The 115,257-nt window shown below is 50.0% G+C and overlaps 4 protein-coding genes, 3 long non-coding RNA genes and 1 other non-coding gene across 12 annotated transcripts in view; 5 read left to right on the plus strand and 3 right to left on the minus strand.

Moving 5' to 3' along the window:
- LOC138818743 (zinc finger protein ubi-d4) overlaps positions 1-2,717 on the plus strand; it is a 19,626-nt gene extending 16,909 nt beyond the window's left edge. For both annotated transcript variants that reach the window (XM_070009823.1, XM_070009824.1), the window contains one exon: positions 1,405-2,717. In XM_070009823.1, coding sequence (XP_069865924.1) covers positions 1,405-1,481 — 77 coding nt within the window. In that variant the 3' untranslated portion in view covers positions 1,482-2,717. The remainder of the gene's footprint in view (positions 1-1,404) is intronic.
- A 4,736-nt stretch (positions 2,718-7,453) lies between these two features.
- On the plus strand, positions 7,454-10,012 carry LOC138818571 (tigger transposable element-derived protein 3). The gene is made up of 2 exons (XM_070009493.1): positions 7,454-7,483; positions 8,263-10,012. The coding sequence occupies exon 2, from the start codon at positions 8,279-8,281 to the stop codon at positions 9,692-9,694; it is 1,416 nt and encodes a 471-aa protein (XP_069865594.1). The 5' UTR covers positions 7,454-7,483; positions 8,263-8,278; the 3' UTR covers positions 9,695-10,012.
- A 2,675-nt stretch (positions 10,013-12,687) lies between these two features.
- On the minus strand, positions 12,688-19,979 carry LOC138818589 (solute carrier family 25 member 45). 3 transcript variants are annotated; one of them, XM_070009540.1, is made up of 6 exons: positions 19,609-19,979; positions 17,938-17,981; positions 17,683-17,754; positions 17,213-17,398; positions 14,458-14,716; positions 12,688-14,334 (listed from the first exon to the last, which is right to left on the minus strand). In XM_070009540.1, the coding sequence occupies exons 3-6, from the start codon at positions 17,707-17,709 to the stop codon at positions 14,066-14,068; spliced, it is 741 nt and encodes a 246-aa protein (XP_069865641.1). In that variant the 5' UTR covers positions 17,710-17,754; positions 17,938-17,981; positions 19,609-19,979; the 3' UTR covers positions 12,688-14,065. The 3 variants fall into 3 exon arrangements, with proteins under 3 accessions (XP_069865641.1, XP_069865640.1, XP_069865639.1); XM_070009539.1 differs by having other exon boundaries at positions 12,688-14,277; positions 19,039-19,979; XM_070009538.1 differs by having other exon boundaries at positions 19,039-19,979.
- A 5,256-nt stretch (positions 19,980-25,235) lies between these two features.
- Positions 25,236-44,750, plus strand: LOC138818780 (FERM domain-containing protein 8). Its single transcript, XM_070009882.1, has 11 exons — positions 25,236-25,357; positions 25,632-25,716; positions 28,292-28,459; positions 33,026-33,127; positions 33,329-33,387; positions 33,522-33,688; positions 34,657-34,881; positions 35,983-36,106; positions 37,168-37,311; positions 42,180-42,384; positions 43,378-44,750. The coding sequence occupies exons 2-11, from the start codon at positions 25,632-25,634 to the stop codon at positions 43,500-43,502; spliced, it is 1,404 nt and encodes a 467-aa protein (XP_069865983.1). The 5' UTR covers positions 25,236-25,357; the 3' UTR covers positions 43,503-44,750.
- On the minus strand, positions 31,828-31,948 carry LOC138818834 (small nucleolar RNA SNORA40). Its single transcript, XR_011369224.1, has one exon. It is a non-coding gene; the product is annotated as a small nucleolar RNA SNORA40 (small nucleolar RNA).
- Positions 44,751-52,727: 7,977 nt separating the features above from the next.
- LOC138818605 (uncharacterized) lies at positions 52,728-72,200 on the plus strand. Of its 2 annotated transcripts, none has more exons than XR_011369199.1 (2): positions 52,728-70,431; positions 70,915-72,200. It is a non-coding gene; the product is annotated as an uncharacterized lncRNA (long non-coding RNA). The 2 variants fall into 2 exon arrangements; XR_011369200.1 differs by having other exon boundaries at positions 70,979-72,200.
- A 5,939-nt stretch (positions 72,201-78,139) lies between these two features.
- On the plus strand, positions 78,140-86,956 carry LOC138818734 (uncharacterized). Its single transcript, XR_011369210.1, has 2 exons — positions 78,140-78,590; positions 84,796-86,956. It is a non-coding gene; the product is annotated as an uncharacterized lncRNA (long non-coding RNA).
- A 1,659-nt stretch (positions 86,957-88,615) lies between these two features.
- On the minus strand, positions 88,616-103,767 carry LOC138818822 (uncharacterized). Its single transcript, XR_011369221.1, has 5 exons — positions 103,684-103,767; positions 102,456-102,607; positions 96,613-96,730; positions 96,191-96,311; positions 88,616-89,296 (listed from the first exon to the last, which is right to left on the minus strand). It is a non-coding gene; the product is annotated as an uncharacterized lncRNA (long non-coding RNA).
- Between the last annotated feature and the right edge of the window lie 11,490 nt (positions 103,768-115,257).

A 115,257-nucleotide genomic window follows, 5' to 3' on the forward strand; every position in this document is an offset into this window, starting at 1 on the left:
TGCATGCAAAGCAAGCACTCTACCACTGAGCCACCTTCCCATCCCTTCCTCTTGAATTTTTAAGTCATATGTCTTTGAAGACCTATGAGGTTCTTTCCAGAAATACGCTCAAAACGACATATGTATCCAGGTACCCATGATTCAAGCTTGTAACCCTAGCTACTCAGGAGGCTGAGATCTGAGGATCATGGTTCAAAGCCAACTGGTGCAGGAAAGTCCATGAGATGCATTATCTCCAATAAACTACTCTGAAATAGCTAGCAGTGGGGCTGCGGCTTAAGTGCTCGAGGTCTAGAGCAAAAAAAGCCCAGGGACAGAGTCCAGGCCCAGAGTTCAAGCCTCAGAACCCGCAAAAAATGAGAAAAAAAATACATAATGTATGCATAATTGTTTACATCAAAACATTGAGAACTAATTTGGGGGAGGTAGGAATCCAATCATAGTAAGAGATAATAGCAAGGTATAAGCCAGTTATTTTTCTTGCAGAGAAGTTATTTCCTGTTCCACTTTGAAGTTAGACTTGGGTCATAGTAGATTGGATCATCCCTCTGTGTCTTTAGCCTCTGCTCAGACACAGATGTTGGCAGGCCATCTCAGCTTGCAGAAAGCTCTGGCTTAAATTTAAATAAGAATTGGTTTCTGCCTGGTGCTGGTAGCTCACACCTGTAATCCCAGCTACTCAGGAGGCTGAGATCTGAGGATCACAGTTCAAAGCTAGCTCTGGCAGGAAAGTCCATGAAACTTTTTTTTTTTTTTTTTGCCAGTCAGGGGGCCTGAACTATGGGCTTGGGTGTTGTCCCTCAGCTCAAGGCTCAAGGCTAGCACTCTACCACTTGAGCCACAGCGCTGCTTCTGGCTTTTTCTGCTTATGTGGAATTGAGGAATTGAACCCAGGCTTGCAAGGCAAGCACTCCACTGAGCCACCTTCTCAGCCCCCATGAAACTCTTATTTCCAATAAACCAACAGAAAACCCGAAGGGTGCTTCAAGTGGTAGAGCCCTAGCCTTAAGCTTGAAGAGCTCAGGGACCGCCCAGGCTGAGTTCAAGCCCCATGACCGACAAAAAAAAAAAAGGATCTTTTTTCTAACTTTGAGGCCAGAAGAACCAAGCCTATTGTGTTGTAATCGCAAGTCTAAAGCTAGGCCACTTTAAAAGCTGGCGTCTGCCCAGGCCCTTCTACTTCCTGGCTGCTGTTATGAGGCCGAGGGGGCCTAGACATCTGGGTTCTGAATGTTGCCTTCACCTTCATGGGGAATGATTTTCACAGTATTTGAAGATTGATGGGTTCCTTTCACTGCTACTGCAGAATTTCTCCTGTCTGCTTAGGGAAGAGGGGTGGGGAATGGAAGGACAGCAGGATTGTGGGGGGGCTGACCCGGACCTGACCCTTCTGTTTCTCTGCAGGAAGCTGGAGCTGCCACCTGTGTCTGGACCTGTTGAAGGAGAAAGCTTCCATCTACCAGAACCAGAACTCCTCCTGATGTGCCACCCAGCTCCCCCACATATCTGAAGATGTTTTTCTCCTCCACCTTGGTTTTCATAACCCCCTTCCCTTCCTCCCCTCTTTCACAAGTCCAGAGCCTCAGGTGGTCATGCCAACCTGCCTTTGGCAACAGCAAGTGGAGGTGGCAGCGCTGACCACCTCTGGCCCCAGGCCCTCAGGGAGAAAGGAGCAGCATGCTACCCAGGGCAGATTTATGGGCCCCGCTTCTCTGTGTTCTCCATGAAGTGCATTCACTCTGCTTGCCTTGGGCTCAGGCCCTGGTGATCACAGGGTTCAAACGATGTTTCAAATAGAGAGTAGCTCAATTCTTTTGGCCCTGACTGACTCCCTGCTCTGGTCTCCAGGGTTCCTTCCCCACGATGCTAGCCTGGCCAGTCCTCTGCTGGGAGCAGCTGGGAGTAAACAAGCTGAGGCTGCCCTCACAGGAGCTTTCCATGCCCCTTGTGCTGCTGTACCTTGCCTCTTCAGCGCCCCCCCCCCCCCCCACTCCTATGATCCTCTGTTCTGCTAACAGGGCCCCTTGCCTAAGCCAGGATGTTCTTGGTCACTCGGCTGGCTCTACCCTGTCCCACTGCACCCCACACAGGGAACTAGCAGCTACCCCTGTCTTTCCTGTGCTTGGCTGGCTCACTCACGGGTGGTCTCTGGTGACCCAAGCCTTCCCTACCTTTTCCCCATCTTCTGCCTCCTTCCTTGTTCTCTTTGGTTTTGTGGGGAAAGGGGATGTGCCAGGGTACCAGGCCAGCAGCTTGGGGGCCACAAGGAGATGTTGGATAATGTGCCTGTTTTTTAACTCGATAAAAAGCCTACCTCCAAAATCCCCTCTTTTTTTTTCTTTTTTTTTTTTTTCCTTCCTGGACCTGGGCATTCAGCCTCTTGCCCTTAACTAGATTGGGAGCCTCCGCCTCCTGCCTGTGTATGATAGTTCCCAGGTCACAGGGGTGCCGCATAGATGTTCCCTTCCCTTGCACGCTCACTAGCAGCTGATAAGGTCTTCACACCCTGATTCCTTGGTTTTCTGCTTAGTGGCACTGACATTAAGTAGGAGGGACAGCCATGCCAGGACACTCTGGACTGGCCTTCTTCCTTCATTGCGGGCAGGCCCTAACTCACCGTCACTTTGGAGTTGAGGTGTCTCCCCCCCCTCCCCCTTTAGTTCCTGTATTCTAAACATCTAAACATTAGTTTAAAAAAATAAACATTTTTACACACAGCCCTCTGCTGAATGGTTTTATCTCCCAACTCAACTAGTTAAGAGGGCTGTTTCAGCTGGGTGTCTGTTTCACCACTGTAATCCTACCTACTCAGAAGGCTGAGATCGCCATTTGTAGCCAGCCTAGGCAGGAAAGTCCATGAAACTTATCTCCAAGAAATTACTTAGAGGGCTGGGAAGGTAGCTCCGTGGTAGAGTGCTTGCCTTGCATGTATGAGGCCCGGGGTTCCATTCCTCAGCATCACATAAACAGAAAAAGCTGGAAGTGGTGCTGTGGCTCAAGTGATAGAGAGCCAGCCTTGAGCTGAAGAGCTGAGGGACAGCGCCCAGGCTCAGAGTTCAGGCCCCACAATTGACAAAAGAAAAAAGAAATTACTCAGAGGGCTGGGAATATAGCTTAGTGGTAGAGTGCTTGCCTAGCATGTATGAAGCCCTAGGTTCAATTCCTCAGTGCATCATAAACAGAAAAGCTGGAAGTGGCACTGTGGCTCAAGTGATTGATTGCTATCCTTGAGCCCAAAGAGGTTCACGAACAGCATCAGGCCTTGAGTTTAAACTCTAGAAGCAGCACACACACACACAAAAGGCTGTTTTCATCTAAAATGTTCTTCCTTCGGACAGTGGGTTTAGTTTCAAGTTTGGTTGGTTGGTTCTTTTCTCCCCCACTCAAAATTTTTGTTGGCCCCAACTAGCAAAGCAGATATAAAATTGCTTATTTCATTTAACTTATGTAAACTCAAGTTGATAACAATTTCTTTTTTTGTTGTTGTTTTTTTTTGTTTGTTTTTGGGTCCGGTCGTGGGGCCTGAACTCTTGGGCCTGGGCGCTGTCCCTCAGCTCTTCAGCTCAAGGCTAGCGCCCTACCACTTGAGCCACAGCGCCACTTCTAGTTTTTTCCTTTTTGCTTATGTGGTGCTGAGGAATTGAACCCAGGGCCTCAGGCATGCAAGGCAAGCGCTCTACCACTGAGCCACCTTCCCAGCCCACAATTTCTTGTTATAAACAACAGTGAAGCTGTTTTTATCAATATAAAATTTGGGTTAAAATCAACTTTTATCACCCTGTTTCTTTTCTTTTCTTTTTGCCAGTCCTGGGGCTTGAACTCAGGCCTGGGTACTGTCCCTGAGCTTTTGCTCAAGGCTAGCACTCTACCACTTGAGCCACAGTACCACTTCCAGCTCTTGTGTATGTGGTACTAAGGAATGGAACCCAGGGCTTCATACATGGTAGGCAAACCTCTACCACTAAGCCACATTCCCAGCCCATATGCTGTTTATTTCTGTTTGGGGAAAATTCTGCTAAACTGGGACATGTAGATGGGAGTTGTGACAGGTTTTACAATTGACATTGCAGTCCAGAGACAAAATAGGTCCAGAAATTTGATTACTAAATAAAAGATAATCTCAGCAAACCAATGATGTCACCTTGAGACAGAAAGCTTTTGCAGAGATAATGAGGACATCCTCCGGGGAAGGGCCTCAGCCTTGCTCATCTGATGCATGGCTAATTGCCTGTGTGCTCCTGAGCCAGAGCAAGACATGTGCAGGCAAGACTTCAGCGTGCAGCTCTAAAGCCTTTCTGAATGCATTTTGAAACTTCTATTAAAAAAAAAATAGCCGGGCGCTGGTGGCTCACGCCTGTAATCCTAGCTACTCAGGAGGCTGAGATCTGAGGATCACGGTTCAAAGCCAGCCCAGGCAGGAGAGACCGTGAGACTCCTATCTCCAATAAATCACCAGAAAACCGGAAGTGCCACTGTAGCTCAAGTGGTAGAGCGCTTGCCTTAAGCTGAAGAGCTGAGGGACAGCGCCCAGGCCCAGAGTTCAAGCCCACGACTGACAAAAAAAATTTTTTTAATTAAAAAAAAAAAATAGAACGCCAGGCGCCGGTGGCTCACACCTGTAATCCTAACTGCTCAGGAGGCTGAGATCTGAGAATCGTGGTTCAAAGCCAGCCCTGGCAGGAAAGGCCGTGAAACTTCAATAAAAACCCACCAGAGCGGGGCGCTGGTGGCTCACGCCTGTAATCCTAGCTACTCAGGAGGCTGAGATCTGAGGATCGCGGTTCAAAGCCAGCCCAGGCAAGAGAGACCGTGAGACTCCTATCTCCAGTAAACCACCAGAAAACTGGAAGTGGCGCTGTAGCTAAAGTGGTAGAGCGCTCGCCTTGAGCTGAAGAGCTGAGGGACAGCGCCCAGGCCCAGAGTTCAAGCCCCACGACCGACAAAAAAAACACAAAAAAACACCAGAAAACCGGAAGTAGCACTGTGGCTCAAGTGGCAGAGCACTCACCTTGAGCTGAAGAGCTGAAGGCCAGTACTCAGGCCCAGCGTTCAAGCCCCATGACAGAGAAAAACAAAAAAAAACATAAAACTTAGAAAAAGCTTCCAGTCAAGGGGTACCGGTGACTCAATGCCTATCATCATAGCTATTCAGGAGGCTGAGACTTGGAACATCATGCCTTGAAGCCAGCGTGGTCAGAAAAGTTTTCATGAGACTCTTATCTCCAATTAGCCACTCAAAAACTGCAAGTGGAGGGGCTGGGAAGGTGGCTCAGTGGTTAGAATGCTTGCCTTGCATGCATGAGGCCCTGGGTTCGATTCCTCAGCACCACATAAGCAGAAAAAGCTGGAAGTGGCACTGTGTCTCAAGTGGTAGAGCGCTAACCTTGAGCTGAAGAGCTCAGGGATGGTGCCCAGACCCAGAGTTCAGGCCCCACGACCGACCAAAAAAAAAACCTAAAACTGCAAGTGGAGCTGTGACTCATGGTTAGAGCTCTAGCCCTGAACAAAAGAGCTCAAGAGACAGTACCCAAGCCCTAGGTTCAAGCCCAATTTAAAAAAAAGTAGCAGCTGGGCGCTGGTGGCTCACGCCTGTAATCCTAGCTACTCAGGAGGCTGAGATCTGAGGATCGAGGTTCAAAGCCAGCCCGGGCAGGAGAGACTGTGAGACTCCTATCTCCAATAAACCACCAGGAAACCGGAAGTGGCGCTGTAGCTCAAGTGGTAGAGCGCTCGCCTTGAGCTGAAGAGCTGAGGGACAGCGCTGAGGCCCAGAGTTCAAGCCCCACGACTGACAAAAAAAAAAGAAAGTAGCAAAGAAAATGACAAGGCATTAGAGGAAATTTAGGAAGCTTCATAGAATAAAAAACGTGAGCAGTACAGGTGAGCACCCAGCTGTGTAAGGGGCAGGGAGAATGTGGAGCTGCAGATTAACATGCCTACATTTAGTGCAGGACCAAATATTCGTAAGAAAGGAAATTATATTCTTGAGTGTAGAAGTGATCTTTGTGTATGATTCATATATGTGTGTGTGGGTACTGGGGCCTGAACTTGGGGCCTAAGTTTTTGTGTTTTTGTTTTTGTGTTTTCTGTTTGTTCTTGCTCAAGGCTGGCATTGTAGCACACTGGAGCCACAGCTCTTGGCCTTGGTGGTTAATTGGCATTAAGAGTTTCACAGAGCCGGGCGCTGGTGGCTCACGCCTGTAATCCTAGCTACTCAGGAGGCTGAGATCTGAGGATCGCAGTTCAAAGCCAGCCCGGGGCAGGAGAGACCGTGAGACTTCTTTTTTTTTTTTTTTTTTGTCGGTCATGGGGCTTGAACTCCAGGCCTGGGCGCTGTCCCTCAGCTCTTCAGCTCAAGGCGAGCGCTCTACCACTTGAGCTACAGCGCCACTTCCTGTTTTCTGGTGGTTTATTGGAGATAGGAGTCTCATGGTCTCTCCTGCCCGGGCTGGCTTTGAACCGTGATCCTCAGATCTCAGCCTCCTGAGTAGCTAGGATTACAGGCGTGAGCCACCAGCGCCCGGCTGACTGTGAGACTTCTATCCCCAATAAACCACCAGAAAACCGGAAGTGGCGCTGTAGCTCAAGTGGTAGAGCGCTCGCCTTGAGCTGAAGAGCTGAGGGACAGCGCTGAGGCCCAGAGTTCAAGCCCCACGACCGACAAAAAAAAAAAGAGTTTCACAGACTTTCAAGCCTGGGCTGGCTTGCAACTCAGATCTCAAATCTCAGCCTCAGGGGTGACTAGAATTACATAGGTAGGCCATCGGCACCAAGTTTTGCAGCTTGAATCTTGTCAAAGATTTGGCGCCTTGTCAAAAGTAGCCTGGGTGACAGACTCGAGGCCACCAGCGCTGTCCATGGTAACTAGCTTTTGTATGGCTTGAAGCTTGCATCCATTTTATCTTTTCAGAACAATTCCGTGACGGCCTTTAGCCCTGTTTGGTAGATGAAGGATGACAGTCAGGAAGGCCTTGCGGCGCTGAGCCACCTCCGCTGCCCGCACGCCACTTCTCGGGCTAGCCAGCGCCAGGTCCCGGTCCCCGAGTCCAGCCGCGCCTAGGGGCTCCCGCTGATCCTGGCTCCGCCTCTTCCCCCCCCCCCACGCCAGAGGCTCCGCCTCCAGCACGCCTGAGGAACCGCCACTTTCACGGGATCCAATGAGACGTAGCCGGGGGCGGGACGAGTCGCCTCTGAGAGCCAATCTGGTTTATCTGGGGCGGGGCTACAGCCGGTCGAGGGCCCGCACCGCAGTCCTCCCCAGCCCGGAGCGATTCTGGCGCGGGCGGCCCGCACCGGGCCTTGCTGTGCGCGCTCCCGCGGCCCACTGCCCGCAACCTACCGCCCGCTGCCCGCGCGGTTCCTTGATCCGCTCCGCCCTGGGGGTCGTGGCGCCCGTCCCTCCCTGCTCTGCCATCGCCTCCCGAACAGGGATTCAGGAGCCGGGCTGGGGGCAGGGGCGGGAGCCACGGGACGAGCGCCTGAGGTGGGTGCGGAGCGGGAGGCTGGGCGGGCGGGTCGGCGCCTGGGCCCCGCCCACGGGCTTCAGGTCCCGGTGGGGCGAGGCGGGCCAGGGCGCAGCGCCCGTGTCCTGGCCTGCCTGGGTCCGGGGCGCTCGGCCCTGGGTCCGGGTACCCCTTCCAGGCCCCCACCCTTCCTACTGGGGACACTCCACCCTTTCGCCGCCCGCAGCCTCCACCCCGGTCGCCCTTTGTCGCCTGTGCACCTGCACTCTCGCCCTGCCTTCCCACTTCCCCCAGGCTGCACCCCGGCCCAGCCTGAGCCACCCCGGCCCCCAGCACCAACAGACTCCATTCTCACGGCTTTGTCGGCTGTACACCTGTTCACCTCAACTCTGTTCATTTGGTCCACCCCAACATTTTCATCGAAATACAGTCCAGACCATCATCCCCATCTTGTCCTGATTGTCCCCTGTATCTGCACCGCCCCCCCCCCCAGGCCCAGGCCCAGGCCCAGGCCCAGACCCTTTCTAGCCATATTCCTTTGTTCCTTCAGCTGTCCCCTGCATTCACTCATCCTGCTGAACCCCAGCCCGCACTCCCCTCCTCAGACCAGACACCCCTCGCTCTGCTAGCACTTCTGAGGCTCGTTTCCAGCCCTAGCCATATCCCTTGCTCTTTCAGCTGGTCCAGTATCTGGCAGCTGCCCACAGTCCAACCACTGCCCTGTCCTCACGGGCTCCACTTTCTCCCATCCCTCCTGGCTTCAGCGCCCGCGAGATCCTCTCCTCTCCTGTCTCCACAGGTGCCCTGCAGGAGCCATGGAGCTGAGTAGCAAGAAGAAACTCCATGCCTTGTCCCTGGCGGAAAAGATTCAGGTGTTGGAACTCCTGGATGAATCCAAAATGTCCCAGTCGGAGGTAGCCCGGCGCTTCCAAGTCTCCCAGCCCCAAATCTCCCGCATCTGCAAGAATAAGGAGAAGCTGTTGGCAGACTGGTGTAGCGGCACTGCCAACCGAGAGCGCAAGCGCAAGCGGGAGTCCAAATATAGCGGGATCGATGAAGCTCTGCTCTGCTGGTACCACATTGCCCGCGCTAAGGCCTGGGATGTGACGGGCCCCATGTTACTCCACAAAGCCAAGGAGTTGGCTGATATCATGGGCCAGGATTTTGTGCCCAGCATTGGCTGGCTGGTCCGCTGGAAACGCCGAAACAATGTAGGCTTCGGGGCTCGCCATGTCCTTCCTCCTCCATTCCCTCCTGAACCACCTCCCTTAGGCCTCACGTCCCAGGCCCAGCCCCCTCTCTCCCTTAAAGACTTCTCTCCAGAGGATGTTTTTGGCTGTGCTGAAGTGCCCTTGCTGTATCGGGCAGTGCCTGGCAGAGCATTTGCGTGTGATCGGATGAAAGTACTCCTGTGTGCCAACAGCAGGGGCACAGAGAAGCGGCGAGTGCTGGTCGGTGGGCTCCAGGCTGCGCCTATGTGCTTCTTTGGGGTGAGCAGTGAGGCACTGCTTGCTTCCTACCACCCGGACCCAAGCATCCCCTGGGCAGAGTGGTTGGCACAGTTTGACCAGGACATGGGGCAGCAGGGTCGACAGGTAGCCTTGCTGTTGGCTGCCCAAGTGGTAGAGGAGTTGGCAGGCCTGCCCGGGCTCCACCACGTGAGACTCTTACCTCTGTCTGCCTCCAGCACGACACCTTCCTTGCCTGGCTCTGTGGTCTGGGCCTTTAAAGCTCATTACCGGCACCGTTTGCTGGGCAAATTGGCCGCTGTGCAGAGCAGGAGAGAGGGTACCTCACTGCCGGAAGCTGGGGAAGGCATCACGGGGTTGGATGCCTTGCACATGGCCTCGGCAGCCTGGACCAAGGTGCCTTCTCAGCTCATTTGGAGCAGCTTCATTCAGGAAGGGTTAGCTCCAGGCAAAACACCCCTGGCCCTGGACAAAGCCTCTGAGATGCCGCCCGTTGCTGGTGGACTGAGCCAGGAGGAGTTTTCCCACTTCGTGGACTTGGAGGACGAGGAACCAGGCCCCGGAGTGTGCAAGGAGGAGACGGGCACTGACGCTAAGGAAGGGTATAGAGAAGATGGCTTGGAGCCCCTGCCTACCAAAGCCGACGCCCTACAGGCCCTGGGCACCTTGAGGAGGTGGCTGGAGGTCAATAGCACCTCCCCAGAGCTCTTTGAGAAGTTCTATGAGTGTGAGGCCGAGGTGGAGCGGCTGTGCTGCCTGTGAGGACCCGTGGCAGCGGCCAGGGCCCCGCCCCTGTTTCCCATGGAAACGCCTCTCCAGACGGGGAGCAGCTCTTTCCTGTGGAAATACCACCTAGGAAAGGTGTAGAAGGGAGGGAAGTTGGCACACCAAGTCTAAGCTTGGAGTCAAAACTTTCCAAGCTTGAGAAGAAGCTCTGAAGATGGAGCCTCAGGCTAGAACTTTAGGAGAGAGGGCTGGAAGCATGGCTCAAGTGGTAGAACATCAGTCTGTGAGTGAAAGCATCAGACCCTGAGTTCAAGTTCCAGTCCCAGAATTAAAAAATAAAACAGAGGGAGTTCATTTGGGAAGGTGGAACTTCGGTTTTCTAGACATTGTTTCCATTGTTTAAACTTCATGTCAAAAGCAGTTCTGCTTCTGGAAATAAAGTTTTGTACTGTTTTATTTCTGTGGTACTGAGTAATCAGAACTCAGAGCCTCATGCATGCTAGGCAAGCACTCTACCACGAAGCCACATTCCCAGCCCTGGAAATAAAGGTTTAAACAGCAAAGAGACCAGGATGTGATTTTCATGACAGTAGAGGAAATCTTTCCATTCAGATTTGAAAAATCTGGTAATGACCAGTAGAGACCCTCCTTCAGAGGAGGATCAATGGCCTGGACACTGAAGGGTGGAGGCCCCCGGGGGTCACCTTTGTCAGAAGTAATGCTGGGAGGGGCCAGTGGCTCATACCCATAATCCTAGCTACTCAGGAGGCTGAGTTCTGAGGATCACAGTTCAGAGCCAGCCCAGGCAGGAAAGTCTCTGAGACTCTTTATCTCCACTAAACTATATATATATTTTAAAGCCAGAAGTAAAGCTGTGGCTCAAGTGGTAGAGCACTGTCCTCAAGCAAAAGAAGTCCAGGCCCTGAGCCAGCAAAAAGTAAAATTATATATATAGGCTAATTGACCTCAGTCCTTGTGTCCAGCAGAAGAATTCAGACAAGACTTGAACATAGTAAAAGGAATAGAGAAGTTCATTAGGAAAGGAATACATTTGCAATGCTAGAAGTAGGTCATCTTTAGGGAAAGAATGGCCTTTTATTCTTTGTAGCCCAGGCTGGCTTGAAACCCCATCTTCCTGCCACAAACCCCTACTGCTGGGATTACAGGTTTGTGCCACCATGCCTAGCCAACAACTATTTCTTAAGCACCCTGATATGCCAGCTAGAATTTTGACATGAGGGGAAAAAAAAGAGTACCTGCTCCATGGAGTTCCTTATTTAAAGGACAGACAGATATGATCGGAGTCACAGAGAGGAGGAGAGTGTGTGATTATGGACTGAGGAGGAGATAACGGGAAAGCGTATGCCGGTGGCTGTGCAGTGCCTGCACCTGTAGCATCAGCGCCTCCTGGGAACTTAGTGAAATGCACACCTGCTGAATCAGAAACTTATGGATGGGACTCCGCAATCTGTATTTTAGTACACCCTCCTGGTGATTCTGAACCTCAGGAACCTGACCTAGACAGGTACTAAGGAAGTTCTCGCTAAGGAAGCAATATAGAACTGAGACTTGAAAGGTAAATGGGAGGCATAAAAGCAACAAGAAGAGCATATGCAAATGTCCTTCGGTAGGAGAGTATCAGATATTTTGTTTGTGTTTGTTTTTGTCCATCTTGGTGCTTGAACTCAGGGCCTGGCTCTGATCCAGCTCAGATATCTTGAAGGAACTAAGAGCAAGTAAAATGCAGGGTAAGGGAAGGAGCTTGCCTTGATCCCTCAGAGTAATGGAAAGTCATTCACTAGGGTGACCTGGTCAGACTTGAGATTCAAGGAGGTAGCCCAGTGGTAGAGTGGTTGCCTAACATGTGCCAGGCATTGGGTTCAATCCTCAGCACTGAAAAAAAATTGCCAGGTGCTGGTGGTTCATACCTGTCATCCTAGTGACAGGAGGCTGAACTCTGAGGATCATGGTTCAAAGCCAGATAGGACAGGAACGTCTGTGAGACTCTTATCTCCAATTAACCACCAGAAAACAGGAAGTGGAGCTGTGGCTCAAAGTGGTAGTATGCTAGTGTTCAGCACAAAAGCTCAAACAAATTAACTTATATTTCTATTATTTATAAGTATTCATTTATATTAAATTATATTCCTATTAAAATGAAATTATATTTCCAGATTCAGGATAGGACCCTGGTTATGGTATTAGAATTGGAAAGGAGAGGTAAGATTCCATGAAACCTTGAGAAGGAGGATGAACACAAGTTAGGGGCTCTCATGTAAGAGGAAGGGAGAGAGAGGCGCTCTGAACATCTGGCCTGAGCCAGAGGCTGGGGTGGGGCACCTGTGACTGTCAGCCCTGTGCAGGGCTGCAGCGCTAGGGGGCGCAGGGCTCGGGCTCTGGAGCTGGAACATCAGGCAGCCAGGCAAGTTGTATGACTTCGCACCTATGTGATCTAGGACAAGTTACATAATGCGTCTGAGCCGAAGTCACCTTCCTGTAAACTGATAGACTGCTCTGGGGTCGGGTCTAGGAGAAGCCCCCGGTAAGTTGACAGGGAGTCTAGGTCACCCTGAGGTGAGCCCAGGGTAATGTCAGGACATGGGGCTTGAACTCTCGGCCTGGGCGCTGTCCCTCAGCTCTTCAGCTCAAGGTGAGTGCACTACCACTTAAGCCACAGCACCACTTCCAGTTTTCTGGTGGTTTATTGGAGATAAGAGTCTCACAGATTTCCTGCCCGGGCTGGCCTGGAACCATGACCCTCACATCTCAGCCTCCTGAGTAGCTAGGATTACAGGTGTGAGCCACCGTGCCTGGCTCAAGTCTCACTTAGGATCTGAGATGGGGTGGGGGGGAGAAGAAAAATGCTATAGGCAGGCACTCCCAACTTCTATCTCCACCAGAGAGGACCTGGAGATGGCTCAGGCGGCAAACAGAGGTTAGGTGCTCAGCAGACAGCTGTAGTGGCTGGAGGGGGGGGGGGAGAGGAGGGGGGAGGGAGAAGGACCAGCAATGTACTCAGGATCTCAATAAGTGTTTATTGGAGATGCATGTCCCGTCCAGCATTGGGCTTGCGCTGAGACAGATATACAACCTGGAGCACAAAGTGCTCCCAAACGAAAGGGAAAGGCAAGAAACAAGAGTGAGCCAACACAGCAACTCAGAAGCAGCAGAAGCCACACACAGGGTTCCTGCTTGTTATCCTAGCTACTCAGAAGGCTGAGGTCTGAGGATTGCCATTGCAACGCAGCCCAGGCAGAAAAGTCCGAGAGATTCTTTTTTTTTTTTTTTTTGTCGGTCGTGGGGCTTGAACTCTGGGCCTGGGCGCTGTCCCTCAGCTCTTCAGCTCAAGGCGAGCGCTCTACCACTTGAGCTACAGCGCCACTTCCGGTTTTCTGGTGGTTTATTGGAGATAGGAGTCTCACGGTCTCTCCTGCCCGGGCTGGCTTTGAACCGAGATCCTCAGATCTCAGCCTCCTGAGTAGCTAGGATTACAGGCGTGAGCCATCAGCGCCCGGCAGTCCGAGAGATTCTTATCTCCAATTAACCAGAAAAAAGCTGGAAGTGGAGATGTGGCTCAAATGGTATAACACCAGCCTTGAGGAAAAAAAAAAAACTAAGGAAGAGTGCCTTAGCTCTGAGTTCAAGGCCTAGTACTAGTGTGTGTGTGTGGGGGGGGGGGGGGCTCACACACAAAGCAGCCGAGGCAAGGGCTAGCATCAAGGTATGCAGGTTGACCAGAGAGCCTAGGATCCCCAAAGTCAGCCCCAGTGGTCTGGAGATAGTGCTCTGCCTGAGTCTCAAAGAATCATGTGAGCAGCTAGAGGGATGGTAGAGACCTTGCTTTGATTAACCAGGGGCCAAGGACACCCGGCCTGGGCCTTGTGGTACAGCTTGTTTGTTTCAGGATCACAAAGCCACGAAGGGAGAGGAAAAAAAAAAAACCTACGGGGAAAGACCTTGGGGGTAGGGGAGGCTCCTGAAGGTAATGGAAGAGCCTGGAAGACTATGGATTCTGGACAGGAGGAAGACAAAGGGACTCCCCTGGAGAGGTTTGAAAGGCCAGGTGCGATGATCCAAATGCACTGTCACCGGAAGTGGGAAGGGCGCAGAGGCTGTGGCCAGTGGAGTCCAGCAGCTCCATCAGAGCGGCGGTGCTTGGGCTCTTGCTTCTGGGAAGCCGAAGCGCTTGAGGTGCGAGTCTCGCTGGAGGCTGAGCGCTACCTTGGAGTGTGGGCTGGGCCTCGAGCGCTGGCTCCTCTGCAGATGACTCCCTGCCTGGCTGGACCTTGGGAGGCGCCTGGCCTAGGAAGGGCCAAGCCGCTCGTCTTTGACCTGCAAACAGGTTGATGGGGCTCGGCCTCCAGTTACTTAGTCAGCAGGGGTCCAGCTGCGGGGCCCCCGCCGGGCTCACTCCCATGCATGCAGGAGATACTCATAGCTGAGGAAGGTGACGGCGTTGACTGGAAAGGCCCGGGCACTGTTGATGGTCAGGCCCCGGAAGAAGACTCCTATCCCCTCCTGCCGGAAGCTGCTGCTCACGCAGTCCAGGATTCCTTTGTACTTTCGCTGCCTCAGCCCATCCATCTGCATCCGGGACTTGATCACGTCAAAGGGCGTGGCTGTAATCCAAGAGGCGATGCCGGCGAAGCCCCCAGCCACCAGCACTGTGGCTGAGCCTGGGGTAGAGCTGGGTCAAAGGGGACCAGAATATTCCCCAGCCCCACCTCTCTCCCTAACCCTGCTGTACCCTTACCCCAGCCCTGTGTCCACCTCCCCGCACCCCTCACCACATCACTTACTGGGGTTCTGGCCATCTGGTGTGTACTGGCGACACAGCCCTTCGTAGGTGAGGAAGTAGAGGCCCAGAGTGGGGGTGTCCCTTAGCACTAGGGCCAAGGATCCCCGGAACAGCCCGCGGGGCCCATCCTCCCGGAAGATGGTGGCTGCACAGTGCACAGGCCCCCGGTACCGTGGCTGGGGGCCGCCTGGCTGTGCCCTGGGCTCTGTCTGGTTTTGTAGACGGACTTTGATGAGATCAAAAGGAGCCAGGCAGTAGGACTGTGAGGAAAGACACACAAGGCCCCGGGTGTCGGGTAGACTGGTAGCTGCTGATGATAACAAGAGAAGCCGGGCACCAGTGGCTCACCCTATAAATCCTAGCTACTCAGGAAGCTGAGATCTGAGGATCACGGTTCAAAGCCAGGCTTGGGCAGAAACATCCATGACACTCTTCTCTCTTAACAAGTCACACACAAAAAGCTGGAAGTGGAGCGAGCTGTAGCTCAAGTAGTAGCAGGCTAACCTTGAGCAAAAGAAACTCAGGGACAGGGCTGGGAGTGTGGCTTCGTGGCAGAGTGCTTGCCTGGCAGGCATGAAGCCCTGGGCTCCAGTCCTCAGTACCATATACACAGACAAAGCTGGCTCAAGTGGTAGAGTGCTAGCCTTGAGCAAAAGAAGCTTAGGAACAGTGCCAGGCCCTGAGTCAAGACACACACACACACACACACACACACACACACACACACACACACACACACACACACACACACAGAGGTGTGTGTACAAAGCCCTGTTAGCACTCAGCACCTTCCTCATACCGCAGCAGCCTCTGGGTCCCCAAAGGTACACCTGATTTATTTTCCCAACAGTGGGAGAGGAGGTTTTAATTTTCAAGCACTGGAACTGAGGGAGTCTGTGACCATCAAGCAAAGACCTGAGTCTCTCCAGGTGGAGGTCATGTCACCGGCCCTGTTCTTACTACCAGGCCAGTCTCCCTCACTGTCCTGCTGTGTGATGGTGCTGGACAGGGCAAAGCAGGGCTGCTCTTTCCTGCCTTTCAAGCCCCTAGCCACTGTTGTTCCAATGAAGAGACAAGTAAGTAAGATGGAAGGTCCTAGAACTCTTAACCTTTGTATTGGGTGGTGAGGACAATAGATTCAGTATAGTTTTTTTTTTTGTCGGTCATGGGACTTGAACTCTGGGCCTGGGCGCTGTCCCTCAGCTCTTCAGCTCAAGGCGAGTGCTCTACCACTTGAGCCACAGCGCCACTTCCAGTTTTCTGGTGGTTTATTGGAGATGAGTCCAACGGAGTTTCCTGCCTGGACTGGCTTTGAACTCTTATCCTCAGATCTCAGCCTCCTGAGCAGCTAGGATTACAGACGTGAGCCACCAGCACCCAGCTAGATTCAGTATAGTATTATAATATATTGGGTTCTAGGGGGTGAGTGGGTGCTGGGGAATAAAGAGGGGGCGAGGTTTGGGTTGAGCAAGAGAAGCTACTGGAACTCAGGTGTTGGGCTCCAAGCTCATGTTGGAATGTCCCTGATGGCTTATGGGGTGTCTGTCTGTCTGTCTGTCTCCTGAGAGGCAGATGAGCTCTGTTTCTCAGCCCTTGATGGGGCTGGTGGCAGGTTCTCAGGCTTTAGAAGGGTCTCAGCAGGCAGGGTTGGGGACCAGGGGTCTCCTTTGCAAGACAGAGGCTCCAACTGAGGATCCAGGGGCTTTGGAGCATGGTGTTCTTGACAGACTTGGGTCCTTGGGTCTTGCTCTCTGCCCCCTGAAGTGTCACGGTCGCCAGGGCAGGTGGCTCGGGTGCTTAGCTGGTGTGTAGAATGGAGCAAGACCCTGAGCCCTCTATCTCTTTAATTTTATTTATGTATTTTTGCCGGTCCTGGGGCTTGAACTCTGAACCTGGGCGCTGTCTTTAAACTTCTTTTGCTCAAGGCTACTGCTCTACTACTTGAGCTATAGTGCCACTTTCAGATTTTGTTTTTTTTTTTGAGTAGTTTATTAGAGATAAAGAGTCTCACAGACTTTCCTGCCTGGGCTGGCTTTGAATCGTGATCCTCAGATCTCAGCTTCTTGAGTAGCTAGGATTACAGGAGTGAGCCACAGGCACCTGGCCTCTGTCCCTTTATGATCAGAGACCTCATTCAACTCAGTCCTCCTCTGGGGCCTGAAAGTCCCTCTTGGCTTCCTCCCTTCCCTCAGAAGCTCAGTACCACTGGACAGAGAACAAAGACCAAAAGCAAAGGACGGGTATGACTTAATGATTAATGATGTGAATCTGTGGCCTGGGCGTGACTTAATGATTAATGATTCAAATCTGTGGCCTGGGTTTCAGGAGAGGCTGGTGACTCAAAGCCACCCCGATAGTGTAGGCAAAGGCCCAGAGCCAGTGTTTGCTGGACAAATGCCAGGACCACCATAAGACCACGAGAGTGGTTGGGCTCTGAGCTCTGTTGGGATGCTCGGTCCTTGAGGTCAAAGCTCACCATGGAGAGTAGTCTTCCTACAGCTTCCAGGCTGGTAGAACCTTCCAGAGGTGGACAAATCCAGTCAGCCAATGGTGGGCACTGGCTGCACTGCCCCCTGCCCAATTCTCTCTGTCTTTGATGTCCATGACCTGAAAGCCTGGCAAGCCAGGGTCCCCCAGCCCCCAGCTAGGCTTGCCCAGCCACAGCCACGGGTCACCAGAGAGGGACAGGAGTGGACAGATCGGTTGGCCAATCACTGGTGCCACCTGGTGTGCGCATGCGCAGGCGTCTCCCTCACCTGCAGGACGCCCGCAGTGCAGCCGGCGATGAAGACGTGGGTGTAATTGAGTGGCTGGCCCCGCCGCTCCTGGTGGGAGGTTGCTGTGAGGGCCACAAGGACATTGCTGTAGACCCCAAACAGGACAGAGTTGACCACGGCTATGCTGAACATGGGGAAACTCATTCCTTTGAAGAAGCCCAGGACCTGCGGAGTGGCACAGGGGCCGAGTGGCACAGTGGACTGGCACGATGAGGCTCCCCTTGGCTCTTCCAGCCCAGTCCTTCCATGACTGGACCCCACTCTGACCAGAGCCCCGCCCCCAGGAGGCGGGCAAGTGAGGCTGGTAAGGCCTGCAACTCCATGTGTGGCGGCTGAGCTACCACCTGGTACCCCAAAGGACTCTACCCTTGGGTCTTATATCTTCCAAGAGCAGAGCCCGGCTAGCAAGAAAAGAAGCTGGTATCACCCAGCCCACAGCAGGCACCCACCGACTCATGGCGGTAAGTCTTGACCATGCAGTCCACGATGCCCTGGTACGTGTTCTGGGTCTGCAGCCGCACCTAGGCAGGAAGGACAAGGCAGGTTGGGCAGGTAGGCAGGCCAAGGCAGCCAGCTCTCCCCCGCCATGGATGCCATCCAGCAGGCGGGGCAGGAGCGAGCCCCCCTCCCCTGAAAGGCAGACCTGATCTTACTCTGGACCCCTGATTTTCGTTTGGTTCCTCTGGTGCCTTTCCTAGACTCACCTTCACCGTGTCAAAGGGGTGTCCCAGGACCAGGCCCAGAGCTCCTGTGGTGACAAAGGTGCCAGTGAGTGAATGCCAGTCTGTGCCAGAGGACAAGGGGATTCAGGTAGGAGGAAGGCCCACACTTCAGGCTCGGCTCCAGCTGTCCTCCCCCACCCCCACCCCCCCACACCAGGCCTGGAAGGTGCTGTGACAAAGGACGAGACCCTGGGCTCTGCCAAGCATGCGTGAGCAGAAAACACTTGCTCGTCAGCGCTGATTAAGGAAAGCATCTCCATCATTCATCCTCCTTGCCAGCGGTGCCCAGCCTTCCTTCAGCCAGAAGACTATGGCCTTGATTTCAGGCAGTGCTGGAAGCCCTTTCCAGAGTCCTACTGGCTCCACTCCTGGTCTTATCCCTGGGGGAACCTCATCCCCAGAAGGCCCCTCTTTTTCTTCTGGGCAGCCTGCTGTCACCAGAAGCTGCTGCTGGGTACACACCCATAGTAGGCCTGAGGCCAGGAGCGCCACCCACAACCAGGTAGGGCAAAGGCCCAAAGGGGAACTTGGGTCAGCAGGTAAAGGTCAAAGGTGAACCTCCTTCTGAGTCCGTCCTGCAAGGTGGCCTGTGACAGGGGGTTTGTGGTTTGGGGTATCTTGGTGGTCAGCCAGCAAGAACTTAGAATACAGACATAGCTTCACCTGCCTGTGCCTCCTCTTTTTCCCCTCCCCGAGGAAAGGTAGACGTTTGGACTATAGAAAGGTTTGTGTATCTGTCTGCAATGCTGCTGTCAGTCAAAATCAAACTCCTTTCTCTCTCTCTCTGTCTCTCTCTCTCTCTGTCTCTCTCTCTCTCTCTGTCTTTCTCTCTCTCTCACCCTGTCTCCTGCTGCCATAGGATGACACAGGGAGAAGGCCCCTGCCAGAGGCCAGTGCCTAGATATTGGACATTGCAGCCTCCCTTCTCGCTCTGGCTGGCCTCTCTCTGGAGACTCAGGACACCTGGCTCCATGGCCCTGCAGGAGCATGGTGACTTTGGCCTTTCCTCCTCCTGTCACTCATCCTCCCCAGGAAGTGATCCGCTCTTGGGGAAGATGTGCCAGAGCAAGCAAAATGACTCACCAGAGATCCAACCAGCTGCAAACTCCTCCACAGGCATTGTCTGGGCTCCCGCAGGAACTAGCAGCTTGGACTCCGTAACAAGAGACTGTTTGAAAGCGTAATCCGCTCCCTCCACAGACCCGATCACTTCCCACTAATGTTTAACCACGACTGTAAGGTGAGAAGTGGCTGACTGCCCGGACTTCAGGTAACCAGGAGTGAGGCTGAGCCGACTTTGGCTTAGTGGCCCTGAGCCTGGAGGCCGTCTGTACCGTAGAGGATCTCACAGGACAGGGCGACAGCCATCGCTGGTGCCTGAGCTCCCTGCCTAGGCAGTGTCAGCGTTGCCTCAAAGCTGGGGATGACAATTGGGCCCCAGACTGGTGCACCCCTTCAGGGCTGACTCAGTGGGCAAGGAATAAGACCCAAACTTCATTCATCCCACAGTAGAAAAGGCCCCTGGCCCGCCTTACCAGGCAGCAAGGACATGCAGTGGCAGAGTTTGGACACCAGGGGGCAGCCTGGGCCCGCAGTGGGCTCACGGCAGCCAGCACAACTCAGGAGAAAGAAACCACTCTAGCAAGAACTCACCGGGTCCTGAGGGCTGGCTGTCTGCTTCTCTCCAGAATTGTTTAGAAACACAGCCTCCCAAGGCCTCCTCTTTCCCCTACCCCAAGGAAGGATGTGGCTTTGAACTATAGAAAGGTTCATGTATCTGTCTGCAATGGCTCCAGGCTGCTCTCAGTCAAAATCAAAATCCTCTCTTTCTCAGTCTCTCTCTCTCTCTCTCTCTTTCTCTGGCTCTTTCTCACCCTCTCTCCTTCCGCCATAGGATAACGCAGGCAGAGGGCCCCTGGCAGAGGCCAGCATCTAGATACTGGACTTCACAGCCTCCAAACTGTGAGAAGGAAATGCGTTTTCTCTATGAAATTTAAAAAAAAAAAATGAAGGAAAGGGAAGTCAGCTCCTTGCAAGGCTGAACTTGCAGGGTGCCACCCATTCTCCTCTGACCTCACTTCCTACTTCTTGCCCAGGAAACTCCCCGCCTCCAGGACTTTGCCCAGACTCTCTCTTCTTCCAGACACTCTCTCTTTGGGCTCCTTCAAGCTGGGGGCTCAAATGTCACCTCAGGGAGGCCTTCCTGAATCAGCTCATTTACCCTGTACTCTGCTCTCCTGTCCAGCAGTAGACGCCCTCCTCACTTCAGCCTCTCCTTCCCTCCATTGTGCTAATCATCTACATGCTCTGTGGAGAAGCAGTTGGTTATCTGTGCACTCAAGGATGTCTGGTGGTTTTAGCCACTAAATAGTCCTGGCACAGAGTAGGCTTACCATGAGCCTTCGAAGAATGGATGGATGGGGTTGGGAATGTGGCTTAGTGGTAGAGTGCTTGCCTAGCAGGCATGAAGCCCTGGGTTCGATTCCTCAGTACCACATGCACAGAAAAAGCTGGAAGTGGCACTGTGGCTCAAGTGGTACAGTGCTAGCCTTGAGCACAAAGAGGCTCAGGGACAGAGCCCAGGCCCTGAGTTCAAGCCCCAGGACTGGCAAAAAAAAAAAAAAATTATGAATGGATGAAAAAGCCAGGAAGTAGTACCAACGGTCAGAATTGAGGCTTTCTTTCTCTCCATTACCAAAAGGCCCCAAAATGTAAAGGCTGGTGGGCCATCTGGTGCAGTCACTGAAGCCTGTAATCCTATTTGAGAGGTGGAAATCCAGGATCAAAGTTTGAAGGCCAGCCTGGGGGAAAAAGTTTGGAAGACTCCATCTTAATTAATGGCAATAACATGCACCTGCCACCAGAAATGAGGATCACAGTCCAGGTATAAAATGAGACTAAAAAATAACCAACTGGGCTGGGAAGGTGGCTCAGTGGTAGAGTGCTTGCCTTGCATGCCTGAGGCCCTGGGTTCGATTCCTCAGCACCACATAAGCAAAGAGAAAAAAGCCGGAAGTGGCGCTGTGGCTCAAGTGGTAGAGCGCTAGCCTTGAGCTGAAGAGCTGAGGGATAGCGCCCAGGCCCAGAGTTTAGGCCCCACGACCGAACCCAAAAACAAAAACAAAAACAACCAACTTCGCAGGGCACCAGTGGCTCACACCGGTAACCCTAGCTACTCAGGAGGCTGAGATCTGAGAATCACAGTTCAGAGCCAGCCGGGACAGGACAGTCTGTGAGACTCTTATCTCCAATAAACCACTGGAAAACAGGAAGTGGTGCCGTGGCTCAAGTGGTAGAGCACTCACCTTGAACTGACAAGCTCAGGGACAGTGCCCAGGCCCATGACTGACTAAAAAAGAAGAGCTGGGATGGAGGCATGGTTCAAGTAATAAATGCCAGGGCTGGGAAGGTGGCTCAGTGGTAGAGTGCTTGCCTTGCATGCATGAGGCCCTGGGTTCGATTCCTCAGCACCACATAAGCAAAAAGAAAAAAGCCGGAAGTGGCACTGTGACTTAAGTGGTAGAGCGCTAGCCTTGAGCTGAAGAGCTGAGGGACAGCGCCCAGGCCCAGAGTTCAGGCCCAGGCCCAGAGTTCAGGCCCCACGACTGGACCCAAAAAAAAAAAAAGTAATAAATGCCAGCCAACCAAGCAAGCTTAAGGCCCTGAGTTCAAACACCAGTACCAGAAAGAAAAAAAGTGGGGAGCCAGGTGCTGGTGGCTCTCGCCTGTAATCCTAGCTACTCAGGAGGCTGAGATCTGAGGATCGCGGTTCAAAGCCAGCCCGGGCAGGAGAGACCGTGAGACTCCTATCTCCAATAAACCACCAGAAAACCGGAAGTGGCGCTGTAGCTCAAGTGGTAGAGCGCTCGCCTTGAGCTGAAGAGCTGAAGGACAGCGCCCAGGCCCAGAGTTCAAGCCCCACGACCGACAAAAAAAAAAAAAAAAAAAGTGGGGGGTAGGAGGAAGGAGAGCAATGGGGAGGGGTGAGATGGATGAGGATACGTTGTAAGCATGCGTGGATGGGCTGGGAAGGTGGCTCAGTGGTAGAGCACTTGTCTTGCATGCATGAGGCCCTGGGTTCGATTCCTCAGCACCACATAAGTAAAAAGCCGGAAGTGGCACTGTGTCTCAAGTGGTAGAGCACTAGCCTTGAGCTGAAGAGCTGAGGGACAGCGCCCAGGCCCAGAGTTCAGGCCCCACGACCGGACCAAAAAAAAAAAAGCATGTGTGGAAATGTCAAATGAAACACCTTGTACAAATAGTATTCAAATTTTAAAAAGTGAATAATAATAATAATAGATTCCCCAGAGTTCTGTACCCTGGCTTCTTCTCCAGTCTTCCAGCAATTCTACTAGGTTCCTCTTCCTCCTGGCAGAGTACAGTGCTCCTTTTGTCACTGTCTAGCTCATAACTTCTTCACTGCCTGACAACCCCCCATAACGCCCCCTTTCCCCCCATCTCTGTTGGCTCTGACAGATCAAGGGTGATGCATGTGTATATACATTTTTTTAATTTTAATTTTATTTTACTTGTTTGGTCCTGGGGCTTGAACTCAGGGCCCGGGCACTGTCTTTGGGCTCTTTCGCTTAAGGCTAGCGCTCTACCACTAGAGCCACAGCGCCACTTCCCCTTTTCTGTTGGTTAATTGGAAATAAGAGTTTCAGGGACTTTCTTGCATGGTCTGGCAGGAAACCACAATCCTCAGATCTCAGAGTCCTGAGTAGCTAAGATTACAGGCCTGAGCCACTAGTGCCAAGTTTGACTGTAATATTTTGTAGCTGTAGGGTTTTGTTTGATGCTAGTACCAGGGCGTGAACTGTTATCCTTAGCCTTTTTGGTCAAGGCTGTCACTCTACCACTTGAGCCACAGCTCCACTTCCAACCTTTATCTGGTTAATTGGAGACTAGAGTCTTATGGATTTTTCTGCCCAGGGTGGTTTCAAACCATAATCTTCAAATCTCAATTTTCCAAATATTCTGAGTAGAATTAGAGATGTAAGCCACCAGCACTCAATGTTACGTGTGCGTGTCTGTATATTATATATATAATGTATTATATGTTATGTGATATATTGCTACATACATTATATACATTATGTATAATGTATATACATTGTGTATATACACTATGTATATAACATATATAGCAACATATCATATAATATATACATTATATAATGCACATAATGTATATAGCAATATATTATATAATATATATTATATAATACACATAGTATATAATTTTTTTTGTCATGGGCCTTGAACTCAGGGCCTGGGTACTGCTTCTGAGCTTCTTTGCTCAAGGCTACAGCTATACCACTTAAGCCATGGCTTCATTTCTGGCTTTTTGGTGGTTAACTAGGGATAAGAGCCTCATGGGCTTTCCTGCCTAGGGTGGCTTTGAACCACAATCCTCAGGTCTTAGCCTCCTGAGTAGCTAGGATTACTGGTATGAGCCACTGGTGCCATTCTCCTGGCTTTTCTTTTTCTTCCCCCCCTCCCCTCACTCCTCAGTTAAACCACAATGGACACTTCCTGAGGCAGGGCCATGCGTCCCTTGGGTCTCCATTTCCTGATCTAGCACAGACCCCACAGCTACTCAGTCCACTGTGTCCTGGTGTGTCCCAGTGCTGAGAACAGGAAGGAGTCACGTGTTCCCTCGGTGCCCTTCTCTGTACTCACACATGAGCTTCCCTGAGTCACTGGGTCACTCCGATCTGGGGGCCACATTACTGCCCCATGGGTTCCAATGGGGCACGGGGGTGGGGTATGAGGGGACAGGCAAAGACGCCTCAAATATTGAAGTACCCACCAGGTGCTGGTGGCTCAAGCCTGTAATCCTAGCTATTCAGGAGGCTGAGATCTGAGGGTTGTAGTTCAAAGCCAGCCTGGGCAGGAAAGTCAGTGACACTCATTTCCAATAAACTACTCAGGAAAAGCTGGAAGTAGCGCTGTGGCTCAAGTGGTAGAGCACTAGCCTTGAGCAAAAGGAGCTCAGGGGCAGTGCCCAGGCTGAAAGTTCAAGCCCCAGGACTGGCAAAAAAAATAAAAAAATATTAAAGAACCGTAGGTGGGTCAGGAGCTGCTTTCCTAGCGGGGAATTAGGGCCATGTGACCCCACATCCCAGTAGCCTCACTTCCAAGCCCATTATTGCTCCTGGAGCACTCTCTAGTTCCCCTGGCTTGGGAAGACAGTCTATGAGCTTGTTTTTCTCTCCCTTTTTGCACCTCAGGCACAAGGATGCTGGCACTGCCAGGACTTGTTGGTGACGTGACTGGGGGTGGGGGTGGGTTCATGGCCGCTTGTCTAGGCCCCAAGGCCTCTCCTCAGCCTGGGAATACCTCAAGCTGGCTTTGTGTCTGAAGTTGCCAGGGCTCAAGTGACTACATCCTGGAAAAACAGCGTTCCTGACCTGAGGGGGTTTTTGTTCAGTTGGTTGTGGTTTGAGACAGCATCACTGTATAGCCTCGGCTGACGTGGAACTTGAAATCTTCTACCTCACAGCCCAATTTTGGGCCTTAAATGTGTGTACTACCCTGCCCAGTCATCTGATCAACATTTCTTTCTTTCCTTCCTTTTGTCTGTTGTGGGGCTTGAACTCGGCTTGGGTGCTGTCCCTGCGCTCTTCAGCTCAAGGCGAGTGCTCTACCACTTGAACTTCAGCGCCACTTCGATTTTCTAGTGGTTCATTGGAGATAAGAATCTCACGGACTTTCCTGCCGGGGCTGGCTTTGAGCCATGATCCTCAGATCTCAGCCTCCTGAGTAGCTAGGATGACAGGCGTGAACCCCGGCACTGGGCCCACATTTCTTGTTTTTGTTTTGTTTTGTTTTGTGCCACTTGTAGGGCTTGAACTCAGGGACTGGGCGCTGGCACCGAGCTGTGTGGCTCAAAGCTCGCCCTACACCACTTAAGCCACAGCTCCACTTCTGGTTGTTGTAGTTTGTATTTAATTGGGGATAGTCTCGTGGACTTTCCTGCCCGGGCTGGCTTCGAACCGTGACCCTCAGAGCTCAGTCTTCTGATAAGAATTACAGGCGTGAGCCACCAGCGCCTGGCTCCGCCACTTCTTCTTATAGGTCAAGGGTCGTGTGGTTGGTGGGGTTGGGTCGTGACGCGTCCAGCGCAGAGGCGGACTCCGGGGATCCGGGCATGCGCAACCGCGAGGGGGCGCGGACGCCGGCAGGGCGCGGGCGCGGCGGCCTCGGGCTCCGATTGGCTCCCGCGCTGGGGGAGGCGGGGCCTAGCGTGCCCGGCTTCCTCCTGCGGAGACTTCGGCGGCGGAGCCCCGGCGGGGACTGGGAGTCCGCGGGAGTCTGGGCAGCGGCGGGCGCGAGCTGGGGGCGGCAGCAGTCCCGGCGGGGTCCCGGCCCGAGGCGACGGGCTCTGCGACCCTGCGAGGTGAGGACGCCATCCCTCCCTGCCGGACAGGGGCGCGGTGCCCCGCCCGGCCACCCCGGCCGGCAGCCTCGGACCCCCCCCCCCCCCCCCCCCCGCCCTGTGACCCCCGCGCCAGGCCCGACCCGGCCGGAAGTGGGGCGCGTGGCTTCTCCCGACCGGGTGTCAGCCGCGGGACCCTTTTCCTCCTTGGATGAAAGCTTGAGGATACCCGACCCCCGACCCCCGTCCTCACCCCAGGACCCCCAGTAACTGCTGTTTTTCTCTCCCTGTACAGATGGAGGGGGCAGAAGGTAATGCCGGGCAGCCCGGCTCCGCCGAGCGGTCCCACCGAAGCAGTGTGTCCTCCGTGGGAGCTCGAGGTGGGTCCTGCCCTCCTTTGTGTCTCCTCTCACTCTCCCGAGACTCCCAGCCCTGCGGATGTGCCTCAGACTTGTCTTCTTTTTCATTAAATATAACATGACTAAGAATAAGGTAATCTGGACACGGGTGGCTCCCACCTGTCATCCTAGCTCCTCAGGAAACTGACATCTGGAGGTTTGTAGTGCTAGGCCAACCCTCGATCAAAAAAAAGTACCCTAGACTGCGTCTACCAAAAATAAAACAGCAAAAAGCAGGGCTAGAGGCATGGCTCAAGTGGTAAGAATATATAAACTGAGCAAGTGTGAGGTCCGAATTCAAAATTCAGTACCCCAAACAAAGGAAAAGAAAGAATGTGTGTTCCATGCAGGACAAGCTTAGGAAGAGGACCTGGGCTCTATCACTAGCTTAGTGACCAAGTCGGTATTATTTGTTTCGGGGAGGGGGGCTTGTACTTGGCTTTGAACTCAGGGCCCTGTGCTCTGGCTTTGGCTTTTTGTTCAAGGGTGGTATTTCCAGCTTTTTGGTGGTTAATTGGAGATAAGAGTCTCACAAACTTTTCTACCTGGGCTGGCTTGGAATTTCAGATCCTCAGATCTCAGCCTCCAGTAGCTAGGTTTATAGGCATAATGGGCACCAGTGCCTGGTGAAGTGCATGTTCTTGGATGGACATGTCTCAGCTGTGAAGTTAAATGAGAGCACATGAATGAAAAATGACATCTTCACTTTCTTTGTTCCATTTCATTCTCCCAAACAACCCCTTGGCACCTGGGATCCTCATTACCTTCATTTTATTGGAAGGCAATTGGGTCCTAGAGAGGTTAACTCACAGGCAGCTGAGCCCTGCGGTGATTATGAACTTGAGCCTTTAGTGCTTGTTTTCCCTGTCTGTAAAGTTAGTCTGAACCTGTCTCCCTCTCCCTCCCTCCCCCTCCCTCTCCCTTTCCTTCTCCCTCCCTGCCTCCCCCTCCCTCTCCCTCCCTTTCTCTTCTCCCTTTCTCCCCCTCTCTTCCCCCTCTATCCCCCTCTCTTTTTTTTTTTTTTTTTTTTTGCCAGTCCTAGGGCTTGAACTCAGGAACTGGGCTCTGTCCCTGAGCTTCTTTTTTTTTTGGTCAGTAGTGGGGTTTGAACTCTGGGCTTGGGCGCTGTCCCTCAGCTCTTCAGCTCAAGGCAAGCGCTCTACCACTTGAGCCACAGCGCCACTTTCGGTTTTCTAGTGGTTTATTGGAGATAAGAGTCTCACGGACTTTCCTTGGCCAGGCAGGCTTTGAACTGTGATCCTCAGATCTCAGCCTCCTGAGTAGGTAGGATTACAGGCATGAGCCACCAGCGCCCAGCTCCTGAGCTTCTTTTGCTCAAGGCTAGCACTCTACCACTTGATCCACAGTGCCATTTCTGGCTTTTTCTGTTTACGTGGTACTGAGGAGTCAAACCCTCAAGTCAAGCGCTCTACCACTAAGCCATATTCCCAGTCCCTGAACCTGTCTCTTAGAGATGATGCTTTCATCTAAGTAGCTGTTGGAGCAGAAAAGACTAGGAGTCTAAAACCCACATTTAGTTATGTTAACTATATACTGTGCCCTGCCCTTTCATAGGCCTCACTGAATCCACAGCTACTTTTTTCCCCCTTGTGCTGGTCATGGGAGAACTTAGGGCCTGGGCACTGTACTTGAGCTGTTTTTCTTTCTACCACTTTGAGCCACTGCTCCATCTCATGGCCTTTCTTTCCTGGGCTGGCTTTGACCCATGATCCTCAGATCTCAGCTTCCTGAGTAGCTAGGATGACAGGCATGAGCATCAGCATGCAGCTTTCCCTGAGCTCAAGGCTACTGGTCTACCACTTTTGTCACAGCTCCACTTCTGTCTTTTTTTGGCTAGTTAACTGGAGATAAGAGTCTCACAGACTTTCTTGCTTAGACTAGGTTCAAATCTCAATCCTCAGATCTCAGCCCCCCTGATTAGTTAGGATTATAGACATCAGCCCCCAGTCACAGCTACTTTTTTTTTTTTTTTTGCCAGTCCTGGGGCTTGAACTGAGGGCCTGGGCACTGTCCCTGAGCCTCTGTGCTCAAGGCTAGCACTCTACCATTTGAGCCACAGTGCCACATCTGGCCTTTTCTGTGTATGTGGTACTGAGGAATTGAATCCAGGGTTCATGCATGCTAGACAAACACTCTACTACTAAGCCACTTTCCCAGCCCACGCGTACTTTTTTTTTTAACTGTTATCATAAAGGTAATATACAGAGGGATGACAGTTGCAGAAGTCAGTATATTTCTTTTTGAACAGTGTCACCTCTTCTCTTGCTCTCCCAGTTTTTCCTTTCCACCCCCAACCACAAGTTGTACAGTTCATTTCCAACATAGTGTCTAGTGAGTACCACTGCTGCATTGGTTCATTCTTTGTCCCTCATTTCTGTGTCTAATAGCATTCCTAACAGGGTCTTTGGGGATGTCAGTTTTTCCTCAGTGTAGCCTGCGATTCCTCCAGGGCTAGACAGACAGGGGTGGTGGATGGCTGCTCAGCCTGGCTGTGCCCGCCAGCGGCCCCGGCTGAGCTGCCCGCCCTCCCTTGTAGCTGCTGATGTGCTGGTGTATCTAGCTGACGACACAGTGGTGCCCCTGGCGGTGGAGAACCTTCCTGCGCTCAGTGCCCACGAGCTGCATCGCGCAGTCCGAGAGGTCCTGCAGCTCCCAGACAGCGCCCTGGAGGCCTTCGCACTCTGGCTCGTCTCCCCTCTGCTGGGTAAGCCGTGGCAGTGAGAGGCCCAGCTTGAGGGAGGTATTAGAAGGGTGCTGACCAACCAGGCCAAAGGGAAGGGCAGCTTCGGAACCTCTGGCGGGAAGTGGCATGTGTGTCCTAGAGTCCTGAGGCAATCTGGCTCCTGTGGCTGAAGACCCAGCCTGCCCATCACCTCAGTGATGCTTGGGCCTGGGGCATCCATCAGGAGACGCAGGGGCAAGAGGGCTCACCACACCGCCCGGGCCACGCTTGATGAGCATAACTTCACTGTGTCCCCTGAAGACTGCAGCCCTGAGACCAACCCATGTTAGCACCAAGCTAGAACCATCATAACAGCCATCGGGCTGAGGTGGGAATAAGATGGTGGCTCATCAGACGTCAGGCAGGGCTACTGGGGTGAATGAGGTCCGTAAACTGCCGCAGGCAGGAAAGGAAGCAAAGAAAGAAATGCCTATGTTGTCATCTGGAGAAGTAACTTGGCCCTGGGCCCAGGCATGTTTTCTGAGCACCAATATTCCCTTTGTTATGGAGGAATGGGGACAAGGACAGGTGACCAGAGGCATTAAGAGGGTGAACAGCCCTGGGCACCCATGGCTCACGCCTGTACTCCTAGCTACTCAGGTGGCTGAGATCTGAGGATCATGGTTCAAAGCCAGCCCGGGCAGGAAACTCCGTGAGACTCTTACCTCCAGTAAACCACCAGAAAATCAGAAGTGGGGCTGTGGCTCAAGTGGTAGAGCACCCAGGCCCAGAGTTCAAGCCCCACAACTAACCAAAAGAAAAGAGGGTGGGAAGGTGGCCCAGTGGTAGAGCGCTTGCCTTGCATGCCTGAGGCCCTGGGTTTGATTCCTCAGCGCCACATAAACAAAAAGAAAAAAGCCGGAAGTGGCTCTGTGGCTCAAGTGGTAGAGCGCTAGCCTTGAGCTGAAGAGCTGAGGGACAGTGCCAGGCCCCACGACCAGACCCCCCCCCCAAAAAAAAAAAAGGGTTAACAGGATGGCAGAGTTAGGGCTCCAGTCCCTAGTGACTCCCCCTTCTCCTGAGTCCAGGAGGGACTGGACGTCTACGCTGGAGGCTCTGTCCTCTGGGTAGAAGAGGGGAGCTCCCAGCATCCTCCACCCCCCCTCCTCCCCACCTCACCCAGCTTCCGGTGCAGCTGCCACCCCAGGCTCTCACCCACCCTTTTCCTGCTCATCCAGCTTCCCTGGCCCCCTATCTCTGGCCCCCAGTTCTTCCTTTGTGCTGCTACTCAGGCCTGTGGGTGTGACCAGCTGTGTCTTTAGAAAGCCAGGGGCGGTGGGGTCTAGTGGGTGGCCCTTGCCCTGTCCTTGGGAGGCTCCCAGGGCCAGCAGGAGCCTCCTCTCCCCTCCGCTTCTTCCACTCCCTTCCCACATTCCTGTCCCCCACAGCTGACAACTGAATGGGCTGCTTGTGTGGCTGAGCCCATCCCAGAGGAGGCTAGGCCCAAGCCTCCTGGTTAACACCATGTTGTTCCAGGCTGGCGTGGGAGGTTGCAAGTCCACGCCAGCTTTCCTTGGGGCCCCAGCTCCCCTTGTCTCCTCCCCCGCCCCCTGCAGACAGGGTGAAGCAGAGGCAGAGTTCCCCCGCCGTGGGTGTCCACAAGGCAGGGATGAGGCAGTCAGCACAACTGGCCCTTTGTGCCCCACATTTGGGTAGTATTTGGCCTTCTCCATGGAACAGGGGCTCCAGGCACTGTCCTTGTCAGGTGACAAGTGGCAGAGTCCTATCTGGAAGTCAAGGATGGTGGAGTCAGCTTAGTCCCGTGAGCTGCTGGGTCTGAGAGTCAAGGCAAGAGACAGGCTGTCCCTGTTCCCAGGCCGGCCTTTCCCCGCTCAGGCTGTGACTGCGGAGGGTGCAGCAGCAAGGAGGTGACGGCCCCTCCCCCAGCACTCCAGCTCAGTACTTTCCAGCCCAGAGTGCTCGCGGGAAGCAGAGCGTGTGGCCTCCCACAGTCCCTGTCCCTCTGCGGCCTCGGGTTCTCACTGCGAATGATCTTCATGCCCTCCGAAGTCCGAGGAGGGGGCCAAGTTGTCAGGATGACAGGGAAGCCCTTTCTGGAGGAGAGGAAGGCTGGCTGGCTGGCCAAAGGGTGGGGCCTGGGATCTAGGTGAGAGACGAACGCCACGGCACCCCTAGGAGATCTGGATCAGAAATGATGGGGCTTTAAGAAAGGCCTGCAGAAGCCGGGCGCCGGTGGCTTACACCTGTAATTCTAGCTACTCAGGAGGCTGAGATCTGAGGATCACAGTTCAAGGCCACCCTGGGCACGAAAGCCTGTGAGCTTCTTATCTCCAATAAACCACCAGAAAACCGGTAGTGGCGTTGTAGCTCAAGTGGTAGAGCGCTAGTTGAAGAGCTGAGGGACAGCACTCAGGCCCAGAGTTCAAGCCCCATGACCGACCAAAAAAAGAAAAAAAAAGAAAGGACTGTAGATGCCAGGCCTGCAGGGCAGAGACTGGAGGCCAGGAGGTCCATGCAGAGGCCGTGGCTGCTGTCTGAGGTCAAGGGATCCTAAAGCAAGGTCCAGAGAACAGAGATGAGGACCTTTAGCGTCAGGCTGGTAGGACAAGGCAGTTGGTCATCAGTAGGGAGGCGAAGGGCAGGGGAGGAGATCCAGGGCAGAAGCCTGTTGGCAGGCATGGCAGGCATCCTCAGCACACACCTCAGTGCCTTTCTGGGTGAGCTTGGAAACTGCCACCGCCTCTGCAGGGCAGCGCCGCAGTGGGTACGGTCCCCTCATAGGTCAGAGCTGCTGCGGGAGCCCCTGTTGCTGTGTTCTTCCGGCATGACAGCCTGAGCTCGAGGGCCGTGTGTGGAGCACTCCACCATGTGCTGATCAGTGGCGGGGCCATGTCTCAGGATGAGGTGCCATCAGCAGGAGCTGCCCTTTATGCAGTGTTTGGCCTTGTGTGTGCCACTCGGCCCAGAGGAGACACCGCTAGCTCCTGCCACATGGTGAGAAAGAATGTCAGGTAGAGGAAAGCCCCAAAAGGAAGCAATTACAGCCAAGCGTTGGTGGCTCACGCCTGTAATCCTAGCTACACAGGAGGCTGAGATCTGAGGATCGCGGTTCAAAGCCAGCCTGGGCAGGAAAGTCCGATAGACTGTCTCCAATTAACCACCAGAAAACAGGAAATGGTGCTGTGGCTCAAGTGATAGAGCACTAGCCTTGAGCTGAAGAGCCGAGGGACGGTGCCCAGGCCCAGAGTTCAGGCCCCACAACCAAAAAAAAAAAAAAAAATGCAATTATGGGATAGAAAATGATTATTTTTTAGCTTTTATATCACCTTTATTCCCAGAGTCAACCTGTGTGAGTTAACAAGCCCCACATTGCCAACTGTTGTAGGAATCATATTCCTTCTTACATTTACCAGAGTCTCATATTCAGCAATGAGTTCTGGGTTGCAAAAGAGGGTTTACTGCTTGCACCCATCTGTAAGGTATGATAGAAAATCCTCAGGAGGGAGGGCTGGGAATGTGGCTTAGTGGTAGAGTGTTTGCCTAGTATGCATGAAGCTCTGGGTTCAATTCCTCAGTACCACCTAAAACAGAAAAAGCTGGAAGTGGCACTGTGGCTCAAATGGTAGAATGCTAGCCTTGAACAAAAGAAGATCAGGCCCTGAGTTCAAGCCCCAGGACTGGCAAAAGAAAAAGAAAAACAGAAAATCCTGTGGAGGGACTGCTTTAGTAACAGGGCCAGGGTGAATGACCCTGAACTGAGATTTTTTTTTTTTTTCTTTTTTGGGTCCGGTCATGGGGCCTGAACTCTGGGCCTAGGTGCTGTCCCTCAGCTCTTCAGCTCAAGGCTAGCGCTCTACCACTCTTGAGCCACAGAGCCACTTCCGGCTTTTTTCAGTTTGCTTTTTGTGGTGCTGAGGAATTGAACCCAGGGCCTCAGGCATGCAAGGCAAGAGCTCTACCACTGAGCCACCTTCCCAGCCCCACCTGAACTGAGATTTAAGCCAGCTAGCCATGTGAAGATCTGTGACCAAGGCAGGAGGAACAGCATGGGCAAAGGTCCTGAGGTATAGACTCCCTGAGATTACTTGTGCCACTTGAGACAGTGTGAGCGGAGCAGGATGGGATGGAGAGAGGGTAGTGAGGTGGTGGTGTTTGTGGAGTGAGAGGGTCACTGGAGATGGACATGGGAAGCCCAGGCTCTGCCCCGGCGAGCTACAGCATTCCCCTGAGCCTTCAGGCCCTAGTCACCAGCAGATGGCGACTGGAGGCGGCCAGTGCTGGGTCTTTTGGCTACTTTCCCTCGGCCCCCTTGGGCCGTTCCCCTCTCAGATCCAGCTGGCCCTGGGGAACAAGCTGTAGTGAGCAGGCCCATCCACCTGCTCGGGGCAGCAGCCTACTTGCTCTGAGCGTCGTTTTCTCTGTGGAGAGGTGGAGGGTGGAGTGTGGCCAGGAGCACGCGTGTGAGCCGCTAGTCGCTGAGGACACTCCATTCTACTCCGCTGCTACTGGCCACGACACTGTAGCTTGCGGGGGTGGGCAGGGTGGCAGCCCGTTAAAGGTTGCATGATACTTCCTTTCTGCCCACAGAGGTGCAGCTGAAGCCCAGGCATCAGCCGTACAAGCTGGGCCGCCAGTGGCCGGAGCTGCTGCTGCGATTCACCGACGCCCCAGACGACGACGTGGCCACAGGTGCGTGCGGCCGCAGGCCCCAAGCGGGGCTGTGTGTCCCCTCCTGCCTCAGGGGGAGGAGAGAAGGGTGGGCCGGGAGGGGCAGCTGCAGAGATGGGCCCTGCGCCCCTGCCTGGGGTCTTTCCAGTCCCGGCAGGCGAGCTGGGGAGTGGGGTGCGGGCCGTGCCCGGGCGCGCGGCGTGATCGCAGCCTCTCCCCCAGATGAGCCATCCCTGCAGTTCCGGAGGAACGTGTTCTTCCCGAAGCGGCGGGAGCTCCAGGTGAGGCCGCGAGTGCAGGGGTGCTGCTACCCATGTCCTGTGTGCCCTCTGCCCCATCTCCCCTTCCCCGAGACCCCTCATCAGGCCTGGCCCTCACCCAGCTGAGCGTTCCTTCCTTGCATACCGGCCGACAGATGCAGGACGAGGAGGTCCTGCGGCTGCTCTACGAGGAGGCCAAGGGCAATGTGCTGACCGCCCGGTACCCGTGTGACGTCGAGGACTGCGAAGCACTCGGGGCCCTGGTGTGCCGGGTGCAGCTTGGGCCCTACCAGCCTGGCCAGCCCACGGCCTGTGCCCTGAGGTGAGGGCGGGACATCCGGTGGGGAAGGTTGCCCCTGCCCATCCTGCTTACCAAGGGTCCTAGGTTGCGGGAGGTGGGCGCAGTCCTGGAGTCACCATGCGGCGCTGGGTGAGTTGCTCCAGCTCTCACAGCCTCCTTTCCCTCTTGTGCGCTGGGCAGCGGGAGCCGGAGATGAGTGAGGGTGAAGTGAGATCTGAGATGCATCGCAGCCAGAGGGATCCCATGGCGCCCACAGGTGCAGAGCCTGGGTCCAGCCTCTAGCCAGGGTCCGGAGGGAGCTGGCCTTGTTCTTTGAACTCAAAGTCAGGATTTTCCAGTGCCCAGTAAAAGGCTGGCTGAGTGTGGTGTCTCTCACCGGTACTACAGTGTCAGGCCACTTGAACTAGGCTGTTCTTGTAGCTCAAAACCCAGCTGTTCTGGCCTCCTGGCCTTTTAGGCCTCTCCTGGGCACTTTCTAGCCCTGATGTCAGATGGGGCCAGAAGCCTCTCCACGGTGGGTGGACACCGGGGGTGCACAGGCTGGTTTGTCTTCTGTCCTGGGCCTGGCAGCCCCTGTGTCTGTCACTTCTGCCAGTTCGAAGAAAGTGGCATTTCACAGTGAGTCCAGGCAGACAAAGTGGGCACAGAGCAGGAAAGGTGGGTCACACAGTTGGTTGTGACAGAGCCTGCTTGTCTCCTTCTCCTGGGGACCCACATCCTCTTAATGTTCAGGTCCTCCCTTGGCACTGGCCCCTAAACCGCACAGCCAGAGTGGAGACCGTGGGATCCCTGTGGGAGTATCCTGGGCAGGTGCCACTGCCTTGCCCCTTGTGGCCACTGGAGGGCCCTGGTGCCTTCGGATGTAGTGGACATTCCTGTGCCAGGCCACCTGTGGGGCTTTTCCCTCCCCTGCTTGTGTGGCACCCACAGCAGGAGCACCTACCTGCACCCTCTGCCCAGGCCCCCAGCACCTCCTTGCTTCCCCTCAGGGAGAAATTGGACTCCTTCCTCCCGTCTCACCTCTGCAAGCGGGGCCGAGGCCTCTTCGCTGTCCTCCGGGGCCGGGAGGCCAAGGCCGGGACGGGCGAGCAAGGCCTGCTGAACGCCTACCGCCAGCTGAAGGAAGCGGACGGCAGCCACAGTGAGCACGCCGCCTCGCTGGGCTCCCACTACCGCGCCTACCTCCTCAAGTGCCACGAGCTGCCCTTCTACGGGTGAGCGCACAGCCCTGCGCCACTGCCCCAGCGGGCTGCCAGCCCTGGCCTGAGCTCCTCCCAGTCTTCCCTCTCAGCCTGCACACCTCCACTGCCACCTGGTCACCACAGCAGCTGACAGTCCCTTCAGCCGGCTCTCATGTGCTGGCTGAGTGCCAGTCCATGCACACTTGGGGCCCCTGAGCCTGCCTTGTGAAGCTGGCATTGGTGGGAGGGCCCCGGGGACACCCATGCAGCAGGATTGCCGAGGGAGGTGCGAGTAATGCAGAGGATGGTTCAGGCCAGAAACCAGTGAAGCTGCCTGGTCAGGTTCTGAGCCTCTCTGAGGAGCCGCTAGGTAGTGCACAGTATAAGGAGGGAGAAGAGTCTAGTCTGTGCCCTGCCAGAGAAAGTTGCTTTCAAGCTGATTTCCAGTGGCTCACGCCTGTAATCCTAGATACTCAGGAGACTGAGATCTGACGATCATAGTTCGAAGCCAGCCTAGACAGGAAACTCTGTGAGACTCTGATCTTCAATTAACCACCAGATGACCGGAAGTGGCTCTATGGCTCAAGTGGTAGAGCGCTGGCCTTGAGCTGAAGAGCTGAGGGACAGCGCCCAGACCCAGAGTTCAGACCCACGACGGGACCCAAAAAAAAAAAAAAATGTAGGGAACGGTGGAGGAAGTGCCACAGGAAAGGAGAGGATATGGCCAGCAGAAAAGAAGGCAGTGACTGAGTCACATGGCACCCAACCATCACATCTAGAAGAAGGCGGCAGGGCTCCGTGGCCTGGCCACCTCCAGCAGCCTCACCTGCCCAAGGCCCAGGCTCCTTGCCAGCCCCGAATGCCACTTGCTTTGCCCCCCTGCCTGGTCCCTGCTCTTCCCCTCTGCCTGCAGGGCCCGCCCTGCTCTGTGCCATCCTGTTCCCGTCATACGCCACGAGTCACATGGCACTGACCTGCAGAGCTGCTGCTTCCTCCTCAGACTTTCCCTTCCCTGGAGCAGGTTTCTGTCCAACCTTCAGTTGTCCAAACAGCTTCAATTTCTGGGGGCCCCAGAGCAGGCCCCCTGACCGTGCCACGTGCCGGAGGGGTGGCTCACCCTAGTCCCCTCCCCAGGTGTGCCTTCTTCCACGGTGAGATCGACAAGCCGGCCCAGGGCTTTCTGCACCGGGGTGGACGCAAGCCAGTGACGGTGGCCATCAGCCTGGAGGGGGTGCACGTCATCGACAGCAGGGAGAAGGTACCACTGCAGCTCCGCCGCCAGGGCGGGGCCTGAGGCGCCCTTGGCAGGGCGGGGAGGGAGGGCAGACAAGTAGACTGTCTCTGAGTGCCCCTGGGGTCCCGCTGTACACCCTGAGGACTTCCTGCGGTCTGCTCTGTGTCGTCTTTGCTGCCTGGCTGGTGGGTAGACTGGTGTTGGGCAAGGTGTGGAGGCTGCACTTGGGAACCCCGCTGCTGAGTGGAGGGAGTCTGGCAGTACCCGGCTGCTTTGCATGGCTGGGAGCCTCCCCGGAGGGTCTAAAGGAGCTGGGCGCCTCTCCTTAACAATACATGAAGGAAGAGCTGGAAGCTGGTGGCTCACGCCTGTAATCCTGTCTAATCAGGAGGCTGAGATCTGAGGGTCACAGTTCTAGTCAGCCCAGGCAGGAAAGTCCATGAGACTTTTTTTTTTTTTTTTTGGTTGGTCGTGGGGCCTGAACTTGGCCTGGGCTCTGTTCTTCAGCTCAAGGCTAGCGCTCTACCAATTGAGCCACAGCGCCACTTCCGGCTTTTTCTGCTTATGTGGTGCTGAGGAATCGAACCCAGGGCCTCACGCGTGCAAGGCAAGCACTCTACCACTGAGCCACCTTCCCAGCCCCAAGACTCTTATCTCCAATTAATTACCAAAAAACTGGGAGTGGAGCTGTGGCTCAAAGTGGTAGAACACTAGCCTTGAGTACAAAAAGCTCAGGGACAGGGGCTGGGAAGGTGGCTCAGTGGTAGAGTGCTTGTCTTGCATGTAGGAGACCCTGGTTCGATTCCTCAGCACCACATAAGCAGAAAAAGCCAGAAGTGGTGCTGTGGCTCAACTGATAGAGTGTGAGCCTTGAGCTGAAAAGCTCAGGGACAGCGCCCAGGCCCAGAGTTCAGGCCCCATGACCAGCAAAAAATAAATATATATATATATATATATATATGAAGGAATTTAGATTCAGTCTAGAGAGGCAAAGACCCAGATGGTCCCATCCTAGTTGAGCCCTAATTGGACAGGGAACAGCCCTGGCCAGGGGCCCACGCCTTGCTCTGTCCTCTGCTGGCCAGCATGTCCTGCTGGGCCTGCGCTTCCAGGAGCTGTCGTGGGACCACACTTCCCCTGAGGAGGAAGAGCCCATCCTGTGGCTGGAGTTCGATGGCGACAGTGAGGGCATGCCTGTCAACAAGCTGCTCAGGATCTACTCCAAGCAGGTAATGGCCGTGTCACCTGTTCCTGGAGAGGGCGGCTCTGGCCCAGCGCCCTGGCAGGCTCCAGACTGTCTAGGAGGGCAGTGTGCTGCCCAGGGCTGCGTGGGCAGTGGCACTGTCTTCTCAGATGCGGGGCAGGTAGAGAAGGGTAGAAGCCCTCAGGGTCTGTGTTTGGATCCATTCATTCCACCCTTCCCCATGCCCTTCCCTTCTGCTATAGTCATATCCAAGCCATCCCTACAGCAAGTCCTCACCCTTTCTTCTCCCTGCACAAAGACTAGTTCCAGACAGGCCTATCTCCAAAACCACATTGCTGAGGCTCAAGTGGTCGAGCACCAGGCTTGAGTTGTACTGGCACAAAATACCCCTCATTCCTTCTGTGGTCGTTCAAAAATTTGGAAATAACACAGATGTTCACTACTTGGTAACTAGACACACAAATTGTAAGCCAAGCCAGTGATAGTTCACATCTGTAATCCTAGCTATTCAGGAAGCTGAGATCTGAGGATCCAAGTTGGAAGCCAACCCAGGCAGGAAAAGTGTATGAGACCATTCCCTCTAATTATCCAGCTGGAAGTGGAGCTATGTTTCAAGTAGTACAGCGCCAATCTTGAGTGAAAAAGCTAAGGGACAGCACTGATGCCCTGAGTCAAGACCCAGTACCAACACACCAACACACATACACACACACACATGTTCAACCTTTGAGTGTGCACAATGTATGCATCCTTCGAAACTGGCTTTTCAGTAAACAACATGCTTTTTGAGATTCATCTATATCTTATGGTAAATCTATTCGTTCCCATTTTTCTTGTTTCTCGGTTTTGGGAACCAAATCCAGGGCCTCAACCAATGCTAACCCTATGGTCCACTTCTAGGCCATACTCAGCCCCAGTTCCTTCCCTTTTTATGTCCATACACAAAAATAGTACAGCCATTCACCTGCAGGAAAGAGCTGGGAATAGAACCAGGGCCTTGCAGCCCTGACTTCTTCACCCACTGAAGAGTATTTGGGTTGTTTTGATGTTTACCAGTAAAGCTGTTTTGGGCACATAAATCTTTGGCCTCACATAAAAACAGGCATGAGCACCTGGCTCACGGCTGTAATTCTGGCTATTCAAAACACTGCTGGGGCTGGGAAGGTGGCTCAGTGGTAGAGCGCTTGCCTCGCATGCATGAGGCCCTGGGTCCAATTCCTCAGCACCACATAAACAGAAAAAACAGGAAGTGGCGCTGTGGCTCAAGTGGTAGAGCACTTGCCTTGAGCTGAAGAGCTGAGGGATAGTGGCTGGGCCCAGAGTTCAAGGCCCCTGACCAACAAAAACAAAAACTAGATACTAGCCGGGTGCCAGTGGCTCATGCCTGTAATCCTAGCTACTCAGGAGGCTGAGATCTGAGAATCACAGTTCAAAGCCAGACTGGGCAAGAAAGTCCGTGAAACTCTTATCTCCAGTAAACTACTAGAAGACTGGAAGTCGTGCTGTAGCTCAAGTGGTAGAGTGCTATCCTTGAGCTGAAGAGCTGAGGGACAGTGCTCAGGCCCAGAGTTCAAGCCCCACAACCGACAAGAAAAAAAAAAAAACAAGATACTGCTATCCAGAGGATTATGATTGGAAGCTAGCCTGAACAGAAAATAGGATCCATAAGACTCTTATCTCTAAAATTAGGCAAAAAAACAGGGCTGCAGCATGGCTCAGGTGGTAGAGCAGAAACAAGCACTGATACAACAGCGGCTACACAGCACAGATAGCTGGTTGTAGGAGCACTGGCGCGCTCTTGGCCGGCATGTTGGCGGCATCCCTCAGTCATGTTAGTGTTGTTTGACATTTTAGTAATGTATGGTAGAATGTTACTGCAATTTTAATTTATATTTTCGTAATGAGTAATGATGTGAATTATTTTTTCATGTGCTTATTAATTGCTATCCTCTGATCTCTTTGTGCAGCTTGGGTTCAAATCATTTACCTGTCCATTTTTTAAACTGGATTTCTTTTCTTTTCTTTTCTTTTTTTTTTTGGTGGAGGTCAGTCCTGGGGTTTGAAATCAGGGCCTTGAGCTCTGGTTTGGTTTGCTTGCTCACAGCTGGTGCTTTCCCACTGAGCCACACCACAGTCCCAAGTTTTTGCTGGTTACTGGGGCATGGAGTCTTAACATTTTTACTGGCCTGGGTCAGCTTCAGACTTTGATCTTCTGCTCCTCAGTAGCTAGGATTATAGTTTTGGTTTATTTTTGTTGTTTGTTTTTTGTTTTTGTGCCAGTCCTGGAGCTTGAACTCAGGTCCTGGGCACTGTCCCTGAGCTTTTTTTGCTCTAGGCTAGAACTCTACCACTTGAGCCATAGCACCACTTCCAGGTTTTTCCATATATGTGGTACTGAGGAACTGAACCCAGAGCTTGATGCATTCTAGGCAAGCACTCTACCACTAAGCCATATACCCAGCCCTTAGGATGATAGGTGTGAGCCACTGGTACCCAGCTCCAAGTTATAGGGCTTGAATTCAGGGCCTGGGCACTATCCCTGAGCTCTTTTTGCTCAAGGCTTGTGCTCCACCACTTTGACCCACAGCTCCCCTTCCAGTTTTTAGATGGTTAATTAGAGATGGTGGTCAAGTGGCACTGTGGCTACTTTGAGCCACAACTCTACTCCTGGTTTTCTAGTGGTTAATTGGAGATAAGAGTCTCATGGACTTTACTACCCTGGCTGGCTTTGAACCGAGATCCTCAGAGCTCAGCCTCCTGAGTAGCTAGGTGTGAGCTAGCACCCAGCCTCCAAGTTTGTTTGTTTTGGTTTTTTTGCCAGTCTTGGGGCTTGAACTCAGGGTCTGGGCGCTCTCCCTAAGCTTCTTTTGCTCAAGGCTTGTGCTCCACCACTTTGACCCACAGCTCCCCTTCCAGTTTTTAGATGGTTAATTAGAGATGGTGGTCAAGTGGCACTGTGGCTTCAGGTGGTAGATCCCTACCATTAAGAACCCAATCGAGGGCTGGGAAGGTGGCTCAGTGGTAGAGCACTTGCCTTGCATGCATGAGGCCCTGGGTTCGATTCCTCAGCACCACATAAGCAGAAAAAGCTGGAAGTGGCGCTGTGGCTCAAGTGCTAGAGCACTAACCTTAAGCTGAAGAGCTGAGGGACAGTGCCCAGGCCCAGAGTTCAGGCCCCACACCAGCAAAAAAAAAAAAAGAATCCGGTCAAGGGGTTGGGAAGTTGGCTCAGTGGTAGAGCGTCAGTGGTAGAGCGCTTGCCTTGCATGCCTGAGGCCCTGGGTTCGATTCCTCAGCACCACATAAGCAAAAAGAAAAAAAACTGGAAGTAATGCTGTGGCTCAAGTGGTAGAGTGCTAGAGCTGAGGGACAGTGCCCAGGCCCAGAGTTCAGGCCCCACGACTGGACCCCCCCCCCAAAAAAAAAAAAAAAAAAAAAAAAGAACCCAGGTCGGGCTGGGAAAGTGTCTTAGTGGTAGAGTGCTTGCCTAGCATGCATGCATTAGGCCCTGGGTTCAATTCCTCAGCACCACATAAGCAGAAAAAGATGGGAGGGGTGGCTCAAGTGGTAAAGCGCTATCCTTGAGCTGAAGAGCTGAGGGATGGCGCCCAGGCCCAGAGTTCAGGCCCCACGACTGACAAAAAAAAAAAGAACCCAGGTCATGAATGCAAGCCTAGTGCCCTCCCCCCACACAAAAAATAATAATTAAAAGGCCTGTAATTCCAGTATTTTGGAAGCAGACATCAGAAGGATTGTGGTTTGAGACTAGCTGGGCAAAAGTTAGGGAAACTCCATCTCACAATAAAAAAACAAGGGACTGGAGAGCATCACTCGAGTGGTAGAGTGCTTTAAGTTCCATCCTTACTACCTCACACACCAAAAGGGAGGGAAGGAGGGAGAAGGCGTTGCTCTGTCCTGTGGCAGGACATGTTGAGGAGGAGGGGCTGAGCAGATGCTCCCAATCTGCCCGCGCCCCTAGGAAAGCTGGGGCAGAAGTGTAGATCTGTCCTTGGTCGGGTTGAGAAAATTCCTCTGGCAATCCTAGCTAGCAGTCCTGCAGTTTTGTGAATGTCTCACCGCCGGCTTCTCAGTGGGGTTTTGTGAATGGGTTTTGTGAATGGAAGCTGCAGTGTGTTGATCTTCCTGGAAAGCAGCGGGCTGTGCTCAGGCCTGCTGGGGGGGGGGGGCTCTGAGGGCTTTCCCACTCTGCGCTTGCTGCCTCTGGTCACCAGCCAGGGACATGGAATAGGAGGGGGCAGAAGACCTCGCTAGCTCATTTCCTTCAGGCCAAATACATTCCCAGCCCACCTCCTCCTCCCCTCTCGCCTCCTCCCCTTCCCCCGCCCCCCTGGCTGCTGCCTAGGCATCGGGCCACAGGATGAGCTGGGACTGGAGCAATGTCCATAGAGCCACCACCACCAGGCAATGACAGTTCTGCCGCTCAGTGAGCAGGAGTGTGTGCGGGCCTGACGGTCCCGGCATTTCTACCTCTCTGCTCCTGACAAAGGACACCACCCTGGAGAGCTTCCCTGACTCCTTCCATGCTCTCGGCCCTTGTCACCATGCCAGCTGTGCCCCCAGACATCCGGCCACTTCACCCGTTAAGTCAATATGAGTCCACCGTGCTGGAGTGTCATGTTAGAGGAATGTGTGCACAGGAGCCCCACCCCCGCTGATGACGTCACTCTCCTCAGACCCCCACCCCCACCTCTCCCTCCCCCACCTCTGTAACAGCTCGGCTTCCCTGTCCACCCCAGCCTTTCCCAGGCTGTGCCTTCTGACTACTAGAATGTTCTTTCCTTCCTTGGGAACCATGGGCACCAGAAGGCGGGGCCAGAGCCACGGCTCATCCCGTGGCCTCCTCCCCTCTCCCCCCCCCCCCCCGCCCCCCAGGCTGAGCTGATGAGCGGCCTCATCGAGTACTGCATCGAGCTGAGCCAGGCCGCAGAGCCCGCTGCTCCCCAGGACAGTGTGTGTGGCCCCCACTCGGCCTCCAGCCCTGCCCCGCCGGCCACCCAGCGCCCCAAGCTACGGAGGCAGGGCAGTGTGGTGTGCAGCCGGATCCAGCATCTCTCCACCATTGACTACGTGGAAGAGGGTGAGCCACCATGCATGGGTATACATGGCAGGTCCAGACCGGGTCAGCTTCCTCTGAGCCCAGCCGGCCTTTCCCAGCCCCCTCTCTCTCTGCTGCCTCCACAAGCATGCGCCTTGCAGCACCTCTCAGAATGTGACAGACTGGAGCCATGCAATGCTTTTTATTTAAGGTGTAGGTAGACATAGAAGTTTAGAATCCTCTAAATTTTACCAAAGGGTTTGGCTTTTTCACTGTAGGCTGACACTGCCACTTGAACCACAGTGCCACTTCCAGCTTTTTGTTTATGTGGTGTTGAGGAATCGAACCCAGGGCCTCATGCATGCAAGGCAAGCACTCTACCACTGAGCCACCTTCCCAGCCCGCTTTTAGGTTTTTGTGCGTGCTCAGGTTTGAACTCAGGGTTCTGTTTGCTTGGCCATCACCCTGTCACGAGCTACACCTCCAGTCTAGCTTTCTGCTGGTTTGAGATAGAGTTTTCTGTGATCCTTGCTGGGCACTGGTGGCTTATGCCTGCAATCCTAGCTCCTCAGGAGGCTGAGATCTGAGGACTGGGATTTGAAGCCAACTTAGGCAGGAAAGAGAAAAGACTCATCTCCAATTAACCACCAAAAAAGGTGGAAGGGGAGCTCTGGTTCAAGTGGTAGAACGCTAACCTAGAATGAAAAAATCTAAGGGACTCCCTGAGATTAAGCCTCAGGACCAGCACAAAAAAGAAAAGAATCCTGTGTCCCGCTGGATCTATCTCCTGAGTAGCTGCAATTAGAGGCGTGAGCCACTGGTGCTATATCTAAAGTTCCTCTGCTGCCCTACAGCCCCATGGTACACTGGTAGAGGAGTCTGGTGGGAGACAGGCGGGAAGGCAACCAGGTCTGAAGTGAGCACTGGGTCCAAATAGGCCCTGAAAGGACCTCCCACCTGAGCCAGAGCCCCGCCTCCTGGGGTCTTGCAGCCCCACTCGGGCCTCTCCTCAGCGTGTTTCTCTCTGCCTTGCAGGCAAGGGGATCAAGCGGGTGAAGCCGAAGCGCACCACGTCCTTCTTCAGCCGGCAGCTGTCCCTGGGCCAGGGCAGCTACACCGTGGTGCAGCCCTCCGACAGCCTGGAGCAGAGCTCAGGATGACTGCACTTCTGCACCTGGCCCGCCGTCCTCCCAGGCAGGGCTGTGCACATGGTCCGTGAGTACTTGAGAACATGGAGCGGTGGGCACGGGCCCCTCTGCAGCCCGTCCTCCTGTCCCCGCTGCCCCTACTGACCAACACGATGCCCATCTGGAGGTGATCGCCCCTGCCGCCGGTGGCAGGGGCCTGGGTCACATCTCGGGCTGTGGGGTCCTGTGTGCCTTTGCTCTTCTGGACTCTGGTCAGCATGTCTCGCATTCCTTCTGCCGGCATTCCACCTACCTTGCTCTCAGGAGGACTGGCCCCTGGCCTGAGCTATGCGGAAACAGCACTGTCCCCCCGGATTGTCTAGGACTCCACGCCGTTCTGCAGGCCAGACACACTGAGCAGACAAAGTGCCTTTTGTCTACCTTGGTGTCCTGCCCATGTTGGGAGGTGGCTGTCTTGGGGACCAGTAGACACCCCCCCCCATTCACACTGGATGATCCTGAAAAGCCCGTTACTGCCCAAGAGGCTCCCCTCAGTCTGTGCACCCCCAAATGACCCTTGCCCCACATGTTGGGTCTGGTTTGGGTTTGTGCATCTGCTTTTGCTTGGTGAGTTCTGTGACCTCTGGCCACTCAAGGACAGACTTGTTTAACTTAGAGGCACAGAAACTCCTTCGGTGACACTGGGGTCAGCTGTGTGGTGACAGGAGCTCGTCCCTTCCCTCCAAGGACACGAGCAAGGCGGCTTGGATGTGGTGCCCAGCCTTGACTGTCCCCAGCTGCTGGGTCCGAGAGGAGGGCCTTCCAGGCCCTGGGCCTCTCATCCTCCCCTGGCCTTGGTACCTGGTCAGGTGGGTTTGCCTTCTGGTGGCAGGGCCTGTTTGTCCCAGTGTGAGTGGGAAGAAGTGGCCAGGGCGTGTCCTCTAGAAGAGTCTGGGCTTCTTAACTCCCCACGTGGAGTTGCTGGGACCTCTCTCAGCTGCCAGCCCCCGCTCCTGGCTCCTTCTAGACTTCTTGGGCCCACTGATTGTTGACTTGGTGCATTCCTATCTGATGGGCCCACAGCATGTGGGGTGTGGTTGATGTGTGTATGTGTGCACAAATGACGTGTTTCCACTCTCCAGCCCCTTCGGGGGTTTTCTATGCACCCACTGTGCCTTAACCTTCTCTGTTTGCTCTTTGGGACAAGGCAGTATTTTACTAAATGTCCTTGAATGTTCTTTTGTATCATGTGACTTATTAATAAAATCCATTTCAGATAAACTTTGGCATGGTTTATTCTAAATAACCAAGGATGTGCTAATCCCAGCTGCTGAGGATTTCATTGTAGGTGAGTGTGTATGTGGGTGTATGCACACACACACACACACATGCCAGTCCTGTGGCTTGAACTCAGTTCTGGGTGCTGTCCTTGAACTTTTTTTGCTCAAGGCTAGTGCTGTACCACCTGAGCCACAGCTTCATTTCCAGCTTTTTGGGGTCATTAATTGAAGATAATCTCACAGTTTACTGCCTAGGCTAGCTGTGAACCACAATCTTCAGCCTTCGGAGATTCCAGGGATAAGCCAGGGGCACCCAGCGTGTGTGTGTGTGTGTGTGTGTGTGTGTGTGTGTGTGTGTGTGTGTGTGTGTGTGTGTGTGTGTGTGTGTGTGTGTGTGTGTGTACACTGCTCTTGCTCTAGCACCCAGCGTGTGTGTGTGTGTGTGTGTGTGTGTGTGTGTGTGTGTGTGTGTGTGTGTGTGTGTACACTGCTCTTGCTCTACCTTGATCTTTTCACTCAAGGTTGACCACTTGAGCTACTGCTCTACTTCCAGCTTTTTGCTGGTAGTCTTGCCTGCCTGGGCCAGCTTTGAACTGCACTCCTCAGACCTCAGCCCCTTGATTAGCTAGGATTGCAGGCGTGAGCCATCTGCACTCACTCGGCAACTTTGTTTATCAACATGTGGCCTCCAGAGCGCGCCCTGCTGGCACTAGTAAAGTGCTGCAGCCCTGGTGATGCGTCCCAGCAGAGCTCTTGGCCCTGCAGGAAATGGTGGTAGCAACCATGACATGGGCTATTGGCTGTTGTCCAATGTCCCAACCCGCAGGACTTCAACAAGGGCAATGAACCTAAGCGAGAAGGAATGAAGGGACAAGAGACATGAAGAATGACAGCAAGACAAGGATTCTGATCAAGCTGCCAATTTTTATTTTTCACACAGGGGTATTTATATGCTTAGAATAAGGAAGCTTTTTCATTGGCCGTAGCAGCTGTAGGATGCTTGCTTAGGGCAGTGTGAAAAGGTGGTCGTTAGCAGCTACCGAGTATTTGTTTGGGGCAGGATGAAAACACCGGATTCTGTAAACAGCCTCCAAATGTTCCATTGAGATAGTCAAGCCTATCATGCAGATAGATTCCCTGTTGGGCTCCCTACAGTCCAAAGGCTGTTTGGGGCTCACAATGAACATTTCCAGAGATGTAGGGAGTGGCCACATGTCCCCATGGCGATCTGTGACAGTCCCACTGTCTCTCCTGTCCCCTCCCCATATTGTTCTAAGACAAACACTCTGCTCTTTGTCCTCCCTGCCCTGCTGTCCTGTTGGACCAAGTCTTGCCATCACTCCCTAAACTGGCTTGTGCTGGCCGTCTGGCACTGGGGCATATGGCCAGGGCAGAGGAGCCCTGGCTGACTTGGGGCCCCTCACAGAGCCATGGAGGTGCTTCAGCTCCAGCCCATGCTCTGGATTTCTGCTTCCAGGCTGCCCAGGACTCTACCTGTTTCATGGCGTAAAGCACAGAATATGTCTCCACACACTACACCATTGCAGTTGTCAGTAGGTGCCCCCCAAAGGACCTTGGGGCTCTCTCTGCCCACCTACTGCTGAATCCTGGCCAGGAGGACCTTCAGAAACACCTAGTTCTTTCTCCTTGTCCAAAATGATCTCCTATGTCAGAGAAGGCAAGCAAGCTGCCCAACTTTACCCAGAATGTGTGTACAGGGTTGGGCTTCAGTTTGTGGTTTTCTTGTTGTTTTGTTAGTCATGGGGCTTGACCTTAGGGCCTCAGCACTGTCCCTGAGCTCTTTTGCTCAAGGCTAGTGCTTTACCATTTTGAGCCACAGCTCAACTTCTGGTTTTCTAGTGGTTAATTGGCGATAAGAGTCCCATGGACTTTCCTGCCCTTGAGCTGCAGTCCTCAGATCTTAGCCTCCTCAGTAGCTAAGATTACAAGTGTGAGTACCCAGCACCCAGCAAGGTTTGGTTTTAAGCAGCAGACGAACTGGAGCTGTGGGGATCAGTATACCCAATGGTGTGCAAGTGAAGATCCAACTGCCACCAGCAGGGGGCAGCTGAACCCATCCTTTCCTTACTACTGTGCTGCAGCGCCATGATCCAGTATCACCCGCCCAGCAGTGCTGGGCAGTGCTGCTTCCTACCATTTATGTCTTTCATGGAGGATTCTCAACCTCCAAGAGCACCAGATTTAGGAGTTCCCCAACTTGGTAATGGGACTTGAGCATTCTAGAAACAGATTCTACTTTGGAATTTTTTTTTTCTGTAAAATAACTTTTTCAAAATACTTAAAGCTACAGCCTCCTGTTCCTCTTGGTATCCACAACAAGACCTGCTGTCTCTGGACCCCACTAATGGGCCTTTCCTCGCTTGGCAGCTGCCCTCAGCCAGTCCATCAGCACATCTCATCCCCAACACATACCGAGTCCTCTAGCTTCTTGTTATTTGTGTTTATTTATTTTGTGCTGGTCCTGGGGCTTGAACTCTGGGCCTGGGCTCTGTCTTTGGTGCTCAAAGCTAGTGTTCTACCGCTTGAGCCCCAGTTCTACTTCTTGCTTTTTGGTATTTAATCGGAGATAAGTGTCTGGTGGACTTTCTTGCCCTGGCTGGTTTTGTACCTTGATACTCAGATCTCAGCTTCCTGAGTTAGGAGCTAGGATTCTAGACAGGAGCACCAGCACCTAGTTTCATGGTTTATTTTGAGATAGGGTCCTGCTATGTACATACCCTAGGTGGGCCTCCGACTCCTCCTGCCTCTTCATATATCAGCAGCAGCAGCAGCAGCTGTTTAAACTGCTCTGCTTTCTTTCTTTCCCTTTACCGATGAGTTGTGTGTGTGTGTGTGTGTGTGTGTGTGTGTGTGTATACAATTGCTCTAAAACTGAACCACAACTCCAGCCCGTTTTAAACTGTTGGAAAAATATAATTTGCACCAGGGAGAATAACAGCTCCCAGCTTCCTGAAAGAGTTCTTGTGTTCCCCTGTCATCTGAACCTTGGTACTTGGTATTTTGAGGTGGATGACCATGACCACTGACACCCTCAGCCAATGAACACAGGCTTCAAGGTCGGCAGCCTCCAGAGTTTCCACTCCACCCACCTGGCTCCATGCGTGGATTTGCACACAGTTGGTGCTAAGGCAGACCAAAGAAGCCTTGGAGCTGTGGACTCCCTGTAGGGGCAGGCGAGTCCTAGGCTGAGGACATTCCTGTAGCCACGTCCAGAAACAGGGCCTCTAGCAATGTGTGGGGATGGGGGCGGGGTCCTGATGGTTCTGGAGAAGGAAGAAGACTGAGGGCTTTGCAAACCTAGACAGGGAGATGGCAGGATGTCAGCACAGGGCCAGAAGAGCTGCCAGGATTCCCTGCAGGTGAGCCTGAGGCTAAGAATCAGGGTACAGGCCAGTGTGTGGACTCTAAGACATTGGGAATTGGTAGTATGGAGGGAGAAGTCTGGGGGCTGCTGGAGTCACAGGGCAGTGGAGGCAGGCGAGCCCCCCACTCCTTCACTCTTCCCTCTACTGGCCAAGGCCTATGGCAGAGAGAGGCCCTGCAATGGGATCTGTGGCTGCAGCAGATGGAGGTGACCCTGGAGCCAGAGGAGGGGTTAGGAGGAAGAGGACAGGCAGGTTCTCCAGTAGGAGGCCGGCTTGGGCAAGGTCCAAGAAGGGGGGTGATTAGGACTGGGGCCCAAGGACCTCGGACATAGGGCAGTGGGCCAGGTGTTCCCTGGGGTGGAGGGGGACAGGAGTGGAGAGGTTCCTGTCAGGAAACTGAGTTCTGGCACATCTGGGTCTGGGATAAATCAAGGTTGCTTCCTGCGGCAGCCCCCAGGGGAATCTGCCCAGACTTTGGTCAGGGAAGACAAAGCATCTCCATCAAAGGCCTGAGCAGCCTCGGGGCTGAGGGCCCCCTCCCCGCCCCCCCCCCCCGCCAGGCCCGCCCCCAACCCTTTTGTCTCCTGTGGGCTAAGCAAAAAGAGCATAAAGGAAAATGGAAAAGATGGAAGGTTGGCTAAGCAAAAAGAGCATAAAGGAAGATGGAAAAGAAAAGATGGAAGGTTGGCTTTCAAAGCTGTGAGGACAAAGGCAACACACATTCTCTCTCTCTCTCTCCTCTCTCTCTCTCTCTCTCTCTCTCTCTCTCTCTCTCTCTCTCTCTCTCTCTCTCTCTCTCTCTCTCTCTCTCTCTCCAACGTTCTCTCTTCCCTGAACGAAAGGGCAGCTGCTGAACAAGCTGGACTGGGAGGGGCTCACCGAGAAGCGGCCCTGGAGCTGAGGGGAGGGGAGGCCAGGAAGAGACTGGGTGCAGGGAGTGCCAGGAAAAGCAATCAACATCAGAATTATGAAATGTCCAGCCCAGGAGGGGCCCCAGGATGGGGGGGGGGCAAGCTGAGGGAAGCTCAAAAGCTTGTCCTAGTAACTGGAGAGGTGGGGGCAAGGCAGGCTTGAGCCTGCGGGAAGAGGCGGTTGGGGCTGGGGTGGAGTGGGGTGCAGGAAGTCTGGTTGTTTATCTGCTCTGGCTCTCACCACGCCCAGCAACTGGAGCTGGAGGCGAGGCGCCCAGCCAGCCGGCAGTGACTGTGCAGTTTCTCAGATGGCGGCTACCGCTTCAGGGCTTCAAGGGCACCACAAGAAGCCCACGGTGGCCTAAGAAATCATGGCTCCCAAAGTGGACTTTTGGAGGAAGTGGCGCTGTAGCTCAAGTGGTAGAGCGTTTGCCTTGAGCTGAGCTCTGCGCCCAGGCCCAGAGTTCAAGCCCCACGACCGACAAAAAAAAAAAAAAAAAAGAGAACCAAAGTGGACTTTTGGAGTGGGGGGAGGGGGCGGCTCAATTTCTGGCACATTCTCAAGTGATAGCAATAATGATGTCGTCCTCTGATTTTTTTTAAACCAATTTTTATTAACATGTATTACTTGTACAAGGGGTAAGGGGCTCATACGATGTTTCCATATTGGAGCCAAACACCCCACACCCCCTTTGTAGGAAAACCTCAGTAGGTTTCATGACTTGTTCACCCTCTCTGATCACCACCCAGCAGTCTGCTTTATTTTTTCTGTCTTTTTTTTTTTGGTTTGTATTAATTGAACCAAGGTGTTTTTCACAATGGCATTTAACCAGAATAGTGCTTTAGCTTCTCTAGTGTGGGTCTTGACCTTGGGGTAACCTGGTACACTTTTCCTGGGGTGCCAATGTGTGTTTGGAAACAAAGCTGACTTCTGAACAAGATGAAGAGGCCAGTCGTACCATGGATTCTTGCCTCCGTGGCTGGAACAAAGGACACTGGAGAGAGAGAGGACCCTGACTCTGGAATCAAAGTCCTGGTCCTTTCCCCAGCGGGCGACTAGTGAAGGAGTGAGCCAGCCCCGCCCTGGACCCAAAGTTCTGTTTACCACAGTTGTCAGGAACAGCTTGTTTTGATCTGCAGATATTTGCTGACGCACTAGCCACCAGGCCTTCTTCCTCAGTTGGGCTGGAGGTTATTTTTTTGCCTTATTTGAAGCAGCCACCAGGATCAGGGTGAAGCGGGCACAGCCCTGCCTTCAAAGTGGGACAGAACAGCCCTGTGTGGTTTTAACCTCTCCATAAATACATTCCTTTGCTGGAGAAAACCAGCTGTGTGGAACTTGGAGGCCAGGAGAGTTTCCAAACACAGACATTTATTCTTGAGTACTGAGGGGGTGGACGGGGCAGCTTGTGATACAAGGACACAAAGGCCTTTATTAAGTTGTGATGGAGTAGCCTGTGCTTTATAGAATGCTACCCTGTAGTGACAACCAATCCAACAGCTATTCTTATTAGTGCCGGTACTGGGGGTTGAACTCAGGGATTGGGTCCTGTCCCTAAGCTTTTATGCCCAAAACTAGTGCTCTAGCACTCTATCCACAGCTCCACTTACTGTTTTTTGCTGCTTAACTGGAGATAAAGAGTCTCACAAATTTTCCTGTCCAGGCTGGCTTCCAACCACAGATACCAGTCTCCTGCGTAGCTAGGATTGTGAGCCACCAGCACCTGGCTTCAACTTCTACTTTTTGGAAAAACAAAATCTAAGTTTGTTTCTGGGATGTAGGACTATTACATGTGAATGAGGACGATCAATGTAGCGTGGGCTCAGGAGGCAAGGAACAGTAACAGCTACGCATCTCTCTGACATTATATCAAAGGGCCGACTCCACAGCAGGAAAACTTGCTTGGTTTCTGACCCAGGCCTCCGAACTTTCTAGAACATTCTGAGAGGCAAGTCCCTCTTTCCTCACTGTCTTTGCAGGCCAAGTCACCCCACCCCTGCCAGGATAAGACAGGGTAGATTGGTAGATGGGGGGGGCGGGGCGGGGGAGGAATAAGAAGAATTTTAGGTGACAGAACCTTAAGCAGCCACCAGTGAACAAGACCAGGCTTGAAAAGTAGTCACAAGAGAGTCAGCAGATTTTTTGGGGGGGAGGGGGAGGGTGTGAGTCCATCCCTGCCTGCTGATGCCACCTTGCAGAGGCAAAGGAAAAAACCCTCCCCCCACGTGCCCCCCCCCTCCTGGTTGCCCAGGGAGCGTGTTGTCCCTAGGAGGTTTTGTTTAGGGTGTGGAAGGTCAGCCAGGAAGGAGACTTCTTGTTGTGCCAGACTACTGTTCCAGTAACTTGCCTGGTACAGTTTCCATCCGTCCCATGGTAGGTGGACACAGGTCTCATGGGGGTCTCAGGCTGCATCTTCTCCTCCTGTCGCCACACAGGACAGACCCCTCACTAAACATTCAGGACCCCTCACTAAACATTCAGGTCTTGCTCAGCCTTGAGTGAGGACACAAGAATGTACTGTTTATTTGGACCCTCCCGGAGCGGGCAGCCCGGCTGGCACCCTGAGTAGTCATTAAACCCATTTCCCGAGGCTCATCACAAGCCACAAGCCACCTCCAGACAACTTTGGCTTAAAATTGTTTTTTTTTAATTTAAGTTCACTCTTGGCCGGCCTCGGGTAGCTCACCACCGCAATCCTCCCTACTTGGGAGGCTGAGACAGAGGATGGCTGTGCAAAGCCAGCCTAGGCGGAGGCCGGCAGTGCAGCTGTGGCTCAAAGGAGTACAGGGCCAACCCTGGGCTAGAAAGGCTCAGAGCCAGTGCCCACACCCTGAGTTCGAGTCCCAGGACTGGTATTAAAAAATGCCAATATTCCTTTCACCACTGTGCGCTGGCAAGGACAATGAGCTGAAAGATGGAATCCACCAGCTGGTGTCCCCGAAATTACATCAAATCCTTGTGTCTTATCCCAGACACAGCCTGATCTGTTGTTACTTCCAATCCCAGTTCCCAGGGGGACAAACAGGACCCCCCCCCCCCACCGTCCCCTGGCTCACGCACAGCCACTGACCGAATAACCGCAGAACCGTCACTGGCTGACTTTAAAACAAAAACAAAACGACAAAGCCAGAGTGAAGGTCCCGGGCTGACCTGACCCCTGGAGCCGCCCCCCGCCCCCACCGCGGCCCGCGCGCCCGGGCGCTGACGTCACCCGCGGAGCACGAGGCGGCGCCGCCCTGAGTCACGCGCGCGCCCCGCCCCCGCCCCGCCGCCCCCGCAGTGATGCGTCGCCGCAGAGATCCCTCCGCCGCCGCCTGGAATTTTCCAGACGTTGCGCCGGCACTTCTTTCGGATCTCGGCGCGGAACCGGGTGACCTGAGGTGACCCAGGCAGTTGCCCGGACTCATTCCTGACCCCACCCTGCCCCTGGGCCCCGCACCCCGGCTTTCCGTCCAGGGGCCGTGCCCCGCCCCCACGTGCGCCCCGTGGCACCTGGGGGGGGTCTGTCCTCGGCACCCCCCTCCCCGGCCCCGAAACCCCGCCGGGGACGGGAGGGGAGGGAGCGGCCCGCGGTGGGGGCGGGCAGGCCCAAAGTCCCCGGGGCGGCCCGCCCTGGGCCGGGCCGGGGAGGGACTTTTTTCACCCCTAGTGTCGTGGAGGAGTCGCCCCGTGGAGGAAGGTCCTGGTGACGCGACCCGGGGCTATAAAAGCCGAAGTGGTGGCCCGCCGAGGCCCAGTTAGGCACAGGCAGGGCCGGCGTCCCGGCCGGGGCCAGCGGTGGGGTGGAAAGACAGAGTTAGGCGAGGCCGGTGGGGACGTGGGCAGCACGGGGCTGGGGAGGACAAGTGCGGGGGGATGGCGACGGGGATGGCGGCCTGCAGCCCTCGGGCCAGGCTGTGCCTTCTGCCTGCTGGGCCGAGGGCACCTGACCGCCCGGGCGGGGGTGGGGGCCTCACTGGGCCCCGAGTCCTGGCATTGGGGATCAGGAGGAAAGCAGACAGGCGGGAAAAACTGGAGGCAGGTGGGGTTGGGCCTTCGAGGCCCTGGAGACGAGCTTGTCCGGCCGTGGGTGCCGTAGCCGGGGGGCAGGGAGGGGGCTGACTCTGAACTTGGCAATGCCAGCACCCCCTTTTTTTTCCAGACAAAGGGGATGAGGCCTGGTCTTGTGGAGACTGGACTTAGCTTCGCCGGGCTGACCGCTCTGGCCCAGGGTGGTATGTAATTTGGGTCTCAGCCTGGAGGAGTCCAGGGCTGAGTGTGAGTCAAGGCCGGGGTCGGAGGTGAGGGGTGGCCCGAGGAGCGGTTTCCTCACCGGGCACTGGTGTGGCGCCTCGTGTCATCAGGCCTGGGGCAGCAGAGGCAGGATGTTGTGTCTGGGGCAACATTGACCAACGCTTTATTTTCCAGGTGTCAGTGTCCCCACCCTGGACTTTGCTAGATTTGGTGCTAACCTCTCCTGTGAGCTCACTCTGCCCTCTCTCCTCCCTCTTAACTCTGAGGTTATCCATCCCTTAAAACCTTTCTGGTCATCTGGTAAGCTTGGGGAAGTCAGGAGTCGTTGGAGGCGGTATTGGTATTGGTAACGAAGTTGTGAAGGAAACGCCCTGCTGAGTGGGCTTGGGGGTGGGGTGGGGTTGCTTTGGCTGAGGGTGGAAACTGAACCTTGCCACTCTTGGATGGGCTTCTACAGCAGTGGTTTCCACCGGAGGTCACCGGCCGTGGTATGTTACTGTAGTGTTCATCATGGCGAACAGATGGCACCCGGAGAAATGGAGCCCTCCCCCCCTGCAGGTGTGCGTGGTAGCTGTGCAGGAGGGGAGGCCTGGAGGATGCAGCCCGCTTAAATTGACGCCTGCAGATTGAATTCCAGAGTCTTAGGAGGAGGAGGAGGAGGTGCTCCAGTGCCAAGTGTCCAGCTAAGCCTGGCTCAGGAAGCCCTCCCTGTATTCAGGCAGCCACCAGCCATTTTAAGTTCATGAGCTTGGCGGAGGGAGTGGGGGGCGAGAAGGGAGGCAACCAAAAAGGCCAAAGCAGATACATCGCTTCTGAGGGGCCATCAGCTTTGAATGAATGTTCTGGGAGCACCGTTCTCCAGGCGCAGGAATGGCAGCAGGCATCCCCTTCTTTCCTGGGGAAGAGAGGTTTTCACGTGCTTCGAGAAGATTCTTAAGCAGTAGAACAGTGTAAACGTTGATGCCACAGCGCAGAAAGACACGTCCTGTAGAGACAGTTGCATATGGAGCCCAGAGGGACCTCACCACGTGCCTGTTTTGGCTGGAGAAATTCTTAATGTGCCTATAGAACTTTTGGGTGGTGGGGAAAGCTGTTCAATTTTAAATGCCTTAGGCAGAGGGAACTTTATTAAACATTGTCAAATGGGGGGGGCCGTGCGGGGTGTCATGTTGTGCTAAATTATTAATTTTTGTTGGTTGTGGGGCTTGAACTCTGGGCCTGCGCACTGTCCCTGAGCTCTTCGGCTCAAGGCAAGCTCACTACAAATTGAGCCACAGCGTCACTCCAGTTTTCTGGTGGTTTATTGGAGATAAGAATCTCATGGACATTTCTACTCAAGCTGCTTTGAATCACCATCCTCAGATCTCAAGCCTCCTGAGTAGCTAGGATTACAGGCATGAGCCACCAGCACCCAGAATGTGCTAAATTCTGGGGTGGTGCTATCTGGTCATTCTCATTCTATATGGGTGGTGGCAAGTCTCATCTAGAGTGTTGAAGGTATTGCACATTGCTAAGATGAGAATGATTCGTGGGCTGATAATCCACCCTTGGGAATTTGGTCTGAGTGTGCTAGGCAAGTGCTCTGCCACTGAGCTACAACACCACTAGCTCAGAGTTTATGTTCTTGCTACATTTTCTTTATTCAGGTGGGCATGGGTTGCCTCATTCAGTTCTTAAATTCTGCACTTTACTGGAATAAGTTTGAAGTTTTCTTGGTAATCCAATGGGGACCAGATGTTTGAGTTGTAGTAGGGTGAGGGCTCTTCTGGCAGTCATGTTTGGGAGTTGGGGGGGTGAATGAAGTGGGGGAGAGAGGGTTGGTGGATTCAGCAAAGGGGATGGGAGGTGGTGTGGTGGTAATGAGTGGGTTGAAGGCTGGTTTGGGAATGTGGGTTGAAGGGAATTTTCTGGAGGGAAACAGTAAATAGAGCCTGGGAAAAATGAAAATGGTGGAAATGTGTTACGCTGAATTGCTGCATAGAAAACAATGAAAGTTGCTGGCAAGATTTCTAAAAATGCTTCGAACATTTAAAGGAAAAAGGCAGAATTGTTCTGCTTTGTGCAGATTGGGAGACTGCAGGGTTTGAACTGAGTCACAAGGTCTACCTGCTATGTAGGTAGCCACATGTGTTTACTGAAATTGGGGCAGAGGGAGTTCTCAGGAGCAGAATGCCTTGGAAAGATATCTAAATGCTTAATTTGTGGGGTTGTACAGTGTGCACTTGAATCATGAGATGAGCATTTCTGGGTTGTTAATTCGCGTTTTATCAAACTGATCAAATTCTGAACAAAGCGAAGATGGTTTCTAAAGGAATTTAAGATGCCTTGAACACATACCTGCCCTTCTGTGATTGATCAGTAATTATAACAGCAAAAGTTTTGCTTACTTGCTAAACTGTTTTTCAAATGATAGTCATTGTAACAAAGAGAACCAAGAGGTTTTTTCCTGTGAAATTTGGTAACAATTTCTTCTCCTTTGCGAAGAGGAGCATGAATAGTTGTATCTGTTTGTATGTTTGGTTTTTAAATGCTCTGGGAGTAGGAGGAAAATAGCACTCACAAGCAGTTTAGCAAATCAAAAGGTAATACCAGTGCAGTGGTCTTTTAGAAATCATCTCTGCCCTTGATAACTTTTAAAAATCTGAAATCCTTAATAATTACCCTTGTGATTTTTCTGTCTTCTGGGTTCCTTTTTAATGCTTGTATATTGGTGTGGGAATTCAGTTCTTAACCAGTGATTTGGGAGTCATAGTTACTGCTCTGGAACATGAGTGTTAGTCATATTTGTATGGGGAAGTATTTTGGGCTATGCTATTGTGAAATGGAAGCTGGAAAAACAGGTGGCTGAAAAAAAAATACTTGTAAGGCAAGAATTGTTGCTGGATCATGTACGTAGTTACTAACCAAGTTTTCTTCCTCATTACAGCACAAATAAAGGTTCAAGTTCTAAACTCTTTAGAATCTGTTGTTTACTATGTTGCTTGGCCCCTATCATTCTGCCTTTATAATGAAGTTTGGATCTATCATTGTATGTGGGCTTAGGCCAAGATTCATGGTTCACTAGAATCTAGACTAGCATCCACTAGACTTATTTATTCAGCTACAACTGATGGGTCCTGATGGACCTGCAAACTGGTGTTGGGGAGGGGCCCTTCCCTGTTGGGAATTGGTAATAGTTGTTCAAAATGTGGTGCCATATGGCCAGTAAAGGTAAGTGTAGGTGGGGGAGTATGTTTGGTAATCTGGAACATTTCCTGCTAAGAGCTGGGCTTCGTTTTTCTTGACTGAAGGCTTTGTTCTCTATTTGATGAAGGTTGTGTAAGGGTGGAGGTAAATGGAGGGTTCAGAAGCCTGTAAACTGAGTCATTGGGAGGGGAGGGTTGAGTAACAACAGTGATTCATCCTGGTTGCTGAGAATGCGCATGATTCTGTGGCTGAGTCATCCGTCACACGGTGTTCATGGTGTTATAGGAGACAATTCTGGATCCCAAATAGAAACTGTGAAAGAGGGTGGTGGTGGTGTGCAAGGAAGTTGGGGGGAGACTGGGCTCTACTGCTGGCTGTTGACCCAGCTCTCTGCTGAGTGTGTCTCCTCTGCTTCCTGCTCATTCCTTGGTGAGTCCTTCCTTATACACTGTAGTGCCAGATGGCAAGAGGAAGGCAGCCACATCGCCTGGCAAGCCTATCTGGACTCCTGGCACTGCGTAGGACAGAGGCCCTGCTTTGTGCAGGTCACCTGTCCCAGGCCTGTCTCACCCGATCACTTGGCTTCTTACCCCTTTTCTTTGTCTTTTGAGAACGGGTCTTGTTTCTTTATACAATGATGATAAACTTGGCTTCCATCCTGAGGAAAACTGTATAAACACCTATGTATATAGCAGTCTTTCCCAGCAGCTGCTGGCAAAGGAATTTACCCACAGGGGTGTAGATGTTTGGTATTGGAAGTGGTTGTGGAATGGGACTTGTTAATAAGAGCAGAGATGAGGTGGCAGCTGAAGGCGAGGAAAGAACTCTTGTCCTTGTGGGAGCTTATTACGACAAGCATTGCTTAGCATCCTTACACGTGGGTCTAAATTAAGTCTTTGATTTGAGCAACCAGACGCTGTGGGTGCACCAATGGAGTTCATTACTGAACTTAGTTATCTTCTGCACACTTAAATAAGAACAACAAAAGTGGGATTTGAGAAAAAAGAATAGCCTGAGAACAAGTTGAGACCCCTCCAGGTTGGAAGACAACTTGATATAGCCTGAATTACAAAAAGGGATTGACAGTAACTTCCCCCACTTCCCAATGGCCTCCAGTTTACCTTGTGGACATGACCATTGAAGAACTGCAAAGACCTTATGTGCTGGCTAACCTTATGTGTAGCTAAGTTTCTGGAGGAAACTCTGGCTCTGGTGTAGTACTTGTGGTTTGGTGCTGATATTGAAGGGAGAAATATTAAAATATTGTTTTTAAGTAGTTGTATGAGTTAGTCTTCAACAAATAACTTTATAATGCATCTTTTTTTTTGGTCCATCTTGGGGCTTGAACTCAAGGTCTGGGCACTGTCCCTGAGCTCTTTTGCTCAAGACTAGTACTCTACCACTTTGAACCACAGCTCAAACTACTACTGGTTTTCAGGTAGTCAGTTGGATATAAGAGTCTCATGGACTTTCCTGCCTAGGCTGGCTTCAAACTACGATCCTCAGATCTCAGCCTCCTGAGTAGCTAGGATTAGAGGCATGAGCCATCAGGGCCCAGCTTTTATACTGTATCTTGATCAATGGTTATCCTTTTCATCATTCTCCTGAATTACTCCCAATCCAATGTTGTTTTGTTATTGTGTTCATACGTGCTTATTATATACTTTGACCATTGCTCCTCGCCTGCCTTCTTTGAGCTAACTCCTTATTGGGTCTCGTGCATAAAAGGGTTTGCCATGAAGTTTGTAATAAGCAATTGGAGGGGACCTCAGTAATCTCCCAGTAGCCAGCATAAATGGCATACTTCACGTCCTGATGGTTTTTGCTTTTCCTATACATCGGCTATGTATGCATTTTTAAACACATAAATGATGTTCTTAAATTCTGTGTTGTGATTCTTTTTCCACTATATAGTGAATGTGTTATTTGAAGCATTTTTCGTGATGACATGAAGTTCCATTGCATGGTTGAATTGATTTAAACAGTCAAATTTAGAGGAACGTATGGGTTGTTCTATGGGTGGTTTTTCCTTTTAGGAATTTTAAAAAATAATTTTGTAGCTCATCTGATATTTCTTTGAGATATACAAATAGGTTTCTAGAAGGAACAACATGTCAGACTTGAAACATCAGGTTCATGTTGCTATGATGCTCTCCAAGGAGGGCAATTTCTAAATTGTCTTCTCACTAGTGAACAGAATGGGTTTGTTGATATTAAAAATCTTTCCTAATTGACAGGTGCAGCCTACATTCCCTGTGTGTGTCTTGCTTTGGCTGCTGGTGAAACTGAACATCTCGTGTTTGGTCATTGCAGTTTGTGATTTTTCCATTCTTGAGCGCCTAGTTTTATCCATTGGTTGTATTGTAAAAAGCTATTTACATACTAAGGATTTTAATTTCCTTTGCTATATTTGCTGCAGATATTTTTCTGGATTGTAGAGTCTACAGTTTATTTTGTTTTAAAATCCTTGGACAAAATGTTTCTTTTCTTTTTTTTTTTTTTTTTTTTTTTTTTTTGTCAGTCATGGGGCCTGAACTCTGGGCTTGGGTGCTATTCCTCAGCTCTTCAGCTCAAGGTTAGCGCTCTACCACTTGAGCCACAGCGCCACTTCCGGCTTTTTCTGCTTATGTGGTGCTGAGGAATTGAACCCAGGGCCTTGTGCGTGCAAGGCAAGCACTCTGCCACTGACCCACCTTCTTAAATCAAGAGTTTCTGCACCCTGAGCACCTCACTATTTTCTCCTGGCACTTGTATGGTTTCCTTTTTTTATATTTAACCCTGGATCCCCACTGGAGTTTACTGTGTACTCTGTTGATGTGGGGTGAGCCCCTTCCCAGCTTGCTCTTCCCCTGTGATCAGAAGGAATGGGAGTAGTGTCATCCTGTCTGCATGAAGTTGTCACAGTGGAATACTCTGGAGAATGCGTGTGCGTCTTCTGATTAGATCCTGGTCTATAGATTTGTGTGACACCTTATCCCCCAGCTCAACTTGTTTAGACTTGTCAAAGTAGATCTAATTGTAATCCTGACCTCACTTGGCAATTTAGGACTCAGAGCATCTACTAGTTTTATGACTCTTCATACTTGTCCCTTGTGAGAATGTGGTTTCAATTTTACTTACTTGATTGTTCCATTGCATGCAATTTGTTATCTTTATTAAACGTATGTCACTGGAGTTCATATATAACCACCAGAAATTTTTTATCTTGTGAAAAATACATGTTAAATAATAAGGTCAGCAGTTGCTCCCCCCCTAAGTTTTTAAATTTTTTTCTCATTTTTTTTCCATAGCTAATGGTATGGTGCCGGTAAAATTGAATAGTAAACTTCAAGTCGATACTCTGCTTTTTTACTCCAGGCTTGCCAGTACTAGCCTCACATAATTATGTGTCTGGATCAACATAGGGAAATTTCAGCCTTTGGTTTTTGTTGTTTTGAATAAAACACAACGATCTTAAATCGCCATCACTGAGGTAAGAATACTGTCTTTCCCTTGTTAGAACTTGAGTAAACAGAACTGGGTTAATCTTTATCCTTGGTTCATAACATGACTTTGCTTCCTTGTTTATGTTGAATAATGTAACATTTCTGATTGCCTGGTCAGTAGAGAAGTAGCATGTGTGACCCACGCCCCTCCTCCCGCTGTAACCAGGCAACGTCACCCTGAACTTGGGTCTCTCTTTCATTTGCTTTCTTTTCGTACAGCTTAATATCAAAATGTTTCTCAGTTATATATTTTAGTTTTTATCTTAATGCAAAAAACCTTGTTTGCACTGAATTCATGGATTCTTCCATGGATGGTGATGGGTTGACTCTTGTGATGTATCAGCAGCGAATACGCGTGCTCCCTCATGATATAGACTAAAGCATGCAGTAGAGCTGGCACTACCTGTGCCCTCCCTGTCCACAGGTAACCAGTGTTACCTATGCGTGTGCTTCCTGCCGGAGCTCTTTCTGTTCCTACTTCCGTCCTCAGAGGATGTCACATAGTTTTCCTTTTCTAAGGCAGTGGCAAGGTTGGATTGCATACCGTGTATCATTACTGACTTCTTATATGTCACAGTAGGGGAAATTATTTTAGTTAGGATACAACTGCTTTTGTTCTTTGAAACTACTGAGTGGTATTCCTAACCTGGCCATATCATGAGTTATTTTGTTGTTCTGCCATTGGTGGAAAGTTATGCTCTTCCTGGTCTTCTGGTGTCGCAAATAATGCGGTGTGATGATTTTCACATACAGTCCCTGGCACACAGGCGTGAGGTTCACAGGGAGGCGCGGAGATGTGGAGTGGCTGGCACACAGGATGGCACACACGCTGCCCTCTTGCCTCCCGAGAGACATTTGCAAACCTGACTATGAGAGTATCTGGGTTTCATAACTTCTTAGATACTTGGCATATGCAATTAAAATTTGCCAACTCTGAAAGAATTTCAATATTTCACTGCTAATAAAATCTTTTATGCTATGGGTTATATATGCTTTTTGCGAAAAGGAAAAAAAATCCCAGAAGTTGTTGGTAAATTACATCACTTATTTATGTGTACCTATGGTCATAGTGACATGAATTTAATCCTTTGCTTGTCAGGATTGTTTGATAGGAAAGGTTAAGCCAAAAATTATTCTTTTATTAAATCCAGTTCAGTTGTAGTTATTATTTGAATTGTTTTTTTCAATTCTGTTTATCAATTCAATGTTCTAATTCAATTTAAATGTTTTGAATTTTAAAATCTAACATTACAGAAAGGCCTAAGATGTGATACCTAAGTCCCTTCCCCCAAGGTAATTTTTAATGACTTCATTATCTTCCTTCATCTCCCCTCTGACAGTGTACTCAAATGTATCCTGGTTTTAGCATCTGCTCTAATAATAAGGTGTACTCTAATTCTCCTGGCTTTATATAATACTTGTGTCAGCACAATTATTTTAAGCCTTTTCCTACTGATTGCTTGAAGCCCGCTTCTAGGGTTTTCTGGCCAATATAAGCCGCACCGCAGTTAGTGCCTTGAATTCCTTGTGCCCTCAGGGCAGCACTGGTGGAGGCCCAGCTGGGCAGCTCCAGGCATCCACCCCTGCTCCACTCATCCCCTCTTCTAGGACTCCAGTTCTGTGAGTGGGTTAGAGCTGCTGCCGCCAAAGTTGGATGATAATTGGTCTTCTCCTCACATGCTATAGTGAAATTCAGTTAAGATCAGCTGGGAGCTCCCACCTACCAAGGCTGGTGTCCAGTGGTATCTGAGTAGGCATGGAGTAAGAATGGATGCTTCCAACCCAGTGACTGCTTCCTGGTGCTCTTCTTTCAAATAGGGTGCAGATGAAACAACATCTGTAATAATATCTGCCCAAAGTAATATTCAGTGGTCTTGTTTGTTTCTAGGCTATACTTAGCATAGCCAGGGCTGTGGCTCTTCTCTTCTTGAGCTGACCCCTGGCTCAACCTCTTATCTCCCTAAGGAAAGGCTGGGGTTCCTCTAGTAACCAGCACAATGTCCCCTTTGCTCTTCTGTAATGCAACAGCTGTGTGATCCACCACTTGGGTATGACAGCACAGCCTGCCAGCCTCTGCTCCATGCTGCTGCGTCCTCTCCCCTACCTGTGTAGAAATGCTCCAAGAAACAATTCCAAACTAGGTAACAGTGACATCCTCTAATGTACATCCTCCCTTCTGATGGAGGCAGCTGTGGTTGCCAGTTGCTGGAGCTTGCTTTTCAGAGAATTCTTTGCCTGCACAAAGCTGTATATTTGTGTACCAGTTCCAATGGTTTTAAATATTACACTCTAATATACTCGTATGCTGTTGCTCCTCTCTAGAGAGGTTCCAAGTGACAGACATAATGTGTCTTTAAACTTGATTGTGTGAGAGGTGAAAATAATGTTTAGTTATAGTTGGGATTCGGATTTCCATTGGGTCATATACTTAGTGATTTACAAGAGGTCTTTATATATAAAAGAAATGCTTTGCCATTCTCACTGATCTTTGATTTGATAATATTTTTCTATTTACAGTTTTAAGCATATATATACACATATACTCACCATATTTTAATAGCTTCTGGATTTTGAGTAGTTCAGAAACGCTATACAGCTCAAGATTTTTTCTGTTAAGTCTCCTGTTTGCCCTAGTACTTTTAAGGTTTTACTTTTTGATTGGATCTGAGTTAGTCTGGCATGCTAGGTGAGTGAAGGGTGCTTAGGCTACCGTCTATACCATTTGCTGATCAAGCCACTGACCCGTCTATTCATGTGCCAGTCCCACATGGTTGTAAATACACTCCATGCTGATATACGCCACATGGTACCTATGGTTGTAGTTCATTATCCAATTTTTCCACGATTTTTCTCTGTTCTTATATAATTAGCTTTCTCCATGATGTCTTCATGTTTTGTCTTCCTAGGCAAAAGTAAGTCTTTCCATTTTCTCCCATCAGTTTAACTGACTTAAACAAGGCTGCAGTCAGTCGGCTCGCCTGCCTCTGGGTCTAGATTCTAACCTGCCTTCTGTCAGACTTCCCCATCAAAATAGCTGCCCCAGCACAGAGACTTTTATGTATTTATTCTTGCCTAATGGTTGCTTGTTGCTGTCACCCTATTTTGCCAAGTGACCTTTGTGGTTGAAATGTGCCTATATGCATTATCCTGCCAGAAATGCTGAAGAATTTGTGCAAACTTAGCAAACTGCACCCAAGGTCACAAGGAGAATGACTCCTCTTCCTGGAAGTTCTGTGCACCTGAGATGTTTCAGTGGGTTTTGTTCTGTGACTAGCACCTTCCCCCTGTGCTCCACCGCCATCTGCCTTTCCCTCCTGCCACAGCCCGCGAAACTGAAAAAATGGATGACTTTCTGACTCAAGAGATTTTACAGGCCGGAATTTGCCCTTTTTTTGGTGTCTCAGTGCTGCCATTTTGATGGCTTGGTTTTAGGGGCTGCTGTGGGCCTGCTGGCTCCTCCCTAAAGGCTGGTGGTGGTCAGGGGTCTGTTGTTGCTTCAGCTTTTCTCTGGGGTTCCATGTGGCTTAATGGAGGCATTGAGGGGCTTATGAGTACAGAGCCACATGCAAGTCTGTGGCCTGCATCTGCTTCAGAAAGATGGCTATGTTTTTTCTTACTTAAGGCAAATCCTTACAGTTTCTAATTAGATTTTTTTCCTGACTTAACTACTGATAGAGTGTCTTTCTCTACCAGTAGTGAAAGACCTTTGACTTCCGTTGCCAAGCGCGCCCCCTACAGGTGAGATTTCTTCCCTGTTCTCTCACAGAAGTAAGCTACTCCCATGGTGGCCAGCCCCATCTTTGGTTTTACCTTCCCTGTGTTGTCTTTTTAATCTTCAAGTAGTTGTACAAAGAGGCTCCAGTTCATGTCCATTTGTAAGTACAAACTATCTCAGTGTTTTGTTTTTTTTTACTTTGTTTTGTTTTATGGTGCTGGGGCAGAACCAGGGCCTTGCATATTGTTTTAATCTGCTCTTTTTGGTTCTGAGAAGCAGAATGAAAGCTTGCTGTGTATCAGCTGATGTGCTTCACCTGTGTTCTCATTGCTACGTGAAAACCCCTTATGTGAGGACATACAGCTTATATGTTGCCAAGTGTTTTTGCAAGTGGGTAATTTGCCTTCAAGTGTAGGTATAAGGTCTTGTCACTGCTAGTTGTAAATTTGTAATCAAATCTATCCATTTTCATTACTAGGGTTGACTACATCACATTTATTCTAGCTCCTTTTTGACATTAAACTCTAATCCATCTAGAAGTTGCTTTGCTGAACAGTATAAGGTAAGAATCTAATTTGGTTGTTTAAAAATGGCTGATTTCCTCAATACTATTTACTGAATAATTCTACTTTCTCTACTGATTTGAAATGCCAGTTAGACAAATGCAACTAAATCTGTTTTTGGACTTTAATTTGTTTCATAAGATAACTATCTTTTCTTCTACCAATTCAATATTTTTATTTTCTTAGCTTGGTACTGTTAGGTCCTTGTCATTTATTTATGAATATTAGGTATTATATTGAATTTTATATTTATTAGCATATTGAACTTGTTATTAAGAACTAGCCTTCCTGTTCATTGGGTTTCATTATGGATTATGCACATTTATTATGAAATTTGTTCCTTGAAGCTTGTTTTGTACTGTGGTCAGACTGTTTTTCTATTAAAATGTCTGACTATGATTGTGTTGTAAGTAAATGGCTGGACTTCTGCTAGCTGTGTAGGCTGTGGAGTCAGGCTATTATTACTGGCTGTCACCTTGAAGCCACCTCTTATTTATTTCCTCTCTGCCTCAGTTTCCCCCCTGTAAGGAAAGATAAACATATCTCAGACATGGGTGCTGGGCTGGTGAAATAATATAAGTCTTATTATTTGCACTCTTTTTGACATAGACCAGGCACTGTCCCCTTGAGTTTTTAAATAAGTAATGATGAACAAGTGTTTGGCATGAGAGTTGTTCTGTTTTGTTTTTTCCATACTTTAAAAACAATCTTATTCACATTTCTGTGATTTTATTTTTTTGGGGGGGTGTCAGTCATGGGGCTTGAACACTGGGAGCTTCAGCCCTGTCCTTGAGCTTTTTCGCTCAAGGCTAGTGCTCTACCACTTTGATACTCAGCTCCACTTCTGGTCTTCTGGTGGTTAATTAAAGAGTCTCATGGACTTTCCTGCCTGGGCTGGCTTCAAACTGCAATCTCAGGCTCCTGAGGAGCTAGGATTACAGGCGTGAGCTGCCAGCATTCAGCTGGGCTGTGAACATATTAAGGAGGCTATGAACATCATGGTTCACACTTAACTCAGCAGTGGGTCTGTCAGCAAACGGTGGAGAAGGCGAGGAGCTGTATCCCAATCTCTAGCAGCCCTGTTCCAGGTGCCCAAAAGGCACTTAAAATTTAATTATCTGGCCGGGTGCTGGTGGCTCACGCCTGTAATCCTAGCTACTCAGGAGGCTGAGATCTGAGGATTGCGGTTCAAAGCCAGCCCGGGCAAGAGAGACCGTGAGACTCCTATCTCCAATAAACCACCAGAAAACCGGAAGTGGCGCTGTAGCTCAAGTGGTAGAGCGCTTGCCTTGAGCTGAAGAGCTGAGGGACAGCGCCCAGGCCCAGAGTTCAAAGCCCCACGACCGACAAAAAAAAAAAAAAATTAATTATCTGTCATTTAATAGTACTATTTTGTGGTAGCAATAATGAACTTTCCTTTTCAAATAAGTTTGTTTTTCCTTCTGACAACTGAATGATGATTTATATGCTATAAAAATTCTTGCCTTTTAAGTATGCGATTTTTCTTTCCTTCTTCTTGAGATAGGGTCTCACTATGTAACCAAGGTTGGCATAAAATTTTTTTCATAGCCCAAACTTGCCTTGAACCCATGATCCTCCTACTTCTGGTCCTGAGAACTGGGAATATAAGCATGTACCACTACTCTTAGCCTGCAGGTGTACAATTCTGAGATTTCTGAGTGTATAATTCTGATTTTAATTTAAATTTAATTGTAAAGGTGATGGTGAGAGGGGTTAGTTATATAAGTAAGGGAATAAGTATAAAAGTGTTACTCCCCTCCCTCATCTCCTCCCACTTCCCCCCCAGCCCTCCAATTCTGACTTTTCATGATCCCAAATAGAAGCTTAGTAGTCATAAAACAGCATCCTGTCCCTCATCACCTTCATTGTACTTTGAGCGTGTGAGTTTGCCTAACTTATGGAACTCATATGTGCAATTGTACAATATGCATCTTTCTATGTCTGACTTTAATTTTTTAAGGTTCATTCTTATTGTAGTATGTAACAATACCTCATTGTATGGCTGAATAATACTCTATTGTATCGATAACTATATTTTGTTTATTTATCAGTTGGACTGGGCTTTTTCTGCTTTTGAGCTATTCAGAATAATCATGCTATGGAAATTGGTGTATAAGGTTTTGTGTGAACATGTTTTCAGTTCTCCGTTATATTCCTGAGTCATATAACTAACTTGGTATTTAAAATTCTTTTAGGCATTGCTCAAATAATTTCCAATGCCATTGAACCATTTTACATACCACCAGGAATGTGTAAGTGTTCTAATTTTTACACACCACCAGGAATGTGTAAGTGTTCTAATTTTTGTGAGATTTTTGAGCATTCTAGTGAATATGAAGTAATATCTTGTGATTTAATGTGCATTTCTTTGATATCAAACAACCTTTCATGTGCTGCTGGCCATTGTATATGTCTATACTGATCTTTCATTCACTTTCTTTTTCTTGTAGTTCTAGGGATGGAATCTAGGGTCTCACAGACCTCACAAGTGTTGGGCAAGTATCTCCTGTTTATTTAGATGTCTCATTATGTATCTCAAACTGGCCTTGAACTCTAGATCCTCTCTCCAGAGTGCTGGGATTATAGGCATGCACTACTACATCTGGCTTCTTTGCCCATTTTTAAAGTAGGTATTTGTCTTTATTATTGAATTACAAGAAATCTTTAGATATTTTGGATTATAGTCCCCTTATCAAATGCATATAGTTTGAAAATATTTCCTGCATTTTATGGGTTGTGCTTTTACCTTCTTGCTAATGTTCTTTGATTTAGCTTGGTGGTAGAGTACTTGCCTAGGACTCCTACCCAGCACCGAAGGGAAAAAAGTCACTTAATTGAAGGGAAAGATATACCTCCCACCACCAAAAAACCCCCACAAAAAACCTTAAGGTGTTCTGTGAATGAGCAGTGAAAGTCTGGGGGTTTAGTGGAAGAGAATAGGGGTGGTCCTTACGGCCTGCAGCATGCTTGGTGCTGTGCCGGGTAGCTTCATGCAGATCAGCCAGCGCCACCGCTGTCCGCACCCAGCTGCGAAAGGCTGGCCCTTGAGTCCTGAGTAGGCAGTCCTCCATGTGTTTTAAAATGAAGATAATAGACTGTCTGCTCGTTTTAAGATAAGCATCAGGCTTTTCTGCTTTAATTCTATTTTTGCTACTGGACGAGTAATGGTTCCATTAATACAAATGAAATATTGAGCCCTGTGACAGCTGAGCCCATACTGCCCCTCAACCTCAGGTTTTACAAAAGTGAATTAGAAGTTTCCACCTGGACTTGAGGCTGCAGGCTGGGATCCGATGTCAGAGGAGACAGACACAGCCAAGACAGCGGGGGCCAATGGCTCCCACCTGGAATCCTAGCTACTTTTTCAAAAGGCTGAGAGCTGAGGATGGTAGTTCAAAGCCACCCAGGGAAGAAAAGTCCCCGAGACTCTGATCTCCAGCAAAAAGCTGAAACTGCTGACGTGGCTCAACTGATTAAGCATCAGCTGCAAGCAGAAAAACCAAGTGAGAACGGAGCCTTGAGTTCAGCCCTGGTACTGGCACCAAGAAAAGAAAAGGCATTAGAGAGTTGCAGTTGTGCGCGTGGCTTGCTTTGAGCTACACAGCTCAGTCTCTAGTTCCCCCCTCATTTTTTTTTTTTTTTTATGTTGGCCAACTTGGTCTTGAACTCATGAGCTGAAGTAATACATCTCAACCTCTCAAGTATCTGGGCCTACAAGTATGTGGCACTGGGTATCTCCTTGTCTTTCCGTTTTGGCATGGGCACGCGGGTTTGCTGAGGGGCAGTTTCGCTGTGATGTGTGCACACGTGTATGCGTGGCTGCTGATCCCCAGGCCCATGACATTCCTCCCAGTCCAGGTTCTCAGCGATAGAACTGCGGGCCTGTGAGCATGGCTGCCTCTAGGTGACAGCAGATGTAGGCAAGGCCGCCTTCTCTGGTTTGTCTTGATAGACATCTGTCTTCTTGGCCTATAGATCAGCTCTAGATCAAGCACCAGTTCTACTTCCTGGTGATAGTTTAGCTCTGTTTGTTCATTCCTCTCAAATTCTTTGGATTTGGTTTGGTTATGTTTTTCTTCTCTCAAATGGTGCACTGCACACTTGATCATTCTTGTCTATACTCCCACATTTCTGATGGTGGGAAGAGGTGCAGACCGCATGACGGGACCCACCCTGTCCTCTGCCCCAGGGCCGCAGCAGGGTCGGCAGACGCTAAGCACGGGGCATCTCTGAGGAGGCCACTGAAGCCACTGGGCGACAGTGGCGGTGAGGCTGACTGAGGGCCTTACAAGCAAATGGAGCACCCGGCGGCGGCGTTCACCTTCCAGTGGTCCCTCCATCGCGTCCTCCCTGCTCAGATAATCAGCTGGTTGCTTACGTGTGGGCAGGCAGCATCAGTGGCCCCCACTCACAATCCTGGTGTCACAAGGGCACAAACCAGGAGTAGCAGGTGACAGCCACCCACCAGCTACAGAAGAGCTGCACATGCACTGAGAACAGCCTCCCCACAGACGGGGACTTTGAGCTTATACCAAAGGAAAAGCATCTGGGAAGAGGGAAGGGCCTGAGTACAGTCGGTGGTCACTGTTGGCATTCAGGACATGGCCCCCAGGGTCCCTAACCCGCCTCCCTTGATCTTCTCTGCTTTGTTTGCAGCTCCAGGTCTGATGTGTAATTTACCTTAGTTATTTAAGTGGGTGATTTAAAACTTGTAAATGTTGAGTAATTTTTACTTTCCAAATAATGTCCATTTTTGGTTGAAAGGAAGTAGTCTGTGTAAATCCACTGCCGTTGAATGAATGTATGCTTTCTGACATTGTTTATTTTAAATTGTGTGTTTTTAGACAGGGTCTCTGTAAGCCACGGTGGCCTCACACTCAAAATTCTGCTTCAACCTCTCTAGTGCTGGGATTACAGGCATGAACCATCACATCCAGATAGGTACGGCTGTTTCTATGAATCTCTCATGGGAGTAGAAAGGTATTCTCTGTCATATTCCTCACCTGGATCCGATCCTCTCCAGATGTATTATGTCCTGTGTCACAGGAGTGTGCATCAGCCCGCTGGGCATCCTCTCATATGACTAATTTGCTCCACATCCACCGCTATTGCTCCATCAAGATTCTCAACAGCACAAACGGCCCTCATGTGCTTAGTGCTTGAGATTCATCATCTGCTGACTTGCACACCACACACATGTATACATGCACATGTACATATGGACATTCACTCCAGTTTCATTGGACTGAAATACCTATGCAGGTTTTGTTCTGTTTTTAACTTTTTTTAGTTCCAGTCCTGGGATTTGAACTCAGGTCCTGGATGCTGTCTCTGAGCTTTTTGCTACCACTTGAGCCACAACTCCACTTCTGGATTTTGGTGGAAAATTGCAGATAAGAGTTTCACGGACTTTTCTGCCAAGGCTGGTTTAAACCACAATCTTCAGATCTCAGCCTCTTGAGTAGCTAGGATTACAGGCATGAGCCACCAGTGCCCAGCTAGTATTATTATTTTTGCCAGTCCTGGTGCTTAAACTCAGCGCCTGGGCACTGTTCCTGAGCTTCTTTTTGCAGAAGACTAGCTTAGCACTCTACCACTTGAGCCCACCGCACCACTTCCGGCTTTTTCTGTTTATATGGCATATGAGGAATCAAACACAAGGCTTCCTGCATGCTAGGCAAGCACTCTACCATTAAGCCACATTCCCAGTCCTATTTTTTATTTTTTAAATTTTATTTCACATAGCTATTAACGTAAGAAATAATTAAGTAGAAATTAAGTTTAAAGGGTTTGATTTCATGGGTATAATCTAGATCAGTGTCACCACTTCTGTTTGCCCCATTTCTCCCATCCATCCCCATCCTCGTTACATAGTTCAGTTTTTACATAATGTACACTGAATATAGTAGCTACATTTGCTCTCCATTCATGTGCCCACTTTTAATTCTGAGGTTTGAACATAGGTCTCAGCTTGCTAGGGTTTGCTAGGCACACTGTTCTACCTACCTCAGGGCCTTGGCACTGTCTCTGAGATTTTTGCTCAAGACTAGCTAGCACTCTACCACTTGAGCCACAGCTCTGCTTTCTGGCTTTTTTTTTTTTTTTGGTAGTGACTTGTCTGCTGAGCTGGCTTTGAACCACAATCCTCAGATCTCAGTCTCCTGTGCAGTTAGGATTACAGGTATGAGCCATTAGCACCAGGCTTGTGTGGTTATTTTCAACTGCTGAATTTTGCAAGTGTAACAATTTAAAATATTCCTGTTTTCAGCCCTTGTAACGTGATTTTACATGTCCTGGTAGTTATGATTGGTAATTATTTTGCCTCTTTCTGGGAATATGTGTCCTTCCAATTGAGGAAGTTGCAGGGCGTGGGTCGAGCCAGCATTTTGTCATTACAAATGAGGCAATGACACATCTTCTGTCTACCCAAGGCAGCTTTTGCTCTGCCCGGTGCCCTCTGGAAAGTTCTAAGGGACTGTGATAAGACTGGTGCTCTCTGTCTGACCCTGATGATAGCACTGTCTACTTTTTTGCCATTTGCTGGGTGTGTGGAGGCTCCCGGAAGCCATGGACCCTGTGGGTCCTTGCGTGGGCATGTGGGCTCCCAGCGCACACCTGAGTGGCGTCACTAACGTGGGGAATTAATCTTTTGCTCATCTTACAGAGTGTATTTGGCTTCCTCATTTCCAAGGCCTGGTAAGGCCCGGGCTTTGTGTCTTTGTCTTCAGGTTGGGACTTAGATGGCCATGATGTTTCCCTCTGCCGCTGCAGTAAGTAAGGGTCTGCTCCTCGCTGGGGGCTGGAGAGAGAAGCTGACGGGAGGATGGAGGGACATGGGGTGGAGGCAGTGTGGTCTGTGGGCCCTGAGCTAACCTAGCAGTGCACAGAACTCAGGCTGTGTGTGTGTGTGTGTGAGAGAGAGAGACCAGAGTCTGCTTGGATCCCCGGGGAGGTGGAGGAGACTGACTTCTCAGCAGGTGACAGCCCACATATGGAAGCCTGCTTCTCATCTGGACTGTGCTTCTGAGTTCCCTGGTACTCACGGGAGGAAACCCAGGGCCTCCTCTCCCCCCACGGCTCAGGGGGTGCTCCCGGAACCTGCCTTGGGCCTGGAAGAGGCAGAGGCTGAGCTGCGGCCGTGGGTGCAGCGGGCGGTGTGCGCCCCGGGCTCTGGCCCTGGCCATGCGGTCTGGTCCTCCCCAGAGCTTGGGCTTCAGGGCAGACAGCGTGAGGAGCCGGCGTGAGAGGAGCCCGCGTGCGCACACGTGTGTGGTGGGTGTGCGCTTTGACTGGGATTTCACACCGTGGCAATTCCCAGCGAGGACACAGCTGCCGATGCAGCGCCCAGAGGAGGAAGGCAGGTGGCCATGTCTGTGTGAAGGTCTGCATCCCAGCGAAGCCGGTGCTCCCAGTTTCTCCTAGTTCTGAGAGCACAAGGTGCTTTGCCGCATTTAAAGTGGGGGCCTGCAGGGGCTGGGAGTGTGGCTTAGTGGTAGAGTGCTCACCTAGCATGCATGGAGCCCTGAGTTGGATTCCTTGGTACCACACACACAGAAAAAGCTGGAGTAAAGCGGGAGCCTGGAGAAGGTGTGCGCTGCATAGCCCTCTCCCCGCCCCTCCTCACCCCTCCCCTCTTCTCCCTGCCCCTCCTCACCCCTCCCTATGCATCTTAGAACCTTTCTGGACATGTCTGTCAGCAGTGAGTGTCTCAGGACACCCAGGACTCTGGCCTGTAGTTGAGTTTTCTGGTGTGGGGCACGCAGGCTGCGGGGCTGGGGGACCCGGGTCCCCTGGCGGCAGCTGCGGGGGGGGTCAGGGCAGCCGGCACCCAGGCTGGGCCGAGCACGGAGCCGTCACGGGTGTTTCTTTTCCTGGGCGCGGCTCATGGCCGCGCTCAGGTTTTGCTTTTCACCTTTCAGTCTGTGAGAGCGTGAGCAGGAAAAAGCAAAAGGTGCTGGTGGTGGCACGCACACACTGCTGGGCCGGGGTTCGAGTCCCCGCAGCACCCTGCTTCCTTCCTACTCCGGCTCCAGGCTTCCTTCCCCCCTCCCGCCCCCAGGAGGTGGCGCAGGCCATGTCCCAGTGTCTGCCAGGCCCCTCGTCCCTGGTCCACCTGCTCTCACTGCTGCCGCTCTCCTTCCCCGGACCCCACCCTTGGGTGGCCTGTAGCCTGCTAGCTCCCGCAGCAGCTCCCAGAACTTGTGCAAGCGCTTTGCCCAGATGGACAAATGGGCATCTGGAAAAGATGCTTGGTGGAGGACACAGCGTCCCTGCCTCTGTGCTTGCTCAAACTGCAGGACCTCCATGTGCTCAGCTAACCAGCAGCCCTCGGAGCTCAGTCCTCAGTCCCTCAGCCCGTGGATGTGACTCAGTGGTAGATTCTAGCACATGCACAAACCTGGGTTGCCAGGACTGACAAAAAGAACCCAGTCTTTCTGGTTGTATGGCAGCTTCATTATTCTGGCATCACTGATGAGATCACTGGCCAATGGACTACCAACTCAACTTCACTTTCCTTTCTCTTGTCCCCAAAGGTTGGGTGGGTGGGACTAAAATCCCAGCCTTCTAACCATATAGTTGATTGTGCTGGCAACTTGAAGTTCTTTGAAGTTCTCTAGCTTTCTACTTCCCAGCAACTAGTCACAGCATGTCATCATGAAACCATAGTAATAATTTTGACTGGTATTCAGAATAATGTGTGATAAAGTAACTAGAGGGGGAGCACATGCTTGTAGTACCACCGCTAGGAAAGAAAGAGGCAGGAGGACTCGGAGTTCCAGGCAAACTTGGGTTACATAGAAAGACACTAGCTCAAAAATTTCCAGCTGGGGGGGCTAGGAAAGTGGCTCCGTGGTAAAGTGCTTACCTCACATGCATGAGGCCCTGGGTTTGATTCCTCAGCACCACATAGAAATAGCCAGAAGTGGTGCTGCCTTGAGCTGAAGAGCTGAGGGACAGTGCCCAGGCCAGTGCCCATGACCGACAAAAAAAAAAAAAATTTAGCTAGGTGCTGGTGGCTCACGCCTATAATCCTAGCTACTCAGGAGGCTGAGATCTCAGGATTGCAATTCAATGCCAGCCCAGGCAGGAAAAGTCTGAGACTCTGATCTCCAATAAACCACTCAAAACCGGAAGTGGCACTGTGGCTCAAGTAGTAGAGCGCTCACCTTGAGCTGAAGAGCTGAGGGACAGCGCCCAGGCCCAGAGTTCAATTCCGACGACTGACAAAAATAAAGACCAAGCAATAGCTGGCTTCCTGTTGCTCTCAGAAGCCCCTGAGTTCAAGTGCCAAACAGTACCAACACAACAGCAACAACACAAAGAACTAAATAACGAAATAAATGACAAATACAGATGCTAGGCACCAGTGGCTCCTGCCTTCCTTCCATCCTAGCTACTTGGGAGATCAGGAAGGTCAACATTTGAGGCCAGCTCTGAGCATATACACAAAACCTCCTTTCTCAACTAATAGTTGAGGCTAGTGGCACAGGCCTGTCATACTAGCTTTGTGGGAAGTTGATAAGAAGGATCACAGTTGGCGGTAAGATTTTTTTTTTTTTGGTCGGCTGTGGGGCTTGAACTCGGGGCCTGGGTGCTGTCCCTCAGCTCTTCAGCTCAAGGCGAGCACTCTACCACTTGAGCTACAGCGCCACTTCTAGAAGGATCACAGTTAAAGGATAGCCTAGGCAGAAAAGTCTTAAGAGACTTCTTGTCAACAGAAGAAGCTAAGCATGGTGGTTCATGCTTGTCATCTCAGCTACTTTGGGAAGCACAAAATAAGATGATCAGGGTCCAAGCACGCATCTGGACAGGAATGGAGATCCCATCTCAAAAACCACCTTGTGAAAGCCAGGCACGCGTGTCTCATGCCTATAATGCTAGCCACTGACTGGGGAGGGTGAGGTTTGAGAGACACCATCTTGACTAGTGGCTAGGTGCCGTTTTCATCAGTGACACAAGGAAACACAAAGAGGCGGATCACAGGCAAGGCCGGCCCAAGTGTAGAGCAAGACTGCATCTCCAAAACAGAACAAAAAAGCAAAAAGGGTTAGCAGAGTGGTCCAGGCGGTAGAGGGCCTGTTTCTGCCTTGCCTCACACGCCTGAGAGGTGCCGCCCACAGCCCAGCTGCACCACTGCATTGCTTCCCCAGGGGGCAGTATGCGCTCCTGAAAGGGCTGTAGGGGGGCGGAAATGGGACCTGCAGCCTGGGATAGCCCAGCTTCACTTGCCAGTTGATGAGCTGGGAGAGAGGCCTGGGAGGGCGCCGGCTCCCAGTGGCTGGCCCAGGGCTCTGGACTCCCTGCCTGGCAGTGGTGAGAGTCCAGACATGAACTGCACAGCAGGCCCCAGCCTCGTGGGTGCCTGATCGCCCCTCTGCAGCCAAGAGGCGCTCCCCAGTGAGCTCTACCCTGCTAAGGCCAGAGGTGCACCTCGGGGCTTCCTGCTGCCTGTGGCAGGGCCGGCTCTCCCTCAGGCCTCTCCACTCAGCCCCACACCTGGTTTCTGAGCCCCCGTCTGTCTTGCCCGTGTCTTGCCATCTAGAAATGAGGGGCCCACCTCCGCAGTTAACTCCCTGCTTGCAATGTTCCAAGTTATCCACCCGCTCATCCTTCTGGCTTTCATTCCAGCCGTGTTGCTCTCAGAAGCCACCTCCGCTGCGACGGGCTCCGTGACGCAGGCTCTTAACGCACAGCACAGCTGCTCCAGCCCGAGGTGCGTCAGAGCTGTTTATAGATGGGCTCAAGCCCTGCAAGGAGGCAAGCTCCAGAAACATGCTGGTTTAGGCCCAGAAAACGTCAGTCCTCGTGTGTGTGTGTGTGTGTGGTGTGTGTGTGTGTGTGTGTGTGCGTGTGTGTGTGTGCAAAAACAGCTTAGGGACAGTACCCAAGTCCTGAGTTCAAGCCCCAGGACCAGCACACACACACACACACACATACACGGCTATAAATACAAGGCTACTTAAAATAATAAACAGGGGCTGGGAAGGTGGTTCAGTGATAGAGTGCTTGCTAGCATGCATGAGGTCCTGGGTTCGATTTCTCAGCACCACGTAAGCAGAAAAAGCTGAAAGTGGCACTGTGGTTCAAGTGGTAGAGTGCTCACCTTGAGCTGAAGAGCTGAGGGACAGCGCCCAGGCCCAGAGTTCAGGCCCCACGACTGACCAAAATAAAATAAAATAATAAACAATAATTCTCTATATAAAGTTTTTCTCTTAAATTTTTTTCTTTTTGCTTTAGTCAGTTGGGGGACTCAGAGCCTGGGTGCTGTCACTGGAGGTTAGTGTTTTATTACTTTAAGCCACAGTGCCACTTGTAGATTTCTGGTGGTTGAGATATGTGTTCTGGTGGCTGAGAATGTGGCTTAGTGGTAGAGTTCTTGCCTAGCATGCATGGAGCCCTGGGTTCAATTCCTCAGTAGCACATACACAGAAAAGGTCAGAAGTGGCATTGTGGCTTAAGTGGTAAAGTGGTAGAGTGCTAGCCTTGAATAAAAGAAGCTCAGGTTCCCAAGTACTGAGTTCAAGCCCCAGGACTGTAAACAACAACAAAAAAAGAGTGTTCTGGACTTTCCTGCTCTGACTGACTTTGAACAGCGATCCTCAGCTCTCAGTTTCCTAGGTAGGATTACAGGCACGAGCCACTGTATCCAGCTATGTTTCTTACATTTATTATAGGTATTTTCTCATTTGTGTTGCTATATTAGTGGTTTACCTCAGTGGTAGTAGGTAAAAGTGCAAGACCCTGGGTTCAATCCCCAGTTCTGCAAATAAACAAAGTACGTCTTGTGTATTAAAATAGATCTACCACACTTTATAGAACTTGCTTTGGAAAAAAAAAAAAGTAAATTGGGTCATATACCAGTGACACACATGTAATCCTAGCTACTCAGGAGGCTGAGATCTGAGGGTCACAGTTGGAAGCCAACCTGGGCAGGAAAGTCTGTGAGACACTTCAATTAACCACCAAGATAGCCAGAAGTGGAGCTGTGGTAGATCAAGTGGTAGAGCACTAGCCTTGAGCAAAAAGAAAGCTCAGGACAGCATCTAGTCTCTGAGATCAAGCCCAAAGACTGAGGGGAAAAAAAAAAAAAATATATATATATATATATATATTGACTATGTGTCCAATATAACATCACACTTTATAGAGGGTTACTAGCATGGTAGTAAAGAAACATAATGTCGGGCTGGGAAGGTGGCTCAGTGGTAGAGTGCTTGCCTTGCATGCATGAGGTCCTGGGCTGATTCCTCAGCACCATATAAACAGAAAAAGTCAGAAGTGGCGCTGTGGCTCAAGTGGTAGAATACTGGCCTTGGGCTGAAGAGCTGAGGGACAGTGCCCCGGGCCCCACGACCGACCAAAAAAAAAGAAAGAAAGAAAAAAACGTGAGTGTTGACAAACATTGAATAAAATAGTGCTGAATTGTCGCTCCACCCTGTCCAGCAGGACCCTGGGTCACCTTTCTACCTAACAGAGCTAATTACCTCCCATCAATCCACTTAGCATGAGCTGTACCCCATCAAGGGTGAATCTGGCAGAGAGGCGCCTTCCCAGAGTCCCAAGGTTCATGCTCTGAGACTCATCTTGACTTACTTTCCAGTTTTGCATATGTTCGCTTAGTGGAAGGTGGATTAGGATTTCTGGAAGGTTTGCTGCCCTTCCTGATGACTCCAGTCCCCTGGGCTTTTGAGATTCCTGATCAGAGCTCTGCCAATACTGACAGGGGCTCAGAGGAGGAGGTAGAGAGCAAAACCAACAGAGGATTCAGCAGGCCCAGGCCTAGGGAGGCATGGAGGACAGAAAGTAGGCAGAATCCTAAGGAACTGGGCCATGTGAGAGGCAGAAGATGAAAGCCAGGAAGGGGCCTGTCAGGCCCCACTGTTCTGAGCCAGGTTTCCCTGCCTTTGAATAGAAACTAATATGACCCAAGCTATTAAAAGACCAAATGAAGCCGGGCGCTGGTGGCTCACGCCTGTAATCCTAGCTATTCAGGAGGCTGAGATCTGAGGATCACGGTTCAAAGCCAGCCCGGGCAGGAAAGTCCGTGAGACTCTTATCTCCAGTAAACCACTAGAAAACCGGAAGTGGTGCTGTAGCTTACCCTGGATAGCACAACATACAGAGGCCGTACTGGCCGGCTCAACAAGGCATGTTGCCAGGAGTAAGGTGGCCCTCCACATAGCCTAAGACAGGGTGTTCTCTCAAAAACCTGCCTTTGGAGAAACTGTTCTTTAAAGGAAAGGGGGAATTGTTAGGGGCCAAGAAGGCAGTTGGAAGATAAGGCCTCTTTTAGGCCTAAGCAAACACCTCCTCTATAAACAGTTCTGGTGAAAGACCCCCAGTGTTTGGGGTGCCCTTCGATCTGGAGAGACCCTCCCCCAAGGAACAACGAGACCACTTGTGCGGATGCAATCAGCAAGAGGTTTATTCAGGCATGCCCAGGCTCCCAGGTACACACGACCTCGAGATCCACAAGGTTCGGGTCGGTGGCTGGAAACCTGTTTTGACACACGGGTACCCGGGGCGACAAAGTCTATTGGGAGACTTGCGCGCCGGGGCACATGAAAGCACCCTCTTTTATGGGCAGCTGGAAGCAAGGTTACAGAAGCGAGATGCCTGGTTACAGGGTGTTGATTGGCTAATTTTAAGTCGTTTGGTGAGTCAGGTGAGCGGGTCAGGCGGAGTTCCTTAGCGGTGGGACCGGTGGGACTTTGCACAGGCAGTTGAGTTACACAGGTGTTGACTCAGAGACCCTTTGTGTTATTTTCTGGTTAATGGTCTAACCACAACATCCTGCCTCGCCTTCTTTGGTGTTTTCCACTCACATAGTTTCGCGGGGGGGGGGGGGGGGGGGGGGATGGACAGCAGTTTTTCTGGGGTACCTAATGGTCAAGCATGAACTAGGGTCTTTCACTGGAAAAACCACAGGATGTGCTTTTGAGATTAGCACAGCGGCCAAAAGGAAACAGCTTGACCTAATCTTAACCCCGGGACTTTCCACCCTTGCTTCTGCAAAGTTTTTTCATTCTTCCCCTTCCCCCTGTCCCTATGGGTATAAAAACCCTATCCCAAGCTCAATAAAGCAGACCTTGACGCGACTCAGACTGACTTTGTCTTTCTTTATGCGCTTGGTCTCCTTTCTCTCTCGCCCCCATTGGTTTTTAGGAGGCACCTCCTCAAGCCTAACGAATAACTGAACCTGCTGGACGGGTCAAGTGGCGCCCAACGTGGGGCTCGAGGTACGGTGGCCTACTGGACGGCATTGCAGAAGGGGACCCCAATTATTACAGGGTAGAGACGCCCGGACCGCATCGCTCGTGCACCGCGGGAAGTCTTGAGGTAAGTCCTGCCGTCCCATCAACCATGGGCAAAACACTGTCTAAAGAGGTTTTATTTATAAAAGAAATGAAAGGAGCTCTTAGGGAGAGAGGAATAAGAGTATAAAGAAAAGATCTTGTAAAATTCTTTTGCTTTGTTGGGGAAAAATGTCCTTGGCTAATTTTGATTGGCCCGGACAGTCATCCCCTTACCTGGAGTAAAGTAGGGAAAAATATTAATGATTTAGCGGCTAAAGGAGAAGAAATTCCCGAGGCCTTTTTTAGTTTTTATGGGATTATCAGGGAATTTTAAAAGAGGCAGAAAAAGGAAGAGATGGTACCCGCTTATTGATTTTAACGGAGGACTATCTAACCGAGTCGCGATATCCGTCTCGTAAAAGCGAAACAAAAGATGAAGATGACACCGCCGCTTTGCCCGGCTCGCGCACTCCTATAATAGACGAGCCGATTCCTGCGGCTCACTTAAGACCTCCTTTAATTCCTAACAATAAGAGGTCCGAACCCCCCTCTGAGGACAAAAAGATAGTTGCCATCAAAAAGGTTAGAGAGATAGAGCCATCTCCACCAGCCAAACCTTATCAACAAATATACCCTGTTATTTACAAAAATTCCCCTAGCGATGATTGGCTTGACCCCTCATCTGAAATAGATTTAGAAAAACAGGCGGCATGTTATGAGGAAGAAAGATATGGCCCTCAACCTGCCCCTCAGATTTATACACTTACAAAAAATCAGAAAACCAGGACTTTCAGTTGGCCCTCCCCTCCACCTTACGCAGACCCCTTTCTCCCATCTGCCCCACCACAAGAGATGTCATCCCTTCCGGGGTTAAAGGTCTCCTTAAAACTAAAGATTCTCTTTTAAAACAAGTAACAGAATTGAGAGATGTTCTCCATTTAAAAAAGGAATTACGCGACCTTACTTCCCAAATTCAAAATTTACAAGTAGATCTCACCAGCGAGACTTTTATAACCCCTCGCTCTGTTACCTCTGGTAAAAGGCCTGCCAGGACACCTCCGGTCGTAAGAGGCCACACAAACAAACCCAGACTTAAAATGCCAACTGCCCCCCTCTTTTTTCCTGTAATAACTCGTTCTGGCTCCCAATCTCAAAATCAAGATGGACAGGCTGACACCACTGAAGAACAGGAGGAGGAACAAGATCAGGGGTCCTCAGCCTCTGATGGGGAGGGGGACATCAAAGAGGAGATACAGGAAGGCCAAATTGTATATAAAAAACTAAAATTTAAACATATAAAAGAATTACATTCGGCAGTTAAAAACTATGGGCTTAACGCACCCTTTACCCTATCAGTGCTAGAGGGGTTAGGAGGAGAAGGACACTTATTGCCTCATGAGTGGAACAAAATTGTTCAATCAGTCCTAAACAGGGGCCAATATTTGACCTGGAAGGCTGAGTTTGTAGATAAAGCAGAGGCTCAAGTCATTATAAATAAAAAAAAAAAAAGTTCACAATTGGCATCATGGTCTTCTGATAAAATTACAGGAAAAGGCAAGTATGCTTCAGAGGAAAAACAACAAAAGCTTCCTGCAGGAATACTAATTCAAACTGCTCAAGCAGCTTTCGCCGCCTGGAGAGCTGTGCCCGCTGCGGGAGCCATGACCACCTCCCTTTCAAAGATCATTCAGGGCAATGATGAGCCATACTCTCAATTTGTCGCCAGACTGCTAGATGTAGCAGAGAGCGTTCTAGGCAATGAAGACACGGACAACATCCTAGTTAAACAATTGGCCTTTGAGAACGCTAATTCGGCCTGTAAAGCAGTTTTGAGGGGCAAAACTAAAACTTTAGATCTAAATGGTATGATTAAGCTTTGTAATGATATAGATTCTTTTTTTTTTTTTTTTTTTTTTTGGTCGGTCGTGGGGCTTGAACTCTGGGCCTGGGCGCTGTCCCTCAGCTCTTCAGCTCAAGGCGAGCACTCTACCACTTGAGCTACAGCGCCACTTCCGGTTTTCTGGTGGTTTTATTGGAGATAGGAGTCTCGCGGTCTCTCCTGCCCGGGCTAGCTTTGAACCGCGATCCTCAGATCTCAGCCTCCTGAGTAGCTAGGATTACAGGCGTGAGCCACCAGCACCCGGCATGATATAGATTCTTTTGAACATAAAATTTCAAAATCCATTAGTTTGGCCATTGGGGCCATGTTTCAAAACCAGACCCAGCCTTCTAAAAGGCCAGGACAAGTGCCTGGTTCTAAAAATTGCTTTAAATGTGGACAATTTGGATACTTTGCCAAAGAATGCCCCACTGCTCCGTTGGGCGGTACCCCTTTAACCACAACACAGGCTAATACTGTTGGGATACCCCCTGGAGTGTGTCCTAGATGTAAGAGAGGCCGTCACTGGGCTCGGGATTGCAGGTCTAAGACTGATATTAATGGCCAAACCCTGCCTGCGGTCCCAGGAAACGGGCTGCGGGCCCCGGTACCGGGCTCTGTCAGTCCATTACAACAACAGATGACTCTTACCGCCCAAAACCAAACCAGCCGCCAGTTCAAACATCACTAATGCAGGCTTATTCCGAGCCACTGCAGGCAGCGCAGGACTGGACCTGTGTTCCCCCACCTCCAGGATTATAACCCCGGAAGAGGGAATAGCTATCATAGAGTCAGGGGAATTTGGACCCCACCCCACCCACCGGGGATGTTTTTTCTTATCATAGGCCGAGCTTCAAGCACGTTACAAGGACTCCCAGTTATTCCCTCAGTAGTTGACGAATTAAAATTCTTGGTCCAAGCCTCACAAGGCCCGCTTACCATCTCTGCAGGCCAGCACATTGCTCAAGCCCTCCCACTGCCCGTGATAGGTCAATTCCCACACAAACATCCCCAGCGCAGCCATTCTGTCCCTGGGTCAACAGATATATTTTGGGTACACCAATTGACAGAGTCTCAACCAACCTTAAAACTCTTTGTAGAAGGGAAACAATTCCTTGGCCTTTTGGATAGTGGAGCTGACGCTACTGTCATTGCTCAAAAACACTGGCCTGATTCCTGGCCTTTAGAACCTACTACCACACATTTAAAGGGCATTGGACAAATTCAAAATACACTTCAAAGTGCCAAAATTTTAACCTGGGTCGATTCGGAAGGAAATACTGGAACAGTTAAACCTTTTGTAATAGAGGGACTCCCTGTAAATCTATGGGGGAGAGACATAATGACACAGATGGGGGTTATTATGTTTAGTCCCAATGAGACTGTTATTAACATGATGCTTAAGTCTGGATTCCTACCCGGTAAAGGGCGAGGAAGACACGAACAAGGAATAAGCCAACCCATTATGCCCACCCCAAAACAGGACAGAAAGGGTCTCGGGGCTGACCTTTTTTCTTTTCTTTTTTTTTTTTTTTTTTGGGTCCGGTCGTGGGGCCTGAACTCTGAGCCTGGGCGCTGTCCCTCAGCTCTTCAGCTCAAGGCTAGCGCTCTACCACTTGAGCCACAGCGCCCACTTCCGGCTTTTTTCTTTTTGCTTATGTGGAACTGAGGAATTGAACCCAGGGCCTTGAGCATGCAAGGCAAGCGCTCTACCACTGAGCCACCTTCCCAGCCCATGACCTTTTTTCTTAAGGACTGCTCCCCCTGCACTCCAAGCCGATAAAATAACCTGGAAATCTGATAATCCGGTTTGGATAGATCAGTGGTCCATGCCCCAAGAAAAGGTTCAAGCTGCCTTACAGTTAGTGCAGGAACAGTTGGAGCAGGGACATCTTGAGCCTTCCACCTCACCCTGGAATACCCCCATATTTGTTATAAAAAAGAAAAACGGAAGTTGGAGGTTGTTACAGGATTTAAGAGAGGTTAACAAAACCATGGAACCAATAGGAGCATTACAACCCGGGCTGCCCTCCCCTGTAGCCATTCCTAGGGGGTTTTTCAAAATTGTAATAGATATAAAAGATTGTTTCTTTTCCATCCCCCTCGATCCTGTGGACTGTAAAAAATTTGCCTTTTCCATTCCCATAGTAAATCATAAGGGCCCTAGGCCTCGCTTTCAATGGCGAGTACTACCACAGGGCATGGCCAACTCGCCTACCCTTTGTCAAAAGTTTGTGGCCCAGTCCATAGATCCGATACGCATTCAATGTCCTAATACTTATATTGTACACTATATGGATGATTTGCTAATAGCTGCCAACCAAGAGTCAGAGACACATCAAGTAGCCCAAGAGATAGTTAAAGCCCTACAAAACCGAGGGTTCCTCATATCTCCCGAAAAAGTCTAAACTTGTTACCCTTTCCTGTTTCTGGGTTTTCAATTAGAACCCGCTTTGATTTATGCACAAAAAGTTCAGATTAAGAGGAATAAATTAATTTGCTTAAATGATTTCCAAAAACTCTTAGGGGATATTAACTGGCTACGCCCATACCTCAAACTAATGACAGGGGATTTAAAACCCTTGTTTAATATCTTACAGGGAGATTCAGACCCTACCTCCCTCAGAAAACTTACGCCAGAGGCAGAAAAAGCCTTAATAAAATTAGAAGAGGCTATTTCACAACAAAAAAATAGGCTACTTTGACCCCTCCCTGACTCTTTAATTATATTTGCTACTGATTTTACACCCACTGGCTTGTTGTGGCAAAAGACAGTGCCCCTGTTATGGGTACATGCCTCTGCCTCCCAGTCAAAAGTGCTCCCTCCTACCCCCTTTTGGTTTCTCAGCTGATTTTCTCAGGACTTAGGACTTCTGCCAAATATTTTGGCAAAGACCCTGATGTTATTATTACTCCCTATTCTAAAGAACAGATCAATTGGCTACAACAAAGACAGGATGAATGGGCTGTCTTGTGCGCTGGGTTTCAAGGAACATTTGATACTCACATGCCTAATGATAGACTTGTTCAATTTTTAAACGTTACCCCCTTTATTTTTCTAAAAAATACCTGGACAAAACCCATTCCTAATGCGTTAAATGTTTTTATTGATGGCTCGAAAAATGACAAGGCTTCATATGTTATTAATAATAAATCCTATTTCATAACCACTTCTTTTAAATCTGCTCAGGTTGTAGAATTGTTTGCTGAATTTTATGTTTTTCAAAGTTTAAAAGACTTCCCCTTTAATTTGTTTTCAGATAGTCACTATGTTGTAAGGTCTCTATAAGTCTTAGAGATGGTTCCTGTTATTCAACCCACCACCCCTACTTTTCAATTGTTTTTTGAGATACAAAAATTTATTAGACAACGCTCATACCCCTTTTACATAGGACACGTTCGTGCCCATTCTGGCTTACGTGGGCCTCTAACTCAAGGCAATGAACTCGCTGATTTGGCTACCCGCACTATTGCTCTCTCCCAAACAGCTGATCCAGTGTCCCTTGCACAAGAAGCTCATAACATTCACCATCTTAATGCTCACACCCTGCGCTTAAAATTTTCCGTTACTAGGGAACAAGCAAGACAAATTGTTAAAAATTGTCAAAATTGCTTAACTTTGCTTCCTGAGCCCCATGTGGGAGTAAATCCATGAGGGCTCGTACCAGGACAGCTTTGGCAGATGGGTGTTACTCATATCCCCTTTTTGAAAGCTAAAATTTATACATGTCACCATTGATACCTTTAGTGGATTTATCTGCGCTTCCGCCCATTCCGGAGAAGCCACAAAAGATGTTATAAACCACCTTTTATATGTCTTTTCTGTTATGGGACAACTCAAAACTTTAAAAACAGATAATGGACCTGGATATACCAGTCAGAAATTTAAACAATTTTGTTCTCAAATGCACATAAAACATATTACTGGAATTCCCTATAATCCACAGGGACAAAGCTTAGTGGAAAGGGCCCTCAAACCTTAAAAAATACCCTTACTAAACTTGCCTCGCAGGAAACACTATATACCTTTCAGGGAAATTATAAAATATTGTTATCACATGCCCTTTTTGTGTTAAACTTTTTAACGTTAGATATTAATGGCAAATCTGCGGCTGAACGCCTCTGGCATCCTACCACACAAACAGATTATGCTCAGGCACTATGGAAAGATCCATTAACAGGACAATGGAATGGCCCCGACCCAGTAATCATTTGGGGCAGAGGATCAGCTTGCATATATAATTCTAAAGAAGGAGGAGCCAGATGGTTGCCTGAACGATTGATAAAGCCATATAATAAATCCCAGGTTAACACATGTAACCACCCAAGGGATTGTCCCTGAGAAATTTCTTTCTCTATTCTTTTGCAGGAAGAATGCCAAGGCTTTGGATGCTTCGCCTTCTGGGCTCTCTTCTGGCACTTGCCCATGTGGTGATGGCTGGTCTCGATCGACCCGTGGACACCAACACCCTTCTCAGACAGCTGTATGGCCCTCCCTGTGATTGTAGAGGAGGAAACAGCCTAAAAGTTACTTCCTCCACCCGCAGCGTTGACTGTGGAACTAAAACAGCTTATTTGGCTATACATTCGTCCAATATAGGGGGATTTACACAAAGTTGGGTGTGTGTCAGTAAACCCACATTACACCCCAAGGGGAGCCCATGTCCACAATCCTGTCAATTTGTTGACCAAATGAATGCCCGATGCTATAATGCTTTTTCAGAGTGCACCCACGGGGGTAAAAAATACTTTATTGCTAAGCCTCATTCCACACTGATTGGATCAGTTGGAGGTGATTGGTCTACTCAAATCAATATTAAGGGCACCTCCAACAAATATGCCTCCGCCTCCTGCAGTGCCACTCCGGGTAAAGATGCATGTTGGCCCACAGTTGCCCCCATACATGTTTCAGATGGAGGACCCACGGATGTGATCCGTGAAACATACGTTCAACAAAAAAATTCAACAGATAATTGACTCCATGTATCCACAGATTCATTATCACCCCTTACTTTTGCCAAGCCTAGAGGCATGGATATTGGCCCACAGACTGTTGATGTTTTGACCGCCACACACAGAGCTTTAAATATTTCTAATCCTAACCTAGCTCAGGATTGTTGGCTTTGTCTGGCATATGGAGCTTCTTGGCCATTAGCAATTCCGTCCTTTTTTAATAGTTCCATTAATGAGTCCCTTGTTTTCCCTTCCCCCAATAATTGCTCTTGGAATGTTCCCTTTAAGGTCCAACCTGTTGGTTTTAATTTCTCCCTTTGCTTTTATAATCATTATCAAAATAATAGCTATGATACTGATGTGGGAATGCCCTCTTTCTCTGTGTGTGGGGCGGTCATCAATGTGTCCACCCCCCTTTGCTCACCACAGAGTCAAGTTTTTGTCTGTGGTAATAACATGGCTTATACTGTGCTTCCCCAAAATTGGACAGGACTCTGCATTCTGGCTACACTACTTCCAGATATTGATTTAATTCCCGGAGACGAACCAGTACCCATCCCTACCTTTGATTATTTTAGTCCCCGGCCCAAAAGGGCAGTACACTTTATCCCCTTGTTGGTGGGGTTAGGAGTGACTGGTGCCTTGGGTACTGGGACTGCAGGATTAGCCACTGCCGTCTCCTCATACTCCAAGCTTTCACAACAATTAGCTGATGATATTACAAAAGTTTATCAACCTGTTCAAGATCTTCAGGATCAGTTAGATTCGTTAGCTGAGGTGGTTTTACAAAATCGCAGAGGTTTAGATCTTTTAACTGCTGACAGAGGTGGCATTTGCTTAACTTTACAGGAAAAGTGCTGTTTTTATGCCAATAAGTCTGGCATTGTAAGAGATCGAGTTAAAAAACATCAGGAGGAGATTGAAAGATGGCGACATGAGTTTTTTGAGCGCCCTATTTGGGCTGCTTGGGGGGGACTTTTACCCTATGTTCTTCCCCTCCTGGGTCCCCTTGTTGGATTACTTTTGCTTATTTCCTTTGGCCCTTGGGCTTTTCAGCGCCTTAGGTGCTTTATAAAAAATCAAATAGATTCTGCCCTTTCAAAGAATTCGGTGTCGGTGCATTATCATCGCTTAGAGACTCAGGAAAACCCTGAGAGGGACACAATTACCCTGGATAGCACAACATACAGAGGCCATACTGGCCAGCTCAACAAGGCATGTTGCCAGGAGTAAGGTGGCCCTCCACATAGCCTAAGACAGGGTGTTCTCTCAAAAACCTGCCTTTGGAGAAACTGTTCTTTAAAGGAAAGGGGGAATTGTTAGGGGCCAAGAAGGCAGTTGGAAGATAAGGCCTCTTTTAGGCCTAAGCAAACAACACCTGTATAAACAGTTCTGGAAAAACCATAGGATGAGCTTTTGAGATTAGCACAGCAGCCAAAAGGAAACAGCTTGACCTAATCTTAACCCCGGGACCTTCCACCCTTGCTTCTGCAAAGTTTTTTCATTCTTCCCCTTCCCCCTGCCCCTATGGGTATAAAAACCCTACCCCAAGCTCAATAAAGCAGACCTTGACGCGACTCAGACTGACTTTGTCTTTCTTTCTGCGCTTGGTCTCCTTTCTCTCTCGCCCCCATTGGTTTTTAGGAGGCACCTCCTCGAGCCTAACGAATAACTGAACCTGCTGGACGGGTCAGTAGCTCAAGCAGTAGAGTGCTTGCCTTGAGCTGAAGAACACAGGGACAGCGCCCAGGCCCAGAGTTCAAGCCCCACCACCGACCAAAAAAAAAAAAAAAAGACCAAATGAGGTGGAGTCTGGAGTTTGAGGCCTGTGCTGCCAGGTGATTATAATTTCCTAGCTCAGACACCGCCTCCTTTGTAGTCCCTATGCCCCATGATGTTTAGCTGGCTGACATCTCAGTGTTATTTTCCCAGCAGGGGCCTGATACACTTCCTGCCTTCTCAGCCAGAGGCCTTCCCAGCACCCAGCTCATTCTCCTACTCTGCCGAGCCATGGGTGGGCCCGCGCTGGGACTTGCCCCTGCATGCACTCTCCTTGCCTGTGTTCCTCCTACCTCTGTACCTTTGCAGCGTGATTGTCTGCACCCACACCTGATTCTATGCACCCACACCAGCCCAACCTCGACTGCTATTTAACCCAGGGCCTCCTGTGCCCAGCCACATGGCTATGCAGCTCCACCTCTGGGCTCACCACTGCAGACCAAGTCTGTGTGTATGTGTGCACACATGTGTGTGTGCATACTACGTGTGCATGTGTGTGTGTGCTCTATTGGCATGTGAAGTCTAATGACTTGTTGGCCAGGTAACAGCTTAGGGCGGGAGTTACACATCTTTGTGTAGGATCATGGGTCAAAACTGCCTGGCCAGGAAAGTCCATGAGACTCTTCTCTCCAATAAACCACTGAGAAAACCAGAAGTGGCGCTGTGGCTCAAGTGGTAGAGCGTTAACCTTGAGCTAAAGAGCTGAGGGACAGCATCCAGGCTCAGAGGTCAAGCCCCAACACCACCACCAACATAAAAAGAGCTCAGGGACAGTGTCTAGGCCTGTGTTCAAGCTCCATGACTAACAACAACAACAACAGAAAAAAAAAAAAAAAAAAAAGGCTGTGCATTTGGTGTGGCTTTTTTTTTTTTTTATTGTCGGCCGTGGGGCTTGAACTCTGGGCCTGGGCGCTGTCCCTCAGCTCTTCAGCTCAAGGCGAGCGCTCTACCACTTGAGCTACAGCGCCACTTCCGGTTTTCTGGTGGTTTATTGGAGATAGGAGTCTCACGGTCTCTCCTGCCCGGGCTGGCTTTGAACCGCGATCCTCAGATCTCAGCCTCCTGAGTAGCTAGGATTACAGGCGTGAGCCACCAGCGCCCGGCATTTGGTGTGGCTTTAAGTTTTCCTAAGAGCCAAAGACAGTGAAGAGAACCAGTCCCCAAAGTTCCCCAGTGCCCCAGGGAAAGTCAGCTTTTGCTGGCAGCTTTATCCAGGAAATGTCTCCCACTGGTCATCACACAGAGACGCAGGCTATCATGCTGACCACTGAGTCTGTGTTAGTGGAGAGGAGGCAGGATGACTCAACCCTCGCCAGGCCGCAGGGCAGGGCACGAGCTTTCCTGAGGCTTGGGTGAAACCCAGGGATGAGACACGGAACCAGAGAGGGTCAGATGAAGCCCTGAAGGTGCTTCCCATCTTATTATTTTTGCAGTCCTGGGGATGGAATCCAGCCTCAAAGCTGCTAAGCAAATGTTCCACTGAGAAACATACCAAGACCATTCACTGTATTTTTAATTTGGATCTGTCAACACCATCTACACACACACAAAATTTTTTAATATAGGCTAGCTTCCGACTTAAGATCCTCTTGCTAGGCCACCACAGCTGGCCTTTTAAAATTATTAAAATTGGCCAGGCACCAGTGGCTCATGCCTGTAATCCTAGCTACTCAAGAGGCTGAGGTCCAAGGATCATGTTTCAAAGCCAGTCTGGGCAGGAAAGTCTGTGAGACTCTTTTTTTGTTGTTGTTGATCATGAGGCCTGAACTCTGGGCCTAGGCTCTGTTCCTCAGCTCTTCAGCTCAAGAAGTGGCGCTGTGGCTTAAGTATAAGAGTGCTAGTCTTGAGCTGAAGAGCTGAGGGACAGTATCTGGGCCCAGAGTTCAAGCCCCATGACTGACAAAAAATAAAAATTAAAAAAATATCTTAAAATGGTGAGGCTTGAAGTGGATCAAGGCTGCAGATATAATGACTTGTCTACAGGCAGTTCAGGAATGTCACACCATACCACAGAGAGTTGATCAGCAAACTCCAAAATGTGGAAAATTCCACAACAACCCAGATTCTTCAGCAAGTCTTAAGAGACCAGTCAGTGAAAAGACAATGGATTCTGTTTACAGCTTGATGGAACAAACCAACTGTAAGAAATTAAAAAAAAAAAAAGATCAACTGTGCATGCATTTGAAGATTAATATCAAACAAGTTCAATGAAACCCTGTCATAAGTACATGCCAATAATCCAAAGACTTGGTAAACTGAGGCAAAAGGATTGAGAGTTGCAGGCTGAGACCCTGTCTTACCAAAAAAAAAAAAAAAAAAAAAAAGGCTGTTTATATTAAAAGAGTAGAAAGGGCGCTGGGAATGTGGCTCAGTGGTAGAGCGCTTGCCTTGCATGCATGAGGCCCTGGGTTCCATTCCTCAGCACCACATAAGCAGAAAAAGCTGGAAGTGGCGCTGTGGCTCAAGTGGTAGAGCGCTAGCCTTGAGCTGAAGCGCTGAGGGACAGCGCCCATGCCCAGAATTCAGGCCCCACGACTGACCAAAAAAAAAAAAAAGAGAGAGAAAGGGAAAAAAACCCACAGTAGACACAACCCTAAACTGCTCTAGGTTAGTGGGCCCCAGTTTCAAAAACCTTGTCTCAATGTTCATTCTTTCTTTTCTTTCTTCCATCCATCCTTTCTTCCTTCCTTCACCAGTCCTGGGCCCAAACTCAGGTCCTGGGCACTGTCCCTGAGCTTCTTTTGCTCAAGGCTAGCACTCTACCACTTGAGCCACAGCGCCACTTTTGGCTTCTTCTGTGTATGTGGTACTCAGGAATTGAACTGAGGAATCTTCATGCATGCTAGGCAAGCACTCTACCACTGAGCCACCTTCCCAGCCCTCAAAACTCTTATCTTTTCAAAGGTTGTAGTCAAAGCTAGTAGGCAAGGGGGCATGGTGGTTCGACTTCTTTTCTAGAAGGATGCCAAGTAAATGGCAATGATCTGGGTCTGCCTCTTTTAGAGATGGGAAAACTGAGGCCAAGAAAGGACGAATGACTTACAGAAGTAACCCGGTGAGAGGGGCTCAGTAGCAGTTTAGATCAGAAGCCAGGGCTCTGGATTGCTGAGCTAGGCTCATGGTAGGTAAGACACCCAGGGCTTTTATGTTTTGAGCTAACCCATGTTGTTTTCATCTTCATTTAAATTAGGGCCTAGAAAGACAGTACAGTGTCAGGCACCAGTGTGCCTCATGCCTGAAATCCTAGCTCTTAGTAGTCTTGAGTTCAGAGGACTGTGATTCAAAGCCAGCCCAGGAAGAAAAGTCTGAGAGTCGGTCTCTAACTAGTAAAAAGCCAGAAATGGAGGTATAGCTCCAGTGGCAGAGCACCAGCCTTGGGTGAAAAAGCTAAACAAGTCAGCACCAATGGCTCATGCCTGTAGTCCTAATAACTCAGGAGGCTGAGATCTGAGGATGGCTGTTTGAAGCCAGCCTAGGAAGGAAAAGTCCATGAGACTTTTACCTCCATTAAACTATTCAAAAAAAGCCAGAAGTGGTGTTGTGGCTCAAGTGGTAGAGCACTAGACTTGAGGAAAAGAAGCTCAGCGACAGCTCCCAAGCAAGTGCCAGGCCCTGACTTGCAAACTTGGTCAGGTCAGAGCCTCCCTCCAGCCCAGCAGGGTAGTGAGTTCTAGAATGAATTCTTTAATTTAGCAGAAAGACACTAAGGCCCCCGGGGGCCAGGTTAATAACCAGAGCCAGGGCTCTAAAATTCCTTGAGTACTCTGGAAACAACGTTTGCTTTCCAAAGAAAGGTGGGCCAGTAGAAAATGGCTGACATCTACTTTTGCCTTTGGAAAAGTACTTCATCTACACAGACTTATGAGGAAGTCAGAGAGGAAAGTGGTTCCTATGGAAACATCTTTGGCAGTCTATCTAACATCTTCAGTTCAGAACAACAGCTCCCAGGAGGTTCCAGCCCAGCAACTGCACTTGACCAATCCCCTGCTAGATCTCAGTGGTGAGAGGCCGGCGACAGCCAATGGACAGAGATCTGGAGCTTGTGTCGCATGGAGTCCCGCAGTCAGGCTGGAATAACCAGAAGGCCGAGACACGTGATTGTTTCCATAGTGACCTCCCTTAGCAACCCCTACTGGTCCTGTTTATGAGCTTTGGAAAATTCCACCCAGACTCTGGCCTGACTTTTTTTTTCCCCCAACCTTCTTTGCTGTACCAAGACCGACCTAGAAAGTTTAACCCCTTCCTGAGACTTGCCTGGCTGGGGTCAGCTCTGGGGACGGTGGAGGGGTCGCCCCGTGGCTGGTGCCAATTGTCCCTGATGTGGTCCAGCCACGGGAGGATCATCACTTTACGTGCCCACTACTTTAGGACACGGGGCTCGTGATAGCCTCACAGCTCACTGGAACTCAGTGAGGATGACAATGAAGTCCCCTGCCAGAGTCCAGACCCCACGGGAGGAACCAGGCTGGGTCATGGATGGGGCTTACCGTTCTTTGGGAGGCCTGTGATTGGGGGGTGGGGAAGAGGCGACATTTAGGCTGAGTGGGTGAATGGGAGGACCCTGGGCCCCCTGAATCACCAAGTCTGTGGCCAGGTAGCTCCTGGGGAAGGAAGCTGGGGCAGGGCTGAGTCCTTGCCCTTCCCCCTCTGGGTCTGCTTGTGCGAGGGCCCTGGCTGGGGCAGGAGGAAGGGCAAATCCACGACCTCCCATCCAACTCCTGCTGGTCTGGGTTATGGGGATCCACAGGGAGCACCAGCTAGAACTCAGGGTGAACCTTGATAGTCCCCAGGGTCGGCCCCAGGCCACACAGGGGTGACTGTGCTGCGTGGACAACATGGAGGGCTGAATCAAGGAGCTGGGGCAGGACTTATAAGATGAGGACTCTGTTTTCAAGGCTGTTAAACGATGATGACGAACCACAATAAAAGCCATGTGCCTCAAGATAACAAATGAGTCACTCAGCCAAGGGGAAGGGCACCATCAGGGTGACGCCACAGGGTCTGACAGTTCAGTGCGAAGGCTTCCTGGAGGGGGAACAGGCACGCGTGTGTGTGTGTGTGTGTGTGTGTGTGTGTGTATGTGTGTACATGTCAGAGACAGGCAGAGGAACATCCAGAGTAACTGGGGGGAGGGGGTTGGGAATGTGGCTCAGTGGTAGAGTGCTTGCCTAGCATTCATGAAGCCCTGGGTTCCATTCCTCAGCACCACAAAAACTGAAAAAACCGAAAGTGGTGCTGTGGCCCAAGTAGTAGAGCATTAGCCTTGAACTGAAGAGCTCAGGGACAGCCCAGGCTCAGAGTTCAGGCCCCATGACCAACAACAACAACAAAAAAAAGAGTAGGGCTGGGAAGGTGGCTCAGTGGTAGAGCGCTTGCCTTGCATGTATGAGGCCCTGGGTTTGATTCCTCAGCACCACATAAGCAAACAGAAAAAAGCCGGAAGTGGCGCTGTGGCTCAAGTGGTAGAGCGCTAGCCTTGAGCTGAAGAGCTGAGGGACAGCGCCCAGGCCCAGAGTTCAGGCCCCAAGACCGGACCAAAAAAAAGAGTAACTAGGGGGGCTAGGGACTCAGCTCAGTGGAAGAGCACTTGCCTATCCCCAGCAAGTGCAAGGTTCTCAGCAAAAAAAGAAAAAGAAGAAAAAGGAAGGAAGGGAGAGAGGGAGGGAGGAGGGAGGGAGGGGGGAAGAAAGGAAGGAAGGAAGGAAGAAGAAAGAAAGAAAGAGAGAAAGAAAGAGAGAGAATAATTATGGCTGGGGAGGTGGCTTTGTGGTAGAGTGCTTGTCTAGCATACATGAAGCCCTGGGTTTGATTCCTCAGTGCCACATACACAGAAAAAGCTAGAAGTGGTGCTGTGGCTCAAGTGGTAGAGTGCTAGCCTGAAGCACAGAGATGTTCAGGGACAGTGCCCAGGCCCTGAGTTCAAGCCCCAGGACTGGCAGAAAAGAAAAAAAGGAGTCATTAGGTCTCTGAGAATAACGGGAGGCGGCAGCTGAGGGAGGGGGTATATGATGCCCCCCCCCCCCCCGCTTCAGGGAGGGACAGCAGGTGGCTGAAGATGGGGGAGAATGGAGAATGGGGAAGGTGGCCTTGTGATCTAGGCTGTCGCTAGCTCAGGTCCTCAGCTGAAGGTTCTCTCAGTGCAGAAATTTCCATTCTGTGGAAATTTCCACCGGGATTCCTTTTCCAGAGTTCAGTTCCTGCTCCTCCTCCTCAGCCCTGCTGGTCTGGAGTTCTTTTAGGGGACAGGGAGGGGAGGAGGGCCAGTGGCTCCTGCCTTACACAAGGTCTTTGTGGGTGGCATCCCCTAGGGCACGGGGCCTGGGGCTGGAATGAAACCGAGGGGGCTCAGTACTGGGAGGAGGGCACTTCTGGGTCTCCTGTCTCAGCAATTATCGGGGAACTCTGCACTGGAAGAGGGGGAGATTTTGTATAGCTCTAGAAGCTTCCAGATGGAGGAGTGGAAAGGCACTGGGAAGCCTCAGCAGTTCTGCTGTTCTTGTTTGGATGGTGGCTGCAGCAGGGTGAGTGGGGACAGGGTGCTGGTCTGGAATGATCTGGAATGAGCAGCTGTGCAGGGCATCTCATCGGTCTCCCCTCTTCAGGGTCTGCAATGGCATCCTTCCTCTCTCCCACAACTAGACAGCAACGGTACAGTGGCTGGTGACTGAGGGAGCCATGTTGCTAACAATGCATAATCATTCTGGAAAAGCACAAGCTGCCCTAGCCCAACGTGTGCAGGGCGGGGTGGCGGGCAGGCTGGCACTGACGCCAGCCGCAGGCAGCATTCACGGGGGACAGAGAAGGAAACGCCATAAGCAGCCAGCCGGGCCAGCAAAGCTGAATCTGGGTGGGGGTAGGGCCTCTGTAGAGAAGGGAGCAAAGCGGGCTGCCTCCTCCTCTTGGCCCCACCCCCCTCAATCTAGGCCTCTGCAGCCTCTGGCTGGGCCTATAACTATATACTTCAGAGCCCTTCCCTGGTCCACCCCCCCGGGCAGCCAGCCAGCCAGTTGATCCTTTCCAAAGCCCTCCCCACCCCCCCAGCAGTCATCCTTCTGCCCAGGACACAGGGCACCAGTACTTCAGTCCCTGCTCTAGAGCCCCACCCTTCCCAACTCCTTACTCTAGGCTCCATTCACTGTTTTCCCAGCTCCCACCAATCCCTGCACCTTCCTGCCAACCACACCAGCCTATTCCTCCCCTCAACAGAACAAGCCTTGCAAATTGTGGAGGTGGAGGACCCCGCTCCCTCCTCCCCCTCCCATCCAAAACCCCTCCCACCCCACCAATATTAAAGCCTACTCTTTTTTGGGGGGCGGGGGGAGGGAGGGTTATGGAGCTTGAACTCTGGGCCTGGGCGCTGTCCCTCAGCTCTTCAGCTCAAGGCTAGTGCTCTACCACTTGAGCCACAGCGCCACTTCTGTTTTTTCTGGTGGTTTATTGGAGTTAAAAGTCTTTTGGACTTCCCTGCCCTGGCTGGCTTTGAACCAAGATCCTCAGATTTCAGCCTCCTGAGTAGCTAGGATTACAGGCCTGAGCCACCGATGCTCATCTTTTAATCATCTTTTAAGGTTATGGTCTCTATGGACACTTCTGGAATCTTCAGGCTAAAACTCTCTCTCTTGTGTATTGTTTTTGCTGATGTTACCTCCCGTAACAGTAACATCATCTCAGCTTCCCGTGTGTGTGTGTGCGCGCGCACGCACACCTATACTAAGGCTTGAACTGGCCTCATGCTCTCACTTGACTTTTTTGCTCAAGGCTGTTGCTCTACCATTTGGGCCATGAGGTCAGTTTCACAATTTTGCTGGTTCATTGGGGATGAGAGTCTCTTGGACTTGTCTGCCTAACCTAGCTTCAAACTAAGATCCTCAGATCTCAGCCTCCTCCTGGGTATCCAGGATCACAGGCACACACCACCAGTGTGGAGGTGGCTTTGGTTCTACTGAGCAGGTGGGGACAGAGGCAGTAAGGGACAGGACTGGGCCATAGGTCAGCTATGTGTATGTGTGTGTGTCTGTGTGTGTGTGTTTGTATTACTGGAGTTTAAACAGCCCTGTTTGCTCTCTGACAGCATCCTGAGTTTCTGCCTGGAGCCAGCCTCAGATTGTGATCTGCTTACCTATCTTTCCCCCATGTAGCTGGGATCATGGGGCACACCACAGTACCCAACTAACAAGTTGGGTTGGGTTGGGATTTTGCTGATTTTGTGTAGGGTTGGCCTTGAATTGTAATCCTCCTGAGTTGCTAGGATTACAGGCATGTGCCACCACTTCCAGCCAGAATGTGACTTTTTTTGGGGGGATGGGGGGGAATCTGGTCGTGGGGCTTGAACTCTGGGCCTGGGCACTGTCCCTCAGCTCTTCAGCACAAGGCTAGCTCTCTACCATTTGAGCCACAGCACCACTTCTGGCTTTTTTTTTTTCTGCTTATGTGGTGCTGAGGAATGGAACCCAGGGCCTCAGGCATGCAAGGCAAGCGCTCTACCACTGAGCCATCTTCCCAGCCCCTCCCTGAGCTTCTTTTGCTCATGGCTAGCACTCTACAACAGTGCCATTTCTGGCTTTTTCCGTGTATGTGGTACTGAAGAATCGAACCTAGGGCTTCATGCATGCTAGGCAAGCACTCTACCACTAAGCCACATTTCCAGCCCCAGGAGGCAGAGATTTGAGGATCACAGTTCAAAGGTAACTGAGGCAGAAAAGTCCATGAGACTCTTATCTCCAATGAACCATCAGAAAATCAGAAGTGGAGCTGTGGCTCAAGGTGGTAGAGTACTAGCCTTGATCAAATAGCTCAGGGACCATGCCCAGGCCCTGAGTTCAAGCCACATCACCACCACCAACAACAACAAAAAGGAAACCTTGCTATGACAAGGCTGTCACCCAGCTCCTACTGGTCTCCTTGCAGGCGTGGGAACTTGCTATGGGTGAGCTTCCAGGCCCAGTCCACTTCAAGCCCTGCCCAGCTCTGCTCCATTAATTAGTTGGTGAATTCTGGAGAAGGCTGGTCACGCAGCATGATGCTGCTTTTACCTGAAACCCCCTGGGGCAGAGATCCTGGAACCCTGGTCCTGCAGCCTTGCCTGGATGGAATGTGGCCATGGCAGTACGGAAGAAGAGTCAGCATCCTCTGTGGCTGTGGGCCGGTGAGCACCTGCAGGCAGAGAGGCATGTGATGTTTAATAAGCGTCATGCTCCACAACACAAACATCCGCCAGTGACTGCACAGGTCAGGCAGACCAGAATGTGGATGCCACCCCCCTTAGAATCCTTCAAACTATTCCAGAAACTCCACTCAGCAGGCCCGCAAGGGTGGGTAACCCAAGGCCCTGCACAGATCAGGACTGGACAGGACAGTGACTCATACGCTGCAGAATGACAAGGGCTGAGCCTGGCTGTCCCTCCTGTCTGGCTGAAAGCTCACCGGGAGTTGCAGGGAGCCCTGTCCCGCCCACCTCTGGGGGCTGCAGGCCATCTTCAGGAAGTTCTTGGGAGAGGAGAGTAGTTCCCAGCTTCCTCTGCTGCATACTCCACCATCCTGAGGAGGTGTTCCATCTGCCCCTGGCCTGGTCCCTGTGGAAGTACATGAGTTGTCTCTAAGCATCGTGTTCTTTCTCCCTAACACCCCCAGTACTTACTCAGCAACAGAACAAGCCGCTGAAAAACCTTCCATGGGTACACACGATGATCAAAGTCATTTTTTATGTGTGGATCACTTCAGGACCGAGAACCAGTTGTTCTGTCACCGCCCCCTCCCATGTGGCACTACCAGGCATATACTATAATTCTTGAGGATCTAAGAGAAGGCAGACTCTTTAAGGTTCCTGGTTGCTAGGTAATGAGGAGAATCACCCAGGCCACTAGCTAGCACAGGGGTCTGTCCACAGATCTGCCCCCTGAAGGAAACACCCCAAGACCCTAAATGATTTCCTCCACAGTGCCGTAAAAGTTCTGATTATGAGCCAGGAGCCAGTGGGTCATGCGTGTAATCCTAGCTACTCGGGAAGCTGAAATCTGAGGATCCTGGTTCAAAGCCAGCCTATGCTGGACAATCCATAAGACTTACCTTCCAGAAAACTGGGAGTGGAGGTGTGGCTCAAAGTGAACACAAAAGCTCAGGGACAGCACCCAGGCCTTGAGTTCAAGCCCCAAGACCAGCACCAAAAATAAATATATAAATAAATAGATAAGAAGAAACAAAAACAAATAAAAGTGCTAATAATAATTCTGGTGAAATGGCTGGGAACAGACCAGCTGGCATCAAGTCCTGATAACCAGAGTATTCATTGGCAAGAAGAACCCCCTTCTCCCCACCCCCCAGTACACATGCATGGAGGGCAAGAACAATGACCTATTGTGACCTCTTGGCCCTATGGTGCCTGGATTCAAGACTGTTCAATCATGCACAGATGCAGACCTGGTACTTAAATCCCACCTACCTATCAGTCAACCTGTCCATCCAATTTCAACCAAAACGAAGGCCAGTCCACATCTAACCTTGGCCTGGTAATACCCCAGGCCAAACTTGCGGCCTCTAGAGGCCTGCTGAAGAATGCTACTCTCTTGCAGTGCTATCATCATTTTCACACAGTTTTTTTTTTTCTATTATTTTCATTATATTTTGCATCTTAATTGAATTCTTCCCTATATGCCACTGTGCTCTGGTTGTAGGTCTTGAATCTCCAGTACTTTTCCGGCTTATTCAGTTAGAAAACATCTTTTGACTAGACACATCTGGAGTCCCAGATGTGTGTCAGGCAGAGGGACAAGAGGAGGAATGTCCCTCAGGCTTTTTCCTGATCTTTCTGAGAGGAAGATTACAGCAGCCTCTCTCACAGGGCTGCCTTAGAGCTGCCAGGCACATTAAGAAAACAAAGCTGCGCTGGGTAAATGTGACCATGCAGATACCAGGAAGCCAGGGAGACTTCAACAAGGAGATCAGAACATCTCCAGCCAGATAAGCTGACCCAAAAGGAGATCTCAGGAGACCTTGGGAAATGAAAAGCTAGCAACCATGAACTCTGGGCTGGAGCTAATGAAGGGATTTGGCTGTCCCTTAGCTTTTATGCTCAAGGTTAGGGCTCTACCATTTGAGCTATAGTTCCACTTCTGGCTTTTGAGGAGTTAAGAGACAAGAGTCTCAAGGGACTTTCCGGCCTGGGCTGACATTGAACGTAGATCTTCAGATCTCAACCTCCTTAGTAGCTAGGATTACAGGCATGAGCTACTGATCCCTGGTTCCTTGCAGATTTTTTTTTTTTGTCGGTCGTGGGGCTTGAACTCTGGGCCTGGGCATTGTCCCTCAGCTCTTCAGCTCAAGGCGAGCGCTCTACCACTTGAGCTACAGCGCCACTTCCGGTTTTCTGGTGGTTTATTGGAGATAGGAGTCTCACGGTCTCTCCTGCCCGGGCTGGCTTTGAACCGCGATCCTCAGATCTCAGCCTCCTGAGTAGCTAGGATTACAGGCGTGAGCCACCAGCGCCCAGCTCCTTGCAGAATTTTTAAGCCACAGAATGATGCAGCCAGACCAGCTTCTCTAATTCTAGCTTGCTCTTTGTTGTTAGTCTTCCTCTTACATTTCCTGGTGTTACAGCTGGCTCTCACAGACAGGCCTTCCAGAAAGATCCACAACACAATTGAGGGCCCAGAGCCCAGTACATTATGTAGCCAATAAACTACTTTAGAGAACTAGTATCTTAGAGCTCTCAGGGGGTAGGGAAATTCATCTTGTTGGACATTTTCTCCTTTGTTCTCTTCCCTAAAAGAAGATTCTATCCAAGAGGGAATGTGTTAGGTCTGCCTGGGAAAACTGGCCCCTTCTCTTTGTTTTCTCTCCAAGCAGACACCCCATGTAGACCTCTTCCCCTTGGCTCCCTCTCCTGCACGTGGCCCTCCCTAAATGTTCCCACTAGCACAAGGTAACTGGTTGCTGCACACCTGGGGCACAGTGGGAGGTTCCCCCAGGCTCTGAAGTCACTTCCTCCTCTGCTACAGTCCCGGCTCCCCCTTCCCTGTACAATTTTTCTCCACCATTATTTTGAGCTGCCACACACTATGCCCTAGTCTAGGGTGTGGCCCCACAGTCTGGCTCTCCCAAATAAACACTCTACTGCCTGAACCACGTGGTGGTCTCCTTTGGGCAATCCTTAGAAGCTTTTTGTTTTGTTTTGCCTGTCCTGGGGCTTGAATTCAGGGCCTGGGCACCACTTTTGAGCTTTTGAGCTAAAGGCGGGTGCTCTACCACTAGAGCCACAGTTTTACTTTTTATTTTTTGGGTGATTAACTGGAGATAGTCTCCCAGGAGCTGGGAAGGTGGCTCAGTGGTAGAGTGCTTGCCTTGCATGCATGAAGTCCTGGGTTTGATTCCTCAACACCACATAAGCAGAAAAAGCTGGAAGTGGCACTGGGGCTCAAGTGGTAGAGCATCAGCCTGAGTGGAAGAAGCTAAGGTACAGTGTCCTGGCTCTGAGTTCAAGTCCAAGTACTGATGTGCGCGCACATCACAAAGAATCTGGTGCCCTTGGTTTTCTGCCAAGGTGGCTTCACTTTCTGTGAGAGGTGGGGGGGGGTGTAGGATGGGGACTCCCATCTCATTGTGGGGACAGGCAATGACACTGCCATTTCTACTTTCTGTAACTGGTTTTGCTGGAATGACCCTTGGGTCTTGTAGGGCAATGGGTGTATCTGGTGGGTTCTAATGGCTGAGTTTACCCTTGTTTCAGAGTTCATTTTTAGCGGTCTAAAATCCCCCAGGAAACAAAGCTCTCTCTCTTGAGCAGGATGGAGCTCTGCAGAGCTCTGCGGGATTTTTTTTTTCTTGTGTGGGAGGAGCCCAAGTTTGTGCCACAGTCTCTCAGGCTCACATTGTTCCCAAAATCAAACGATTGTTCCAGAAATCGACTCTGAGAAGATCTGCAGCTGAGAGAGGGGGCTGGGAACTGCAAATTGGAAGTCTTTAGAAAATAAGAAAGTTGTTTTCTTGAGACTTCCTTTGCCTTTTAGATAAAAAACAGCTGGACTAACTTCAGGATTATAAGACCCCCCCCCATCTGTTTTTGAGAAAGGGTCTGAAGTAGCCTAGGCTGGTCTGGAACTTGTGATTTTTTGGCCTCACCTCCCAAATGCTGGGGTTGTAGTCCTGCACCATCAGGCCCTGCTGGACACAGGCCTCAGTCAGGGCTAGTTCTGACTCATCTCCCTGATGCAGGGGTGGGATGGATTCTGGCATTCCCTGGGAGTTTCTGGCGGGGCATGAGTCAGGGGCTTACACGCACCCATGTTGACAAGCAGGCCCAGAGTCCTGAATCTACATTTTTGCTGCCTCAGAGCCACACCTCCTGAAGTACGGCCCAGAGGCCTAAAATCTTCGATCTTCACTCCTTGGCTTACTATATTTTATAAATCAGCTTTATTGATTCTGTGAGCTCATCCTCTGTGCCCACGTCAGGAAATTGTCACTGAGAAGTTATTGGGTTTGGGCCCAAGGTCACTCAGTAAGGTTTGTCAGTAAGGTGACTGTCAGAAACAAGAGCCCAGGGCCTTCTATTTTTGGTCTGAGCTGTTCTGAGGGGAGCAGGAAATGACTGGCCAAAATAGACTCGTCCTCTTAACACTTGTGTCCTTAGGGCCAAAAGAAGACTAGGTCAGAGTGCAATGGCACACTGCAAGTTAAAAAGGAACACAGCTGCCCAGCGCCAGAAAAAGAAAAAAGAGCCTTGAAAAAAATCTGTTCCAAGGACTGAGAAAAAAGCCCATTATCCAATGTATTATTGATCTCCTCACTGAGCATAGGGGCATGTTATGTTGTTTGATATCTATTTTTGTAGTGCTGGGAATCAGTCTCAGGGTCTTGAGCATACTAAGCTATCTTGTTTAAAGAAAATTCCAGGGGCTAGGAAGGTGGCCCAGTGGTAGAGTGCTTGCCTTGCATGCATGAGGCCCTGGGTTTGTTTCCTCCGCACCACATAAACAAAAAAAGCTAGCAGTGGTGCTGTGGCTCAAGATCTCAGCCTCCTGAGTAGCGAGGATTACAGGCGTGAGCCACGGGCACTGACTAACTGGGGCAATAATTAAGAACCTGTCACAAACTTTTGGTGGCTCACGCCTGTAATCCTAGCTACTCAAGAGACTGAGATCTGAGGATCACGGTTCAAAGCCAGACAGCCTGGACAGGAAGTCCATGAGACTCTTATCTCCAATTAACCACCAGAAAACCGGAAGTGGCTCTGTGGCTCAAGTGGTAGAGCACCAGCCTTGAGCTGAACGGCTGAGGGACAGGGCCCAGGCCCAGAATTCAAACCCTACAACCAACATACACACAAAAAGTGCCAAGGGTACAGCTCTGTAATACAGTGATTGACAAACATGTGTAAGTCCCTGGGTTCTATCCTCAATTAAGAAAAAAATTTCTTCTGAGGCAGGGGCCAGTGGTTCATACCTGTAATCCTAGCTACTCAGGAGGCTGAGATCTGAGGATCTCGGTTCAAAACAAGCCTGGACAGGAAAGTCCGAGAGACTCTTATTTCCAATAAACCACTCAGAAAACTGGAAGTGGCACAGTGGCTCAACTGGTAGAACGCTAGCCTTGAGCTGAAGAGCTCAGTCCCAGAGTTCAAGCCCCATGATCCACAAAAAAAAAGAAAAGAAAAAAAAGAAAGAAAAAAATTTCATGCCTGTAATCCTAGTTACTCTGTAATCCTAGTTACTCATGAGGGCTGAGATCTGAGGATCACACCTTGAGAAGCCACCTTGGGAAGCCCATGTCTCCAATTAATCACCAAAAAAGCTGTAAGTGGAGCTATGGCTCAAGTGGTACAACACTATCTTTGAGCAGAAAAGTTAAGCCAAGTTAAAGCCCCAATACCTAGACAGACAGATAAGCACACACACACAAATCCAGAAGACTCAGTAGATAAAAAGAAGACAGAAAACAGAGTATTTGGGGCTGGGAAGGTGGCTCAGTGGTAGAGCACTTGCCTTGCATGCTCGAGGCCCTGGGTTCAATTCCTCAGCACCACATAAGCAAAAAGAAAAAAGCCGGAAGTGGTGCTGTGGCTCAAGTGGTAGAGCGCTAGCCTTGAGCTGAAGAGCTGAGGGACAGCACCCAGGCCCAGAGTTCAGGCCCCACGACCGGACCCAAAAAAAAAAAAAAAAAAAAAAAGAAAACAGAGTATTTGGAACAGCCAGTCTGTTTTGTGAAACAGAAAGTAGGAGCGATGAAGGCAGTCAATGTTTGGGCCATACAGTGAAACATAGTGGTTAGTGTCTACAGTATTCTTTAAAAATATTTTTCACTTACCAATGAAAATTAGAATTTTCTCTCTGTATTTTACTGAGCTATTTCCTGTAGCACAAAACCTTCCAGAGTATTGAGCTCCAATTAATCTTCTTTCACTGAGCCCAGGGAATCAACCAAATGTTATACAGCATCTCACACAGTATAGGAAAAATCTATTTAAAAAGGGAAAAGGAAGAAAAGGAGGAATAGAGGGTGAGGACAGTGACAAAGTACTGGAGGAGCCGAGGGTGTGGCTCATGTGATTTGAAAATTTCATCCTAGAGGCAATAAGTTTGGCCCCCAGCCCCAGGGGTTGTTTTAAAACATTCCTTTCCGGCTTTCTCTAAGCCTGGATGTCTTAAGGGTGAGGAGCCAGTTCTAGTTCTAGTCCCTTCCCCAGCTGGGAAATACCCACAGCTGTGCAGCTCACCGCACTCTGAGATTTAAAAACACCTTCTGCTAATTAACTGTACTTCATTTTAGGCAAGTTACAAATTCCCCAGGATCTCAAATCTTTATCTGTAAGTTAAGGAGACCCGACTCCATTTTCCTCCTCTCAGAGATAACATTCTGCTTTAAAAAAAACAATTCCAGCGTCAGACACTGAACTAGTTGTGTCTCCGTAATCTCCGTAATCTGCTTCAACTGTTCCATTGGGCTGGGAGGTGAGGGAAGGGGCCTTGGTTAACCTGGGGGGGGGCACCCTGACACCCCGATCGTGAAGGAGCCCCTCCCGCAGACCCCCCCACCCTCCCCAGACGGTCATTCACAGGATGCACAGGGCCTGAGTCGGCTGTCAACCTCTACTAAACTGTCCTACTTAGCTGCCATCCCAAGTGTCCCAAGCTCGACCTTCCCCACTTTTTCAAACCCTGTCCACTGAAGTTTCTGGAACGCAGCTCCTCAGGGGCAGGGTGGGTGTCACCCACGGGGGGGGGTGGTGAAGCTCAGACTCTGAGAACACCATTTTGTGACGCTGCTTCAGTTTTTATATGTAATTCATACGTGTTCTATAATGTTATGAATATATAATACAAAAAAACCAAAGGACACCGGCCCCCCCCCCCCACGCCCGGCCCGGCCCCACACGGTCCGGCCCCACACGGTCCGGCCCCGGCCCCAGCATGGCGGCGCTGGGCCACGAGGCAGGAGTCGTGCGTCACTATATTAATTACGGGAGAATGACCCCCCTCCCACCCCCGCCGAAGAGCAATGGAGGGCAGCGAGGGCTCCCCAGAAAGACCAACACCTCCAAACATGGAGACCAAGCAGAAAACAGGGCCCAGGAAGAGTCGTCTCCTCCCCCACCCCCTCCAAGCCCAGGCCGTGGGGGCCGCCCGCGCCTGCGCAGGGAGGCGCTGCGTCAACCGCCACCGCTCTTGGAAGGCGGTCAGGACCGGCTGGAGCCGGTTAGAACCGGCAGCTCCCGCCCTCGAGCCGGCGCTTCACAAAGGCAGGCGGCGGCTCACGCTCCCCCGCGTATCCCTGCGCGGCGGGGGTGGGGGCGGGGAGGAAGCGCGCGCCGCTCCCCTCCCCCAGCCTTTGAGCCCCTAGTCCCCGCTCCGCGCTGCCCGGCCGGAAGCTGGCTGGGATTGCTGGAGGGGGGCGTGCTGCGGGGCGCTGGCTGCTGCTTTCTTAAAAAAAAAAAAAAAAAAAAAACCATTAAAAAAAAGCCTCATGGCAGTTTGGGGGTCCGGGAAGGGTTCTACTTTAGCTGTGACTGTGGGCAGTTCAGGATTAGACGGGGTCAGATAATAACACCCTTTCGGCTGGAGCTGCGCAGCTGCCGCCCTCAGCCAGCTCTCTGGGGATGTCTGCCCAAGGTTACTGTGTCCTTGAGGGCGACGCCATGGGGAGAGGGAGGGTTTCGGAGGGGCCCTTCTGCTGGGTTTCCATGGTGATCTAGCTTTGGGGATCTTGAACAAAGGCGTGGAAGGTTAGGGTGTTCAATCCTGGCCGGGGACACAGTGTTTCGTGGGGCCAGATTGAGTTTGAAACGTTTGAGAAGGCCAGGCCCGGCCGGGGGGGTGGGGGACCAGGCCTCGGGGGCGGGGGCCAGGCCCGGCCGGGGGTGGGGGCCAGGCCTCGGGGGCGGGGGCCAGGCCCGGCCGGGGGTGGGGGGCCCGGCCCGGCCGGGGGTGGGGGCCAGGCCTCGGGGGCGGGGGCCAGGCCCGGCCGGGGGTGGGGGCCAGGCCTCGGGGGCGGGGGCCAGGCCCGGCCGGGGGTGGGGGCCAGGCCTCGGGGGCGGGGGCCAGGCCCGGCCGGGGGTGGGGGGAGCAGCTTCCGGGGACAGGGGTGGTGCTGGAGGCCCAGGCCCGACCACGGGTTCTCTGTGGCCGCTTGAGACGTTTTCTAAATGGATTCCACTTGGTGACTTCCCATATAAGCCGGGCAGGTGTCTCCATTCAAAGTCAAAATTAAAGCCGTGCTATCTCGATAAGGTCACAGGATTTCATCTGGTGGGGGATGGGGACACCCTCCATTTTCTTTTGATCCTCTGTGGTATGATGTGAACTGATGCCCAGCCACAAAATGTAAACCAACGCCGTCCACACACCCGGTAACACACTTCGTAACACACCCTAAGCAAACATCAAAGTTGTTTAGAACTACTTTTAAAGTTCCTAAGGGTCTGCATTTTTTTTCTTTTTGGCCTAATTCTTCAGTTCATAATACTTGCTAGTAAGTCAAGTATTTCTGGATATTTGCATTCAAGTTCCAGAAACCTGAAGGAAAAAATCTGGAAAGTTTTGTTAAGTCAGAGTCTATTTTTAATCTCTTCCGGGAACTACTTTTTCTTCCCTCACAAAGCCGGCGGAGGGTTACGGGCTTCGTGGGTGTGCGTCGACATTGGTGTATAAATACGCCTCTCCCGGCCTCTGCGGCAGGCTTTCAGGCAGCCAGCACAGGACGGTAGGCGAGGCGCAGCGTGAGGAAGGAAGCCACAGATAAGTTTTATCATTTAAAAAGAGAACTAAATGTAGCTTTTTTTAAACAAATGTAAATAGCTAAGGAATCGCTAAGTGTTAAAATTGTTAGTTTTGCTAAAACTAAAAAGGATTTTAATGGAAAAGATGGCTTTTTTAAAGAGTAGTGTGAGAAAAGCGGTGAGGAGTAAAAAGTTCGTTAATGATGGAGGTTAAGATGAAGCTACCTCACGGAATAAATCTCGTTTTTAATAATCTGAAAGGGGACCTAAAGTCCTTAAGAGAAGGTTAGCGAACCTCGTAGATGAAGATTAAAATGAAGAAGGCGATTTAGACAGCTTAAACATAACTTAAAAAAATAAAACTTGTAGGAAGTAATTCGTAGCCGTAGTAAAAAAGACACAAAAGGTGAAGGTGTTTAAAAGAACCTTCATGGCGGAGGAAATACTGCGTCATCTAAAGCCTAGTTAATAATTTAAAGCTACTTCAGAAAGCTAATAAGATATCTTCAGAAAGCTAATAAGACAGTGAAGATTAATTGGGAGTGGTAGGGTAAAAATTGAAGATTAAAAAATTGGAATGGAAAAGTTGAAGACAGAAGGAAGGTGAAGAAAAGACAGAGAAGATAGGAAAACTAGAAGATTTTCTCTAAAAAGAAGTCTTTAGAAGATAGGAAAACTAGAAGATATTCTTTAAAAGAAGTTTTTAGAAGATAGGAAAACTAGAAGAATTTTTTAAAAAAGAAGTCTTTAGAAGAAACAGCCTTAGAAGAGAAAGTTCTTAAATCGACAAGATAGGAAGAAAGAAACCTAGGAAAACAAGGTAATTTAAATCTACGAGATAGGAAGAAGGAAGAAACCTAGAACAACTGAGGTAATTAAAAATCCACAAGATAGGAAGAAGCAAGAAACCTAGGAGAACAAGTAAGCAAACAGAAGAAAACTAGAAGATAGAACAAGATAGAAAATGATTGGAAATTGCTGTCAAGGCAAGGTATTTCAGATGGAAAATGAGAAGCTAAGCATACTGCACACAAGCTTTCAAGATAGACAAAAATAGGAAGTCAGTTGGATAAAATGTAAGCTGAAAAGGAGTGATTAATAGCAGCTTAAAAATTCCCATCAGTTTTAATTTTCAGTGGTGCAGTTTATAAGTTTTAAGGCGGGTAATGCTTAAATCTCTAAGCCACTTTAGAAGAATATTTGAAGCTAAAAGGCAGTTAGACATCAAAAAGATACTAAAAGGACTGAAGTAATTTAAGGCAGAATGCTTTTGGAAGAGCTAGAAGAATTTAAAAGGCCTTAAGCTGATTAGCTTTACTTTGGAAGAAGGACTTTCATAGCAAATTTCAAGATCACGAGTAATGAGCAGTTTTTTGCATTGGACTTTGAGCCACTTTGAGCCAAGGTGGTTTTTAAAATCTTGAGGACTAGCATTAACAGCTGATCCAGGTCTACTCAAGTGGATGCAGTGAACCTAGGAAGACAGGATTCCAGGAGCCAGTGTTTGACGCTAGGACTGAGGAGCAAGCAGGAGTTCGTGGTGAAGATAGGAGTCCAGGAGCCAGTGCGATTTGGTGTAGGAAGAAGGAAGGATCCCTGACGATCTGGTGGTGAAGCTAGGAAAGGATTCCAAGGAAGGAGGAGCCAGTGCGGTTTGGTGAAGCTAGCTGGTGGCTTGGCCTGTCAACTACCCGGAGGAGGAGGAGGCACGTTGTGGAGCATAGATAGTGGATCCTAGACCAGCATGAGTGTGCAAGGCTACCAAGAGCGTGTGGTGCGGTAAAACTCGAGGTCGGCAATGTGTCTGTAACTGGTGTGGTAACTTGTTTACTTTCGTAATAGTAATGGGGGAGTTGTGTACTTCTGTGTAAAGGGATTTATATGGGTTAGGCCGATTTCCGGGTGTCGTAGGTTTTTCTTTTTCAGGCTTCTATTCTCATACACCTTGTCTGAAGCTTTTGAGGGCAGACTGCCAAGCCTGGAGGAATGGTAGAATGGCAAGTTTTTGTCTTTAAAACAATTTGAGGGAAGACATGAATTTTACAGAACCAGCAGAATTTGGGCAGATTTGTAAGCAGTGTTTTTTTAGTTGGGGATTATGAAATGATTTTGTGGATAGATGATTTTGTTTTCCTCCACCCTGAATTAAATTTTGTAAGTAAGGACTCTGGGTGTTTAAGTGGGTGGAAAGTTATTTTGTGTGTGGGGGGGCAAATATGTTTTGAGTTCTTTTCCCCTTAGGTCTGTAGAATCCTACAGGCAGATGACTCGAGGTAAAAGAAAAAAAGAAAAATCCAATATCAGGATAATGAGAACATCACAGGTTTACAGTTTCTTTAAACTAGAGCACCAGTAGCTCTGTCTTGGAGGAGCTGACCATTGGAGAAATGGCTGGTAGTTATTCTTTCCTTCCCTCCCCTTGGTCAGGTTTTTTAAAGTGATTAATCCCTTCAACATGCTATTTTTACTTGAATTATTTGGGGGATGGTCTTAACAGGGAAGAGAGGGTGGGGGAGAAAATGTTTTTTCTAAGATTTTCCACAGATGCTATAGTACTGTTGACAAAAGTGGGTTAGAGAAGGCGTGTACTGCTGTGCTGTTGGCACGAACACCTTCAGGGATTGGAGCTGCTTCTTACCCTTGGAAGAGTTTTTCCAGTTGAAGCTGAAAAAGTACAGTGCAGCTTTGGCTCATACTCAGTCATCTCAGGAGAACTTCAGGAGCGCTTGACTAGGCCAAATGTTGAAGTTAAGTTTCCAAATACCAAGTGACTTAAAAACACTTCATTAAAGGGGAGGGAGAAATTCTGGCGATTAGTTGGCCAAGGCCTGTTTGGGATGGGGGTGGGGTTTAGGTAATTGTTTAGTTTATGATTTCAGATATTCATACCAGAGCTTAAGTACTTAGAATGGAAAACTAAAGAAATCTCAGCTTCCAAGTTGGCAAGTAACTCACAATCGTATGGTTTTTGTTCCCCTCGTTTATGAATTGGGCGACTGGGGAAGATGGCATTAGGTTTGGAGTGCACTAACTTGTGTGCATAGGGCTTGTGGGAGGAAAGTGCTGGACTTGGGGGTTGGCTTAGCCCACTGGAATGACTAAAGTTTGGATTATAGATGGTAGTGTGTGGTTCTCTTTTGGAATTTTTTTCAGGTATTTAATGTAACTTAATACTACTGTAGGAACTTCAGATCAAAGGAGGTGGCTTAATGACCCTGAAGGGATTTCTTCTGATGGTAGCTTTTATATTATCAAGTAAGACTCTATTTTCAGTTTTGTGTGGAAGCTAAGTTTTTTTCCCCTAGAGTAGGATAATTTTTCTTTGTATGATGGGCAAAACAAGATGTGAAGGTATGCTTAATTTTTTTTTTGTAAATTGTTTTAAATTTGTGTTTGCTTTGTAAAGTGGTTAAGAATTGTCGAGGGAGGGCATTTTGTTGATGAGGGAGGGGAAACCTTTTTTTTTCTGTAGACTTTTTTCAGATAACATCATGTGAATCATAACCAGCTTGGCAGTGTGGCCTAGAATGCAGAGGGAACAAACAGCTCCTTGGTGAATTCGATAAGTAAAGGCAGAAAAAAATAAATGTCATACCTCCATTGGGGAATAAGCTAAACTATGAAATCCTTACTACTGATGAAAGCATTGCCTGCAAATGCAAAAGTAGAAGCAAGTGAAAGCTACAAATTTAAATATGGAATCTACCATTCTAAAGTTCTGTCCTAACAAGCTATATCCACAAAAATAATGACGAAAAACAATGAAGATCAAATGTCCATCTCAATACTGCTTTTACAAAAGCAGAATAAAAAAGTGAAATGAAAATGATACATTAATCCTGGAGTAAAAGAAGCTGAAATAATTGAGTTGGGATCAAGTGGATGAGGAGGCTGTGCTGTGTGCCAATCTTTCGTTTGCCTCAGACAGGTTTCTCTTCATAATCAGAAGAGTTGCTTCATTTCTTCTGGGAGCAGGAAACAGCAGACAGCTGTTAACAGATAAGTTTAATTTGTATCTGCAGTTCTGCATGTTAGGGATAAGTGCTTATTTGTAAGATCTGTGGAGATGATACAATTGTGCACTGTCTCCTGACCCCTTCCTTAGGGGATTTCAGGATTATAAGCAATTCACCCATCCAGCCCATTTAAATTGTAGGCTGCCATGATGGGGTGGCACGTCCACCTTGATTTTGAGGCATTTGGATTTTAATTCCTTGAGGTTACTTAGTGCCTTTAATCATATTGCTTACGAAAAGGAGAAAATTGAGCGTTGAATCTCTGGAGAACTTATGTGCTGTGGAGTCAGTATGTTAATCTAAAATTTAAATGTTGCTTCTTGTATATTATGCATAAAACCATTAAAACATACAAATGAATAAAATACTTCAGTAGAGAATGTATGCTTTAGAAAGCTGTCTCCTTATTTAAATAAAGTTTTGTTTGTCTGTAGTTAGTGTTGGGGCAATCTTGGGGGGTATTCTTCTCTAATCTTTCAGAAACTTGTCTTCGAACACTTTAATGGACAAGATCAGGAGTTGAGCAGAAGACCGAATTTAACTTAAGGCAGGAAAGACAAATTTTATTCTTCATAAAGTGATGACCAGTTAATAAATCAGCCACATGGCAATAGACCCTCTAAGTAAGAAATAAATACCTCTTAGACAGGCGGGAGATAATCAGTAAAAAAAAAAGGTAACTACACATTTGTTTTCAGAAAGTCAGGGGTCTTCAGTTGACAGTGGCTAAAGAACCATAAGTTCATTTCCCACATTTCCAAAGTGTGCATGTTTAAACTTGTAATGCTTAAAGTCATCCCATCGAGTGTGAGCCAGGCATGGGGGGCATGGGGGCTTCTAAAGAATTTTCCTTTGCAGAGGCTTCATTTCATCCTTCATGAAGCTGTTCAGGATTTTGACTTGATATGCGTGCTTGGCTCTGCCCTCTGTTCTAGTGTGAGATCTTGCAGTGAGTCTGATCAGTGTACTTAATTTTTTTTTTCCTGGAATTTGAGGGAAAGGGAGGAGGGGGATGGGGCTTACTTGTTTTAGCTTTTTTTTACAGACTACACAAAGAAAGCAGTTGTCTTGACTTCAGGTCTGTCTGTTCTTTTGGCAAGTAATGAATGCAGTACTGTTCTGATCGCTGCTATTAGAATGCATTGTGAAACGACTGGAGTATGATTCAAAGTGTATTCCCCAATGCTTGGAAGTAGTGATTGTTGAAGGAAAATCCATGAGTGATAAAGGCTGAGTGTTGAAATTACTGCAGCTTTAAGTGATCCATGTTTGTGATTGAAATCAAGTACCTTTTGCTGTGCTTCTTTAGGTAAAATGCTTTTTCATTTCCGGTAGGGGGGAGGGGGGCACTGAAGCCTTTAGTCTTTTCCAGATTCAACCTTAAAATCAGAGACAAGAGATAAGTTGAAACAAGCAACATTCCTCGAGAAATTAACTGGCAAGTGGAAATGTTTTAAACAGTTCAGTGGCCTTCAGTGCATTGTCTTGTGTGGGTTTCTCTCTCCCCTCCCTTGGTCTTAATTCTTACATGCAGGAACACTGACCAGCAGACACATGTGAAAGGCCAGAGAAGCCAGCCCCAGTAAGGAAAAATAGCCTATTTACTTTAAAATAAATAAACGAACCAAACAATTCCATTTAAATGTGGGGATTGGGAACAACTAGTTCTTTCAGATGGTATTCTTCAGACTATAGGAGGAACTTCCAGTTGAATTCACCAGTGGACAAAATGAGGATACCAGGTGATGAAGTTTTTTTTTTCTGTACTTCATGCAAAGTTAGATCAGTCATGGGTAAATAGTGTTGAGTATACTTCAGCTTTATGCTGGAGTACCTAGTATGTGAGCAAGTTGTGTGTTGGCCGGGGGGGTGGGGTGAGGTGGGCGCTAAGCCTTTTCTTTAAGATTTTTCAGGTACCCCTCACTAAAGGCACTGAAGGCTTAAAGTAGGACAACTGGAGCCTTCCTGTGGCAAGAGACAACAAAGCGCTATTGTAATAAGGTCAATGAAGTCAGCCTCATGACCCTTAACCCGATGTGTAATAGCAGTGAGGACTTGCCTTTGTCAGTCTGGAGTGAGAAAGAAACCTTGAGTATCCTTGGGCTCAATCCTAACATTTAAATAGCTGTTTTTATAGCAGCCTTTAACAAAGCCCAACTCCAGTGGTGCTTGAAGGGGAGGGAAAGGGGGAAAGCGGGCAACCACTTTTCCCTAGCTTTTCCAGAAGCCTGCTAAAAACAAGGTCTCCCCACAAGCGACTTCTCTGCCACATGGCCACCCCCTGCCTTTGGCCTAGCACAGACCCTTCACCCCTCGCCTTGACGCAGCCTGTAGCTTGGAGCCTTGTGCGGGCATGATGCATAATCGGTGTCAAGGTAACCGTGGTGCCGAGGTCGGGTGGGCTGCAGTACTAGACAAGGCCATTATAATTTGCCTGTAAATGAGTTGAAACCACAGCCAAGTAGCGCCTAAGATCAGATGTTTTACATATGTAGCACTTATCTAGTGACTAGAAAACCACTTAACATGTTTCAGAATTGTAATTGTGGGTGGGAACATATAAGAAGACAGCCTTAAGTGTTGACAGGGTTGTGGGTGGGATTGCAAATACTCTCTGCTAAGACTTTTTCAGGTGATCATTCAGACTTGGCCAAGCTAGCATCTTAGTGGAAGCAGATTCTTCAGTGTTCTTCAGTAGGGTTGTAAAGGTTTTTCTTTTCCTGAGAAAACAAGAAATTGTTTTCTCAGGTTTTGCTTTTTGACCTTTCCATAGCTTAAAAAAAAGCAAAAGATGCTGGTGGTTGGCACTCCTGGTCCCCAGGACGGGGTTCAAGTCCCCGCGGTGTCTTTGCTTTGACTCTTTAACAGTCTTCAGGGCTCTCTGTTCTCTGTTAACACTGGTAGGCTCAGGAGGTGGGAGTTAATGGTACCTAACAATGCAGCCCTGGTGTTGGCCAGAAGCCCACCAGTTTATTCTCATGAGCACCTGATCACTTGTTTTTTTTTCAGGCCCCATGCATCTAGAGTTTGAAGAAGCTCCACTATTAAGCCATTTCAAAAGTTTGAAATAAAAATTGAAAAACTCCTTTGTGTTGGTTTGCTTCTTTTACTGTGATTTGTGTTGAACTCTTGACCTAGGCAATGTTCCCTAGCTCCTTTGCGTTCTACTGCTCTGAGCCACAGCTCTGCTTTGGTTTTCTGGTGGTTCATTGGAGATGAGTCTCACAGACTTGACTGCCCCTGCTGGCTTTGAACCACAACCCTCTGATCTCATCTCAGAGCCACCTGAGTAGGATTAGGTGTGAGCCAGCAGCACACCTGCTTAAAGCCCAGGTACAATGTCCAGGCCCTGAGTTCAAGCCCCAGGACGGGGGGGGGGGGGGGGGAGTGTACCACCCCATATTGGTGAATGGCTGAATCAGGTTTGAAAGTACAGTTGTGTGGGACTTGCTTCCCTGTAGTCAGCTTAGGGTGGGGACTTGGAAATGGAAGGTAGTAGGTGGGTGGGTGCCCTCCCAGAGGGAGGGTTAAGAATGGGTGCTGGGCTGGGAAGGTGGCTCAATGGTAAGAGTGCTTGCCTCACATGCATGAGGCTCTGGGTTCTATTCCTCAGCACAACATTAACAAAACGCCGGAAGTGGGTGCTGTGGCTCAAGTGGTAGAGGGCAAATCTTGAGCTAAAGAGGAGGGCCAGCACCCAGGCCCCACGATGGGGGGGTCCCAGAGAACCTCCCCTCTGGCATATAAAGTCACTTCTTTGGTCCATCTACCTCAGTCTATGCCCTAGGGTGATTGCATTTACTGCTTCCAGACCCTGGTGGTGCTAAAATAAAAGCCAATCTCTCGCTGTTGGTGGCTCATGCCTGTAATCCTAGCTACTCAGCCAGCCTGGGTAGGAAGTTCCTTGAGCCTCATCTCGAACAAACCACTCAGAAAACCAGAAGTGGTGCTGTGGCTCAAGTGGTAGAGCGCTCACCTTGAGCTGAAGAGCTGAGGGACAGCACCGAGGCCCTGAGTTCAAGCCCCATGACTGACCCCTCCCCCGCCCCCCCAAAAAAGCCAGTCTCTTCCCCAAGGCAACACCTGATTTGAACCTTAGTTTAGGAGACAAAGGTCAAATTGCAGTATTGTCTTTGCTAGAGTTGGTAATATAAATAAAAGGGCTGCAGGAAGGTGCAGAAAAGTCCATACAGGCGACATACACACAAAAATGGAATTGCTTGCTGGGAATGTGGCTTAGTGGTAGCATGCATGAAACCCTGGGTTCTATTTCTCAGCACTACATAAACAAAAGACCAGAAGTAGTGCTGTGGCTCAAGTGGTAGAGTGCTAGCTTTGAGCAAAGCTCAGGGACAGTGCCTGGGCCTTGAGTTCAAGCCCCAGGGCTGGCCAAAAGACAAAAAGGTCATGCTGGGTGCTGGCTGAATGCTCCTATGTTCTGCTGTGACTTGAAATGGAGGCACCAGCAGCAATGGGTGCTAGGTGGCTTTGCTGCCATCTAGTGATCAGATGCAGTATTGCATGTACTGTCCTCAGAAAATGACTATTGGTTTAACAAGCATGTTTTTGTTTCTGTTTTGTGTTTTTTTGTTTTTGGTTCCTCCTCTCCCCCCCCCCCCCAGTCTTGGGGCTCAACCTCTGGGCCTGGGTACTATCTCAGAGTCTCTCTGTGCTCAAGACTAATGCTCTACCACATAAGCCACTGCCACTTCCTGCTTTTTCTAAGTAGTTTATTGGAGATAGGGTCTTCAGGGCTGCTCAGGCTGGCTTTGGACTGTGATCCTCAGATACCAGCCTACTGAATAGCTAGGATTATAGGCGTGAGACACCTCTGCCCAGCTTTTTTTTTTTTTTTTTTAACTTTTAAAAATGAGTTGTACAAGGAGTTTACAACTTCGTAAGTCAAAGTAATTAGTACAATACTTCTTGGACATTGTCAGTCTTGTTTTTCCCCATTTTCTTCCATCCTTGTCCACAAGTTGCATAGTTCATTTTTTAAAAAGTTATTATGGCCGGGCGCTGGTGGCTCACGCCTGTAATCCTAGCTACTCAGGAGGCTGAGATCTGAGGATCGCGGTTCAAAGCCAGCCCGGGCAGGAGAGACCGTGAGACTCCTATCTCCAATAAACCACCAGAAAACCGGAAGTGGCGCTGTAGCTCAGGTGGTAGAGCGCTTGCCTTGAGCTGAAGAGCTGAGGGACAGCGCCCAGGCCCAGAGTTCAAGCCCCACGACCGACAAAAAAAAAAAAAAAAGTTATTATGAAGGTGACATACAGAGGGATTACAGTTATATAAGTCAGGTAAAGAGTTGATACCTTTTATTTTTTTTGGGGGTCTGGTCTTGGGACCTGAACTCTGGGCCTGGGCACTGTCCCTCAGCTCTTCAGCTCCAGGCTAGCGCTCTAGCACTTGAGCCACAGCGCCACTTCTGGCTTTTTTTTTTTTTTTTTCTTATGTGGTGCTGAGGAATCGAACCCAGGGCCTCATGCATGCAAGGCAAACACTCTACCACTGAGCCACCTTCCCAGCCCAGTTGATAACTTTTTCAACAATGTCACCCCTTCCTCTGACTCCCTCCCAGTTTTCTCCTCCTATCCCCACCCACAAGTTGCATAATTCATTTTCAGCACAATGTCTAGTGAGTACCACTGCTGCATTTGTTCACCCTCTATTTTTGGGCCCGTATTTGTCCTCCTAAAGACAGATGAATGAACAAACAAGACAAAAGAGAAAGTAATGCCAGGAACTGATGGCTAACACTTGTAATCCTATCTACTCAGGAAGCTGAAATCTGAGGATTGGGGTTTAAAACCTGTCTAGACAGGAAAGTCCATGAGTCTCGTCTCCAATGAGCCATCAGAAAGCTGGAAATGGAGCT

The sequence above is a fragment of the Dipodomys merriami genome, unplaced genomic scaffold (assembly GCF_024711535.1).
Source record: "Dipodomys merriami isolate MVZ:Mamm:240054 unplaced genomic scaffold, mDipMer1.0.p SCAF_78, whole genome shotgun sequence".
NCBI classification, from domain to species: domain Eukaryota; kingdom Metazoa; phylum Chordata; class Mammalia; order Rodentia; family Heteromyidae; genus Dipodomys; species Dipodomys merriami.

Excerpts from the sequence above, each read along its gene's own strand:
- LOC138818589 (XM_070009538.1), bottom strand. The coding sequence starts at position 19,075 with ATGCCTGTGGAGGAGTTTGCAGCTGGTTGGATCTCTG. Across the intron at positions 17,399-17,682 it reads AGACTTACCGCCATGAGTCG|GTCCTGGGCTTCTTCAAAGG; the intron begins GTGGGTGCCTGC and ends GCCACTCCGCAG. Across the intron at positions 14,335-14,457 it reads ACCAGATGGCCAGAACCCCA|GCTCAGCCACAGTGCTGGTG; the intron begins GTAAGTGATGTG and ends GCTCTACCCCAG.
- LOC138818780 (XM_070009882.1), top strand. The coding sequence starts at position 25,632 with ATGGAGGGGGCAGAAGGTAATGCCGGGCAGCCCGGCTCCGCCGAGCGG. Across the intron at positions 33,388-33,521 it reads CGAAGCGGCGGGAGCTCCAG|ATGCAGGACGAGGAGGTCCT; the intron begins GTGAGGCCGCGA and ends ACCGGCCGACAG. Across the intron at positions 34,882-35,982 it reads CACGAGCTGCCCTTCTACGG|GTGTGCCTTCTTCCACGGTG; the intron begins GTGAGCGCACAG and ends TCCCCTCCCCAG.
- LOC138818571 (XM_070009493.1), top strand. The coding sequence starts at position 8,279 with ATGGAGCTGAGTAGCAAGAAGAAACTCCATGCCTTGTCCCTGGCGGAA.